This window comes from Misgurnus anguillicaudatus, chromosome 3 (assembly GCF_027580225.2).
Source record: "Misgurnus anguillicaudatus chromosome 3, ASM2758022v2, whole genome shotgun sequence".
Lineage (NCBI taxonomy): Eukaryota > Metazoa > Chordata > Actinopteri > Cypriniformes > Cobitidae > Misgurnus > Misgurnus anguillicaudatus.
Window position 1 is genome coordinate 32,679,534 of NC_073339.2, and position 128,813 is coordinate 32,808,346.

Consider the following 128,813-nt stretch of genomic DNA (forward strand, 5'->3'; position numbering starts at 1 on the left):
ATGCAACCTCCACACAGAAAGGTCTCCTGACCAAAGTCTTTGTATGACTCAGCCTAGCTTGAACCAAAGACCTTTTTGCTGTGAGGCAACAGTGATGTGAGTAGCCCACTGTGCCACCCTCTACACTGAACACATAGTTCTCAATCACGGTAACAATGAACAAACATCATTCTTTCAAAAATAATTCTAAATACAACATATAACAAACATTAATAACATAACAGCAAACATTAAAACAGTAATCTTTTTTTAATCAATATTAACCAAAGAGGTGAACATGCCACAATGCATGCTGGGAACTTTCAGACCATTGTTTTTTATTGTTTGTTCAGATTAATTAGCTTGGGAAGTTGGCAAACGATTTGGACACACACTTAAATATCTGTATATTATTTGTTAGCCGTATGATTCAGTGGGGAACCTTCAGGGCCTTCTACGCCTTCAGAGAAGGCCTAAAAAATTAATAAAAATATTTTTTATAATAATACTAATAAATAATAAAGTATCTTTGTTCAAGTTACTTCATTATCTTTGTTGGACGAACATTTTGAAGTTTGATTTTGATACATTAAATGATTGTCTAATACCGTAAGTATTTGACTGGTCATGTGGTCTAAACATCTGTTCCCTCATGAGATGACCTGCTCCTTGTAAAATAAATTAGCTTAAATTAGAGTAGAATATGACTACCACAAGTTTTTATCTCATGTTAGTGTTTTTTTTTTCAAACACAGACTTTAGTGAATGTTTTAAAATTACCCTTTACAAAATATTTTAATGTAAAATTACTGAATGCACCTTTAAGCACAATCACTATTTGGATTATTTAAGTCTTGTTTTCTTTCTTGTTTCCCATACTTACTCATTGTCTATGACTGTACCTCCTCCAAATTCTCAAAGGGGTATTACAAAATATTCCTGGAAATTATACGATATATTGTTCATTCAGCCTGTGAGAGGCTTCGGATGCTAACAAAATGCCAGGGAAAGGCTTAGATCTTAGCACATCCCTTACACTGACCGCTCTTCTGTCTCCTCTCTGCTGGAACACACATTAACACACACTGAGTGTTTAAACAGAGGAAATCCTCTTTTCCCGTTGGCTGAGTGCGTGTTGACTCACAGAAGGACTCCACTACACTCCAGAACTGGGGTCATACACAGGGTCAAAGGGCACGGTCCCTCACTCCCCCTATACACGTACAGTGCGTTCCCGATGTCCCTTCCTACTAACACATGCTCACATCACATACACCCACTTACAGAGACTCGAGCAAACTTGCAAATACACATTGTCCCACATGTTTCTGTTCATCAGGGTGGAATGACAAATTATTTCATTTTTTAATCAGATAACACTTTGCATGTTATTATCTGGCATCCCTGGTGATAACTGGTGGGCACTACTGATAAGATAAGCAACAGAGCAATTCTCTACCACATGAAATAGTCAAAGCGCATGTAATTTTATTTGTTGCATAAGTAATTAGTTTTTTCCACTTTTGTTGTAAAAGTTTAATATACAGTATTTGAAGAGTTTTGTTGCAAAACGAGATAAATCCATTTTTTAACATTTTTGTCAAAACATGTTTATTATTATGTTATCATGTTATTATTTTGTTTTATGGTGCTACTTAGCTGTAATTTTTAAGTTATGAAGGTTTAAATAAAATAAAAAAAACTGCAGTTGAATTGAAATGAATTGGAATGCACAACCAAAAAACAAGATTTCTGAACCAATTAAAAAAAAAGAATGAGTTACCTCATTCTGCAACGAAACTCTTCATTTATACTTGCATTTAGGCATTACATAAATCATTACATTTAATTATTTTGCCAGTGTTTATGGTGTCTGCGATTTGGTGGTGGTGGATGTTGCCTGAAGCCAAAATGCAAATCCACACCTACTGTCAAAGTAAAATTATTTCATTAAATAAACATTGTTTGCATAAGGTCATTTTTTGTGATTTATTGTATTATTACTCAGTTACTAATATTGACTGAGTAATGTAATGCCAAAGTGAGTAAAGGCAAACGTTGATGCTCCTAATCTCATACTTACATTATGAGACTTTAGCTTGGATTTTAGAGGCAGGGTCACATACAGTATACATTGTTTTATGTATCATACATGATACACTCTAAAAAAACAAACGGTGCTATATAGCACCAAAACTGTTGATTTGAATCGTAATCATAGAAGAACCGTTTTTAGTGCCATATAGCACCGGTGAGGCACCTGTGTGGAACCATATAGGTGCCGTGTGGAACCACTATAGCACCACATTTGGTTCTGCGTGGCACTGTGTGGTTCCGCACAGGTGCTTCACTGGTGCTTCACCGGTGCTGTATGGCGCTGGAAACGGTTCTTCTATGATTACGAGCAAAGAACCACTTTTGGTGCTATATCCATGCGTGAAATAGTCACGCAATTTCGTGATACTGGGTTGATATAGCACCGTTTGTTTTTAGAGTGTATAGGCTATGGCTCTGAAGACTTTTTGAACAAAAATGTCTTTTGGAAATGGTCCCCGCTTATGATTTTGCCCCTTGTGAATTTCCTCATTCTTCAAATCCTGACTGAATGACATATCATTTACTATGTTATCCCTATGTTATAAGCAAAACAAAACATGCCCTTTCAGACGCATCATCAAGTCACATGTAAAAGCCCTTTCTTATAACCTCCTTTTTTTATTTAATTCTTTACATTAAGATTTATGCATTTGCAAGACACTTTCATCCAAAGCGACTTACAGTGCATGCATGAGCATGCTTATATTTTATCAGTAGCCTATGTGTTCTCTGGAATCAAACCAATTACTTTTCCCCTGCTAACGCAATGCTGTACTAATTGAGCTACTTCTTGTCAGTTGGATACACACATGGCCCGTTATAGAAGCCATTCATGCATGTTGTGGTCAGTCATAACTTTTAACTAACAGCTTTGGGCATGCAGTGTATGCATGTATTGAGTTTTTGTGAAGTGGAGCGTGACGTCAACACGCAGTTACCTTGCCGCAAGGGAGGGGGGATTAATCTGCGCGTGCTGCGTGTGCCAGGAGAGATAGAATCGCGTTAATCTCCCGGGAAATGGACACGTTTGGAATAAGCGGTACCAGCCAGCAAGCGCGCTCTAATATTCCAGTGGAAGTGTTTCCAGAGAGAAAGAGAGAGAGAGAGAGAGAGAGAGAGAGAGAGAGTGAGAGTATGAGGCCAGTACTCAGGATGAGCCTGCGCTTTGAGGCTGTAAAACACTAGACCCTGAGGGTATTCTCTGAGGTAAGCTCCGGTCTCTCATATTTTAACAGGGTTTGACGCCACAGTGTTAAACTCAGCTTTATCTCAACAGTGCATCTATTTTTACGTGATTGAAGTAGCGCGCGATAAAGGTTCGACTTTCCGCGCGCACGAGAGAGCCAGAGAGGTCTCGCGCTCTGTTCTCTGCTCTGACCGTTGCGCTTAAATCGGCACACACACACACACACACACAAACACGAGAAGAAACCTGTCCTGAGGTAAATAATGGAGACCGGGCCCGGGATTATCACCGGTAAAGTGTATTAGTCAGGACCTGAAAGTGGATAAATTAGCTCAAAGTAGTTTTCATGACTCCGTGCGTCGTTTTGACAGTCACTTTTGAAGACATATACGTTAAGCCATTAAAGTTTATAAAATATATTAAAGATACATTTAAATATGCGTTGAATGCAAATATTAATATATTAGAAATAGGAGATATTTTCTGATGACTTCCCTCTTTTAGCAAGCTGCAGCTAATCCTAAATAAAGCGACCAAAAATTAAACCATCACTACTAAAGAAACTACTTTAGGACAGTTGTGGTGTGTGGCTGTGTTTGTATGTGTGTGTGTGTGTGTGTGTGTGTGTGTGTGTGTGTGTGTGTGTGTGTGAGAGAGAGAGAGAGAGAGAGAGAGAGAGAGAGAGAGAGAGCTACTTTATGAGGGGAGTTAAACAGGTTTGTTAAATGTCACACCACATCTGCTTTTACTGTCACCTTCTAATAAAGCAGCTATTGTATTTATAACAGTTTCTAAATACGATCTCACCTACATGGAACCAGCGTAACATCCTGAAGTTTTGTATAGGCAACGGGGAAAACTGTTTTTTACCAAATTATTGCTCAAATTTTAGTGAGCGTGTGACTTTTACAGCTACCGGCTCGTTTTGGGAGAAATCGGTTGTCATTGTTAAAGTGCTCCTCTTCTAAAACAGATAGCAGCTCTGTTTCCTGTGTTAAAATGAACGAGATGCATTGACCACATTGCCCAATACCTGCTGTTCCTTATTAAATGTTTAAATTAATTAACATGCATTTATCTGTCTGTCTCTCTGCCATGGCTGTCTAGATTAGTCCTTGTTGTTCTTTTTGTAAAAAAGAATCAGTATCTATCTATCTATCTATCTATCTATCTATCTATCTATCTATCTATCTATCTATCTATCTATCTATCTATCTATCTATCTATCTATCTATCTATCTATCTATCTACTGTATATGTCTAGGCTATGTGTCTGTCTGTCTGTCTGTCTGAGGGGTTTAAACTCCTGTATGGGGATTTTGTAGACCCCATTCAGGTTCATTTAAATATGTTAAATATCCTAATTTAAATGTGCGCCGTGCCTCACCCTCTGCCATAAGTGTCTGCTTCTTTCATTTAAAGGCTGACTTCTATCGCAGCACACCCTCCACTGAAAAACAGCTTGAGCATCTCGCGCGAGGGGAAAGTGAACCGGTATCTGTCGTACTTGTAGATGTTTGTACCAAAGAATCGGACGTCCTGCTGAGATGCCGCGACACTGACGTCCCTGCCCCGGCTGTCGAACCGGACCAATGATGACGGCGATGTCCACACGGCCAGTGTAGCGCAAAATTCACCATCACTGGACTTTAACGAGACGTTGCATTGTGATCTTCGCTCATTCAAACTTCAAATGGACTACCTTTACACTACCCTGACCAGTAAAATGAATTGGATCACGCTTCTGCTGGCCGGCTTCACTTTTTGGAGCAAACTGTCAGTGCACTGTTTAGATTATGATGACAGCTATGAATATTACGAAGAGGAGAAAACAGAGACGATAGATTACAAAGATCCGTGCAAAGCTGGTAAGAAGCGTTTTTGTCTCATTTATATACTTTTAATGCTTAAAGAACATCTGATGGTCGTTTAATCAGACAGTAAGTTAAAAGTATGGACAAGTGGGTCGTTGGTGTTAATACCAAACTTTAGTTATTGTCTTCTTCACATTTTAATGCTACGGGTCTCATGGCACACATCAAGCTCCATGCAGTGCGCGAGCGTAAACGTCGCTTCTTTCTGTCCGTTTTCCGCTTTGTCTTGACGGGGACATGTCGCACGACTCCTCCTTCAATATGACGGAGCGTTAATTCGGTTTCTCCCGGGATGATCCCGCTGCTCGCTGGGCCACGTGCGCTGCGCTGTCATAAGCCTACGCGCCTCCCGCCCCATCTGTCCGAGCGCACGTTTGTCCGTGCAGGTACAGCGCTGCTGCTGCAAGCTGTTTACTTTTTAATGCAACTATTATTTTAACCTCAAAATCCACCCGACCCTGCCCCGTGCTGACAGCTGACAATTAATGTATTTATTATAACGACCCCTTTAATTCTAAATGAGCATTTATGTTTATGATTATGGTTAAGTAAAATTTCTGCCCTATGGCTTTACCCTTATTCAGGGGTTTTAAATATTTTGATGGCAGGGACCCCCACATATGACAAACCTTTAACGTGGGACCCCTTTCCTAAAATATATGTCCAAATTTTTTATAAAGAAACATTTAGGTGTTAGATGAGTAATTTTGATATTATAATGACTGTGGATTGTTTACAAACTTAAACAATTTGCTACACAATTTTTGCTGCTTTATCTTTTTTCTTTTGAAATTTTCTGGGGACTCCGTGGAACCTTCTGGAGGACCCCTGAGGGTCCCTGGACCCCAGTTTGAAAACCCCTGCCCTATAGTTAACCATTGTTTAACAATGATATTTGTAAGTAAACCCATAACCACCACAAATCATAATCATTCTGTGAAAAAAAAAACTAAAGTAAACGAAGGTTAATTTGCATAAGGGTGGTAATGCTAATATGCGTGTGAAAGTGTATGTACAGGACAGGTTTGGTTGTTCTTGTAAGAATTTTTTTTACAAAAATGGTGATATGTGAATAAATGATTTTAGCTGGCCCTCCCACAAATAATGTTTCGCTATAAATTTATTATAAACATGTTTGTGTAGAAATTAGGTGTAGGAGTAGAGATGATAGAAAATATTATTTGTCTTGTATGAAAACAAAGTCTATAAATTCTATAAAGTCTATAAATGTCTAAAAGTGTAATGTCTGTATGTACAGCAGATAGTTGTGCATATGTTTGCATTTAACTTTAATGTAGTGTATTTATAGTGTAGAGATGGTATAGGGATTATATGCATTAAAATAAAAATAAAAAATCTGGAGTGGCATATACGTTAAATATCCTTTATGTTGACAGTGCTTAATAGAGATGATCACTAGGCCAGTAATATGATTTGTTTCTTCTGTCCTCCCTTTGATGTGTGTGTGTGTGTGTGTGTGTGTGTGTGTGTGTGTGTGTGTGTGTGTGTGTGTGTGTGTGTGTGTGATGTAAACTTCACCTAAAGCAGAGCAGATGTTTAAATGCACACCCATACAGTTACAGTTACAAAATGTTTCTCTTTCTCTCTCATTAAACGCACAGACTTAGATACATAAACTCCCTCATGTCTCTCTCTCTTCCTCATTTGCATTGTTTATATGGGAACTATAAATTTGATAATTTGTAATTGTGATGTCATTGTTTCCATGTGAGTGCATGTCTGGGTTTTTATGTGTAGGAGGATTATTACTTTTAGGCAGTTATAGGGAGGACCTCTGTTTCTCCAAACTGTAAAATATTTTGCCTAGACATTTGACAGCCTTGTTGATAGCAGTACTACAGGGACAGGGTGGACAGCATTTATTTCATAAACTTTAAGCAGATGCATAAAGCACATTCTTTTAATGCAGTTCTGATGTCTATTACACACTAATACAATCACACTACTTAGAGTGAAAAAACAGCCTATACCCTTAATTAACATGTAACCTGCTCCCTAATAAATGCCACAGTACACCCAAGAAGACTAAAGAAATTACTTATGGTAATATCTGAGATATAAGAAAGCTAACTGTGGTTAAATTTACAGGATACTCTTGCCAGTGCCATGCAAACATAAATGTCTACTTGCAGTCATTTTTACGCTTTAGGAGAAAAGTTTGTTAAAGTGCATGTGGATCTGTGCATCGTACCAGATGAAATGCTGACAATTCAAAAACCGTCCAAGTCATTGAGCGTTTTCGATCCCCCTCTCTCTAATGCCAACGTTAGCCACTCTCATAGCTGATAAAGCATTTTACCGACTTGTAACATATAGTTTAGCCTGGCATTAGCATATCATCACCGTGTTAATGTTTTAGTAGAAATAGCCATGCTAATTGAAAACAAGGTGTTAATGGGGGAGCTGCTGTGCTGTTCAGATTACAATGTAATTTAATTGTACAAAGGCATATTAAACCTTCATCAGTCATATTAGAGTAGCACACACATTTTCTAAAGCAAACTATAATTCACTGTTGTTCTTCTTGATATTGGCTAATTTTAAGTACTGTGAACTGTATAGCCTAAATCATTTTAAATTTTCATGAATTAGGACAATTTTTCAATTGATGGGACAAATCAGGTCCAATATTCAGGGCTCAACAAAAAGGACTGCACGGGGCAAGCGTGAGAGACGTTCGGGCCAGTAAAAAGTATTGTCACTTGCCCGAATGGGCCAGTGCTTCACCCTCAGTCACTAAAATATATTTTTATCAATGTATATTATTTAAAATCTTGGAAGCACATGCTATATTTTGCACAATTTGCTGCAGTTTACAGGTAAAGCAGAAAAGTTGGAAGCCTTTTTTGTTGGAACATGTCTGTTGTATATGTATGTATACAATTATATTTTGAATTATTATTTTTAAATATGTGACACTGTCATTTTTTTATTGGGACCAGTAAAAATTTTGTCAGGGCAAGTAAAAACCTGAACCACTGGCCCGACTGGGCCAGTATAAAAAATTATTTGCGTTGAGCCCTGAAAATAAATCAATTTTATCTAACAATGATTGTAAAACTGGAAACTCGCACGTACACGCATGCACACATTTACTTCTGCATGTTCAACGTGCACCACTTTCATGAGTTGCTATTAATGGTTTGTTTTGGTTGACATAACAGAAGGCTATTAGGTTCATTAATGAGATAAATGCATTGTTTAGGACCTCTGTTCTCTTTACAGAAACCGGGCGATCTATGGGTTTCAATAGGTCAGTAAAAGGGTAGTTACATTATACAGTCATTAGGTGATGTTATCTGTTTCCGTTATCTTAAGACATTGTAAACTTAACGACACTGTTGCCACAGAATAACCAATCTTTTCTGATTATGCAAATTCAGCCCACGCCTCCTTGTTTAAGCAAGAGAAACATAAACAAACCAGAGGGAGTGCTTAAGGGGCAAATGCACAAAGAAGGGAGAGCTGATGCCCTTTTTCTATCTGTCTCTATTAATGACACACGCACACACACGCACACACACACGCACACACACACACACACACACACACACACACACACACACACACACACACACACACACACACACACACACACACACACACACACACACACACGTATAGTATTTACAGTTCCAATCAGATGCTCTCTGTACTTCACTTTTTCTTTATTACTCACACATGTTTGCTTTCTTCATTAGTATTTTATTGCGGGCAGTGTTGGATTTTGTGGGGAGGTTGTTTATAGTTTTCTAGTTTATAGTTGTATGTGTCATAATCAAGGGCATTGCACACAACACAGCTAAAGACAAAGATCTGTTTCTTGAGCTAACATCCCTCGCACGCATCAGACAGAAACGCACTCATTAATGCCTGAACAGCTGGTCAAATTAATGTGCAGGATGGTCTCATGACAGTCTGACAGCAGACTGTACTCTGAAGCTGGTTATATTATTGGCATACTCTCCATTATGTGTACAAACTGTAACTGTTTATTGTTTAGTTTTAGTAAGTGCATGAGCAGTCTGTGTGTGGGTGTGTTGTCCTGATGCTACCGTCACAACTTTACAATGTTGTGGTCTAACATCTGTTCTTGAATATACAGATTTCTGGCTTAGGGCAGATGAGATTATTTACATGCATTTAGATGCACTTAAAAAATTTTAGCTTTAGTTGGATTAAAGCAATCAGACCTGTAACGTGTCAAGTAAACACTTAATCCATTTGAAATGCTTTTGCGAAATATACAGACTTGAATAATGCTAAAACTTCACTTCGGCCAGCATGTGTAAACATTCATTAACATACAATTAGACTCGCCGTGGTGCACATGCTCCGATGTGACGTGCCTTTGCGTGTTATGCACCTGCTCTGAAATGAGGTGAGGCGTGATGTGTAAATATTCAATTACCCATGGGTCATGTATTCTTGGACAGAAAGAAATAGCTCAAAGCTTGACAAACAAAAACGTGGTTAGATTGATTACAACTGCCTATGTAAACAAACTCAGATGTTTACAGATATAGTAATGTAATTGTGTCTGTATCCACTGGGAACATAATTTGTGTATGATATATGTCAGGTTCACTTGCATCTGTTTATATTTGACCTTGCATGTGTGTGTGTGTGGTGGAAATATGGTTGGTCATTTTGCTGGTGTTGTTCTTGAGAAAACAAAATGTGAATATTTGGCTGTGTGCTTATCTTATGCCATTAGAGTGCACTAAACACATTTCCATGTCTTTGTACACTGATTTCCCTCTATGTGTGTGTGTGTGTGTGTGTGTGTGTGTGACGAGTGTGGGAGCTCACTTCATTCAGGCACTTATCTCTTCCTGGTAGCCTGCATCCTGCCACTTAGCTTGAGTCTCTCTCTCTCTCTTTTTCTCTGTCTCTCTGTCTCTCTCTCTCTGTCACACACACACACACACACACACACACACACACACACATGCACACACGCACACACACACGCACACATTCCCATTCATAACCTTTACAAAAGAGGGCTTTATTATAAAACTGTGCACACAGCAAAACAGGGACAGTGAGTAAAAGGAAAATCTTTCACTTGTAGTTGTATTGTTTGCTTGTCTGTACTCTTTAATGTTAATGTTTGGGTAGAGTGTGTGGATGAACATATAGGCCCATTTCACAACTCAATATATGGATGATAAAGTTAAGATTATTAATGTATGAAATTTTCGTATTTAATATCATGTTCTTTTGGTAATGTTATTGTAATAATTTTTATTTAAGTATTACGTAACCTTGTTACGGTTTAAAAAGAGGCTAGCTAACGACAACTTTAGCAGCAGGAAAAATATGCATTGAAGAGTAAGGATCCCTAACTCTTTATGTTGATAATTTGCCTTTTATATTTATGTGTAATTACTTATTAATATTCTTATTTTTAATATTATAATACTTAATTTAAATGATGTTGTTTATAATAGTTTAATAGAGACAGCCTCTTAAAGGTATTGCGGAGGATTTTCTTTTTCCGGGTGGATCATCAAGACTATTGGTCCTCCTAGTTGTCAATCAGGAGTGTTGTGCAATTGCATTTTTTAAAAAGTGGAGATGGCGGTTCTTTTCTAAAATTCAAGAAAATCCTCCGCTACACCTTTAATGGAAGTGCCAAAGCAATTCAATATGCTGATGATATTTATCGTTTTGCCCCAACCTTTCTGTGTCCATCTCTAAACAGCAGCTCATCCTACACACGTGTCACAGTCATCAAGATGCTGTTGCCATATTCCTCAGATGTTCTGTTCATATGTAAATATTTATGTGTATATAGTGAAATTTTACAAAAATGTTAAGGTAGTTACATTTACATTCTTATTAGTGTAAATTAACATTTTACACAGGACAAAGTATGTACACCTTTTCATTAAAAGAACAAGAACAATTGTAGACTATTTACACATTTGGTAATACAATAGGATAATAAATAATAAAAGCTCCCATAATATAAAAAACAAGGTTAAAATCAGTTGGTTGCAAACACAGCAATGACAGACACAATAACTACATACACATGATATTATCCCAGTGTATCATTTAGTCACTGTAAGGAAAGAATGCATTTACAATGTATGTTGTCACATGTTGTGTGTTATAAAATTCTGCATCAAGTTAAGACATTTTTGTAAATGTTATTATAGAAATTATCCATGTTATAAGAGTTATTTTTTCCTAACTTTGTTTATAGTTTCTCCCAATAACTATTAATTAGAATTCATTTCAGGATACCGATTTACATTTTTCTGTAAATAACAATACACTGTAAAAATTACTTTGCTGCCTTAACATTTTTTGTTAAATCAACTTGGAATTACAAGTCATGTCAACAAAGATGAGTTGTAACAACTTATAAAATATAGTTGAGAAAAGTCAGCTTAATTTTATACTGTAAGTTATTACAACTCACCTGTAGTTATAACAACTCAGCTCTAGTCAAGATAAATAATAGTAAGTTGAAATGACTTGTAAATCTGAGTTGATTCAACAAAAAAAATTTTACAGTGTAGGAAACAAAACAGTTCTGAAATTTTTCTTGCCACTGGTTTGCACACTGCAATGTCATTTGTAGCTTTAAGTGCAATTCCCTGTAAAATAGAAATAAATAAATAAATTAGTTGACAAAGATAAATAACCGTTAATCCAAAAGTATCAAGTCTAACAAATAATAATATCTGACCTATGTTCTAACTTCTAAGCTGGCAGCATAACAGAAACAATCTTGAAGCCCATGTTTCTACTATATAGTTAGTACTGTAAGGGGCCGATCAAACACGTTTATGGCAGTTGCAGGTGCCTTTTTTGAATGATTTTCTATGTTAAATCTATTTTGTATGTTTATATACACTCACCTAAAGGATTATTAGGAACACCATACTAATACTGTGTTTGACCCATTTTTGGCCTCCAGACCTGCCTTAATTCTACGTAGTATTGATTCAACAAGGTGCGGAAAGCATTATTTAGAAATGTTGGCCCATATTGATAGGATAGCATCTTGCAGTTTATGGAGATTTGTGGGATGCACATCCAGGACACGAAGCTTCCGTTCCACCACATCCCAAAGATGCTCTATTGGGTTAAGATCTGGTGACTGTGGGAGCCATTTAGTACAGTGAACTCATTGTCATGTTCAAGAAACCAATTTGAAATGATTCGAGCTTATTGACATTTTGCATGATCCTGCTGAAAGTAGCCATCAGAGGATGGGTACATGGTGGTCATAAAGGGATGAACATGGTCAGAAACAATGCTCAGGTAGGCCGTGGCATTTAAACAATGCCAAATTGGCACTATTACACCACCAGCCTGCACAGTGGTAACAAGGCGTGATGGATCCATGTTCTCATTCTGCTTACGCCAAATTCTGACTCTACCATCTGCATGTCTCAACAGAAATCAGACCAGGCAACATTTTCCAGTCTTCAACTGTCCAATTTTGGTGAGCTTGTGCAAATTGTAGCTTCTTTTTCCTATTTGTAGTGGAGATGAGTGGTACCGGGTGGGGTCTTCTTATGTTGTAGCCCATCCGCCTCAAGGTTGTGCGTGTTGTGGGTTCACAAATGCTTTGCTTCATACCTCGGTTGTAATGAGTGGTTATTTCAGTCAAAGTTGCTCTTCTATCAGCTTGAATCAGTCGGCCCATTCTCCTCTGACCTCTAGCATCAACAAAGCATTTTATCCCACAGGACTGTCGCATACTGGATGTTTTTCCCTTTTCACACCATTCTTTGTAAACCCTAGAAATGGTTGTGCGTGACAATCCCAGTAACTGAGCAGATTGTCAAATACTCATACCAGCCCGTCTGGCACCAACAACCATGCCACGCTCAAAATTGCTTAAATCACCTTTCTTGCCCATTCTGACATTCAGTTCGAAGTTCAGGAGATTGTCTTGACCAGGACCACACCCCTAAATGCATCAAAGCAACTGCCATGTGACTGGTTGATTAGATCATTGCATTAATGAGAAATTGAACAGGTGTTCCCAATAATCCTTTAAGCGAGTGTATTTAAAGAAGAACATTTTCTGAAAGGCATAAAACTTTTGTGAAAATCATAAATGCTGTCGCTGGCTGGCAAAAATGCTGGTGGGGAAAGAGTTAAAGTGACCAAAAAAGGCAGTGCGGTGCGCCTTGCGTTTCCAGTTGTTTAAAATGCATTTGGTGTGATTGGTCTCTTAAACCACATTGCCACTAATGCTTTACAGGCAGAAACATGGCAAGACCACAGCAAAACAATCATCATTATAAGGGGGTGTTGCAGAGGGGGTTGAACTTGGGGCTCGAGCCCTGGCCTCAGGTTCACTCTCTCTGAAGGGTCAATGCTCAAGTTCGGAGCTCCTAAGTTTGTTTACCATTAATTGCTAAGATTGAAAGCGCAAACGAGCTAGTGAAGTATGTTAAATGTTTGCTACGTCAGAATTTATTCAGCAAATGTGTTTCTATCTCCCATTATTCTCATATACTATTCTTCGCATAAGTAAAAAAAAAACTCAAGCAAACATAAAAATTTAGCGAATTAAGGGATTTTTATTCAAAATTTGTTGTTTCTTATGCGATACTTCAAAATGTGCTTAAAATCAGGGTGATGGAAACCCAGCTACTGTTACCGATCGACAACAACTGCATAATGTTGATTATCTTTTATCTTACAAATCTATAGCTAACATTAATATAGAAACGTGGTTGCAACAAGACCACAAACTGTGGTTATTTAGTTAAGAATATGGCCTTTCAAAAAAAAAAATATATACTAACAGGTAGTGCTGTGTTCAAAATATCGATACGACGATACATCGTCACGAATGCCTAACGATGCGCGCATCGATACAGCACCTTCTGTATCGATTCGGATGCACTTTTGAAAGTAACGTGACAAATCGCTGTTGATCCGTGATCCATATGGAAAGGACGCATGTGACTTGCGGAGAACGTAGAGTGAAAGGTAGCGTGGTATACTTTCACTTTCCGTGTCCGTCTCGCGGGCGCGTTCTCTCTCTCGTTCGTTTGTTCGTATTTAAAATGAGTTCAGTATGAAAGCGCAGATATCTTAGCCTATACTACTGCAAAGGGCTTTGTTAGACACTCTCTTCTAAAACAGTATAACGCATTTGAGAAGAAACACGACAAAGAGCTGCATGTGAAAAGTGTACGTATACAACGCTACTTCAAACTATAGCTGTCACATTAATAATCTGATTTCTATTCAAAAAGTCTGACTGCATGTTTATACATATATTCATAGATATAAAATAATTAAATGAGAGACAAATATTATATAATGCCTAGGCTAAGGCACTATTAATGTTACTAAATTCTGAACAGAAATGTAATTCAAAATAGTCTTGTATTGCGATGCGCATCGTATCGTGGCCTTTGTATCGGGGTACGTATCGTATCGGGAAATTGTTGGCGATACACAGCCCTACTAACAGCTACAACTAATGTTATCGTAGCACCATTGCTAAAGCAAGAAATACCAAAACACTTACCTTAATTATTAAACCGATACTGCTCAGTGAAGAATCTGAGTCCTTCAAATGTCAAGTTGCGATCGTAAGCGAAAATATGAAAATACATTAGCATTCGACTTATCCCGGCAGAAGCAACAATAAACTGCTTCAACTAAAAACGGAAGATGCGTGACGCCATGTAAAAAGGGACCATTGAGCTTAAAAATAAATACATTTTACTTAAAAGTAAAGCAGTTACGTCAACATTAACATTAACATTGCCTATTTACATAAAATTTCAAGCCTCACAGCCAGCCTCTGAAAATTCCCAAAAATTCCGTTGTTGGCACTATGGACTATTTGTTTTGGAGCAGGAAAGCATGAGTCAGCGATCTGCACACTTCCTTCTGGAGTGCACTTCACTAATTAAACAGTTACGGCTTTACACATCCTGATGTGTGAAAAGGTGCTTTGATGAACCGACAATATATGAAGTCCTTCTCTCACACACATTTTGAAACGTTTCGTGAGAGAGTGATGACAGTGATATTGCTGTAGTGTAGTCATTTTAAAAATGTTTTTGTTCATAATATGCAATACTATCTGCACATCATCTGCACTCTTTCCCTACCAGCGTTTTAAAAAAAAACTTTGCCAGTCATTTTTTTATAATTTTCACAAAAGTTTAATGCCTTCCAATAAATCTTCTTCTTTAAATATATAAACATACAATATATCAAATGAAAGAATGACCCTCTGCTGTCCAAATTTTTTTTAATTTTATCTAGAGGTTAACCAATATGTTTTTCAGAGCCGATGTCATTACAGATTATTTCAGATTAAGTAAACCGATAACCGATATTTTGAACCGATATGTCTTGTGTAAAAATGAAATTAATGTCAAAATTAAGACACAGGCTCTGACGAAAACTTTCAATGCTTTGAAACATTTTTAATTCTGACTCTAAGAAATGTAAATTATAACAATCAAATAAATAATAACAAAAAAGCAGGAAGCACCTATAAACTATATATACATAAAAATTATAAAACATTTATTGAATTAAATAAATAAATTATTTTCTGATGATTTAATCGTTGCATACAATAGTTAGAACTATTTAGTTAGTCATCTTGCACATCAATGGATTAACTATCTTATGGATAACGATTAACTAAACAATTAGAATAAATTAGTGTAAATCATTTAATTGCCTCCATAGCTTCATTGTGTATGTTGTTGAAAAGACTTAGACTGCAAATGTTTTCATGAAACTATAACATTAATACCATATTATAGGCACACTTAGTTAGTTCAATAGCCTATTTCTTAAGTATATAGTGGCCAAGACAGGCATTTAAGCATATCCGTGTGTGTACTGTATAATTTATGTGTAATAAATAAGTTGCGAAAAAGTAACTCAATTTGACACTTGCAGAGTTTTGCTCCAACCATAATTAAACACACCTGAATTAAGGTCTTACTAGGCATACTAAAAACGTTTAGGCAGGACTGAGGTTGCCCATTCCTGCCTTAGTGGATGCTTCCATATTTTATAAGTTGGGTAAGAGCACCACCTGGTGGATAATAGTGGAAATATGGATTGCTGTAAAAACTCGTCATTGGCAGGGAATCGTTTTCTCTTGGTGCGGAAAGATTTAAAGCAAAGATCAGCACAGTTCACAAAACATCATTTTTGTTTTCGTCTGGGACACATTAGACAAGTTTTAAATCTTAACCGATTTGAAATCCATGGGAGGCAGGATAGTTTCTACAGATTTTTTACATTACAATCTACTAAAGGCCCATACTAGAAGGGTATTTGACCAGACCGTGAGACCACACATCTGCCGACTAACAATTTCAAAGTGACACAGGATCACACAGAAACTTGCATGATAAAATGTAATTTCAGAAAAAAACATAATCGCTGTGATAATTCTTGCCCAAAATACTATTAAGGCCATGTACTGTACTGTACTGTACAAGTGACTGTTCCATCAATTAGCTGCGTGGAACTTTATTGTCTATTCTGTTGATCAGGTATGAAAATATGTTATTGGTTTGGATGCTTACGTGATTTATGCCATCTGAAAAATAAACCAGAACGACAATACGTGACGTCAGATTGTCATCATCAGGATACAAATGTGACATCAAGCAGTTACTGGAATTTTGTTTGGATGCACCTGTTTTTCTGTGAGCATGTCTGTCGGTCCTGGATCTTCCTGTGATCAAGCTCGCAGGAATGCCTGTTGGGCTATCACCCAAAATGCTTTGCGTCATGTCTCTCTGACATGTGGCTCAGATGTCATTGACAAACAGAAACGCCCCACTTATCCATCAAGTCCCATGATATTCATTCATAAGACTCAGCTGTATGTTTCTGTGAGTTTTATGAGGAAGGGTTTCTTGGTATTAATCTGACATCATGGTCATGAAGCGTCACAATCCTGTAGCATGTTTGTTTTTTAAAGCATGTGTTCATCATGGCCTTCTTCCAAAAGTCTCTACCACATCTGTTGTCTCGAGTCCTGTGTACATGGAAACAATTCTGTGTAATGAATGAAACTGAAATAATTGACAGAATAATGTAAGTGATCAGTGGCCGGTCTCCATTAGCAAACAGCAGTTCCACACGCCGCACATATAACTTCTCATAAGCTATATGTGCATTTTGGAGATGCGCATAAAAAATGCTGTATGGAAATGCCAAGATGTGCAGAAATTCTAAAAAACGTAATCATAATTGAGTTGGATAAATTACTTATCCAATAAGAAAACAATGGAAACACTTCTCCGGCTGCACCCTCTAAGGTGATTATACATAAAAATGGTTAAATACAATGGCTTTATGCTTTTCTGACTGATATTTAGCTCCAGTTTATCAGAAAGTTACGTTTTTGCTTTCCATCACTGGATGGAAGCGCATGCTTTATTAGCAAATGTTTAGTGCGATATTCCAATTATACGCATTCGTTTAATACGCACTTTGGATGGAAACATAGCTATAGATAATTTCATTAATGTTACGATTTTATTCAGTTAAATAAGCATAAAAAATGCATACTGTAGCACATGCAAGTGTAAAGTAAAATAGTCACTAGTCAGTTGGTCCTCTCACATCTTGGGCTTGGTGCAATGCATTCTAGGATAGCCACCACTGAGAATATTATTATGCTGACTACAAACTACTTTACAAAGGAGAATTGCTTTATAAACGTGTTTTTATTAACAGACTTGTTTACTCAAATTCCATGGACATCAACGTGACACTTAAATCATTAAAGGAGACAGTGAGAATGACTTGGCCTTGTCCAGGTGAACCACAGCAGAAAGTTGCTTTTGGAACTGCAGCGTTACCTCATGGATAATCTCTTATTTTTATGCATATGGTTATCACCACACCCAGATTACACAATCCCCCTGAGCAACATTAACCTTGCAACGGAGATTAACATTTCATGTTTGCCAAAACCTGTTTAGAACCATGCAGATGTTACAGTCTGAAAGGAGACATTTTTTCCCATATGCGAGCAGTCATGTTTATTGAGCATGTCATTTGAGCTTATGAAGCGGATAAACTATGAATTTGATTTTACACATTATTACAGATTGCGTGAGCAAGTCTTACACCAATTATGGTTAATAAACTGATGTGTAAGGTCATGTTAACGTGTTTTTCTTTTATTGGGGAAAGCCCATTAACGGCTTAAGCAAAAACTGATCAACATGGTACAGTAGTTTTTCCTCATGACCCTGATTTTGTATTGAATGTAAATGCCTTATGCAGCTTTCACATAGGATGCGGTGTGCGCTTCCCTCGCCGCTTGGTTCAGCGCGGCCAAGCGATTTGCGCTCTGCTGGCCAGACCAAAGTAGGCAGGGTTTTCAATAAATTACTGCAGTGTTTATATTTGGGTTAAATAGTGGATGAGGAATACAGAGACTAATGTTGCCCATCTCTATTTCTCTCTGTAGGAGCGTTAACTTGTATTATAAAGCTCCAGGAATTCCAAATATAAGCTTTTCTTCCATTTTGACTTTGGTGCTTGTTTGGATGCCCCGTTTCTATTGGCCGTGCGGGTAATCGTCACAGAGCGCAGCGCAAAAGTTAAACTATTTTGAAATTTGAACGCAGCGTGAGCGCAAGCTGTGCTCTGCTGCGCTCGCGCTTTGCTCGACGCATAAAAAAACGCCCTTGCGTGGCGCAAGCCATTGAAATGAATGGGTTTCACACCCCGTCCTATGTGAAAGCCGCATTAACCGACTTTCTTGCAGATTTGTTCATGTGTGCACGTCTCCGCATGTAAAGCATGTAAAAGATAAACTTCACAAATAGAAGTAAGCATATAAAGTAATGCATAAAAGTCTGATCCTAACTCGGCAGTTGCCAAAGAAACTGTGAAAATGAAAGCTCATTTTACATTTACAGCTTCCGTAGTGATAAGAACAGATACAACAGTATAGCTTTAGACAGATTTCCAGACAGCTTTTTGAATGATTAGAGGTATTGGGGGCCGTTCACATTAGATACATTAGGCGCGTAGGTTCTTGTCACATGACCTGCAGTCCGCTTGCGACATTCTGAAAAGGTGAGATGTTTTTAACTCAATGTTTTTTAACTCGGTGTGCGTCACTTCCGTTATGAGCGTGCATACCGTAAAAAATAAGCATGAAGTTAAAACAACTTGGTTATGCAAGTCAATGCAATTTCTTAATCATTTTAAGTTTTGACTTGTGATAAGTTGACATAACTTATAAAAACAACTTTAACTTAATTTGTAAAGCTAAAGTAACATAAAAATATATGTTGATAACTTTTAGTGTATAGGCAGTAACGTCAACTGTGAGAAACCTTACAAATCTCCAAATCTCGTGTAAACACAGATTTCTGCATAACCCTAACAAGATTTTTTACAGTATATAGGTATTTGCTTATTCTGTGCATGTAAACACACAGTGCAAGAGCTGCTGTACAGTTTACAATCTCACGCTAAACTGGTGTCACTGTGATGGTCACATGCTCATTGTAACCAGCTCAATTCCCTCCTAACAGTTCATAATCAATTCTTAAGTACAGCCCCTGCTCTGTGTTTATTGACCCTTCCTGTTAAAGTTATTGACTGGTGCTAAGTTAAGATGTGCAGTCAGTGGCTCATTGATGTTAAGGGAATATGTGATTGCTGTGGCAATGCTTGACTTCAATGCCAGACTTCCTGAATCAATGTACCAATTCAACACAATGAATTTTCCTCTGCGGTCTGAGGCACTTTCCTTGTTCACCTAGAGACTTGATACAGTTTTTTCAAACTGTCTTGTCTCACTTTCAGGGCTGTTGACTGCGAAGAACCCTTATTTTAACTTAAAATTGTACAAAATGAATCATTAGTGACAAATGTGCATAACACTCTTTAGGTTGGATTTGTGTACTTTTTAGTTTATTGCAGTGGCGGCCGGTGACTTCTTTTTTCGAGTGCGCATGATGCGAAGTTCATAACAACATGTATGTAGTCCGTCGTGTGTGGTTCATAATTTCAAAATATGTGTTCGGTGCATTGATTGAACCTTTGTGCATCACGTGTCTTGTCAAAATAAGTGCCTGCTGCAGACGCGTCTAAAGGGTTTATGATAAAAAAGAAGAAAGACGAAAAAAACTTTCACTGAAATAACCACTAGTTACAACCGAGGTATGCAGCAAAGCATTTGTGAAGCCACAACACGCACAACCTTGAGGCAGATGGGCTACAACAGCAGAAGACCCCACCGGGTACCACTCATCTCCACTACAAATAGGAAAAAGAGGTACAATTTGCACAAGTTTACCAAAATTGGACAGTTGAAGACTGGTAAAAATGTTTCCTGGTCTGATGAGTCTCAATTTCTGTTGAGACATTCAGATGGTAAAGTCAAAATTTGGCGTAAACAGAATGAGAACATGGATCCATCATGCCTTATTACCACTGTGGAGGCTAGTGGTGGTGGTGTAATGGTGTGGGGGATGTTTTCTTGCCACACTTTAGGCCCCGTAGTGCCAATTGGGCATCGTTTAAATGTCACGGCCTACCTGAGCATTGTTTCTGACCATGTACCATCCTCTGATGGCTACTTCCAGCAGGATAATGCACCATGTCACAAAGTTTGAATCATTTCAATTTGGTTTCTTGAACATGACAATGAGTTCACTGTACTAAAATGGCCCCCACAGTCACCAGATCTCAACCCAATAGAGCATCTTTGGGACGTGCCCTGGATGTGCATCCCCAAATCTCCATCAAATGCAAGATGCTATCCTATCAATATGGGCCAACATTTCTAAGGAATGCTTTCAGCACCTTGTCGAATCAATGCCACGTAGAATTAAGGCAGTTTTGAAGGTGAAAGGGGGTCAAACACAGTATAAGTATGGTGTTCCTAATAATCCTTTAGATGAGTGTATAAATGATTTGGTCATGTATCCACTTACTTATTTTGCGCTTTCTTAAACCATGGGTTAGGCTTATTGTATTGAAGTCTCTATGATAGGTTCAGCGAAAAATTCAGAAAAGAAACTTGAAAATATTAATGTTGTTTTTTTAAATCAGTTCATATTAATTGGTGCCTATAAGCCTGAGCAGAATCATTGCATCTGAGCTTTTCTAGGACAGCTCACAATAATTAGAAGACTTTTTCCTGGACGTATTCGACATTTATTGTGTCATCCTGTAGTAGACTCCCACAGACGAATGGAGTGGGGTTAGTTCAGTGCTAATATTAGTTCTCTATGAAGGGTGTGACCCACAGGGGACTCTGGCTATATTTAATTGTGATACTGAGCACAATCACAGATTCAGATTGAACATTGTGTGAGGAATTAATGGGCGATGGATGGATGCTTGTAAACACACGTGCACAGCACATGCACAAGGGCAGCATGCATGTCAAAATGGAAAAATCAAGATAGCCTAAAGCATAATTCTTATTGTTTATTGTTCATTATCAAGGTTGAGGAGGATGTGAGCTGCCAAAACTCTCTCTCTCTCTCTCATGCGCACACACATAAACACACGGCAGAGTTCCCAAAATTATGTCCTAACAGCCATCTTTGTGACCTCTTTGTTAAGGATGTCATGATTGTAGCTGAATATTAGCAATCTTGGAGATACAGATACTGGGAAGATCAGATTTGGAAAGAATATACACATTACTTGGCATCAGGAACAGTCAGCTTGCTCAGCATCTAAGGGCCGTATACGTTGTCTCAAGGGAACTTGTGCGTGTGTGAGAGTGAAGGGCACATTGACAAGCCCAAGATGTTACCTCTCAAGTTCACTTGTCGATCAATTGCGTATGCAGCAAACCCTAAATTAGCATTAGTCAATGGTACAGGACTGATCTCAGATCTGAGTCTCAGAGTAAAGGTGTCTGCCAGACCATCAATCCATGTTACCAAAGAGTGTATGTTTGTGTCCTCTAATTATATTCTTCTTTCCTTTCCAGCTGTATTTTGGGGAGATATTGCCTTGGATGAGGAGGACTTGAAAATGTTTACAATCGATGGGACGATAGATCTCACACAGGAGTCACATGGCAGACAGGGGCACACGTCTGGTAAGATGCATTTTACAGCACACATCAGAAATGAAATTTTGCCAGTATTTGCTCACCCTGTATTTCTTTCTGACCTTACTACAACCGTTCTTTGCATTTTTGTTGTGGACTAGACTTAAGCCCTGTCTTGGAAACCACCCCAGTGTCAAAATGTTTGATAGGGGGATGTGAGTGCAATATGAGGGTCAGTAAATAATGGCAGAATTTTTGGGGAAACTATTCCTTAACTGAAAGATCTGTCACACAATCTGGACTTTAAAAGATGTTAATAGACAATACAAATTTTCTGTGTGACTTCCAATCCACATGTTTTTTCAGCTGAGTACAGTGGCAAACATACTGTAGACAAGGTTAAAGCTGCAGTCAGCAGCTGCTGAGGGTTGTGTAGAACAACAATGAGTGCATGTACATCCACAGTCTTACGCCGATTATGCTTAACAGACTGATAACATGTGGGGTCATGTAAACTAGTGCTGTGTTTAAAATATCAATACGGCGATACATCATTAATGTATTACAGCATTACTCACTCGCCATGTGCGCGCATCCATACAGCACCTTCCGTATCGATTCTAACGCACTTTTGAAAGTAGCGTGATGGATTGCATAGTTGGATCATATAGTAGGACGCATAGTTGATCCGAGATCATACGGAAGGGATGCGTGTGACCCGTGATTTTTAGTGGGTTTTCTTTCCCGTTTTTGTCTCCGTCTCGCGTGCACACACGTCTGCACACCTTTCCTTAGCGTGTGCTCTTTCTCTTTTTACGCACCTATCTTAACTTTAACTTCATGACTCGCCCTTTGCAGCAGTTTGAGTAGCATTGCACAAAAAAGACTGCACGTCGCATCTTAAGCAATTCATAATAAACCTATTATATAATGAAGAAGCCCTATCTTTGTAAAACTGCTTTGAAGCAACATGAGTTAAGTACTGTAGCTCTGATAGAGATGGATATTATGCCTTTCTACAAGTTCCCCAAAAGCTAATAAATGAATGGCAAAAACACAACTGTTACAACACTGCTTATTCAATGTACAACAAACAGATAATAACGTTACTAAATTCTAAACAAAAATATAAATCAAAATTGTCCTGTATCGTGATACGCATTGTATCATGGCATTGTATCGGAATACGTAACGTATTGGGAAATTGTTGGCGATACAAAGCCCTAATGTAAACGCATACAATCAGGTAAAGCCCATATTGTAAAGTAACTCATAAAAGTAACTCATAAAAGTAACTCATAAAAGTAACTCATAAAAGTAACTCATAAAAGTAACGCATAAAAGTAACGCATAAAAGTAACGCATAAAAGTAACGCATAAAAGTAACGCATAAAAGTAACGCATAAAAGTAACGCATAAAAGTAACCCATAAAAGTAACGCATAAAATTAACGCATAAAATTAACGCATAAAAGTCTCTGTTTGACTAAAGCAGTGGCAGAAAAACTGCGAAAATAAAAGCTTATGTTGCATTTACAGGTTCTGAAAAGCAGACATAAAACAGTATAGCTTAAGACAGATATTCCATCTGCTCCTTTAAATGACTTTATGTACTATATGTCACTACTAGGGGTGGCACGGTTCATGAAAAAAATCTGAACCGTTCGGTTCGCTTGTCTCGGTTCGGAGCGCGTGTGCGTCGCACGGTTCAACGGTTCATGACATGCGCAATGTAGCCTCATGCCCTGTATGTGACCTCAGATAGCATGTTTCCCTTTTGCGCGAAAGAAGAGGAGACTGGTTTGGAGCGTAAGTACTGCAGGTCATGTTACGTGTAGAAATGGCAAGTGGGAGAGAAAAGGAAGTCTGCCTGGAGTTGGAGGATGCGCCAGCGTCGTATAAGTTTGGTGTGTGGAAACATTTTTTATTTCATGTTACCTATGATGACAACGGAAATTAAACGATAGATAGAACTGCAGTCTATGGGTTGAATGTGTTCGAACAGCCACAGGAGACCGCCGTCTCTCCGCCCATTTATCTAATCTGAGGTACTGAACACATTTTACGTCTTTTCGTATTCAGCGCTATTTTTAGCCTTTCATTGATAAAACCAAAGCGGCTTATCTCCGCGCAGCCTCACCTTGCTAGCGTGCGAAAGCTGCGCGATCCCACTTCATAAATTTTCCCTCAAAGTAATCAGGACAGAAGTAGTCAAAAGTGGACAAAGGAGACGGATTTAAATATTACAGGTGTAAACGTTATGTTTCTCTCTCGTCCACATATAGGCTACTGTCTGCAGTATTTAAGCAGCCTCTCAGTAATAAATCTTAGAGCTACACTGAAGTTGGCATTTTGATAAAAATGCACATAAAGTTAATGTAGATGGCAATACACATTCTCTTTTTTGCCAAATAAATGAAAAGCATGCTGAAATCATCAATGTCTTCCCTCTTGCTGTATCAAAATCTCACCTGGCTTTCCTCAGAGATGGTCCCAATAATGCGCTTATAGTCAAATTCAGTCTGTGCATGATTGCATGATATAACATTTTAAATACTGTATCCTCAATTCTGGATAATTAATACATTAATAAGATAATACATTTCTGAAATGTTAAAAATTAAAAGAAAAAATAACAACAAGAACCATACTGAACTGAGAACCGTGACCATAAAACCGTGATACGAACCGAACCGAGGGTTTTGTGAACCGTGCCACCCCTAGTCACTGCATGTGAGAAACCTGACAAATCTCAAAATCTCATGTAAACGTAGTTTATTGCTGGTTTATTGATTTATTTGCATGTAAACACAAGATTTTTGATAGTTATCCGCTTATTCTGTGCGTGTAAACGCACTCAATGATTCTTTCCATAGTTCAAGGTCCAACACTGGAGCTTCTGTTTGTTTTGTTTGACTCAGTCCTTGAAGCCACCAATGTTTTTTTATGGTCCTGATGTCATGTCTAAAGTCAGACGTTCTTTTGGGCATTACAGTAATGGCTCTGTTTCTGTATTTCGCCCTCAACACACAGGCTCAGAACAGCCTCTGTGGAGTTTGTTTTTAGGATTAAATCTGACTTTATCAGTCCGAGATGCTGAGGTGTCAAAAAGAGACGATAGATGTCTATAATTGTGTTGTGGGCTGTGGGTAATATGAAAGTCATATTGAAGTTGAATAATGTGTAGGGGACATTGGGAGTTTATAGCTTTAGGTGATTAGACTTGATAAATGCTCCTGTCTCAACTCCACTGCACCCTCAGCAAACAACCCGTGTGTGTGTGTGTGTTGATGTGTGTGTGTTGCAGAGGTCTATATTTGGTGCAAATCACTGATATTTAAACAGCCTTAATTGACAAAATCAACACTATTTGTTTATGTATTTCCCTATTGCACTATTTTAAATTAAGCTAATTAGAAGTCAGAACAGTGTCAGTCCACTGGTTTGTGCAAAAACTGCTGCTAAAAGACACTTTCTAGGAAAGAGCCAACTATACGAGCCAAATTCCACTCGCTGGGCGACAGCAGCGTCAGCAATATCACCTCGATCCCTCGAAGTCTTTGGCAGCAAGAAGAAGGAAGTAAGACCAAAAGTGGCGATAAGGATTGAGCTTTGTGTTTCCGTCCTTGGGTCATCACAGGATGTGCCACCAGGGCAGAAGGGCAAACTGCATTAGGACCTAGAATAGCGGGAGAACCGATGCATGTTCAAATCATTTAGGACAGGTCCTCGTTGGAGATTTCCAGATTTATCAGGATTCTGTTTAGAATCTGTCCACAACTAACACAGTGTATTACAGTTAGTGTATGTGTGTGTGTGTGTGTGTGTGTGTGTGTGTGTGTGCATACTGTAAATCCCTGAGCTCAGCCTTTTCCTGCATCTTCAATTCAGAGTTTTGTTTGTTCCTCACTTTCCTGTCCACATCAGAGAAATTCCATAGAGAAAGAGAGAAAGTAAGAAAGAGAACGGTAAATGGAAAAGGAAGAGAGTAGAGGAACACAGATGTGTGAATAGAGATGTTCAGTGAGAACCCTGGGAGTGAAATAAAAGAGTAGGTGAGATGTTGAATGAGGGAAAGGTGAGGACAGAGGATAAAATAAGCGTCAATCTTGGCTCAGTCAAGGTCCAGCTACAGGAAAGGTTCATGTAACATTATGACAACATTAAAGGAAAACACCACCATTTTTCAATATTTTACTATGTTCCTCCCTACTGAAAAATCCAGCTAAAACCAGCATAAGCTGGTAGCTGGTTTTAGCTGGTTTCAGCCGGTTTAAGGTGGTTTATGCTGGTCCTCCCAGCCCGACAAAGCTGGTCATGCTGGTGGGCCAGCTGGTATTCCAGCATGACCAGCTAAGTCCAGCTAGACCAGCTTAAAATGTGACCAAAACACACCTAGACCAGCTTGCTACACCAGCAAAACCAGCTTCCCACACCAGCAAAACCAGCTAAAACCAAGATGGGGACCAGCCAAAACCAGCTCACCAGCCCACGCTGGTCTTAGCTGGATTTTTCAGTAGGGCTACCTCAACTTAGACTAATTAATAGATTCCTATCTTTTTTCAATGCATGCACTTCATCACGTCGTGAATGTGTTAGCATTTAGCCTAGCCCCATTCATTCCTTAGGATCCAAACAGGGATGAATGTAGAAGCTACCAAACACTTCCATGTTTTCCCTATTTAAAGACTGTTACATGAGTAGTTACACGAGTAAGAATGGTGGCACAAAATAAATTGTGGTGATTGAAAAAAAATGAGAACTATATTGTATGGCGGAAGAGCACTTAGTCTGCAGCACTTTGACCTCGGCGTGCATGTTACTACTCCAGAGCTTGTGGTGCTGCAATTAAGTGCTCTTCCGCCATACAATATAGTTCTCATTTTTTGGTCTGTTAAAAAAAATCGCCACATTTTATTTTGTGCCACCATATTTATTTGTGTAACTACTCATGCAACAGTCTTTAAATAGGGGAAACATGGAAGTGTTTGGTGGCTTCTAAATTCATTCCTGTTTGGATCCTAAGGAATGAATGTGGCTAGGCTAAATGCTAACACATTCACGACACGCTGTGCAAAAATAAAGTGCACGCATTGAAAAAAGATAGGGATGTATTAATTCGTCTAAGTTGAGGTAAGAACATAGTCAAATATGAAAAACTGTGTTGTTTTCCTTTAACACTGTTAGCCAAACCAGTAAACTAGCAATAAAACTAAAATTAAATATTCAAGATTAAGCACAAAAATATTATTTGTTATTTCAGTGCATTTAGTGTCTTATTAAACCAGATAACAGGTGGGTGCTCCTGTGGCTCAATGGATAAAGCGTTGTGTTAGCAATGTGTAAAGGTCATGAAAACACACACACATAGTGATGAAAAAAATGCATAGATTGAATTCATTGTAAGTTGCTTTGGCTAAAAAATGTGTAAATGGTTTGTGAAAACATGTAGATATTGTTACGGCGGTTTAGTGAATTCGTCCTTAAATAATTGCATAATACTTTTTTGTATGTTTCTTTTTTTCAGGTGGTCTAGAAGAACACAATCCTAGTAAGAAGAGAGGCTCATTATATCTTTTGCTGGACAGAATACGACGGCTAGGCTTTGGTGAGTTCACCTTTATACTTGAACAGACATAGCACTGTGATATCACCTAACAGCACCTGACACATCACATGGCAAAAACTACTGTACTATAAAACATTGTGACATGATTTAAAAAGACGTGTTCATAAATCTTTGACACAAGTCAACGCTTTGTTGTTTGTCACGTATTCAAGTTTCTATACGCAGATTTGTTTTATAAACCATTTCATATATTTAAGTGAATTATTTCTAGAGAGTGCCTGGTATATTGAGTCATATCTTATCATATTTTATTTGAAATGAAAAGATCATTCTGTCTTTAATGCTGTGCACTTAAATTTTATTATCCCCTGCCAAGGAGGAATCATTGACTAAAATAAGTGGCTACTCAATAGGAAATTCCTTTCATTTTCCCATAGTAAATGAATGACTCTTATGATGCATTACAAACTGTATTTACTGTGTTAAGTTGCCAAATATTTTACAGATTTTTTGCATGCCTGTTTGACCAATTGTGAGTGTCATTAAAAAATTAAACCTAATGTATCTTTGTAAGGTATGTTATTTCATGCAATGTATTTTTTTTTGTCTTTTAACTAATGTTTTTTAAACTGGAATGATGTGCAGAGTGCGGTCATGTGTCAGCAGGTTGGATTTTATCACAATAAGAGCTTAGGCATGTGCAGGTTTAACCTTTAAAGAGTTAACCCTCAAAAAAGGCTGCCTAATTTCGACAGTTAGACGTGTTTCGGCAGTTTTATATCTTCAATCCAATCTCTCATTAAATGAGGAACTTTGATATTTGATTTGATGGCTGATATTTAGAGCCTGAAGAAAAGGTTTAATATAAGACTTCTTGTGAAAATGCAAGTGAGAAAAAAGAAAAAAGTGAGTAAAATTAGTTTGATGTTTTAAATGGGACATTTCACAAGACTTTTTTAAGATGTCAAATCTTTGGTGTCCCCAGAGTACATATAGTTTTAGCTCAACATACCCCACATAAAATTATTATTATAGCATGTTAAAAATGCCACTTTGTAGGTGTGAGCAAAAATGTGCCGTTTTGGCCAATGTGCCGTGTCCTTTAAAATGCAAATGAGCTGATGAAATGCAAACACTGATCAAAATGATGGTGATTTGTTGAAATTGAAACTCAGTTGTGCTTTCATTAATTTTTTATCTCTCTTTCTCTGCACTAAATGGCAGTCCCGTGGTTGGATAGTGCAGGTTAAGGGCCGGTATTATTATAATAAGATCCACTTATTATGAGAACATTAGGGGAGCTAATTTTTCACATGCTTGCAGGGAATAGTTTACCAAAACTAAGTTACTGGGTTGTTCATTTTTACATTTTCTAAGTCAATAGAAGCACTTTTCATGGTATGTCCTCTTTAAATGGTTAATTTGTCTGTCTCTATGCTGTAGAATCATGGCCTGTAAATAGCAGTGAAGACGTAAAACCAAACTCTAAAGCTGGAGGAAGAAGTGGAAATGGCGTTAAAGGTGTGAAGTCTCGAGTGCCCCGTGCTGCTACATCCCGAGCAGAGAAGATTTGGCCTGGAGGAGTCATCCCTTACGTCATAGGTGGCAACTTTACTGGTAAGAGACCAAGGTGTGTGCATGTGTATACCCTGTCGGGCATGCTGGCATACGGATATTGTAATAACGTGAAGATTTTTGTGTTTCTTAGGTAGTCAGAGGGCGATGTTAAAACAGGCAATGAGACACTGGGAGAAACAAACATGCGTGACCTTCATTGAGAAAACCGACGAGGAGAGTTACATTGTTTTCACCTATAGACCATGCGGGTGCGTATCTGTGTTTTTCCCCAAGGAAATAATGGAAATAAGGGACATACATGTCCTTCATCATCAAAGCACACAGGAAAATTAATTTTTTGCAAAAGAATAAAAATTTAAATGGACACAAATAAGATTATTTTTTATATATAATCTATAAAATCAGTGTGGAAGGCATATCTTAGATGATCTGGTTTTGGGAGAATCTGATGAAAATGATGTGAGTTTATTGCAGACAGGTATTTTGGCCAATCTGAGAATAGTTTGTGAGAGATCTGATAGTTTAGAAAGCTGAACACTTCTAGATATCACAGTGAAGAGATCTCATCTGATTTTTCTTTCCTTTGGGATCTCTAGTTTCCACACAGAGATTTGTGTCTTGAACACGTATTCAATGTTAAAAGGTTGAGTAAAACTCAATGAAACACACACTTAGATACTCGACTTTCATTTGTTATGTGAGTGTATCCTGTAAGGTGTGTGTGTGTGTGTGTGTATGTGTTTGTTTGCGAGAGCTAGGGAGTGAGTGTCGGCTGAGACGACTGCAGTCGGCCTTGCTTTCCTTCCTGCCCCGTTACCACGGTGAGCGAACCGCCTATTGTTCTTAGGAATGGAATCCTAACAGCGTGTTAACAAGGAAGAGAGCGAGAAAAGGAAAGACGGAAATCACATAAGTCTAGATAAACATTTTGGCAGCTTGGTGTTGTTCATATGTGAAACCTTTGCTTTTGACTGATCATGTGATCACATGGAATCGACACATAAATCGATAAGAAAAAAAATGTAACCACTCACAGAAGTGTTATCAGTCAATTAACGTTTTTCAGTTGTGTATACGGATGGAAATCGGGGATATGAAAGGTCTTTTTAGTGAAAGGTTGGATTGAGAGGTACTGGTGGAAAGGGCACAGAGAGGTGAATTGAAATACTGAATCAGATTCAGAGATTACAAAGAAAAACACCATTGACAGAAGGGCAAGAGTAGATTATATCCGAGCAGACAGAGGTAGAAGAGAGCATTACATAATATTATCCATCTACCACTCATATCTATTATAATAATCAAAGTGCATCAGTCTGCAATGAACTACTAGACAGGCAAACATTTAACAAAGCCTTTTGTATGTAAAAGTGACTGATCTTGCATAAACCTGCATTAAATGTAAAGGTTTTGAATGTTGCATATGTGTAAATTTATTAACAGGCTACATTCATATTTTTATTTAGGTTTTAGTATAACATCTTACGGATCTCTCTGTGTTTATCTGTGTGTGTAATCCACACTATCGTTGGCTATGAAATGAGGGATTAATGTTCTAATCCACGTTATAAATAGACCGACTGGAATTGAGATTACTGCTTTGTGTTTGAGTATGTGAGACACCTAAATGAAGACTGTTAAGTTTTCATCTGAATTCCCAAACTTTGACATAACAACCTCTCTGTGGCTCAGCAGGTGTATGTGTTTTAGGATTAAAAGGACTACGCACTGTGTCACTTTTAAAGGTGCAGTGTGTAGCTTTCAGCACCATCTAGCAGGGAGATTGTGAATTGCAACCAAAGGCTCAGTCCACCTTTCACCGAAACGCATAGAGAAGCTACAGTAGCCACCACAGGACAAACATGTTGTTGTCTAAGACAAAATACCGTGGTGATAAAACACGCTCTGTAGAGCAGTTTGTCCATTTAGGGCTACTGTAGAAACATGGCGGCACAAAATGGCGACTTACATGTAAGTGGACCCCCATGGTGTATGTAGATAAAAACACAACAGTTCATTATGTAAAGTCTTTATACACCACTAATAATAAAGTTATGTATATAATAGTGCATTTCTGTCATTAGATCCTTTTAAAAGTTACACACTGCACCTTTAAGGATCTGTTGATAAAATAATATAAGTCTATGAGACCATGGCATGCTCAAGATGTGTATATCTGTGGTAGGGATATGGTAAACACCTTAATCCTGTTTTCCACATTATGTTAAACATAACAACATGGTACAGTATCTGACAGAAACATGCATGTCAGTCTGTTTTTTACAGTGTTTTGTTGTGAGTTACAGTGATTTTACTGTTAATGATATTTTTACTACAAGTTTGCTCTCTTCAAAGCTGATACCATCAATTATATGGTATAAACTGAAGTTCACGAAACACACTGAAATGAGACAGTCTAGCATACGGCGATCCATAATTGCCCCTGTCAACTGGTCACAGTAGAGACATTTCTGACTTATTAAAATAAATATGGAATAAAATATAGAAAATATGACACATTTATGCGGATTAAAGGGATAGTTCGGCCAAAAATTATATTAAACCCACGATTTACTCACATTTTCAGTTATTTTAGAAAATGTTTTAGATCTTTCAGTTCATTAAATGTGAAGTTATGGGGTCCACATCCTTCAATTCCAAAAAATATGCATCTATCCTTCACAAAATAAATCCAAACGGCTCCACGATGATAAAGAAAGGCCTTCTGAGGGTAATCCGCGCCGTTTTGTTGTAGTAATATACACATTTAAAACTTTATAAACGAAAATAAATTCCTTCCGGTAATGTGCCATCTTAGTCGCATCCGCATTCAGGATGAGGAGGTTTCTGTGCTGCTGCTCTGTGGCCCGGACCTCCGAATTTGTCATACGTCACTAAGACAAATTCCCACACTATATACTCTCTCCTGAATACAGAGGAGTCTAAGATGGCAGCGCTACAGGAAGCAAGTTATTTTCGTTTATAAAGTTTTAAATATGGATATTTCTACAACAACACCATGCGGATTACCCTGAGAAGACCTTTGTTTATCATCCTGGAGCCGTTTGGATTTCTTTAGGGAAGGATATATGCACATTTTTTGGACTAAAAGGACGTGGACTTTACTGTTTAGCAGTATATATATATATACTCATGCAAACATACTAAAACAATGTAAAGGACCTTTTTCTTTCAAATACACACTTTAAATATTTTTGTTTATTTTAAAATATCAAGCCATTATATTCAGCTGTTACAGGCACTCATTGAATCTCAGGATAACCGCATCTGTCAAGAAACCTTTCTTTCTATAGGTGGTTTCTTCGGATGCATGTGCGTTGCCGCGGTTAAGCGTCTGGACGGAACTTAACTTCCGCTCTCTGTTTAATGGTCTGGCTAGTGGCTACCTGAACTCTGGAACAAATACCTCCTCGAAAATAACAAATGTTTTGGTTTCCTAAAGAAGGGGGGAGACAGGGATCATGGATCACTGCTTTGTAAAGGGAGGTTTGGCAGCCAATCTGTAGTTAACATTGTATACATTATATAGTACACATTTTACACAGTAACATTAGCTCAGTTTATTTTTTTATACAATTTAGCTATGATTTAAACTAAGATAATCTAATTGGTATATTTTCCTTCTTGTCAAAAATAAACTACTCTTAAAGGACTCTATTGTTATTGTATTCTTTGTAGAAGTGTACTGGAAGTTACGTTTGTTCAGTGAAAGCCGTTTATGGTTATGTTGTTACTGCTAAAACCGTCTATAGACGATTCAACTAATCACAGCCTTCGAATTGGGACAAGCTTTTGTCTCTCTAATGCAAGTTTTTGCACTGGCACATAATCAGAAGTGAACAATGTGTGCTTATTTGTCGTTCAGGAAACAACACAGTAAGAATCTGAGTGTTGACCTCAGGTTACCCTAAACACAGTTAATCGGCTCTCATCATTTCAAGTCACCCTAGCTCACCCCACAACAACACTCCACAGCTCATCGCTCACCACCCCCTAAGAATAACATTCATCACATAATCATAATCTGCACTGTACACAAGTGGGATGAGCCAACATGTCAGAGTTTAATGTTTTCCTTTTTTGATTCTCAAGGTGTTGCTCCTACGTTGGTCGTCGCGGCAACGGTCCCCAGGCAATATCTATTGGAAAGAACTGTGACAAGTTTGGCATTGTTGTTCACGAACTTGGCCATGTAATTGGCTTTTGGCACGAGCACACGCGACCGGACCGTGATGATCACGTGACTATCATCAGAGACAACATCCAACCTGGTACTACGATAACCATGACTTATGTTTTTACTGTATATCCTGTCAGGTGCCTTCTATTAAGATACAACCATGAGAATGCAGTTGTCATTCTTGTTTTATTCAGGGTTCCCACGGGTCCTTGAAAGTTTGTGAATCTGGGGGAAATAATTCAAGGCCCTGGGAAGTTTTTGAAAACATACATGCATAGATACAGGTCATTGAAAGTGCTTGAATCTATTTTATGCAAGAAGTTTTCTGGAAGTGTATTGTAGGATAATATAATAAAAATTCTAGACTTTTTAAGCACACATGCTAAACCATTCACTTTAAATGCTTATATCTTCTGTATGCGAATGTTGATTCATACGAAAATGCTTTTTTGCATAGTTTTGTTTGACAAATGAAAAGTCTCAGGTTACTTATGTAACTGTTGTTCCCTGAGAAAGGAACGAGACGCTGCGTCTCCTTTGCCATACTTCCTGTGTCCATGTAACGCCGTCGTTGGCAATATTTCAGATAGTGATATACTTCCTGGCTCCCGCGTCACCCTGTCTTTGTCGTTAACCCTCACCATTGGTTGAATTTGATATACACATTCAGACGCACTTACCCCTGGAAGCGTCCCCAAAGTGTCACCGCAGTGATGCAGTGCAAGTTCCCTCGAAAGGGAACTGTAACAATGTATCTTAAAAGGTAACATTGCTCTCACTTGAAATATGTCCCCACATTTAGTCCTTGAATTTGAGGGTATTGGACCTGGAAAGTCATTGAAAGGTCCTTGAATTTGAAATTAACTAAGGTGTGGGAACCCTGTTCATAGTGCTACATACGGTACACACAGTGTATGTTCATATACAATACACCATTTAGTTATAAACAGGAAGAACACCTGCTTTTTACATTCCATGTGATTTATTTTCAGTTTAGTTTATTTACAGTAGGTATTCGAGTTGCTCCTGCTAAGCTGTTGTGTGAAAAGAGCAATTCAAGTGTCAGTATCTAGTAAATACTGATCCAAAGATCTGTTTAAATATGTCTGTATGTGTATATACTCAGGTCAGGAGTATAACTTCATCAAGATGGAACCAGGGGATGTAAACTCTCTGGGTGAGCCGTATGATTTTGACAGCATCATGCATTATGCCAGAAACACTTTTTCCAGGTGAGACTTTTACTTCTTTGTCTCTCTGTGTCAGATAACAAAAACAAACTCGCAGAATTTCACACTTTGTAATTGAATTCAGACGTCTCTAGACAAATGATCAAAATGGTTTTCCATTGTATTTCTCTTCCCTAGAGGAATGTTTCTGGACACAATTCTTCCCTCTCGTGATGAGAACGGTGTTAGGCCGGCTATCGGCCAGAGAACTAGACTCAGCAAAGGAGACATATCCCAGGCCAAGAAACTGTACAGATGCCCAGGTATGTTTGTGTGAGTGAAAATGAAAGATGACACAGGGTGTAAACTAAAAGAAGATGATCTCATTTTATGGGCAGAGGAAAGTGTCCCTAGATAATATTGTGTGTGTGTGGATGTGTAAGTGCGTTTCCTTACATGATATCATTTGTTTTTGTCAGTTTAATGATGCATGTGTGCTTGAATCTCACTTAGAAGAGGGAAGAGGGCCACCCTGAAATTTCAGGGAAAGAGAGCATGGTGGGATACTTTCGCTGTACTGTCTGTGTGCAAGTATGCGTGTGGCATTAGTGTATGTTTCTTCAGTGCTGTATTGTGTATTGTGCACTTGTGACGATTGTGTTTCAGTGTGTAAATTCATATCACATGACCTATTTTACATACAAAGACATTTACAACTCTACAAAGGAAGAGTTAATCATTTTCTCTCATGCGTCATGTCAACCTCATCCATTTCCATGAAAAAGAACAGCTTGGACAATATACTGTACTTTTGCATTTAATGGAAAAAAAGTGATATATTCAGATAAACTATTCCCAAAAGAACAAAGTTCATATCTTTGGTGTTACATACAGTACAGACTGTCAATCAAAGTTTAGTCTAGAATAAGGATGGTTGTTTTTTATCACAGAGAGTTTACCAAGCCAAAGATAACAGCTTATCTGACGTAAGACTCGAAACAGCATGGTTGTGTGACTCTGAATCTTTGAAATCCATACCCAAACGCATCTCCATATGCAGCCGCTGTCCAATTAGCTGTGATGAAAAGCAGAGGCCTTTTAAAAGTTTGGCCAACTGCTACATCAGTAATTGGGAGAAACGTTTGGCAAACGTTTGCTGCAGATTTAGCTTCTCTTCAACCGAGAATCTGCTCTTCAGTTTTGCCCCGTTTGGCTCCCGAGATCTCATTAGATCAGTCAATAGGTCTTTGTTACATTATTGTGGCTGTGTTTTCCCAAGTTTTGAGGTTGAATAACTTGAACAGCTGGTTATTTTAAAGAAAAACCTGAATAAACTTTAAGTTAATGGTATGAATCAAAAGATCACCCACTGAATCTGTCAAAACACTGATATTTTATATTCTAAACACTACTTGAACAACAAAATATAACTTTCATTAACTTTCTGACCCCATTTCTGTTACCTTGTTATGTGTATGTAACCCACTCATTCATCATATTGTCTCATTTACTCCAGCATGTGGTGAAACGCTGCAGGACTCAGTGGGGAATTTCTCATCTCCAGGATACCCAAACGGATACCCATCGTATACACACTGTGTTTGGAGGATCTCCGTCACACCTGGGGAGAAGGTAGGACACCGCTGCTGTTAGTGACTTCACAAAGGTTCATTGCACAGCTCTCTATGCGTTTGTATCTGAAATTTGCAATCACTTTCTTTCTGTAAAAGTAATTGATCAAATACGTAAAAAAGATAAAACAGTTGTCACTGGGGCAGTACTATCCAAAATGGTACACCTGTGTACCCTATTTACCGCTAGAGCAGTGGTCTTCACAATTTTTTTCATGAGAGCCACACTGATAGGGCAGAGTCAATAGGTGATCTGCCTTTACCTCAAAGTATCAAAAGTTACTTCCGGTCATAAATAGCACATCTGCTTATCAATCTGTCAATCTGTTGCAATGCAATAAATATGAGAATGAATCATTTTTTATTATTTACCAGTCAAATTTGCAACGGAGACAAGAGGATTTCCCTTAATGACAAAAACAAGATTTTCTCTTAATTTTATGTGGCGCTGCACAGAACGATTAACATTACTTTGCCGCGAGAGCAATTCGAAAGCATAACAAGCAGTCTGATCTCACGGTACTTTGATGTCATATTACAATCGCACTGCATGCGATTGAACACACTTATCGATGTGCATGTTAATATAACGGGTATGGTTTTCTAACAAAGTTAGCGTCCGGAGCAGAAAAGACAGAATAAGTGCATACCTGCATGATCATATCACTGTATTATTTACTTGATATAATGCGGCCACAAATTAAAGCTTGCCCAGCTGTATGCGGCTTGCGAGCCGTACAATGGAAAACACTGTGCTACAGGATGCATACTAGTACATTAAAGGTATTGAAGAGCTCAGATGCAAAAGCCGCCAAACGTCACCTCCATTAAAATGAGATGATGATATTGATTGATGTTCTTGGGACATATTGGTTCGTCCAATACTTCAAATTCGTTTCAAATCCGCTTAATCCCGGCCTTAGGCCACTCAGAAATGCCATTTTGTTGGCAGAATATGTTAAACGCCACAATGATTTTTCAGCAATTCTGCTAAGTGCACAGAAGAAGAATTGGATGCAAGGTGCAAGATTTTTCTCTTAACCTGATAAGGAACACTGGGCCGTACACGGTACACCCCCTCCCTTGCACATGAGACTGCATTACGTCATTGTAACTTTGAAGCATTACATTTTCAAAATATACGGTCATGCGGCACATCGTTTAGCAGTCATAAAACTGTAATCTAATTGTTAGTTACCTGAACCGGGCGACGCCGATTTAGGATATTTACTTACCTTCAAAATCTTCCCTTTATCCGCTTCGGTGAAATTGTCCAAAACAAATTGTTCATAAATCCCCAAAAGTCCAAGGAAATGGAATATCCAAGCCTTTTAAACCCAAAACGATTTGTTCATCTCACAATCTTGACGTTTCTGACCGAATTACGATATAAATACTGTATACAATTAGTTTACTAACGGACATTCGTTCGAATCTCACTTTTCATTCACGATTTATAATGAATGTACTCGGATGTCACGTTTATTGTGCAATGTCTGAGGAACAAATACGCCCCTTGTGGAATTTCAGCCGTTCCATAAGAGGTTAAAGGAGGTTTACAAATATATTAATATATTGACCGAATGTGTGCGCCTTTTACCTTTATTCAGAAAGGACAGTGAAGAGTGATGCAGGGCTCTGAACCGGTTCAAGGAACGAAAACGAAAACCGGAAACGAACGAAATTTTAACAGGAACAAAAACGAAAACGAAAACAAAATCAATTTTAATTGTTCTGAACAGAAACGTTTATTTAAAATTACCATTAACCGGTTAATAACGTTATTTTATCGTTTTCAGTGACCAATCATGAATTGAACAGTACAACATGTGACTTTGACGCATCAAGCGTGAGTGACTTTGACACATAGCAAGAGTGAAATGCCCGCGCCGCAGTCATCGAGTCTCCGGCCCGATAGCATTTGTCTTAAATAACCACAAAGCTACCCATCAAATGTTCAGAGGTATGTTTAAGTTAAAACTTGCTTGGAAATATGAAGATGCAAACTGTAACTCAAAAAAGCCAGGGGACTTATACCACTGTCAATTACTTTTTAGATGGGTCGCCACCAAGAAATTCCTTTTCATTATTATTTTTCTTACGACAAGCTGTCTTAACAAGTCTGTCTGCAATATTAAAGGATGTGGGGGAGAAGTACAGTAGCCGGGATTCACTGAAGTAACTTACAGAGGCACATTTAACGTAAACATCCAGCAGAGTATGCTGCGGTTTCAACCAGTAAAAGACCGGCATAAAACACATAAAACGGGTCGTTTTTTTCAGCTGTTTATACTTAAAATTAATGCAGGTATTTCTTTTGTGGTTTTAACAATTAATGAAATGTTGAAGTTTATTTATATCATGTGTTATGTTATTATTTTTGTGTGAAAATTAGTCTGTATGCATGCATTTGTTAAAGTATAGCCTGAATTAAAATAACGTTATTAACCGGTATTTTTTCTAAGTAAACCGTTTTCGGAACGTAAATGTTCAATGAGGAACGCAAAACCGGAAACGTTAAAATATCGATTCTGCTCGGAGTGAAACGATTGCTAATTTTTTCCGTTTTTAAGCCCTGGAGTGATGTGGCATTCACAGTTGAAAAATCTGAACTTTGGCGGATATTCGCGCGGCGGTAACCAATTAGGAGCTTGCTCTAGTAGTGACGTGATTATGGGGAGCAGGCGGAGTCACAGAAGCTCCTCCCATGACGTGAATTTCCGCGTGAATGTCTCGAATGACTAGAATTTCACACACCAATGAAGCGAGGAAACTCAAAATGTTCAAGCGGCCAACTACCCGCGAATAGGGCATTTTTGCAGCCTTTACCGCGGCTGGTGGGAACGCCAGTTGACTGGAGACTTTTTTAGAAGTAGATATTTTTGCAAGTACTTAAATGGCTTTTTAGCTTTTTGGAGGGTACTATCCCAGTGATAGCTGCTGTTACATTTTTTAAGAGTGTATGGTTTTAATAAAAAAAAAAACTGTGAGGTTTGTTGTGCATGACAGCTGTGTGCTGCTCATTTCAGATAGTGTTAAACTTCACCACTATGGACCTGTACAAGAGCAGCCTGTGCTGGTATGACTACATTGAGGTTCGTGATGGATACTGGAGGAAAGCGCCACTGCTGGGTACATACAAGAACCTTAAATGTTCTGTTATATACTTCTGATGTGCTTATGATTCGACATCTTGTGTGTGTGTGTATTTGTGTGCAGGTCGCTTCTGTGGTGATAAGATTCCAGAGGTTTTGGTCTCTACCGACAGTCGGATGTGGATTGAGTTCCGGAGTAGCAGCAACTGGGTTGGAAAGGGATTCGCAGCTGTTTATGAAGGTGTGCGTTTGTGTGCTACTATTTCTTGTAGTATTGCCTTGGTGTTTCATTTTAGTTCAAAAACACTGTGCATCTAGTTTTAATTGAGGTAATGGTGAACAAATTCTGTAGTCCCTGAAGGATTGGCCTGATCCAGAAAATTGGTTCAAGCTCCGAGCAAACATAGAAAATTTAGGCTGATTTGGGATGGAGGGGGACTGTTGAAAGTATTATCATTGTTGATGTAGACGGCTGTATGTATACACTTGCAAGATGATCAGGCTCCTTCCGACCCTGCTTTCATAAGCTGATGCCAACGTAAAAATCTAATTTACTCTACAATGTCTCTCTCTTTAGCGATATGCGGAGGAGAGATTAACAAGGACTCGGGACAAATTCAGTCTCCAAACTATCCAGATGACTACCGTCCATCTAAAGAGTGTGTGTGGAGGATAACTGTGTCTGAGGGCTACAGTGTGGGCCTTAGCTTTCAGGTCTTTGAGGTGAGATTGTTCTCCCATTATTTCCAGTTACTTATTTCATGTTTTTTGCGTTGCTTTGGGGCTTTTATAGTCTCTTTGCATTGTTCTCTCCCTCTTTTCTAATCTTTCATTCTGAGAGAAATTAAGTTAGGCTGAATTATGTTAACGTTTGTGTTACACATGCACAAATACGCATCACTGACGACTTGATTTTACTATAATGCTGCTGCAGATGTGTGAGCCAAAAAGCAGACATATTTGGTTATTTACACTAAAGCATCAGAATGTTGTTACAAGCCGCAAGCATGCATGTGCACCATTGTATGTATCAGTAGGTCAAAGGTGTGCATTGTTCAAGGGCAATAAAAACACACTCTCTCCCTTTGCATACACACATTCACACTTTCTTTTGCACGCATAAAGTCTATAAAGAGCAGGACGTGCACCAGACCCCGAGAGCCTGGCATATAGCACACACAGAGAGACGCCTGAGATCCTGTGATCCTGTTTTTATTGGATTGTTTCCTAGGCACTGACACCTAAAGTGCCGTTGACACGCTAAAGCCATTTACACATAATGTGCATATGTGCAGATTGAGAGGCATGACAACTGCGCGTACGACTACCTGGAGTTAAGAGACGGTTTATCTGAGACCAGCCCTCTGATTGGTCGATTCTGCGGCTATGATAAGCCCGAAGACATTCGAGCCACCTCAAACACCCTCTGGATGAAATTCGTGTCGGATGGGACAGTTAATAAAGCTGGCTTCGCTGCAAACTTCTTTAAAGGTAAAAACACACACACATTAGGAATTGGGGCTGTTTGTTTAAAGGAAAACCCCATCGTTTTTCAATATTTTACTATGCTCTTACCTCAATGCGAGCATTTTTAATCTTTGTACAGCACCTTGTCAATGTGTTAGCATTTAGCCTAGCCCCATTCATTCCTATGGCTCCAAACAGGGATGAATTTAGAAGCCACCAAACACTTCCATGTTTTCCCTATGTTACATGAGTAGTTACACGAGTAAGTGTGGTGGCACAAAATAAAACTTTTGTTTGGACCCATAGGAATGAATGGGGTTAGGCTAAATGCTAACACATTCAAGAAGCGCTGTACAAAGATTAAAAGTGCACGCATTAAAAAAGATAGGTATGTATTAATTTATCAAAGTTGAGGTAAGAACATAGTAAAATATTGTAAAACACTGGTGTTTTCCTTTAAGTGCGATTAACCATAAAAAATGTTTAATACAATCATGCACCTGACCGGTAAATACATGCATATATTTTTAAGTTTTATATCTTCATACAATGTATGTGTTAAAAATATGCACTCATAGCAGGTGATGATAAACAGGGACCCCTAAATCTGAGGTTTACACATGCATTCTTGCATTCAGTTTGGCTATTTTTACAGGTAGATTGATTGATATGACATAGATGTTGGACAAAGATTTCTATAGATATTGTAGATTAACAATGTTTAAACAGAAATGATTATTATGCAATTCATTCGATTAATTTGTCAGCACATCATATATTAATTGACTTAATGTTTCTCATCAATATACACTTTTAGTTAAAAATCTGTATTAAATTGCTGATTAAACCGTGTTGTGTTGGACACTGTCTATTAAATGACTTTACCCTGTGTATGTGTGTCATAAAACAGAGGAAGATGAGTGTCTGAAGCCAGATAATGGGGGCTGTGAGCAGAGATGTGTAAACACATTAGGAAGCTTCAAGTGTGCCTGTGATCCTGGATATGAACTGGCTCCTGACAAGAAGAGCTGTGAAGGTATGAGTTGAGTGTGTGTGTTTGTGTGTCTATGTGTAATCTTTCATATTTCAATTATAAATGGATACAAATGTCTAAATATGTGAGAACACAGCTATGCACAATTACGACAATTTTTTTTTATATGTGACCATATTATAACCATATTACAGTTTCAAAAATCTAATTCTGAGATAATGAGCATCAAAGTCTGATTTTAGCCATTCATTTCATTATGATTTCAATCTTTGATGTGACCTTATTCAATAAATATTAAAGATATGAACAAAAATAAATTTGACATAAGATTTTTAATAAGACAGGCAAATTTATTTTGTTGGCAGCCAGCAATCATTCGTCTGTAGCCTATTTAAAACAACAGCAAGAATTACGCTAACGTTAGCGGTTTTTATATCGTAAGTGCTGAGGGGTTAGTTGTAACACAGCGTTACAATTAACCCTATTGGGTCAAAATATTTTCAAGCCCACCAAAAAGTTGCTTAGAGCTGCAGACATATTTTAAAACGATGCTATGTTTTAGTCAACAGGACACTGATTAATATGACATAACATTGGATTTGTAATCTTACACACCCAACTTAGAAACCGAAAAAAAAAATATGATGAAAAAATTGACTTACATGCCACCAAAACACTCGTTAATCAATAACTCTCTGGAAAAACATTATACATTTCCAATAATTTGCGGGAGGTCGTCTTTTGGCAGCGTGAAAAAAATACCGGAAAACCAAAACGTTCAACCTTGTGCAACAGTCCGTGTTACAACTAACCACGCGTTCCCCGCGCACCCCTATACAGCCAGAAAAACTAAAGACCGAGCATGTTTTGAAAACTTTGTTCCCTTTCCTTCAGCTGCATGTGGAGGTTTGTTGACCAAGTTGAACGGCACAATCACAAGTCCCGGCTGGCCTAAAGAATACCCCCCAAATAAGAACTGCGTGTGGCAAGTGGTGGCCCCAACTCAGTACCGCATATCCATTCAGTTTGAAACCTTTGAACTAGAGGGAAATGAGGTGAGAACACAGCGTGAGAGAACGTATATTTGTTTACATAGCACGTATGAAGATGTATGAGCGTATTATTCATGTATTTCATTTGCGCAGGTGTGCAAGTACGACTACGTTGAGGTGCGGAGCGGTTTGTCATCTGACTCTAAACTTCATGGGAAATACTGCGGTACAGAGGTTCCTGAGGTCATTACCTCCCAGTACAACAACATGCGGATCGAGTTCAAATCGGACAACACGGTCTCCAAGAAAGGCTTCAAGGTTCACTTTTTCTCTGGTAAGACCGACCACCTTTTAGCTATGTTTTGCCGTCTTCATCAAAGCTGGCTTGTGCCGTGTAAATGATACTTACAGTGTAAATTGTCAAAGCTTTTTAAACACATGACTGTGATGAACAAGAAGTTCTAGGGGTTTGTGTAGAAACTCTTGGGAACAGATTGTAAAAATGTATTAATCCAAATGCTGGAATCTGGAATTCTGTTTGCTCTCAAATCATTCCTGTGCCTGTGGTTTTTGATGTGGTTTTTAATATTGTACTATTACTGTATTATTTTTATTTATATAATAAAGGGATAGTTCACCCAAAAATTCTCATGTTATTACAAGCGTATATAAATTTTGTTGTTTTGATGAACACAAAGGGAGATATTTTGAGAAATATTTGTAACTAAACCATTAATCGACCCCATTTACTTCCATAGTATTCTTTTTTCCTACTGTGGGAGTCAATGGGGTCCACAAATGGTTTGGTTACAAACATTTCTCAAAATATCTTCCTTTGTGTTCATCAGAACAAAAAAATGTTTACGGATTTGTAACAACATAAGATTGAGTAAATGATTACAGAATTTTCATTTTTTGGGTGTACTATCTCTTTAAGATGAATATTTTACAGTATAAGATGCTGTAAGAGATTCATACATTTTTCTTCTGCCACTGAATCTTATGGCGCTTTTCCAATGCATTCCACGGTTTGGTTTGGGTCAGGTCGAGTCAGCTCACCTCACTTTGGATTGGTTAGCTTTTCCATCGAGTTTATTATCACTTCGGAGTGGGAGGGATTATAGGCGTGTCGTTATATTTGCGCTGCTTACTGCTGTGACATCATACAAGTGAGAGCGTCGTTGTACATTCCCATACATTCATTTATTTCTTAGTCCACCACAAAATTTTAATTGCCCACCACAAATAGATGTTTACACATCGCGTTTATCACTACCTCTGTCTCACATGACGTATCTGTATAAAAACCCGTGGCGTTAGTCGACGCGCTCCGCTGAGCCTCATTTAACTCATTCACCGCCAGCCTTTTTGAGAAAAGTTGCCCACCTGCATTTTTGTGATTTTAACAAAATTTTCACAAAATTCCTTGCAGGAAAAATTATTTTCTATAAATATTAGGGCTGTCAAAATTAACGCGTTAATAACGCGTTAACGCAAATTCATTTTAACGCCACTAATTTTATTAACGGAGATTAACGCAACGCGCAATTTCTGTTTGACCCTTGGTCCAGCCCATAGTTGAATGAACAGAGACGCAGACAAATGTGACTATCTCTAAATGAGTAAAAGGTTTTCATAGAAATAAGAACATTAAGCAAATCGTCTACCAAATCCAATGCTCTAAATGCTCGTTGGACATCTGATATGATCTTTATTTATGCGTCTGAGAGGTGTAACGTTACCGTCCTCCTAATGCTTAATCTAATACAAAAATGCGGCTCAATTCATTGTGGTTTCGCTTTTATGCATGACTTATAAAATAGACTGCAGGACTTGCTTGATCTTAAAATAGTCATTAAGAGAGTCATTAAAGTTCGGTACCTGATTAATGTTAAAGAGTTATTAAGAGCGACAAGACTCAAAAGCGATCCCCTCACGCTGACTGACTGACATCTGAAGCGCGTGCACAACCTGGATATATAGACATCTACACAAAATTACAGTTTTACAAATATCTGTTTTTATAAGAATTCACGAAGTTAGGATCTATAATCTGTTATGTCTTAAGTAAATGTTTGGTTAACTGTTGGGTAAAAATATCTGATGTGTAACATTATATTAGATCACTTAGATTTTAAGCAGTCTGTCACAATGTCAATCAAACAAAAGGAAAAAAGTTGAACATACATTGATGATGTTTTTGCTTTGTGTGTGCTAAATCTATTAGTTTTATCAGTGATTTTAAGGTATTGATGTGGTAATATAATGTATGGATGTGGTAATTTTTGTGGTAATTTGACTCTTTCAACTTCAAACACGTGTAGTTCTGTCATATTTTGTTATATTTCAACAAATCATGCATTGTTCTATGTTTTAATAGAGAATGTCAAAATGTGAACAACTATTTTTTTTTTTAAATTTGCTAATTCTGACTCAACTTGCCAGCACAGGTCACAAATGATGCAGCAGCAAACAAAAATGGAGAAAGAAAAATCTTCTTAAAGGAAAATTCGTATACAAAACAATGGCTGATGATTCTGTTAAAATGTAAACAGGCTGTTGTTAACATACATTTGCATAAAGCATCTATATATATGATTAGAATATTAAAAACCTGAAAAGTGTTAAATTAGGGTAAATTTAGAATGGATAAAAATGTGCGATTAATTTGCGATTAATCGCAGTTAACTCATGAAATCCTGCGATTAATCTAGATTAATTTTTTTAATCTATTGACAGCCCTAATAAATATATAAACATACAAATTATATCAAATTAAAGAACACACCCTCTGCTTTCAAACAAACAATAAACAAACAAACAAAATGGGGAAAAAATGTTTCATTATATATTTACTTTTTCTACTTAATTTAACACTGAAATATGGATATTTCTCTTCAAAAATACAACATTTTGAGCAAAAAGCTTAAAAAATTTCGTTTTTGTAAAGAAATTTATGTTAGAGATCAGACTCAGAATGACTATCAAACATAAACGCAGTTAAAATAAACCATTAACTCTTTTTAACTTCCGTTTTTGATAAATTCGTTTTGGCGCCATCTGGTGGATAAAAGCGGTTACACTTTCACTTTGAAATTCATCCAGAAAGGCACATTTATTAGTTAAATATGAACTCATAAATGACGAGATAACTCGTCAATGGCGGTGAATGAGTTAAGTTGCATTTAAAGCCTATATGCAAATGAATGTGCTGCCACAAACTGCAAGTCTGAAACAAAAACTGTTATGATGTTCCTGATTCACAACCTGTGGATGTTTTTTACCACTAAAAGGGAGTTTAGGAACTTATAACAGAGCACAGATGACAACATGTTTGCTCGAGACAGCGCAAGCTAGCATGAAGGTAAAGCTTATTTTTTTTACATTATAGCGGTGACGCTGGTAGTGCCGATTCTCTCAGACCAATCAGTGATTTACAGTTTTTTCGCGTCACGTTTTGGTATCAGTTCAGGTTGCTTGGAACCCGACCGAGGTGGTACTATAAAAAGTATCGGGTACTACGTACTGCACCCAGTGGAAAGCCCCCAAAAGTAAGCTGACCCGACCCAATCTAAACCAAACCAAACCGTGGGGTACTATGCAATGGAAAAGTGCCATTAGACCACCACCATCTCTTCAACCAACCACATGCCCTCTCTCTAAAGACAACCAATGTAAAGTCAGCAAACCATACATTTTCAAGGCCAATAGGCAGCGACATTTATGACTGGCTACTTTTCAGAAAATAATTGCTTACAGCTTCAACACAACTGGCACTTGCTGTTAGCTAAACCACAAACAGAGGCTACCATCTGATTAGTCATCTGTTTGTATTTGGGCCTTCATGATATATTTCTGTATAACTGGAATGCACAAATGAACGCTTAATGCACACATGTGGAATGGGTACCCTGTGTCTGCAGTGTGCGTGAGCGTCGTAATGAGTTATAATAGTGTCTCTCTCATTGTCCGGAAAGACCTGAGGGTTGGATTTTACTGGCTCAGTGCCTGCAGACTTAGGAAGCTCCCTAGAACGCTCCCGCACACTCCTCGCCAGTGGGAGAGATTGAGCCCAGGAAGTCCAGAACTGGATAAAAGACGAGATTTATTTATAGTGTAAAAGCAAGATTAAAAAGTGCCTAGAGAGTGTGAAAAAACGCCTCATGTTCATCTCGGATCGCTTTATCGCTTCTGTGGCACTGGAACTGTGAAATGACAGACAGGTTTTGAAGGGAGTAGAATGTTTTGCAGATGTTGCAACAAAGTTGGACTTTTGTTATCTGTTAATCCTTAAGGACATAATAAAACATATACAAAATTAATTGAAAACAATATGAAAAAAGTGTGGTTACTACAAGAAAAAATACTTGTGGTCTTTGTACTGTGGCTAGACTCTCATCATTTGTCACAGATTGGTTTGTATGATGCTGTATGGCTGGTGGTTTTGATCAGTGGTAGACATTTAAAAATGAGCATAATTAACATTAGAGACATTTTTGGTTTACATTTGTGAATATGTGGCACACACACAAAATATGCATGTCACTTTTAACTCCATACAACTACCTAACTTTTTCATTTTCGTTTGCGTCCCTGATCCCGTACAGTACAAATGAATTTTACAATTGTACAAATAATATGTATAAGAGTATTTCAAAGTCAGTTTACTTTATGAACCGCACTTTGTGTTTGACATACAGTACTGTGCAAAAGTCTTATGCTGCGTTCACACCAGCCGCGGTAGAGGTGATTTCAATGTTAAGTCAATGTGAAGACGCGATGACGCGCTTCTGGAGGTCTCGTGGCGCGAATGAGCAGTTTAGCGCGGCGCAGTAGATGCGATTCCGTCTAATTCGCACGAATTGAGCGTTGCCACGGGAAACGCGCAAGTTGAAAATGTTTTACTTTGGCGGAAAAGCGCACCGCGTTAACCAATCAGGAGCTTGCTCTAGTAGTGACGTGATTACAGGTGAGTCGCAGGAGCTTCTCCCATGACGCGAATTTCCGCGTGAATATATCGATGACTAGAATTTCACGCGCGGCTTTCACGCGTAAATAAAGGGAGTAAACTCAAAATGTTCGAGCGGCAAACTAGATGCGGTAGATGCGAATTTTACACCTCAAACGCGCCTGGTTTGAAGCCACAGTTAGGCCACCACCATACTTTTAGAAGTTTTAATGTTCATCCATATAAATTTTTAAATCTATTTTATTAAAGGAATATTCCATTTTCTTAAAGGGAAAATCCAGATAATTTGCTCACCACCATGTCATCCGGGGTGTTGATGTCTTTCTTTGTTCGGTCGAGAAGAAATTATGTTTTTTGAGGAAAACATTGCAGGATTTTTCTCATTTTAATGGACTTTAATAGACACCAACAATTAACACTTAACTCAACACGTAACAGTTTTTTTCAACGGAGTTTCAAAGGACTATAAACAATCCCAAACGAGGCATTAGGGTCTTATCTAGCGAAACAATTGTCATTTTGACAAGAAAAATAACAAATATACACTTTTAAAGCACAACTTTTCGTCTAGATCCGGTCCAGCAGGACCTAACGTAAATGCGTAGTGACGTAGCGAGGTCACGTGTTACATATATAAAACGCACATTTGCGGACCATTGTAAACAATAAACTGACACAAAGACATTAATTAGTATCAGTTGACATACAACAACGTAGGAACGGTCCTGTTTCAACACACTTGTAAACACTGGGGCGGAGTTTCGCGTTCGTCTTCTGTGACCTCTTGACGTCATGACGTATTGCGTGGGGTCACGCTGGCGCATCACGACCGGATCTAGACGAGAGGTTGTGCTTTAAAAGTGTATATATTTGTTATTTTTCTTGTCAAAAATGACAATCGTTTTGCCCTTATGCCTCATTTGGGATTGTTTATAGTCCTTTGAAACTCAGTTGAAAAAAACTGTTACATGTTGAGTTAAGTGTTAATTGTTGGTGTCTCTCAAAGTCCATTAAAATGAGAAAAATCCTGCAATGGTTCCTCAAAAAACATAATTTCTTCTCGACTGAACAAAGAAAGACATCAACATTTTGGATGACATGGTGGTGAGTAAATTATCTGGATTTTTCTTTTAAGAAAATGGAATATTCCTTTAAGATACAAACAGAAAATACAGGAAATATGCACACAGGCATTGTCGGTGTTTAGTATGACGCTTGAGCGTTTTTGAGCAGAATGAAGTAAAAATACAAATTTCTTTAAAATTAGAAATTAGGATTTAATCTTATTTAGGTTTCAGAGATCCTGCAGTTTCCTGCTATTGCTCAAGTGGAAGGGCAGTTTACCCTAAAAACACATCAGTTTACATTTTTATACGGTTTTTAATACTATATACATTTCCTGTATTTTCTGGATGTATTCTATTAAAGAGACTGAGAAACAATTATATGATCAATTTAACATTGCAAATCAACAAATCTAATTCTGGCATGGTGGCCTAAGACTTTTGAACAGTAATTTATAACTTTAAATCTATAGAATAAAAATGGATAAAATCTGATCATATCTGTGTTTTCGTATTTGTAAATAAGGCCCTTAGCATTGCTATGCTGAAATTCACAGTTCATTTCTGTTGCCAGTCACATATCACAGGCCTGTATCATCTATTAGAAGATTTCACTAGAGAAAACTTAAGAATTCTTATCTGAAATCTCTTGATGTTATATGGTGTATCATGAAATTCACAACATCCTCCTTTTGCTCCCATTGAACTGACTGTTCATTCCTTGTCTTTTTTCACCACAGATAAAGATGAATGTTCGAAGGATAACGGCGGATGCCAGCACGAGTGCATCAACACTATCGGCAGCTACGTGTGTCAGTGCCGCAACGGCTTTATATTGCATGAGAACAAACACGACTGCAAAGAAGGTATGTACAGGTTCTCGCAAACAGTAAAGATAATAGTGGCCAGCTGAAGTGTGAGGGTAGTCATCCGGTCGTGAAGCGTCCAGCATGTGTAAGCATGCACTCTGTTGATGTGTGCTACAGTACATTCTGCTGAGGATGAGTGAAAAGCCACAGACCTTGAAAAAACTTGCAACTCTCGCCTCAGCATATAAGATGCAGAGTAATGTCATTTTCGGCCAATCTTCTTCCAACTTCTTTTCTTTCCAACTCTAGTTTGTCTCTTAACCATCAATAACTGTCAAAATACCATCATAGTGTGAGTCATATTTATTCATGCTTTTAAAGAGGTCATATCTCTGGGAACTGATTAGATCATTCCAGTCCGACCTTCGAGTATGTACGGCACATTTCGGCTTGTTTTGTGAACCTGTCACGCTATTAGAGGCCATTATTGAGGGATGGGGCAGCTGTTGTATAATTGAAACTGCATGTCTGCTTACAGCTGACACACAGTTTGCAGCAAAGCACTTTACAGCAAAGTTTTTATTTTACACGCAAAAAGAACATCACACAGAAGTCTGAAAGGTATAGGACAGCAAAAAACAACCCATTTAATTCAAACGACCAAACTAAAAACATATGTAAATGTATAATATAGCTACTTTAATATATAACAATAAGAAGAGGTAATGATGTCAGCTTCAGTAATGTAAAGATTCTAAATTCAAATACTATAAACTTTTAGCAATTCTAAACTGCAAAAAATGACTTTCTTACTTAGTCTTTTTTTCTTGTTTTCAGTAGAAATATCTATAAGTTTTTAATAAAGATGTATTTTCTTGATGAGCAAAATTACCTAAGAAAATAAGTCTAGTTTTTAGACAAAAAATATACAATTTAAGTAACTTTGTGCTTAAAACAAGCAAAAATATCTGCCAATGGGGTGAGAAAATTTTCCTAGAATTAAGTGTTTAAGAAAAAAGAAATCTTATTTCAAGATTTTATTTTTTTGTTTGTTTTAAGCACAATTTTGTCTAAAAACTAGACTTATTTTCTTAGGTCATTTTGCTGTATTCACTGCAAAAAATTATTTTTAAGAAAAAAAAATCTTAGTCTTTTTGTCTTGTTTTTTTAGACAAAAAATAGCTTGCCCCATTTGCAGATTTTTTTTGCTTGTTTTATGCACAAAATCACTTAAATTTGATATGTTTGGATTTAAAAAGGGTCGTTTTCATAAATTAAGATGCTTTTTATCGATGAGCAAAATGACCCAAGAAAATTAGTCTAGTTTTTAGACCAAAAATATCAAATTTAAGTGATTTTGTGCATAAAAAAAGCAAGAAATATGCCAATTAATTTTTCTTGAATTTAGTGTTTAAGAAATGTTCAGATTTTTTGCTTGTTTTATGCACAAAATTTGATATTTTGGTCTAAAAACTAGACTTATTTTCTTGGATCGTTTTGCGCATCAAGAAAAAGCATCTTAATTTAAGAATTTTTTGATATTTTTACTGAAAACAAGACAAAAATACTTTTTCTTGAAAATCATTTTTTTGCAGTGTAATACCAGTCCATCTTGCTTATAATTTTTAAGATGCAATTTAAGAAACTTTGGACAATTACAAGCACAATAATAAATTAAAAAACTTTGTCCCGATAGTCTTTGAATTTTATACAACTTTTTTAAATATTCTTCATGTGAATCATGACATGAATGCAATGCAAAAATTTCTTGTTGCACTTACATTTTTAAGTTTAATCTACTTGAAATTACAATTGAAGAGTTTCGTTGCAAAACGAGATAACTCCGTTTTTTTATTTTTCAGAAATCTTGTTTTTTGGTTGTGCATTTCAATTAATATCAATTCAACTGCAGTTGGTTTGTTTGATTTAAACCTTCATAACTTAAAAAATACAGCTAAATAGCACCATAAAACAAAATAATAACATGATAACATAATAATAAACATGTTTTGACAAAAATGTTAAAGGTGCAGTGTGTAATTTTTAGAAGGATCTCTTGACAGAAATGCAAAATAATATACAAAACTATATTATCAAAGGTGTATTAAGACCATTCATAATGAACCGTTATGTGTTTATTACCTTAGAATGAGATGTTTTTATCTACATACACAGAGGGTCCCCTGACGTGGAAGTCGCCATTTTGGGCCGCCATGTTTCTACAGAAGCCCTTAACGGACAAACTTTTTTTACTAAGTTGTCTCAGATGATGACCTGTTTGTCCGGTGGTGGCTACAGTAGCTTCTCTATGTGTTTCAAAAGCCAGGGGTGAGCAGTGGACTGAGCCGTCTAGTGGTGAGCAATTCACAACCTCACCACTAGATGCCGCTAAAATTTACATACTGCACCTTTAAAAAATGGATTTATCTCGTTTTGCAAAGAAACTCTTCAATTAATTTCAACTTTCTTGACTAGTGAGGATTGGCTATAAATTATAAAAATAAAGTTGAAATAATTGATTAATTAATTAATTAATTAAAAACGTTTTTAAATTTATAGAAACTCCTTACTAGTCAAGAAAGTTGAAATAAATTGGAAATTCAAGTTGATTAAGTGCACTAAGGATTTTGTTACAGTGTGAGTGTTTGTGCAAATAATTGTTTGAATTACATTATAACAAAAGAAATCAGGTGACAAAACTACAAAAAGTGTTAAAGACATCTTCTTTTCAGCACTGTAGTTGTAAAAGGGCATTGGTTCTCTAGATCTCCACATGTTGAAGCATTTAGATGGTCTGTTAGTCAGACAGTGTCTCCCACTAAACTACGCCTTTCATACAAGCACTGTCAACCTCTAGCGCTGCTCAGCCCTGCAGGCCTTTTAACATTTTTGTGGGCTTGGGAAAGTTTAAAGCAGTGTGTGTGTGTGCGCGTGTATTTCTCTTTGAAAAGAAAAACAGCTAAACCTGAGGAGAAGAGGATAGAGATATTACCCTTTGAGCTCTAGAGTCAGGGTCAAGAAGTTAAATCAGCGGCATTCAGGAATACACACACACACCCTTTACTGTCTCAAGGCTGGCTCACTGATTCTGATTTTAAACATCTGGAGTTTCACAAAGCTTTAAAGTCTTAATCCTGCTTCTGTTTTCATTTTTCTTTGTGCATGTGTGTGTATTTCTTAATGGACTCTTACCAGCTATACTGTACTGGGTTGGCTAGTAACTTCCTAGAATACATACAGTACGGTATATCAGATGAAAATAAATGTAAACATTAATTGTGTCTGAGCCAGGCATGACACATACTATTAAGTTACATTAAATTTCTTTCATAACTAAGATTTTATCCCAGCCAGCACGATCAAGACAATGGACAGGACATGTTTTTGGTCACTTGGTATTCATTTCTGTCGGGCCTGATAGCTAGAAATCACATAACTCTGCATTTAACATCAGTTACAGTATGTTCTAATGGCTGTGATTATGTCACATCACAGAGCAGTTTCAAATTCTTTGTGTACAGACAAATTGCCTGGTTCGGATAAAGCGTAACAGAATCAAAAGAGCCATATGGTATCTTTAACTAGAACATATGGACCAGTCAGGATTTCTGATTGGCTCCTCTCTCTTTCTGATGATGTCGCTATAAATATAGCTGATTTAAGGATTTTTAGTAGACAGGAGCACCACATACTGCATAAAGTAGCTCCTAGGCTGATTTAACATACTTACAGGACTTACAGGAGTATAGGGTATGACCTACCAAGACTGTCAGAAAATAAGGTACAAAAACGTACAAAACTGTACACATTGAAATTGTAGGGGTACAAACACTTAACTATACCTTTAAAGGTACACAATACATCTATAAGGTACAGTAATGTAACCAAAAAGATACAACTTGTATTATGTTTAATATACCTGTACCAAACGGAACCTTACGGCAGAGATTCTCAAACTTTTCCGGCGTGTGCCCCCCCCCTTGTGTGCGGTGCATTCCTTCGTGCCCCCCCAAGAAAATTTATGACAAAAAAAACTGTTCTAAAACTTAACATTTTAATAAAACAAAACATTAAATTATACAAAGTAGTGCTGTTGGTTAGTAGCCTTATTTTCTTTTATGTTTTATTACATAGAATTCATGATAAATTAATTTATTTTATAAAATGTTATAAAACTGGGGCCCCCCTGGCATCATCTTGCGGCCCCCCCTCGGAGCCCCAGCCCACACTTTGAGAACCACTGCTTTACGGAACCACCAGAAAAGTTACCGTTTTGTACCATTTTTCTGAATGTTTAGAAACACAGACGGAGAGTTTTCAAAATAAATGTATATATACACTTTTAAACACACCTACAGTACACTTAAACCAGCAGCATCTCAAGCAATGACATTGGTATGTGTATGATACCAGAAACAAAACACTGAAAATACCTTTGTTTAATAATGCACACTGACCTGATTTCAAGACAGAAGAATAGAGGCTTAACCAGACTTAGTGCTCCTGTTTGTGTAGCATGTGTAGTGTTTGTGTGTATGTATAGTGTAATAGATACATAATATGTTTTAGTGTTGTCCAAAAGTCTATAACCACTCATGAAAATGCTTTGATTTTGCATGCATTTTCATTACAAAAGTTCAGCTAAAAATGCAACTAACTTTCTTAGTATGTCCCTGTTTTGCTATCTGACACTTTAAACTACAGTAGAGCTAGCATGGCATGAAATGTTTGTGTGAAACTTGATGGCCCATGCTATCCCAGCATGATCTGAGAGAGAATCTTGTATGCTTGCGACCTTGTATACAAAATTGATGATGTGATTATATTCTTCATTTCACATTATAACTTTGCTTCGTCTTTAATTTGTATCAAATAAAAAGGTCATAATTTCAATGTGGTCTCAGAATTGTATTACCCGGGTGATTCTCACGAAAACTTGGTTTTAAAAATGTCAAGCATGAAAATGTAAAAATTGCTTAAATTTACTTTTTTCCCACCAGACATTGAAAAACAAAGTCTGGAGTAAATGGGAACATTAATTTAAAAACTTTTACTTATCATTGAACACTTTTTGTAACATAATTTTAAAAATTAGTCCTAAAAAATCTCATTACCGCAACAGTCAGAAAACATCAACACTGACATATTTTCAAAATGACATGACAAACCTGCAAGAACATAATTTGGAGATTCTGCACATGCATTTAAAATCAAAGTATTATGCTTCTATTAATTAAATTAACATTTAATAAGCATCTGTTGCGGTAATGATAATCAAAATGTCGTGTAAGCATTCTGACAAGACAATATTTCAAATTAACTGTAAAAAAAATGATCTTACCTGGTAGCCATCTTGAAGTAACTGGTCCATGTGCTTGGTCACTCAAAATCAAACTTTATTAAAATTCTGTATGTGTGCTTAAACTGTTCTCAAAAAGTGTTGCGGAGGATGAGAACATCAGGCATGGACACATCATTTTCCTCATTTTTCTTCATTATTATTATACATGAATATTCAGTAAATATTTTTTCTGTCATCTAAAGTAGTCTAGCAAAACATCCTTTTTTTATCTTAATATTTTTGTGTTAATTTGATTAAATTACAACATAACGCATGTTCAAACACAGCCGGACACATTGCGGTAATGAGAATTTCAGCAGAAAATTAGATAAAATTTCCAATTATAAATTCTTATGTTGAAATCACACATTGTGCAAGGCAGAACACAGTATTGTGTTAATTCTGATGCTTTTTAATGTTACTATATTACACATTTTAAAGCTAAAATCATTAGTGCCGTGGTGTTTCAATGGTTTCGTGAGAATCACCCACCCGCAGTATAGTACGTGGAGCCCTAGAGTATTGTTTTCACACTGTATTAGTGGAGCCCTTCATAATAGATAAGACAAAGAGAGGTCCTCACACAAAAACACATGTACACGCCGCAGGGTTTGGTGAAAAAGTTTGTTTGGCCTGATTCCTCAAGGTCATAGCAGGTTAGGTCACAGCGTGCCTCTAGCTAGATCTCCTGTACTTGGGTTTGCACACACTCCAATGTTTTGCCAAAAAATTCCTGGGAAATTTTTGAATACTATTTAAATAAGTCTTTTGTTGGGGAGATCCACTTTAGCTTTTTTAAAAGGTGAGTCCCAGGTAAAGGAATGAGCCCAGGTAAACATACTTGAGGTTAAGCAGTCTTTCTGGCAAAGCGTGCACAAAGTCATGTAAGGTTGCTACTGAGCCAAATGCATATTTGAAATATTGTAATGTTGTTTTGACTTGCAGTCAGTTCTTGCCAAAGGATTAGGCTTTCCGGATTTTGCCAAGTTAGAGGTACTCTTGGGTCAACATCATTGTTGACCCTGGGACAACATTTCCATCAACCAGACAGATTTGAGGGATAAGTTTACAGTTCATGTAAAGTTTAGGCTTACATCCAGGGTTAGGTGCAGCGTACCTATCATTTCCCTCTGATTTTTGAGATGGGCTTGGTGTAGGGATGTTGTTTTTTACCCAAGTGTTGCTCCAGCGTCACCCAAAAACATCTCTCACTTGGCAATATCAAAATAAAAACAAAGAATTATAAGTTTGGACCCTAAAATGACTTATTGGTTGAGGCTGACCTTTGCAATGTAGCTTTGCAACACTGATTATTTAGGCCATTATTAACATATCATTTACCATTTTTTTTCTGTTTAACAGCTGAATGTGAGCACAAGATTCACAGCGCCAGTGGAACCATCAGCAGCCCCAACTGGCCTGACAAATACCCCAGCAGGAAGGAGTGCACCTGGGACATCACCGCCACCCCTGGTCACCGGGTCAAAATCGTGAGTGTTTACATATGTTCATGCATCACCCATCACTGTGCAAGATCACCATTGTCATTGTGTCTGTTTTAGTGTGGTGGGTTAAAGGATAAGTCCAAATAATCCAGATAGTTTACTCACCACCATGTCATCCAAAATGTTGATGTCTTTCTTTGTTCAGTCAATAAGAAATTATGTTTTTTGAGGAAAACAGGATTTTTCTCATTTTAATGGACTTTAATGGACCCCAACACGTAACAGTTTTAATGCAGTTTAAAATTGCAGTTTCAACAGAGTTTCAAAGGACTCTAAACGATCCCAAATGAGGCATAAGGGTCTTATCTAGCAAAACGATTGTCATTTTTGACAGGAAAAAAAATTCACTTTTAAACCACAACTTCTCGTCTATCTCCGGTCCTGTGACGCGCCAGTGCAACATCACGCAAAAATGACAATCGTTTCACTAGATAAGACCCTTATGCCTCATTTGGGATAATTTAGAGTCCTTTGAAACTGCAATTTTAAACTGCATTAAAACTGTTACGTGTTGGTGTATGGAGCGAGATATGTTTCTTTATTACATGCGATAAATTAAATGATCTGAGAGAAATAAAACTATTTGAAAGAAAAAGTTATCACACTGATAGCAAAGAAGCATTTCATGAGAAAAAAAAGAATATTTGAGAGAAAAAGTTTTCATACCAATAGCAAAAAATTATAATATTTGAGACTAAAAAAAAGTTTTGAGAGAAAGTATTTTCTCATTGTAGAAGATAAAAAATATACATTTGAAATTTTTTTAAATTATTTCTGAGAAAAAAATCTCTCAAGTACATGTTTTTTGCTATTAGTGTGAAAACATTTTCTCTACAAAAAAAAGTGTTTCTATCAAAACGCTTTTCTTTGCTCTCGATGCAATTTCTTGCTCTCATGTCAGGATTTTGCTTTCTCTGTGAAAATTGTGTCATGGGCGGGGCCACGTTCCTATTGGCCAGTCGGGTAAGCATCGTTTTGTCTTGGGAATCGAACTGAATCATTACACCGTTGTTCGGTTCACCTAGATAGATGCCGCCCGTCTCTGCTTTTAGTTGAGCACGGACACTCTAATGTTTGAGTAAGATGATGACACACAACTCGATGGATAGCTGGCTGAGCAAGGTCACAGCACTGAAGATTAAACATTAAAAAATGAAATGGTACTCTTATTCATGAATGAATGTGTATTATATTACTAGCGTGCTAATCGCTAATTAGCCATCATGCTAGGTAAACTTGCAAATGCCAAATGAATGTTTTGATTCACTCCTTAACTTAGTGAGTAGTTTCTACCTTTGCACTTGCTAGCCTCAAAGCACCTGAAGAGTAACTGCTTGTTCATCATATACAACCTCCTGTACAACTTTCAACCAACGTTAGTGTGCATGGAGGAAGTACAGAAAAATAAGGGACCTAGCTGCCGCAGCGCGGGGGGCCACACACGCCTACGGTGACCACAGTCCCGAAGTCGTACGTGCCAGTGGTGGTATATCATAACTTAAATGTGTTTTTTGTTTTCATAAAAATATTAACATTGATACCATTATAATAAGATAGCTGCTATAGGGCTTGGGCGCCGCGTTGCATTCTGGGACGTCGCGGCCATGTTGGTGGCCTCACGAATGTAAACATACAGCAAGTTGAACGAGGAGAAGCGGCGGCGTTGGGAGAATTAAAAGAAAGACAAAAGATGTTAAAATCCGGAAAAGGATGTGGAATTTAATGGGATACGTTAAACAGGGAAGCAGGGACCGGTATGTGGACAAAATCGGAACTATTAACGGTTAGAATCCATATGAAAAAAGAGTGAATAAAGAGCCTTTAAGATAACAGCGTGGTTGTTGTGAGAGCACGATTTCACGCCAATCTGTAAGCAAAGTCACGTATGACCTAGCTTCACAACTAGCTTAGTTAATGCAGCAGTTTTTGCTGTCAGCAGAGGGATAGCAACAGAAAGATGAATGTTGAAATTTTCCAGTATTTTGGGCGAGTAAACCGGGACAGTTCCCTTATGTTCAATGTTGACTTAAGCTATATAAATTAATATTCAGATGTTATACTTCACTGTCGTATATATAAATGTCATTTATATGTCATGTATACACATTACTGAGGGGTTGAGGTTAATGTTTGGTTTCCGATATTGAATAAAACATAATTAAGTTTTCTGTAATCTGTCATTTTTAATGTAAATTACTTTTAATGTGTTACTTTATTATTAATACAGCAACGGTTTACCATGGTTGAAAAAATAACGACAAATTAATTAAATTAAGACACACAATTGAGAGAAAGTATGTCTATAAGCAGAGCGCAGCATGGAGCGCAGCAGTACAGGAGGCAACCAACATGGCCGCCACGACAAGTAATGACGTCACGACGCCCAAGCCCTATTGAAATCAGTGTGAACAGATGCACTCAGTCTCTCAATATCACAACAAGTGGTCATATTGAATACACAGCTATGACAATAATAAATAGGGCAACAAAGTAATAATAATAATAATAATTTGTTACACTTATTTAGCGCTTTTCTGCAACACTCAAAGCGCTTTACATAAAGGGGGGATCTCCTCAACCACCACCACAAAAAATAAGCTTTGGAGGAACTTGTGAGATGTGAACCATATTTTTATTAACTTATTAAATTAACAGATCCATAACTTAGTAATTAGGAAGGTTCTCTGTCAAGTTCAGCTGTCTCGAATTTTTCTTGCGCTCCTCTGATGTCATTCACTTGGACTTGATTTATTCAAAAACTCCCCAACTGCTTTGCAATCAGAAGCTTAAGCTTACCTGAAACTATAAGGAAAATAGACTATAGAGGCTTTCTGAAATGAATGAAAGGACTAGAGATGACTATTGGAGCATGTCAGACCTACTTTTTTTATAAGTGTAATTCTTGTCACATTGTCACAATTTAACACATCATTGTGTTATGCTTGGAACAACACTGGGTGTGTTAATTTTAACACATTGTTTTGTGTTAAACTATTCAACACATTATGTGTTATTTCGTATTGATTTTGAGTTTATGTAAATAAAACACTAGATGTGTTGTCCTTATAAGAAAGATATCTCAATTTAACACATTCGTTTTAAGAGTGTATGTAAAATACGGGACAAATCGCGTCCCATATTGATTTGATACGCGTCATTTTGCCCGTAAATACGGGACGATTCCGTGTTTCACGGGACGGGTGGCATTGCCACCTTCCATGCACACGTTGGTTGAAAGTTGTACAGGAGGTTGTATATGATGAACAAGCAGTTACTCTTCAGGTGCTTTGAGGCTAGCAAGTGCAAAGGTAGAAACTACTCACTAAGTTAAGGAGTGAATCAAAACATTCATTTGGCATTTGCAAGTTTACCTAGCATGATGGCTAATTAGCGATTAGCACGCTAGTAATATAATACACATTCATTCATGAATAAGAGTACCATTTCATTTTTTAATGTTTAATCTTCAGTGCTGTGACCTTGCTCAGCCAGCTATCCATCGAGTTGTGTGTCATCATCTTACTCATACATTAGGGTGTCCGTGCTCAACTAAAAGCAGAGACGGGCGGCATCTAGGTGAACCGAACAACGGTGTAATGATTCAGTTCGATTCTCAAGACAAAACGATGCTTACCCGACTGGCCAATAGGAACGTGGCCCCGCCCATGACACAATTTTCACAGAGAAAGCAAAATCCTGACACGAGAGCAAGAAATTGCATCGAGAGCAAAGAAAAGCGTTTTGATAGAAACACTTTTTTTTTAGAGAATATGTTTTCACACTAATAGCAAAAAACATGTACTTGAGAGATTTTTTTTTTTCAGAAATAATTAAAAAAAAATTCAAATGTATATTTTTTATCTTCTATAATGAGAAAATACTTTCTCTCAAAACTTTTTTTTAGTCTCAAATATTATAATTTTTTGCTATTGGTATGAAAACTTTTTCTCTCAAATATTCTTTTTTTCTCATGAAATGCTTCTTTGCTATCAGTGTGATAACTTTTTCTTTCAAATAGTTTTATTTCTCTCAGATCATTTAATTTATCGCATGTAATAAAGAAACATATCTCGCTCCATACTGGTGTCCATTAAAGTCCATTAAAATGAGAAAAATCCTGGAATGTTTTCCTCAAAAAACATAATCTCTTCTTGACTGAACAAAGAAAGACATTAACATTTTGGATGACATGGTGGTAAGTAAATTATCTTGATTTTTTTTAAAGTAATAGTTTATCTGGAAAGTTCAACGTTTGGTTCCCATACATTTTGTAAGAGGCAGTGAAACAATAAGGAAGGCTTTGGAGGCTCTTTTTAAAATAACCAATTAAAAATGCACCAAATGGCGCGTTTCCATTGCATAGCACCCCACTGGTTGGGTCGGGTCAGCTCCCTTTTGGGAGCTTTTCCAGTGGGTACAGTACGTAGTACCTGATACCTTTTAAGTACCACCTCGTTTAAAGGTTCCTAGTGATCTGAGCTGATACTAAAACGTGATGTGAAAACTAGGGCTGCAACTATTAATCGCGTGTCCCATTAAAAGGCCTCTGAAATCGATTCGGAATCAATTTTGAATCGATTCTGTGTTTCATGCACAGCTTGTGTGTCAGGGTTCCCACGGGTCCTTGAAATCCTTGAAAGTTTGTGAATCTGGGGGAAAAAATTCAAGACCCTGGGAAGTTTTTGAAAATATACATACATAGATACATAGATTGAAAGTGCTTGAATCTAGTTTATGCAAGAAGTTTTCTGGAAAAAAATCCATATTATTCCCTGTGTAATGTAGGATAATATCATAAATTTCTAGCCTTTTAAGCACACATGCTAAACTGTTCGCTTTAAATGCTTATATCTTCTGTATGCGAATGTTGATTCATACCAAAATGCTTTTTTGCATATTTGTGTTTGACACATGAAAACGTCTCTGGTTACGTATGTAACTGTTGTTCCCTGAGAAGGGAACGAGACGCTACGTCTCCCTTGCCATACTTCCTGCGTCCCTGAAACGTTGGGTGGCCATTCGTCCGGATTTTGGCCGGACAGTCCGGATTTTAAGCATGCTGTCCGGCGTCCGGCGCAGCTTCAAGCCGGACGCTTATTTGTCCTCCTTTTTGGGGTTGCGCTGCTTAATCAGCATAAAACCCGCTCTAAAAACTTTATTAGGACGTCGCACGCAGCAGCAGAGCGTAATGCCGTAAGATCTCTAGTCAAACAAACGATTGGCCGAAAACGGTGTCAAATAAATATCTGAAATATCATTGGTTAAAAACGTAAACAAGCCTCCATGTGCTGGCTACGTCATATCATCACGTTAACATGCCGAAACGCCAGACCTCGTTTAATCCGGAATGGACAAAAGAGCATGAATTTATTGCAAAATAAAAAAAAAGTACAAGAAGTTTTATTGGAAACAAAAAACTCTTGGATGCTGCCAGGAAAGGGCAGAAGTATTGCAGATAGACAATCAACTATTTGGTGAGTACATTAGTCTTATGTGTTCTATGTAGTCTTATGTGTGTTCACAAATCTGATGCAGCTAGTTTACTGTGTATTGTATTTAATGAAGCAAATATATATAGGCTACACTCGTTTCCTCTTAAGCCAAATTGATCTCTAATGCAGCATTTTCATATAACCCATTCATCTAATGTGCCAGTCTGCCAGATAATTTTTTTCCAGAAGTCCAAAAATTTTGTGTTTTCAGGCACTGTGCACTTTGCAAGACTTTTTTTGAAACAATACAAATTCTTTGAACAAACACTTTTTTGCCTCTTCTTTTACACATAGGTCTACATCAAATTGTCCGGCAATTATAGAGTAGGCTTTTTCAGAATCACTGTATCATGATACCATAGATATAATGGACAAAATTGTATTACAAGTACATTATTGTAGTTGCGAGTACACCAGAGTCCTATGCAATTATTCTTGCCTCACTAAATGCCGCAAAGTGTCCTCCTTTTTGGTGTTATGGAAATGGCCACCCTACTGAAACGCCATCTTTGGCAATATTTCAGATAGCGATATTCTTCCTGGCTCCCGTGTCACCCTGTCTTTATCGTTAAGCCTTACCATTGATTGAATTTGATATTAGGGGTGTGACGGTCATTATATAACTGTGAGACCGACGGTTACAGTTGAACACCGTCATTAGAACTCTATAACCGGCAAAACCGTGTTATTAAAATATTTAAAAAAAATAAATTATCATAAAGAATGTTTAAATACGAATTAAAAACACTTGTTAACAGTCTTTGTTACATGCCCCACCATGTTCTCACGTCACGCAATGAAAAATACAGAGCGGAGCAAACACTGACAACGCGCTGACATACAGGAGAGACCAGGGCACTTTTTGGTTACTTTTGAGATTAAACATATTAAACAAAGTCTCACCTTTCAGATCATCTCTTCCTTCTATTTAATTTATAGAATCAAATAAACATGAATGACCATAAGATGTTTTAACCGCGGAAAGGCTCCGCCCCGCTTTTCAAGTTCAAATCCTCTCATGCTAATCTACTAACTCTCCTGAAAGCACATTCACTGCCAGTTGTCTTGCTGTTAATTTTAAATTAACGTAGAGCAAGTAGCTAATCAGTGTCTAGTTTATTCAAACGCTGGTTTCACATCGCAAGCATGAGCACTGAGCAGCGCGTATGCGGAGAGCGTTTGCCATTGTGCTTTTACAGCGGCTGCGTTTGCAGCGCATTTGGCGCCGTTTAATAATAACGGTAACAATCTCAAGTTCACATTACTTTATTTTACATGCATTTATGAGCAAAACCTCTTCAAGACGCTTTTTAATCCACATTGTTTTCGTGCTGTTCTGGTCCGTGTAATGACAGATATAGACACAATTATAGACATTAAAAGCCCGTGGCACAAATCTGTTTCTCTGAAGATTATTAAGATAATGATAGATAGAGGATTATGCTGGACAGAGAGTGACAGCGCAGTTTTCTGGCAAGTGTGTTTTTTAAATATTTAATTGCTTTCTGTTAAATTTCTCAAAGTCATTAGGCTACTGTTTAAAACACACTTGGCATCACATTCATGATTTTATGGTAAAATGACACTTTCGCGTCAATCCACGAGCTTTAAAACAAGCAACCCCTCCCCAGACGGTTATGTGACGAACCGTCACATTTGACTCACGTCACAACCGTCATCACCAATTCTGAAACCGGCACAGCCCTATTTGATATACACATTCAGACGCACTTACCCCTGGAGGCGTCCCCAAAGTGTCACCGCAGTGACGCAGCGCGAGTTCCCTTGAAAGGGAACTGTAACAACGTATCTTAAAAGGTAACACAATGTAACCTTGCTCTCACTTGAAATGTGTTCACATTTAGTCCTTGAATTTGAGGGTATTGGACCTGGAAAGTCCTTGAAAGGTCCTTGAATTTGAAGTTAACTAAGGTGTGGGAACCCTGGTGGGTGTACTACGGCATTTGGTCAGTAGGAAGTCCTCATCAATCTAAATTCATTATGAGTTGGAGTCGTTTATAACGTGCATTTAAAAAAGCCAGTCATATTTAAAGAATAAATTAATGTTTGGAAACACTGCTTCCCAACGATGGTCCCTCTGTTGCTTGCTCCCTCTTGTATGATGTCACCGCAATGGGCAGTGCAAATATAACAAAACGCCTATAATCCCTCTCACTCTGAAGTGTTACTAAACGCAATGGAAATGCTAATCGAGCCAATGAAAAGTGAGCTGGCACGACCTGACCCGCAAGTTACTAATGCAATAGAAAAGCGCCATAAGTGTGCCAAAATGGTGCTAATCGCTTGTTTACTGTACACACTACAGTATGTGCAACTCCTGTTTAACTGTCTTTATATCAAACCCAGCAAGCCTTTACACACTCAATACAAACATCTCTCCTAACAAGCACACAATCTCTGGCTACGATCAATGACCCCAGCAGTGACAGAAACCCGGGATGAAGACACAACAGCACACAATTGTGTCCATCTCACGTTCACATGAATAATCCAACATCACACACATTCCCTCACACTCATTCTTATTTGCATAAACACGCACACATAATCTCTTCTAAATCCAGCACGTGCCCACATAAACACTTAGATATGCATGAGTGCTGTCTGCTCCGTATCAAGCAGACATACTGTACACGCTCACATGCACCATAAAAGTAAACCACTGTACCTTATAAATCACTTTAAACATGGCTACGCAGATGTTTCCTCTAGTTCATATTTAAATCCACCGTTATGATTTTTATATAGTAGTAGTGTGTCAAAGCAAGCATGTTAACATGCAACTATGGCTGGGGTTCAGAGTGTATCTCTTATTGGTCCCCAAATCTGAGTTTTGAGCCAAAGTGATGCTAAATGGCTGTCATCAATCTGCCTTAAGATCTCAGGGAGGGAGAGCTAATAAAGTCACTAAAAGGATATTTATTGTTTGTTTTGATTAGGGAATAGTATTGTTAGCATTTACAGAACATTGTCAGAATTTGGAGAGTAAGCGTATCACCTAACTTTTATTGCTTTCTGTGTGTTTATCTGTGAAACAGCTGGCTTTTAAAATAATGCAATTGGTTTAAGTACTAAAGAGACAATGACTTAAAAAAAAGAGTCATTTAAACTCATGGAGAGGTTCAGAGATTGGTATGGTTCAATACAACCCAGCTTGAAAGTTTGATAAATGAAGTTCAGCGAGCCAGATCACTTGGCCTCTATCTTGGCAATGCCCCTGGGCACCCTTCTTAACGGCTTGAATTGGGAAAGAGGGATATTTTCAGATACCTCTGTGTCAAGACTATGTTTCAATAACATATTTCAAACCAGTAATAAAACAAATGCATACATTTTTCTCAGAAAATAGGGTGGCGTAGCTATACATGCGATGTAAAGATAAAACATCCATCAGGGATGCTTGGCTCTTTTAACTAGCTATACATGCGATGTAAAGATAAAACATCCATCAGGGATGCTTGGCTCTTTTAACTAACAGATGGGACTGCCATATTGCGTGCCAGATGTGTTCAACTTATAGCTTTGGGTTATGCGGTGCTGTGTGGCTGTCAATAATTCATGATGGGATATTCTTTCCTCTGGTTTATATTTCCCTGCTGTCTCGCTCTGTGTTTGCAGGCTTTCAATGAGTTTGAGATCGAGCAGCACCAGGAATGCGCCTACGATCACCTGGAGGCCTTTGACGGTGAGTCGGACAAGGCGCCCATCCTGAGCCGCCTGTGTGGCAGTAAGATTCCCGAACCACTCGTCTCCACGGGCAACAAGATGTACCTGCGTTTCATCTCTGATGCTTCGGTGCAACGGAAAGGATTCCAGGCCACACATTCCACTGGTAAGCATTGTATGATATTTTGATGTATATACTGATTGAACCATACTTGATGTGATTGAACTGTCATGTTGGTCATAGAAGCAATTCTCAAGGTATCCTCGGTTGAACAGAGCCCTCTAGTGGATCATTACTGAATTACATGTTAATTAGAATTACATGTAAGTATAGCTTATCCTCAGTTGACCTTTATGCTCATTTACAAAGGTAAAAAGATAACATGTGACATTAAAGCGATACTCCAGCCAAATATCAAAATTACTGCATGATTTACTTACCCTCAAGCAATACAAGATACATGTCTATCATCTTTCAGACAAACACATTTGAAGTTATATTCACTGCAAAAAATGACTTAGTATTTTTGTTTTGTTTTCAGTAGAAATATCTAAAAATTCTAAAAGTATTTTCTTGATGAGCAAAATGACCTAAGAAAATAAGTCTAGTTTTTAGAAAAAAAATATACAAAGTGAATTTGTGCTTAAAACAAGCATAATTATTTGCCAATGGGTTGAGAAAATTTAGCTTGAAATAAATGTTTTTAAGAAAAAAATTATTTTATTTCTATTTTTTTTTCTCACCCCACTCGCAAATATCTTTGCTTGTTTTAAACACAAATTCACTTAAATTGTATATTTTTTGTCTAAAAACTAGATTTATTTTCTAAAGACATTAAGAAAAAGCATCTTAATCTAAGAATTTTTTGATATTTTTACTGAAAACAAGACAAAAATACTAAGGTCATTTTTTTTTGCAGTGTAGGGAACAACTTTTGACTTTGAAGCTCAAAGAAATGCATCCATCTTTCACAGAAGTAATCCACATAGCTCCAAGGGGTTAATAAAGGTCTTTTACGAGTTATCAATACGATTTTGTAAAAAACTTTATAAACAGCTTCCGGTAATGACACCATCTGGGACTCACGTGTTTCACGAGTCTCTGCACAACGTAACTATGGCAACAACCGCTCACTAGGCTAATACTCTCGCTTGAAGTCCAAAATGGCATCAATTGGACCTAATCGCATCGATTACCCACAGAAGACCTTTATTACCCCTTTGGGGTCGTGTGGATTACTTCTGTGAAGGACGAATACACTTTTCGGGGGTTTAAAGTCAGATGTTGTTCCCTGATCCCTGTTTTCTACCATTATAAAGCTTGGAAGAGCAAGGACATTTACTGAAATAACTCCAAATGTGCTCGTCTGAAAGATGATTTATCTGTCCGATGTATCTCGGATTGTTTAAGGGTGAGTAAATCCTTTACACTGCAAAAAATAAGTTTCTTACTTACAATTTTGGCTTGTTTTCAAAAGAAATATCAAAAAATTCTTAAAGGATAATTCCGGTATTTAACACTTTGAGTCTCATTTCTGGTTTGTTTTGGATGAACTACAGTGATGGACACAGAAATTTTGACAATGGGTCGTGTCTTGAGTTTTCGACTCATTTAGAAGCGTCTCTTGACTGCTTCAGAGTGGAAGTCAATGGCCATGCACAAACATGTCATTAAAACAACACTTAACGTTCATTTTCAAAACTGTGCTACTCACCGAGTGGTTCGTGGTGTTCGTTGAGGATTAAAAACAAGTTGTGTAGCGAAATACAGTTTCTGTCGTGTTTTATTTGGCATTTTGTAAAATTCCATTGACCTATCTGGAAGACTCATTGCTCGCTGATATATCACTCCGCCGCCGGGAAACCGAAAAGGGACTGTTTACATGTGGTTGTTGTTTATTTGCTCGGTTTCTCTCAGAAGAAATTGTTCCCATATTTGTAGGGCTGGACCAGAATATTCGAATATTCGTTCCGTGGGTTGACATTCGATTTTCAGTTTTGAGATTCGAATATATATATAAATATTTTACAGCATTAATGCAAAGCTTTTGCCAAGCAGGAAGTGCGCTTCACACTACCGCTCTATAGGTGGCGCAGACGGACCAACATCCATAGCCAACAGCCACCAAACGGCACCAGTGGAAGATCGCCTCAAACGGAAAACGCGCTTCCTGCTTTGGCATTCACGCTAACAATGTTGTAAATAACGTTCAGTTTCTTGCAAAAACTGATTGATTTGCTTCACAAGACGTCAATATGTTACACGGAGTTATGGGGGATTACTGTTGTATTGGATATATATGCTTTAGCTCTTAAAGTGTGCGGATCGGTTGACTTGCATGACGGAGCACTGGGGTTTCTGCAAAATATCTTCTTTATTGTTCTGCCAATGAAAAAAAAAATTGGATGGTGTAAGTGTTATAAATAAACTTGATTTTGAAAGTATGCTACCGTTTTATTACAGTTTGTTGGACTACGTTCATTCATGCTTCAGACTCAAATATAGAGCGGAAGTATATACGCGGTTGTGAGGTATCTGAAAAAATAGTTCCACTATAGCAAATAACACGGATTGAAATCATACATTGCGCCAATATATTTGTTTTTAATCATCAAGGAACACCACAAACCACTCGGTGAGTAGTACAGTTTTGAAAATGAACGTTAAGTGTTGTTTTAATGACATTTTCTGCATGGTCATTGACTTCCATTCTGAAGCAGTCAAGAGACGCTTCTAAATGAGTCGAAAAGTCAAGACACGACCCATTGTCAAAATTTCTGTGTCCATCACTGTAGTTCATCCAAAACAAACCAGAAATGAGACTCAAAGTGTTAAATACCGGAATTATCCTTTAAATCAAGATGTATTTTCTTGATGAGCAAAATGACCTAAGAAAATAAGTTTTTTTAAGTGAATGTGTGCTTAAACAAGCAAAAATATCTGCCAATGGGGTGAGAAAATATTTCGTGAATTGTTTAAGAAAGAAGTAAACTTATTTCAAGATTTTTTTCCTCACCCCATTGGCAGATATTTTTGCTTGTTTTAAGCTCAAATTTACTTAAATTTTATATTTTTTGTCTAAAAACTAGACTCATTTTCTTAGGTCATTATGCTCATCAAGAAAATACATCTTAATTTAAAGGAACACTCAACTTTAAAAAAAAATACTAATTTTCCAGTCCCCAAGAGTTGAATATTAGATTTTTACTGTTTTGGAATCCATTCATTCAGCCGATCTCCGGGTCTGGCACTAACACTTTTAGAATAGCTTGGCACAATCCACCGAATCCGACTAGACCATCAGCATCGCGCAAAAAAATAACCAAAGACTTTCGATATTTTTCCTATTTAAAACTTGACTCTTCTGTAGTTACACCGTGTACTAAAATAGTCCCCTTGGTAACTTTCAATATCAGGGGACTATTTTCGGGCACTGCGTAAGATCATTGCGCGTCCTGCATCCATGTTTCAGCAGCAAAGTCCTTGATTATTACGCCAGAATGAGAGTATAGTTCCTAACCATATCTGCCTATAAAATCACAACTTTTAATTTTTCGCCGATCTTAGTACGCGATGTAACTACAGGAGAGTCAAGTTTTATAGGAGGAATGTGGAAATTCTTTGGTTGTTTTTGAGCGCGATGCTAGTGGTCTGGTCAGGTTCGGTGGATTGTGCTAAGCTATGCTAAAAGTGGTAGCGCCAGACCCGGAGATCGGATGAATGGACTCCAAAACGGTAAAAATCAAATGTTTAACTCTAGGGGACCTGGAAAACTTGTATATTTTTTTTAAAAAGTGCAATGTCCCTTTAAGAATTTTTAGATATTTGTACTGAAAACAAAACAAAAATACTAAGTCATTTTTTTTCAAGTGTAAGGTTTATAATATAAACTGATATATACATTTGATCATGTTTATTCCCTGGGAATTTAACCCATGGCCTTTGCTAACATAATGCCCAATCAACTGAGCTACTGTACAGGAACACCTAAAAAAGTCAGTATTATTTTTGAAGGGTTTATTGAAAGATCAGTTGTGTTGACATTGCATTGTTAAACTGAGAATATTATATAAATCAATGTTCGGTAATCAAACCATTTGTGTGTGTAGAGTGTGGCGGCAGGCTAAAAGCAGAAGCACGGCAGAAAAACCTGTATTCTCACGCTCAGTTTGGGGATAATAACTACCCTGGACACACGGACTGCGAGTGGCTCATCACAGCAGAGTCGGGATACAGCATCGAGCTCACCTTCACCACATTTGAGGTGGAGGAAGAGGCCGAATGCGGGTACGACTACATCGAACTTTACGATGGCTACGACGCCGAAGCGCACAAACTCGGACGCTTTTGTGGTTCTGGGGTACGTGAACCGTTATGAGTGTGTGTATTTATGTTAATACGTATGAGCCTATAACACCAATGCCTGATCTATCTCTCTCTCTCTTTGTTTAGCCCCGTGAGGAGCTTTACTCGGCGGGAGATGCAGTGCTGATTCATTTCCACACCGATGACACAATCAGTAAGAAAGGCTTCCACATCCGCTACACAAGCACAAAGTTCCAGGAGGCGTTGAATACGCGCAAGTAACACGAGAGACTGCAGAGATACTGAGGAAAGGGATGAAATGTTACAAGAAAAAGGAGAAAACGAACTCCAGAAAACTCTAAAACTATTGATTGATTTACGTCAATCAAATACCATGCCGTGATGTGTTTACTGCATCGGATTCGCCTCTTTCTAACCTGTGTCCAGTCATTATGGAAGTGCTGTCATTTTGTCCCTAAACAACACCAATCGCCGCTCTTACTGTACTGTAGGTTTGGGCTAGCTCCGCCCACTGGAGCACAGAGTGGTGTCCTAAAAGGATCACTAATGTAAGGAGCAATCCCGGGAAACACACACACACTCACACATACAAACAAACAGTTTTTATTGGCTCTCTGTTCTTTATATAATAAGTGACATATTAGGACACACCAACATTAGGAGCCAATAATGAAATATTAATAGGACTAATGTGTGTATGTGTGTGTTTGCATGTCTTGTGATGTTCTGGACCGCATGGGAAGTCTGGCTGCTGACGCTACACGGCACTGTACCTCAACTAATATATGTATGTGTGTGTGTGTATATATGTGTGTGAGACAGCGTGAGAGGCCTTTAAATACCAGCCTGTGGATCAGAACTCATTGTTTTTTTTAAAGGTTATAATATTAATACAATTATTCTAATTTTCCAATCCACTAAAATGGCAAGAGTTAACATGTAGCCCAATAAGCTTCCTTGCATCTTTGTAGCCCATTGATTATGTCTGCATTGGGCATAAGTGAAAGCGTGTAATAATGTACCAGTATCATATGCCGCTCTTTGACAGAACCTGTGGAACTCACAGAAATGTACAAACAGGCACCGAGGATCTGGAAAAAAAGGCCTACTCACGAGCCAAAGTGCTTGTTTTATGTGCAAGGATAAGTTGGTGAAAGACTATACTTTTTACCATCTGTTAAAGAAATCTGTGTTTGCGGTGACACCACCTGAAGAAGAGAGAAACGGGAAATGTAAACAGGAAGTGATGTCATAAAGCCTTGCATAATATGTCTGTTACAGCTTGTGAGCTTTATATGCACTTAACACAGACGAAAAAACAAGACTGTGTGCTCTCCAGTTATGAAGCTGTGTTTGAGTATCAAGACTTGACAGAAAGCTCACTCAAACCTTACAAGGGAACATTCTCTGATGCTATATTCCCAAATGAACCTTTCCCTCTTGGAAAACGACGGAGATAGCAAGGCAATCGCTGTTGAAGGGAATTTCTATGGTGCTATGCAGCGTCGCAAAATAGTGACGTCCCGGGAGGCAGCGCTCCAACCATTCAGTGAATGCGTTGGTGTAATGGAGAGGCAGCGGTGAAATAATGTTGCTCATCAACACAGAAAGAATGGGCTTTGTGCCCAGCTGCAGTGCTTCCTGGGCTTCGGCCGGCTCCTTGTTTCCTGTCTGCCATTGTTGGACAAACTGATTGATCCAGGTGGGTCTGATTATTGTTGTTGTGACTACTGAGGTCGGGCACACCTGGATTGGTCAGTTTGTCCAGTGGTGGCGGACGGGGGACGGGGAGCTGGCTGAAGTTCGGGAGGTGGTGCAGCTGGGCATAAAGCCTATTGAATACATAGACTCACAGCATTGACAGCACTAGTGTTGTGGACGAACAATTATATTGCCTTAGAACCAAAATGTACATTCTTGCACATGATGATGTTTTTTGTTTTATTTTGAAATGATTATATTTTATTTGATATTAAGTTTAAAGAACTTGAAACTTTATGTAAAAACTAAAAATCTTGACAAGGCTGACCTGAAGTCGTCCTGTACCTTTTTACAATAACCGAACAAGTTACAAAAGTTTCTCAATGCTTTAAAGTCTGCAGTAAGACTGCCTGAACTGTGATGGTATGTGTGCATCTATGTGTGTTAGACAGCACAGGTCACGTGACTCTGCTGTTGTTCTGTATGTGCCAAGCTCCTGTTGTTTCCTCTGTAGGTGAACTATGACTTATGACCATGTTACACAACATTTTATTTTCCTGTTTCATTATCAGCCTAATGATGAAAAAGGAATCTCTGATTAAATTCATGTCAGGTCAATAATACTCGTCTTGTTCTTTCTTGCCTACGTTCTTCTCATCAAGCCAGGGCAGAATAAATTGTCGAAACAGGAAAAAATTTAATTGCGTAATATATATACAAAAAATGACTGATTTAAAGAGGGCATATCATGAAAATCTGACTTTTTCCATGTTATAGTGCTATAATTAGGTCCACTGTGCTTGTATTAACCTAGAAAATGTGAAAAAGATCAACCCAGTAACTTGAAAAAATAGGTCATTAAAATTTGGCTCCGCTTGTGATGTCAGAAGGGGATAATAAAGCCCCTTAATCTGCACTACCCAACCACGGCACTGCCATTTAGTGCAGGGATCAACTCATTTGTATTTAAAAGAACACACCCAATATGGCACATTTTTGCTCACTACCTGGCAATTTTAATATGCTATAAAAAATTATCTATAGTATTTTGAGCTAAAACTTCACATACATACTCTGGGGACACCAAATATTTATTGTACATATTAAAAAAGTCTTGTGATATGTCCTCTTTAATACTTAATGGCTATGTGAGGATGCATACTACAATGTTTTCATTGTCATGTCTATGACCTCTTACAACATCTAAAAACAATTTATTAATTAATTAACAATTTAACTAGGATACACCTAACCATTGCTCACACTTGAAAAGAATAACCTGGTTCACAGTTATTTATATTTTCAAAGGGACAGTAAGTAGGGTTTTAAGTGTTTTATTAATCAAATCAATGTCTTTATTCATAAATATGTCCTTGTTGGTGTCAAATGACCTCTGCCAGTAATCTGACTTTTCTTTGTAAGCTTAGAATTTCTTCTCTTTACTTACATTGAACAAGAAGGCTTCCATGTCGTCCGCCATACTGATAAACTATTACAGCAGAGAGGGACAAAAAGCACTAGCCTACCAATGCGTTTCCACAATGCCTTTTCATTCAGAACACCTGAACTAGCTGAAACGCACAAGGAGATCAGTTATTACATAGCAGCTACTGTAGTTGCAACACGCATTTGGAAAAGCGAGGCGTTAGAGAGCACTATTCGTTTGAATGCAAAATACAATTTCACCACTAGATGGAGGTAAATCCTACTTATTGTCCCCTTAAAGCGTAACTAAACCCCTGGTCAGAGCCTGACTCCACCCACTGGCAATATTTGAAAAATGCAAGAAAAGTGGGCAGATCCCAACGGAGATAGAGGGGACGAACTAAGGCCCTGTCCCAAATGGCGCACTTCATGTGGACTTTCGGTCTCGTGGCCTTAAATTGCGTGTGCTCGCTTAGTCTACAAGTCCGTAGGGTGTTCCATGTGTCATTTTTACACTTCAAAGTGTGCTCATCAGTGCCTCCTTTGCCCCCTTGATGCGGTCTTCAGCGAAGCCCGCACTGCAGCAGGCTTCGCGCACTTTACCAACCCAGAAGTCCTTGCGAAAAAGAAATCAGACCAATCAGTCGACGGAAGGGAGGAGTTCACACTGACGGGCAACTTCTCTACCTATTTCCAGCATGACGCTCTTGTCTGTCCCAAAATACGGCTCCGGTGCACCCACGTGGACTCGCATCAAGGGTCCCTAAAGTCTGGACTACGTGATGTCATCAAAGTGTGGACTCTGAGGAGGACCACAAGTCCTGAGTGTGCCATTTGGGACAGGGCCTAAGTGTGTGGTGAGATCGTAACAAGGGACCTGCTTACGTCACTAGTCATTTTTTGGAGCCAACATCCAATAGGAAAATTCAACTGCAGTAGCCACCGTTCAACCTGAAGAGGGCAGCACTCAGACGTTTTTACACCATATATTATAGTATTGAAACACTTAATATCCAAATGTCAAAAAAGTTACTAAAATCAATGAACAGCACTAATAAAGCATCATTCTTACAGATCATTAACTAAAAAAAGTTGGTTTAGGGTTTAGTTACTCTTTAAGTTATAAACTTTTTGAATTTTGCAGCACCTAGCTCTAGTGGCCTTGGTTACAATGTCCATCCAATGGGTATTGAGAAATAAGTAGACCGTTCTGGTATTTTTCGCCTACTGTCCTTTGCATGCTGGGGCTTCTACGGTTGTGGCTAGAAGGGATACAGATTCGGCCAAAATCTTGTTGGATGAGCGCTGTTTTCATCCTTATCCTACCCCTAAACCCAACATTTTACAGGATTTAGGCCGTATTCTATCTAGTCAGAACTGCTGTTTTTCATCATAATGTTACTGTCAAACATAATCCTAAACTCAACATCTCTCGAGATTTGGCCGTAGCTGTATCCCCCCTAGCTACTTAATTTTCATACTGATTTTTGCCTACTACACAGTATACAAGTAGCCAATTTCGAATGCAGGGACTTAATCCGAAGGCTGCAGCCTCTGTGGGTCACATATGTATGCTGCATACGTCATCAAGTCTGGTTAATTTAAAGAGCAGCTAGGGTCAGATTCACCTTTTTACATTTCCTTCCATACCCTAAAGTAAACGATGCCGTGAGTTATCATCTTCAACTTAAATATCTTTTTTTGGACTACAACAAACACACAGAGTGTAGGCAACACACTTTTTTTACAGTCTATGATTGTGAGTGAATCTTTCAAACATGGCAAAGAGTTTGGCTGACGTCAAAGGTAGGCCAATCACAGCGTACAGATTAACTGGACAATCAGGGACACAGCGCTTTTCAAATCGATGAGCTTTGTACAAAATCTGTGTGTTTCAGGAAAAAAATAGAATCTGGAGCTACAAAAATTTACGGTATGTGAAAATAATGTGCTTTTGAACCATAAACCACGCAAACACATTGTATTATACCAAATACACAAAAAAAATTTTTAGCAATGAAATAGGTGCTCTTTCACTGAGCATTACATATTATTTGTTACCTTTGAGAATAAAAAAAATATCAAGCAATTATTTCACAATTTTTATAAAAAAACCTGAGCATTACATTCGTAAGTCATAAGCATATTACAACAATTTACGATTACTTAAGAAAAAAAATAGTCAACTTTGTAATTGTTATGATTCTAAAATAAGACGTCTTGATGACGTATGCAGCCTGCAAATGCGACCTTTGATTGAAAACGGCCACGGTCAATTCACGGCCATGAATTTCTGTATCTGGGCGGAAGAGGGCGCCCCCGGCTCTTCCAGATTAGTTTGCTTATCCACGTGTATAAAATAAAAGTTTACATTTTTGAGTGAAATACATAAAAGTTAAATACATTTTATCCCCAGAAATAAGAGGGCTGAAATATATTAAATATTATTATCATCATTAACCTAAACATGTTTACGGGACAGAGTTTTAACCAGAAGTGAGCTAAACCTGGCAATTCTTTCTTTTTGTATATCCTCGTTTGTTACATATAAATTATATATAAATAGTAAATAGGCCTAACGTGAGCTGTGTGTTGGGCTGAAGTGGATTACAGTGTGGATCACACATGAACAGATGGCTGGTGAGTTCTACCTTGTATACACACTCATACAATCACATGCACAAAGACAGAGTTTCCTTTCAGAAAACAGTGTTACACTACACTCAAAAAACTGTAATTGATTGTCAAATTTTTTTTTAAATGCATGTCCGATAAAATAGAGAATTCTCATAAATATCTATGGATAGCAATAACACAATTACCACCAGGTGGCGCCACACTCTTTAAAATGAATGAATAAGACACGGACAACGAAACATAAACGTAGAGGAAGATTAACTCCGTATGCAAAGCTTTATAAAAGAGGATGCAGAACAATGTAAAATGTAAAATATATAGTGTAATAATAAAATATTTGCAAAACATATACTGGAGAATTTCCGCTTTTACCTGGCTGTTGGTGCTTCACACTCCAGTGTAGTTGGAGGCGGTAGTGCACCGGAAGTTGTTTTGCCAACAGCAATCAAACCTTTTTAGAAGATGAATGGACACAGTGCAACTGTAGGGTAACACAAACGTTTTGATTTGTGTAGAGAGAGGTATATGTCGCTGTTTGTTGTAAAAGATAACCACACACGTGACCGCAAATCATTAGGTTTCAGCATTGGATTTCTCTGTCATATGGACTCTTTTTCTCTTTAACCCTCAAGCCAATTCCTTAGAGATGGCGGCTTTATTCGGATTTCCCCTCTACATTAATAGGCATTTACATTTATTCAATTAGGAGAAGCTTTTATCCAAAACGATTACAAATGAAAACACGTTTAACATCTTTTCTAAAAGGCCTCATTTGATAGACAGGAACCTGGAAAAACTGCTGTTTTAAGGAGATTTGTTGCTTTTTGAGTGTTTCATCATTATAATTGTAATACCTTTCTTGCCTTTCTCTTTCCGTTTTCTCTCTCATTCAATAGATGAAGGATTTGAATTCGGCAGCACCGAATGGAAAAACAAAAATAAGGTATGTTTTCAAAAAAATAAGATTTATTTCTTTTAAGACATGCAATCCTTGTAGTTTCATTCTTACCTTGAAATGTAACTGCTTTTCTGAAATTGAACCCGGAATATTAAACCTTGATGACGTATGTGGTCGACCAACGCGACTTTCAGAGAACGCACCCGAAAACATGTTCGGGATGTGGCCGGCGGAACTGGCACGAATGGCCACCCTAATTACACATGAGATTAAGTGAGTATCTGGAAAACGTAAGCGTATTTTTATTACATGATAGGCTAAATACATGTTTTGCATCGTGGGCGTGGCCCTCGAAAAAAAAGTCACCGGCCGCCACTGCATAGCGGTGATCCATGAACGCGGTCTCCCGTCATCTTTAGGAATTTTTTTTTTTTCGACGAGGTAATTTTCCCAGAGTTCAGTTAAGCAACTAGCCAGACCATTAAAGGGGACAGAGAATGAAAAAACATTTTTACCTTGTCTTTGTTGAATAATGGTAGTCTACCCACATTCACAAAAAGTGCTAAACATCTCAGTCTTATAGAAATTCCTCTTTTAGAAATGTCAGCCAGAAAACAGCCCAATCTGAAAAACTGATGCTTATGACATCACAGCTACAGGAAAAACTGAAAGGATATTTTTTCAGTATATCACATGTCACTGTATGATATTTCTTGAAAAATGCATAAAAAGAGAGGTGGTCAAAAGTACTTCTACTAGTCTGTGAAAACCTGCAGCTAAAGTAATTTTTTGTGATTGACTGTTTTCTACATAAAATCATCCAAAATAATGTAAAAAAACAGTCTGTAAAAATATAACCTTAATATCTATCTATATATATAAACACACACTTACATGTATACATAAAAAAAAACACTCACCTAAAGGATTATTAGGAACACCATACTAATACTGTGTTTGACCCCCTTTCGCATTAAGAACTGCCTTAATTCTACATGGCATTGATGCTCTATTGGGTTGAGATCTGGTAACTGTGGGGGCCATTTTAGTATAGTGAACTCATTGTCATGTTCAAGAAACCAATTTGAAATGATTAGAGCTTTGTGACATGGTGCATTATCCTGCTGGAAGTAGCCATCCGACGATGGGTACATGATGGTCATAAAGGGATAGACATGGTCAGAAACAATGCTCAGGTAGGCCGTGGCATTTAAACAATGCCCAATTGGCACTAAGGGGCCTAAAGTGTGCAAAGAAAACATCCCACACACCATTACACCACCAGCAGCCTGCACAGTTGTAACGAGGCATGATGGATTCATGTTCTCATTCTGTTTACGCCAAATTCTGACTCTACCATCTGAATGTCTCAACAGAAATCGAGACTCATCAGATCAGGCAACATTTTTCCAGTTTTCAACTCTCCAATTTTGGTGAGCTTGTGCAAATTGTAGCCTTTTTATCCTATTTGTAGTGGAGATGAGTGGTACCCGGCAGGGTCTTCTGCTGTTGTAGCCCATCCGCCCTAAGGTTGTGCGTGTTGTGGCTTTACAAATGCTTTGCTGCATACCTCGGTTGTAACGAGTGGTTATTTCAGTCAAAGTTGCTCTTCTATCAGCTTGAATCAGTCGGCCCATTCTCCTCTGACCTCTAGCATCAACAAGGCATTTTCGCCCACAGGACTGCCGCATACTGGATGTTTTTCCCTTTTCACACCATTCTTTGTATACCCTAGAAATGGTTGTGCGTGAAATCCCAGTAACTGAGTAGATGTGAAATACTCAGACCAGCCCGTCTGGCACCAACAACCATGCCACACTCAAAATTGCTTAAATCTCCTTTCTTTCCCATTCTGACATTCAGTTTGGAGTTCAAGATTGTCTTAACCAGGACCACACCCCTAAATGCATTGAACCAACTGCCATGTGATTGGTTGATTTAGATAATTAATGAGAAATTGAACAAGTGTTCCTAATAATCAATTACACACACACACACACACGTATATTATGCAAAAACACACTTTTATTTTATATGTGATTAATCACGATTGATCTTTTGCCCAGCAGTAAGGTCATGTCAGAGATCAAAATCATATTTTGATGCTCCTCATCTCTTTATTAGATTATGGGACTTCAACCTAGATTTCCCAGGCAGGGTTACATATATGAACTGGAATTGTAAAAGTGTAGATAACCGTTGCAAAATAGTATTGATTGAATAGAGGTTTGATATTTAAATTCGGTTTGTGTTGTGATTTAACATACTTTCACACTTCTGCTGTCTTTTTCCATCCATCATCCTTTGTGTGTGCGTGTGTGTGTGCGTGTGTGCGTGTGTGCGTGTGTGCGTGTGTGTGTGTGTGCGCGCGTGTGTGTGTGTGTGTGTGTGTGTGTCTGGTTGTTTCATTAGTTTGTATTGATGAATGTATCAGGAGATTTAAGTGGATGAGTTGCATTGATCTGTGCAAAACACACACGTCACCTCCATAAACAACACAGTTTCAGAGGAAAACAACTTCTTTTTTCAGCCTCTCTTTCTTCTTCCTCCTCATTCTCTCTTTCCCACCCCCTCCTCTGCGCCTACATCTTTTCAATCATGATCATTGTTATACTGTTTTTTTTTTAAGTCTTTTATCTTTCCTGTAATTGGAAAGCACCATTATACCCACACAATCACTCGCACTGATTTCAGGAAACAATCACTAATTCTCCGTTCTCACGTTTTGTGGTAGTCTTAGTTTTTTGTACTTGCTAAATGTGTAGGTTCCCACAAAGAAAACTTAATGCAATTTCATCTCATTTGCAACTATATTATGAAATAGCTTAGATTGTGCAAGATCATAGGATAACCAAGTTAGTTTTTTTTTTAATATATAATATTTATGTAAGATTCAAATTATATGAATTCATACAAATTAGCCATCTTCTAAAAGTCTATTTTTTACATTATTGTCAAGTATGGCAGTGGGCAGCTATTACTGCAGTGCCTGGGGAGCAATTGGGGGAAACGTGCCTTGCTCAAGGGACTCGAACAGACAACCTTCAGGTTACAAGGCTGACACTTTAAGCATTAGGTCATGACTTACATCTAGTTATGAATTCGAAGTCGCTTCTGTAAAGACATTAAACAATTGTTTAAACAATTAGGGACAATATAGACCGTCAAATATGTTTACTGTAACCCAATTCAAACCAATTGTATGTGCCTTTTAATTTAATATGGGAGTTTTTACCTCCAATAGCTCACGTAGTGTTTGTGATGTTTGGTGATGTTACATTGTAAGGTTTTGCAATAAACCAAACCCTATTGTATTGTATTGTATTGTATGTCTGTCTCTTTAAGCACTCAGAACTATAGAAAATGGCACGTGTCTTTAAGTGTGCCATCAAGTAGTTACAAATGATAACTCTCGCTGGTCTTATATAGTCTTTGGTTGCTAAGCGATGCTCAAAATACTTTATTACCCAATGCAATTTCACCTCCATCACTTTTCTACTGGAACAGTAGACACACAAATAGATCAATATGACCCCTAGGGAAGATTAAGGGCAGTATTTTGCATTTACCGTAAAAACTCTGCTTGGCTTAAAACATATTTAAAACCTGTTTTGATAAAAAAGGCACAGAGCGAGGGAAAAAACTATGAATCGATGCGCAGCAAGGAAGAGTTGCGTGGCCATGTGACTACTTCATTTTTAATGGGCTTCTTAAACGCTGATATGGGCAGGAAAAATCCGCCAGCTTCCTCCACACGAGATAAGAGGACAGTCATTGATCGGAGCTAATGATTTTCACATTAAATCAGAGGAAAGGACAGAGACAAAGAGACAGAGAGAACGAAGATGAGGGGGAGGCGGGGATTTTTTCTCTCCTAATACAACTGTGGAAATGATGCATAAAAGATAAACCAGCCAGCAGCAATGTGCAACTAGTTGGATAACAAGCCTAGCTTAGCAAGTATAACCAAAAATGCTACCTTAATATGTAAATATACTGTTTAAAGTGAGGATGTGTTACGTCATTGAGTGACCAAACAAGAGCGCTGTACCTGAACCTTTAATGAGGAGAGCCCAAGTCTTCCAAATTGAAACCATATGATAGCTTTGTGTAAAGAAACAGCTAGTCAAACGTTATTTAAAACCATTGCAGGGGTTACTGGCCGTCCTTCAACGTAATGCCCAGTTAATGCCTGACCAACGACCACCGGCAGAACCCGCTTAATCTCCGCTTAATCTCCTTATCCGTTTACATGTGTGTGTGTGTGTGTATATATATATATATATATATATATATATATATATATATATATATATATATATATATATATATATATATATATATCCCAAGGGTTTTTCCCTTCTAGGACTTTTTTTATTTCCTCAGGGTTTTTTTCTCCTAGGGGGTTTTCAACCTGGGGAGGCAGCCTTCTTGGGCCTAACTTAGCACCCTCTTCTATACGTTACATTAGTAATACGGTCGCTTATAATGTTGATTCATAGCCGAAGCAAATTTAGCTGCTTGTGCTATTTGTCGATTTTCTGTGCTTTTCACTGCTTCTATAAATGTAAAGCTGCTTTGAAACAATAACCAATTGTGAAAAGCGCTATATATTAATAAAAATAAAATTGAATTGAATTGGAGGGGTGGTGATGATGGTGGGTAGGATTTAATTGAAACATTGGTGGTTGATTGTTCAACATGTCTAAGGTAGGAGGTTTCTCCCAACATTAGGTGAACTTTACTTATTTTATTGTTACAAATTAATATTGATTTCTGTTGTCATCTGAGTGTACCCTTATATATATTGTGTTGAAGCATTTCAAACGATACCAAACAAGACCAGTTTCAGATACTTTGTGCATGTAAAATGTATACAGAGAATGAGGAGACTGTCTGGAGGTGTGATCTTTGAAAACCAAATGTGGTCTCGGTGGGAAGTCCACTGTGAATCGTAGAGAGTTGTTTTCTCGGGCACTCACTGTGCACCCCTGCTGCGTTCTTTGGGGAGGAGCTATCTTAATATACAGATTGGCTGTACATACAAAACCGCAAGGGTGTTGTGTTCAGATTTATCCATTCTAGGACCCAGTTGCAAAAAAAGCGGTTTCAGTTCCCACAACACCAGATCTGTCTGGACGAAACACAGATATGTTACAAATTTAATGTATACAGCTAAACATGGCTGCGTTCAGCTCTGACAAAATGCTGCACAACTAAAACGGTGCGTGTTGAACACCTTGATGACGCAAAACTTGCAACTACAGCAGCTAAGAAGGTTATTTTTTGAAGAGTTTTTGGAGTATAAATATGTGTTTAAAGTCCACCTATTTTATTGCTAAAAACAACTTTATTTTGTGTATTTGGTATACCATGTGTTTGCGTGGTTTATGGTTCAAAAAACACATTATTTTCCATTTACCGTACATTTTTGCAGCTCCAGATATACTGCTTTCCTCAGATCCTCGGTCAATATACAAAGTGTTTAATTACACTAAAAATAAATGATTTCCCACAAAATGTATATAGATTAAATAAAGTTGTTTATTTTCCAAAATTTACACAATTATATGTATTAACTATACAGCAAAAATAGAACAACTGAGACTGGGATCTGTTTGGCCCTGATCTGCCCCTGACTTTTGGTAATATCGCTTTTTCTCTTCATTCTGCTTTCCCTAACGGAAAACTTGGTTACACACCTAATGAAGAAACCAAAATTTGGAACAATTTGCTGTGTTACTAATAATACAAATACTAAAGTAATACATTACGATAAAATCTGAGTATATTGAGGTCTAGCCTATTTGACAACACAAGGAAAATTGCTTAAAAATGTCTAGACATGTTATGTTAAGGGAGGAGGGAACGAGTTTCCGTGTAATGATGTAAATAGACTTCTGTCCCTCACATTAAGCTATGGAATGGCTTCAGATTACTTTGTGAAATTATAATTCAACCCTCTCAGACCTAAGTCACCCAAACTGACGTGAAAAAAGCGTTTACATCCCATCTCCACGGTGGTTTTATTAAGTTCAATATGCTGCATTACACGTGCCAATATGAATAAGCTTTCCTAATGTCTGTGATTGTTGCTGAACATTTGCTAACGACATGTTTTTTATTGTTTTAAGCATCTTCACGCAGGTGTGACAGTATTAGTCAGTTTCACAAGACTAGTAATGCTCATTGAAGTATTAATGCTAAGCACTACAGTGCAACATCTCCCTTACTTCTCGTTAAAACAGTACTTCATTTAATTTAATACCAATAAAAGCCGTACATACCAGCAAAACACTCTTTATCGATCCTGTGTGTCCTGCCGCGTTATGTTTTGGAGCATGAAGAAGCTGCGTGTCAGCTTAACCAATAGGCTTGTTCGACTTCATGCGGCGGCGGAAGAATCGACAGCCGGATTACGTCAAAGTACCGCGAGAGCGATTCGCGAAATCATACGGAGGAGTTTGCTTTTAAATCGCTCTCGCGGTACTTTGACGTCATCCGGCTGTCGGTTCTTGCGGCGCCGCATGAAGTCGAACAAGCCTAATGAAAAGTGTAGCAGCAACAGCACGTGCTGCATTCACGTCCGCTGGGAGATTTGAGAAATGTTCGTAAAAATCAAACAGTGTAATGTTTTCCGCGGGGTGGCAACAGGGGTGGCACGGCTTTGTCTGGGGTGGCAATTGCCACTGTCCTTACCATGTTTGAAAGATTCGCTCACAATGAATGCTAACAGGAGTTACCTTACAGGCTGTGAGTCCAAGCAGGAGGAATTATGATAATGTCGGTCTTGTCTACATCACCAATACCAGGAAGTAAACTGTTGCCTAAAATCTGTGTGTTTGTTGTAGTCCAAGAAAAGAGATTTTCATTGGAGAAGATAACTCGCTTCATCGTTTACTTTGGGATATGTACCTTACCTTTAGGATATCGTTAACATGTACTAGTCTTTTACACATACACCAAAGGAAATGTAAAAACGTGAATCGGACCATAGATGCCCTTTAATATTGCAAAAAAAAAACCCCACTCCGTTACAGTCAACGTCCTTGCCTTCCAGAATAACAGGGAACATCCCAACTTGGACCCATTGTGTGAGCTGTCTCTTTATTACCGCATGTTTTTTTTTTACATGTTGCTGCTGACTGGGCTGACATTTGTGACATCTCAAACCGGTTGCACACCATTTCCAGGAAACATGTTTTTCAACCTGTAAACCGTAGAAAAACGTTATGCACCGGTTTTAGATAAACGTGCACCACATCTCTTTGTGGATGGGCCCTAATGTCCCTACTGGTTGGCATTGGCTTCCTAAAAACACTTCCTCCCTCAAGGATACTTATTCTTTTGAATCGCATTCATAACCAAGGTACAAATCCCCGGAATGTGGAAAGACGGAAGTAGACCCGGGCTCTAAACACTTAAACTCTATAGATAGTTTCAACAGCAACAACATAAACAAACAGCTTTTCTAGCCCAAACTTCCGGTTGACTTCCGCAGCAACAAAATCCCTTTAGAGTAGATATTTCTGATAACAAGCAAAATAAATCACATTTAAATGACCTTATTCAAATCATAGCTAAAGCGTATCTTAACTACTTTTTTATGTAACTACTACACTGAGTTAACATTAATTAATGTATACAATTTATCTACACATTCTTAAATACTGAACCGCTCTTCACACAGTGATCCATGCTCGTCGTCTCCTCTTGTTTTTATGCGCCCGATGAAACCGGAGATGATTCTTGTCCTTTTGAGCTTGAGAGTATTTGATTGGTTTGAACTGCAATGGTAAAAGTGATGATTCTTGAAAAAAACTACTCTTGTGTATCATAAAAAATGTGAGGTTGTAGAGGATGATGAGGGTTATTGACAAAATGGTTTGCTTTTAATAATAAGTTATTTAAAGGAAAACACCACAGTTTTTCAATATTTTACTATGTTCTTACCTCAACTTAGACGAATTAATACATACCTTTCTTTTTTCAATGCGTACACTTAAACTTTGTACAGCGCGTCGTGAATGTGTTAGCATTTAGCCTAGCCCCATTCATTCCTTAAAAAAAGTGCAAAATGTGAAAAAAACAATATAGTTCTTATTTTTATCTGCTTTAAAAAAATCGCCATGTTTTATTTTGTGTCACCATACTAACTTGTGTAACTACTCATGTAACTAGGAAAACATGGAAGTGATTGGTGACTTCAAAATTCATCCCTGTTTGGATCCTAAGGAATGAATGGGGCTAATCTAAATGCTAACACATTCACGACGCACTGTACAAAGATTAAGTGCACGCATTGAAAAAATATAGGTATCTATTAATTCATCTAAGTTGAGGTAAGAACATAGTAAAATATTGAATAACGGTGGTGTTTTCCTTTAATTAAAAAATTGTAAAGATGTGCAGTGTTGCGGACCCATAATACGTGGTTGCCCAAATTTAGGTTACTTTTCATCGAACTAAACAGTCTGAGCCAGTCTGAAAACTTAATTTAGATCAAGGCCTTGGGTAAATCCAGGGAAATAAAACTGGTATTAATTCATCTCAAGCATGAAGAGTCTTTGATATAAATTTTTTAAGATGCTAAAAATGAGTCCCTTGGTATTTCTGTGAGTATATGGCTTGTATTTTTCAAAGCTTCAGGGTGAAATTGCTCCAGTTTCAATTCAACTTTAGAAATCTTGTCTGAGAAGACCACTGAATGTTTAGTCTAAGCATTGTAGATGCACCATGTGCATGTGATTTCAATCCAAAACTGGCAATATTTTGGACATCTAGGACAGGAAGGGGAAACGCTGCTAAACGAAAACATTTTCTGTTTATCCAGTTGGTTCCTTGTACAAAGCTGCAGACAAATCGCATACCCATTAGCACGAAAACATATTCATACTATACATAACACAGAGTAACATGTTTGTCTAGGTCAGTGGTTCCCAAACTTTTCAGTGTGCGGCCCCCCTTGTGTATGGTGCATTCCATCGCGGCCCCCCAAAGAAAATTTGTGACAAAAAACTGTTCTAAAACTCAACATTTTACTAAAACACATATTAAATTATACAAAAAAGTAGTGCTTTTGGTTAGTAGCCTTATTTTTTTATGTTTAATTACACAGAATTCATGATAAATGAATGTATTTTATAAAATGTCATAAAACTGGGGCCCCCCTGGCACCATCTCGCGGCCCCCCAGTTTGAAAACCCCTGGTCTAGATCACATGTGCTAAACACTTTTGTTTACCTTGAGTCAAAGATTTAAGTTTTCTCAGGTCATTATTATTTTCTACTACACATTATATTATTATATGGCCTGGTTTTGCAGACAAGGTTTAGTTAAAGCTAGGACTAGACCTTAGTTAAATTAAGATCTTAACATGCCTTCGAAAAACACATTACTGGTCTGTACACTGCAAAAAAATATTTTTTCAAGAAAATAAATTCTTAGTATTTTTGTCTTATTTTTCAGTAAAAATATCAAAAAATTCTTAAATTAAGATGCTTTTTCTTGATGAGCAAAACAACCCAAAAAAAATAAGTCTAGTTTTTAGACAAAAAAATGTCAAATTTAAGTGATTTTGTGCATAAAACAAGCATAAAATCTGCCAATTGGGTAAGCAAAAAATCTTGAACATTTTTCTTTAACACTAAATTCAAGAAAAATTTGCTTACCCCATTGGCAGATTATGCACAAAATCACTTAAATTTGATTAGACTTTCTTGGGTCGTTTTGCTCATCAAGAAAAAGCATCTTAATTTAAGAATATTTAGATATTTAGATTCTATTTTCAAGAATTTTTTTCTTGAAAATAATTGTTTGCAGTGCTCCTGAGACGACAAAATGGCACTGGCATATTTTAAGATTATTTACAATTGAGACACCTCAAACATGTGTTTTAGTCTAGGACTAGCCTTAAGCCTATTCTGTGAAACAGGGGTACATTTTAAGTTCTGTAAGAGGTGTACTGATGGAGAAATCCTCACACATACACATATACACAAGCTCATACATTTATTGACAGGCCCATCATTATGTTTTAATGATTAAACTAGTGTCCAAAACCTCAGATGTCCCAGTTTATAAGTGTGCATGTAATTAAGTGTGTGTATTTGTGTGTGTTGTGTATGTGTGTGTGTACTGATGAGGAATTGTGGCACATAAAATATTTAAATTGCATTTATACATAATGCAGCACTAACCAGACAAGACACATCCGCTTTCTCTCACTCTTTTTAATGCACGCACGCACGCACGCACGCATGCACGCACACACAAACAATAAAAACTCATTTCTGGTCTGTGTAACTTTATTTCAGTAAATATGTATATTAAAAAAAAAAACATCTGTACGATAACAGCTGGACAGAGGACAACACTGATAAAGTTTTCTCTGACCTCATCAATAACTCATTAAACCGAATAACAGGCTTCTTCAGAAAACACCACAATGTCCATATAAGGAAATCTGTATTTTCATAAGCACATTATGAAATAAAAATCTGACAAAAAATGCAAAAGCACTGAGAAGAACAAGGAGAAGAACACCATACGATCTTTTGTCTACAGTAACATATGCAAACAAACTAATCATATTGACTTTCTCCTATAGACCAAAGCAACAGTGATGAGCGCATGAGGCTATAATCTCTCTCTTCTTTTTTTAGCTTCGTATGGCAGTCAATAGTTCTACATTCTAACTCTAAATATCTCCTCTTTTTCTCCTCTCAGCCTTCGTTCCTCCATGTATATGTTAAAGGCACCTCATGCCCAAAGAGACAGCCGAAATGTTTCTAAGGTAAGGTGTGGTGTGTTTGGGTGTGTAAGAGGGTATTTACACAAAGTATTTTTGTGGATGTACACTAGACATTACACTGTTTTTTCAATGCCATGCCATGAGCATTACTGTAAGTCTGTTAACATAACATTCATTTGGTATGACACTTGTAATTCAACACTGTCACATAAACATAATGCCAAGTGGGTTCTCTATTACACATCAAATCAATTTTGGCCGATTACATCATTCTGCATTTTTAAGTAATTTTAAGCTGCGTCCAAACTGTAAGGTTAAAATAAAAGTAGGTACATGATTATGCAGAAATATATATATTTTTTTAATTCTTTGGACCCTATTAAATCAACATACAGGAGACAAAATGCAATAAACCATTGTGAATCCCTCATGCTATAATTATTTGATAAATCTTGCAAGGTACGAACTTTAAAACACAACTTCAGCATATAAGCATGTGTTCTGTATGTGTCGTGTTCATGTGCATGTTTAGAAGTGCAAACCCTCATCAGTTGAAGTCCTCACCAAACCCATTCTGAATTCCAAGATCTGTTAATACACTTTGGATCAATATAAGAATTTTTAAGAAAAATGGAATATGGTTATCCAATATCAGTATTAATTTTGTACAAATGTTACACAGCACTGGGGTAGATGAACCCTTTAGTATTGTTAGTATTCTGTCAAGGTCACCTAGAAACGTGCTTTTAGACCAAATGAAAGTCTGTATTTTATTTGGCTCCTCGTTTGTAAATCAAAATAAATTGAAAATAAAGTCAAAAACGTTTTACGACAGGTCCCCATACTCATCATCCATATGTTCGTATTCGTCTTCATCGTCTTCCATTTCCTCTTCATCATTTAAAACGTCACCATCCTCATCATCTGACAGCAGCGAATCACCGCTGCCAAAATCTCCAGAAGCCTCCACTCCTGAAAGGAATGAAAAAATTAATCGTGACGATTCAAATATGTATGCTGTTTTTTCTGTGAAACACAAAAATAACATTATGACAAATCAATGCCATGACAGTTCATAGTGACAGTTCCAAAAAACATTAAAGGTCAAGTGCCAAATGTTTCTGGAGCTTAATTGCTAGAGCACAATGTTAAAGGCGACATATCATGAAAATGTAAAAAAGATCAACCCAGTAACTTAGTTTTGGTGAACCATTCTCTGCAAGCATGTGAAAAAATAGGTCATTGAAATTGGCTCCCCTTGTGATGTCAAAAAGGGATAATATCCCCCCTTAATCTGCAAGCACAGCGCTGCCATTTAGTGCAGAGATCAGCTCATTTGCATTTAAAAGGACACACCGAAAATGGCACATTTTTGCTCACACCTACAAAGTGGCAATTTTAACATGTTATAATAAATTATCTATATGGTATTTTGAGCTAAAACCTCACATACGTACTCTAGGGACACCAAAGATTTATTTTACATCTTAAAAAAGTCTTGTGAAATGTCACCTTTAATTGGTAGAGCAGCACAAAGGTCATGGGTTTATTCCCAGGTAACACACATATTGACATATAGCACTTATAATGTACTGTAAGTCGCTTTGAATAAAAGCGAAATGTAAATACCTGTACATTGCTAAATAAGCCTTAGGCCATGCAATAACTTTGTAAAGTTAAAGTCCATGTAAAGTGATTTCATAACATTATAAATGTTAGAATGTATCGCTGAAAAGCGTTAAGACGTTACAAAGTTACACACATTTCTGTGGTCAGGATTATTTGGGGGCGGGGCTACAACGGTGGCTCGATGACACACTGGAGCCACGTGCATGGCACCGCCCCTAACACAATCGCAAGCATCAATTCAGGTCATAGCTGTATTTGAAAGTTGAGAGAGACCGCAGCTTTCCCGCGAGTGGGCGTGGTTTCAGCGCCAACAGCGGACACGTCCCCAGCGTTTAATTTGCTGCTCAGATTTTGATAAATTTGGCCGGGTGGATAACACAGTTTTCTGTGGTGTGACAAACTCAGAACACATACATTACTTAATAACTTGCATATATGTAGATTATTTATTTACATTACATTTATGCATTTAGCAGCTTGTATCTAAAGCGACGTACAGTGCATTACAAGGTATACATTACTTTTAAGTCAGTATGTGTAGTCGACCCCATGACATTTTGTTCTGCTAATGCAATGCTCTACCACTGACCTACACAGGAGCACAATTTATAAATGTTTTCTCAAATCTTGTATGAAGACAACTCTCACCACAATCAGCAGACCCTTGGGTGCGAGACCCTGCAGCCTCATTTCCATAGCGGTCGACACACCAGCACTGCCCACTGCTGCTATGACACTGATGAGGTCTATAGAATCCATCCTCATCACAGGAAGGCATATACGTCCCTACATACACAACACATATCAGAATCAGGAGACTCATTACAGATTCAAGATTCAGATCAGATTCAATGCAGCTAAAGAAAGAGAGACAGATAGAGAGCTGATATATTCAATGTCAGAGAACATAACAGTCACCTCTGAGATCTCTCTGTCTCTCACTCACATTCACTGCATTTCAACTTCACAGCTTCTTGCCACACAGTCACCACAGTCAAACATTTTTTTATCTTTCTCTCTTTATGGTCTTTTTATAATTCAGTGCTGGAAGCTATAGAGCCGTCACTGCTCGTTGTACTCAGGGGAGAAGCAGCAGTTAAAAATATCCTGCTTTTCATGTCCAATTTCCCCTCATCACTTTCTCCTGCTCAAATCAAATACACGACCTCTGGAGAAAGATAAAGAAACTGGCAGCCGTTTCTAGTTTTAACAGAATTAATGTTGCCTTTCCTCTTATTGTTTTAACATCCTGGTGTTTAATGACTTGTTTTAGATATAAAATGTTGAGTTTTTGTTATTTTTTTTTTAAGAAAAATGGTTTATATATTAATAGTGTTCCTCAACTTAAAAGTCTATGTTTTAGAAAACGGCATTAATGTATCGATGGTTTCAGCAGTAACAACATAAACAAGCAGCTTTTGTGGAAAACAGCTAAACTCCGCTAAAAATAAATAGCAACAAAATCCTTTTAAAGTAGTTTATTTATATAAAAAGTAGGGCCGGGACTCGATTAAAAAAATTAATCTAATTAATTAGAGGCTTTGTAATTAATTAATCGAAATGAATCACATTTTAATCACATATAAATATTTAACCTGAGAACATTGAGAAGTTATTTTTTCACATTGATTTTTAGTATACCATGAATAATGACTGAATACATAACCTTAAGCAACAAACTATTGTTTATTTTTGTTTAACCAAGTCGTTGTACTAGGAGTCGGGCTAACGTCCACGCTAGCTGCTATATGTTTTGCATTGAGATGATGCTTGAGGCTCCATGTGCTGCGGTGATATGCGACTTCCTTGTTGCATAGCTTACACATAACCATGCTCTTATCGACGCTTCCATCAGTTCGTTTTTTATAAAAAAATTCCCATCCATGGGGCAAACCAAAGCGATCTCATCAGCTTCTTCGTTCATGTTCACTATGGTTTGTTGTTGTCTGAAGTCATGATGAACGCTAGTTGGTGCTCCAGTATAATCGGTCCGCCGAAACTCATCCAATGAGAAATGTTCCGCGGTGCAAAAATAAGTGTTATTAAAATGCGTTAAAAATGTTTAACGCGTTACTTTTTGTGTAATTAATTAATCTTAATTAACGCGTTAAAGTCCCGGCCCTAATAAAAAGCAAAATAAACAACACGCAGATTACCTAGGAAAACAAAACATTTGTTATTTCAACGAGGTATTTGTTCAAGTGTTCAGTTTAACTAGTCAAACCATTAAACAAACAGAAACCGCAAGTAAAGTTCCAACCAGACGTGTAATTGAAGATAAACTTTATGCGATCACAGTATCCAAGGCTCTTATATTCTATTGTCAGCATTATTAATATATTAAACAACAATTAGGCTTAATTTACATTGGAGATCAATATGATCCGTCTGCCTGACTGTCTGCCCGTCTACTGTATATTTAGAAGCCGTGTAAATGTTTGCTCTCTGACAATGAATTTGATTTTACTACAATTTTGTTTACTTAATGTGATGCATTTGGAAATCTATATATGGATTGATAAATGTATCTACATTTTTTTGTACGTTTCATTGCTATTACCAAAAATATAAAAACACAAATGTAATTAGATTTTAAAGTCAATTTTGTGTGATTTACTCTTTTCTCAAATCATCTTACATAATGTAAAGAATATTCTGTGAAAATATAACCTTGATAACTTTTTATTGACTGAGTAAGGTCATGTCAAAGATTGAAATCAAGAAAAAAATCCAACTTTGATGGTCCTAATCTCAAAATTAGATTGAGACTTTAGCCAAGATTTTAGAAGCAGGGTTAAATTCGTATTGCCCAATGCCCATAAAAGGGACACCACTTTTTTTTTAAAGGCTAATTTTCCAGCTCCTGTAGAGTTAAACATTTGATTTTTACAGTTTTAAAATCCGTTCAGACAATCTCCGGTTCTGGTGGTACCACTTTAAGCATATTTTAGCATAATCCATTGAATCTGATAAGATCATTAGTATCGGGCTTAAAAATGACAAAAGAGTTTCGATTTTTTCCGTTTTAAAACTTGACTCTTCTGTAGTTACATTGTGTACTAAGAACGACGAGAAATAAAAAGTTGCGATTTTCTAGGCACATATTGCTATGAACTATACTCTCATTGTAGCATAATAATCAAGGACTTTGCTGCCGTAACATGGCTGCAGCAGGCGTAGTGATATTACGCCGTGCCTGAAAAAAGTCCCCTTGGTAACTTTCAATAGTAGGGGACTGTTTTCGGGCACTGCGTAATATCATTGCGCCTCCTGCAGTCACGATGTAACTACAGAAGAGTCAAGTTTTAAATAGGTAAAATATCGAAACTCTTTGGTCATTTTTAAGTGTGATGCTAATGGTCTAATGCTAAGCTATGCTAAAAGTAGTACCTCCAGACCCGGAGATCGGCTCAATGAATTCCAAAACGGTAAAAATCAAATGTTTAACTATAGGGGGGCTGGAAAATGACCTTATATTCAAAAAAAGTGGAGTGTCCCTTTAACTCCCCAAAGGTGTTGAGGCTGTCCAATATATCAGTTATCATATATAACAATACATGATGTCCATGTGAACGTCACCTACTCTCTGTGAGAAAAATCCCAAAAGTAAACGCACTCACCCAGTAATTTCTTCACAACTTGCTGTTTGAGGATGCTGGTGATCTCTGTTTGGCAGGGAGCATCTGAAACGCATTGATTTCAGATGAGTGGTCTGCTCATTAATCTAAGGGTCACTTATCAGATTCACGCTGTTAATTCTCCTTCATTTATCTCTGATTGCTTATAAATGCAAAAAAGTGTTTAGGTTACTGAAAAGTAACAATGTTTATGCATGTATGTGAATATGCTTGGCGTACGTTTACATTTACCCTGATATTTCTGAAAGCAAGCGCACCACTCCTGGCTGGATATTAGCTTGTTTTTGTCCAGGTCACATGAGCTGAGAAATGCTTTCGTGCAGATATCGCTCTTCTCTGAGCTCAGGCTGGACAGCTCTGACTGGTCAAGCTCAAGGTCAAAGTTTGTGTCCAGTCTGGAGAACATCCAGCCCTGAGAGTCCTTACAGAGGGGCAGCTTACTCGTTTCTATCTCTAGACATACACAGAAAGGGAGAAAGGAGGTTGTAGGAGGATATTCTTTGTGGTTGTTTAATTTTATTAGTCACAGCTGTAATGTGTTTACTGTCCAATGTTTCAGCTTGTGCTTACTCTTCTCTGGCTTCTGGAACTTCAATTTCTTGCTGCGATTGCCATTCTCATGGAGAACTGTGATCCAATCTCTTAATCTGCTGACCACTTCAGTCATCTCAGCATTACCGCATTCTAAACATACAATAGAAAACACAGGGAGTACACATACTGTAAATCAAACAACCCAATAGATTGTGCTAGAATGTTTGTGAGAAGTCATCCAACAATTTTAATGGATCAAATTTTAATAGAATCTTCAAATAAAGAGATGCCATTTACATTTTTTCTTTAAAAAAGAATAAAGAAAGCAGTTGAGCAACATCTGTTGCATGAAGTTCTGCAATGTACATCAGTACGTTTCATGATTCAGGGGCTGTTTACACAACACCACTTTCAACTAAAAACTTATTGCGCCAGGTGTTTGATAGGGCCCAAAAACGTTTTGTGCATTTTGGCTATTCTTTTAAACGGCAATAGTGTGTTAGGGTCCTGGAATTGCAAACTTTTAAAAAGCTTTTAGATGGTTTTCAGATATGATTCTGTCTACATCTGTATGTAACGTAAAAACATACATTTTTTGAATCGTCATGTGCATATTTTTTTATTTCTTTACAAAATAACATCGCCAACTACTGGCCTGGCCTGAATAACACAACATTTTCAGTGGGACTTGTCATTTTGTTGTATCCATATGAATGGGGATTGTTTTGACAATGTTGTTATCTATATGTAAACTTTTCAAAAATGCAAAGGAAAAATAACTCTTTTTGTGCATTGTCATGTAAACATACTCTTATTTATTTTTGGTTTTTCATTTTTTTACCCTGACATTTTAAACTTTAGCATATGCAAAAGTTTATATGCTCAACAAATCGACCAACTTAGACAGCAGCCCAGATAACTCCGCAAACCGAGAACTGCTAGCACCAAAAGCCTGCAGGCTCCTTGCTTGTGATCTAGAAAACTGCAAGGCGACTAATAACTGTAAACCCCACCAGCTCTTTCAAATTTAGCCCTTAAGTCCAGTTAACCTTTAGGGTGAGAAGAGCAATCCCTTTTATTGTACGGTGGCCAGTACATCTCCGCCTGCTGACACTGTGTGGGTGCTGATCCTGAAGCTCATCTGGTAGATCATGGGTTTGATTCCCAGTGAGTGTACGTGAACTGCGACATGAATAACCAATTGTAGTGTAAGTCGCTTTGGATAAATGCATCTACCAAATTCATAAATGTGCTATTAAACCCTAAGCTATTCTGTTATAATGGATCACATCAGCATAACTGTGCCTGCTGGTGAAATTTATATTTATCCAATGTATAAATAATTTCCAATTTACTTTGTCGAATGCATTTTATGCACCACATGACACAATAATTTATTTCAATTTGTTTTGTTTTGATATGTTCATTAGATTTAATAGTCTGCGTATAGCGTTTGGGGATGGTTTGGGGATTTGATAAATCTAGTTTTGCTGTAATGAACTAATGGGCGTAACTGATTAAATTTTCAAAGCTAGTGCTTCAGACATCCGTGTGGGTTGTAGGGTGCAACTGTGCAGTACAGGAAGATTGAGTTTTTATCCGAATTTAGAAGCGGCTGCGAAGGTGTTACAGTTCGTCCATATGCAGTGCCCTCCATAAGTATTGGGACAGTAAAGACAAAGACAAGAAATTTGTAAGATGAATATGAGGTAAAAGTACAGACTACATTTTATAAACATTTAATTATGTTTCAACAAATACATGCTTTACTAGCAAAGAGCAACAACCTTTCATTCTGACTTATTTGTGTTGTCACCAAATGCAAGATTCAGACTGCAGAAGCAATGGATCAAACTGATACTACATATTCTCATCACTTAACACTTGTGAGCCAATGATCTTAATATGCTGTTCACATAAAAGAGAGGAATTACAATACACACTTGATGCTCCTTTGAGTTGGTAAATTGTTTAAACAGGTGAAAAATAAAATGTATCATTCATACTTTTGTCTCATATTCATCTTACAAATTTCTTGTCTCCACAGCAAACAGAGCAATTTATGATCATTTGTTACATTTAATGTAACTCATTATTCATTTTCACATTTGCTTGTCTCTGTTTACTCTGGAAACAACTCACAGATCCCCAATAAATTGTCCAAATGTACAGTTAATGTTGAATTTATGAATTCAATTCTTTAAAGGCACATGCAGTTTAAATCACTTAACAGAATTAGTGTGGCACACATCTTACAAGAAAATTAGCAGATTATGGCAACCTAAAAATCTATTAATAGGCAAAGCAATAAAATAATTATTGCCACTGTCAGTGCTAAACATGGATGTGACTTATTCTGATCAATAAAACATCATTGATCCTTGAGACATCTGTAATGACCCTATTATAACGTGCAATAAATATGCCACTGGAGAAACAGTCAACCAGTTAATATTTCAAAAGTCTGATTTATGAACGTGTTTATGAGCTACCAACTTACGGCTTAAAATAAATGCACTGTGACTTTAGCTGAACGATCTGAAGTCGCTTTGAGAGATAAGCTGTCATTTAAACCTTTTGATGACAAAGGCAGATGAACAGCCTGAGGCATAGCAGCTAAAGACAGGACTTATTTTCATTGGGATAGTAATGAAAACACACATTACTTAGCTGTCACGCACACACACAAACAATCTAGAACAGCAAACAGTTAATAAATTCAAAGGGATTCAGTAGGACTGAGATGATGCCTAGCAAATATGTACTGTATTGAAATCTTTTTGCAAACTGAGAACAAGAGAGATAAGGGAAGAACTACTGCTTTAATAATTGGACAAAATAATTTGCTAATTTATAACTACGAGATTTTTATTCATATGTACAAATTAATAAAATAATAAGATATTTGGAATAGCATACTGTCAGAAAACCTTTGCACCTAAAGAGCTCATATTTGTAACTCAGAGGTACATATTAAAGGTGACATAGAATGATTTATCCTTGTTCTTTGATGTGACATGTAAACAACATTTTTGTTGGGTCTGTGATGCCTTAAGGGAGTCGCACACTGGACGCGCAGCTCAGTGCCTCGCAGCACCACGCCGTTCAACAAAAATCAAACACATTGTTTTCTATGAGTATACGCACACCGGCACTGACAGTTGGCGCTTGTCCGCGGCGCCCAGCTACGACTCAGGAAGTTGCTCAAATCCCTAACATCATATTTGTCCCAAATCGTTAGCGATTAACATTGACTGCTAACGTATATTTTGCATTTTGAAGTAGACGCTATTTAACTAAGCTTGTGCTATTTATTGTTCACTTCGGGTGTACGATACCTCCGTGTTGTCCCAGACGCTACTCGACGCGGCGCTGAGCTGCGCGTCTGGTGTGCAACCCCCTTCAGAAGCTTCCCAAAACCTCTCTCAGAAAGCTGTATTAGGGTTGGGGATTTTTAACGCCTGGTTTTGCACCTATTTGGCGTCCCTTCGGGCTTACCTGGCAACCTCATTATGAAATGCAAGCACTTGACGCTGATTGGCTGCATTTGCTGTTACTCAAAAGAATGTAAACTTTCCCTTCAGAATACTTGATATTTCACCTTGAACTTCGCGAACACTGCTGCAATTTACTTCCCATTAGAGGCGAGAGGCCGGATTTATGCAAAGTATTTTATAGGGGAGGAAATTGAATGAGAGTTGGGGGGAAGTGAGATGCATTTTACGTATTATGTATCCGTTGTTCAGATTGGGCCATTTTCTGGCGGACATGTCTAAAGGAGGAATTTCTATGTAACAGAGATGTTCGGAATGTCTAGAACTTTTCGAATGTTTGTGAATGCGGGTAGACTACTGTAATTCAACTAAGACAAGGTAAAAACATTTTTTTCATTCTCTGTCACCTTTAAGGTAAATATTTGTACCAAGTATATACATATTTGTACCTAAATGTTACATATTAGCTCTTTCCCCGCCATTGACGAGTTATCTCGTCAATTAAGAGAAAACGCTTCCCTGCTAATGATGAGAATTTCTGGCTTTCCACAATACCGCTATTATCCACCAGGTGGGCACTTCCACGAGTTTTACAACCAGGAAGTAACCCCAAATATTTGTTTTTTTGAGGAAACCTACCCATATTTGAGAGGTGATAAAAAGAGAACTATTGAAGGTAGGATGAAACGTCTGTTCTTTTATTCTGTATATTGTATGCTTATATATTTAAAGAAGAACATTTTCTGGAAGGCATTAAACTTTTGTGAAAATCATGAAAAATGCTGGCGCTGGCTGGCAACTTTTTTTTTACAAAACACTGGTAGGGAAAGAGTTAAGACCCTTTTAATAGGTACTGCCCCATTAAGCTTGGGACCATTTTTGACAATTTTGTTTTGACTACTTATTGTTTCTACACTATATTGTGTGTGTGGTAAGCAAACTGGCTGTATGTAAAGAATACCCAGATTACCTACACTCTCAGAAAAAAGGTACGAGAAGGTACAAATGTTGTCACTGGGGCGGTACCTTTTTAAAAAGTACACTTTCTTACCTAAAAGGGGCATATTGGTACCTCAAAGGTACATTTGTACCAAAATAGTACATATAAAGACCTTTTTAAAAGGTACCATCCATGTGACCACTTTTGAATTTTTTCCTGAGAGTGTACTACAGAGCCTGTATCCCATAATGCATTGCCCTCAACTTTTTCCTGAACTGACAAAGCATTCATGCATCTGGTTGATACTTTTATCCAAAGTGAGTTACAGTGCATTTAATCTGTACCTATGGTATGCCTCCATGACTTTTTTGTTGCTAATGCAATGCTTGTTAAGCTATACCTTTATAGCTTTATAGACGACATTTCAAAATACATTTTTAAGAAGTCAAATAAATCTTTGGTGTCCCCAGAGAACATAAGTTTAGCTCAAAATACCATATAGACAATTTATTATAGCATGTTAAAGCAACAGTATGTAGTTTTTTACCTTTAAATAATGTCTCTAAAATTATTTCAGTGATAGAACAACTTTTAACTGGACAAATTGTACTGTTGCTGCAACCTGAGCAGCCTCCCAGCTGCTACAAGCACACTTTGAACGTGGCGGTGGAGAGTAGGAAACACAGCCCAGCCCCTCCCCCTGCCTGCAGAAGAGTGTCTGATACCAGGCACTATTGCGCTTTTCAACCACATGGGGGAGCTGTAAGTCCTTTTTACATGGAAACTACATAGTGTTGCTTTAAAATTGCCACTTTGTAGGTGTGAGCAAAATGTGCCGTATTGGGTGTGTCCTTTAAAATGCAAATTAGTTGATCTCTGTACTAAAGGCAAGTGCCATGGTTGAATAATGCAGATTAAGGGGCAGTATTACCCCCTTCTGACATCACAAGGGCAGCCAAATTACCTATTCAATGACCCATTTTTCACATGCTTGCCAAAAATGGTTTACCAAAACTAAGTTACTGGGTTCATCTTTTTCACATTTTCTAGGTTGATAAAAGCACTGGGGACCCAATTATAACTCTTAAACATGGAAAAAGTCCCCTTTAAGTGCAACAAATGAGCTGGAAGTAATAATATGAGCTGTGATTTTTAACATTCAATGTTTCTTGCCTCATTTAATATGTGTAAACACACACACAACTGAATTAGAAATGCAAAAAAAATTTTTACCCAAGAGAGAAATTAAATGCCACAAACATGCAATACAATGAGGTGGTCACAATAATGTAGTATGCTACCATTTATTTATAATGTTTATTATTGCACAATGCGTACTGTTTCAATATACTGTATGCCGTATACAGTGTGTACAGCACAGTATGCAGTAGTCAAAGCCAATCTGTCCACTCCAGTCTGTGTGCAAGACCTTGCACGAATAAATAGAAATGAATTGCATGAATGGTGTGTGTACAGTACCTTTCTTCTCCACTAAACTCTGTGAAGGACAGGGACACTGTCCTGGACACTTCACAGAAATCTGCTTTCCAGAGATGCAGGCTTGATACTCTAGTTTACACTGCAAAACACACACACAAACAAAGCTGAGATCAGATAAGTACATTGTTGATGAGGATTAAACTCTTGGTTGAATAGATCTGTGACACACAACTGTATGAAAAGCAATTTTAACGGTAAACACAAATAGACCTTGCAAACAAGCATTGTGCGTGTGGGGGTTTGGATATATTTGTGAAGACTTCAGGTTTCAGTTTCGTGTTTGTGTTCAGTGGATTATATTAAATATAATATTTTGGTGTGACAAACCATTTTTATATTGTATATTAACATCTTATGCAAAGCAACAAACAATGTATTTAAGCTATACATTTTTTATGAGAACTTGCAATCCTGTGGAACTAAACCTATAACATCTGAGCAAAAGTAAAACCTAATAGAGGTCCACACTAATTAATAATCTAATGTTTGTTTGTGTGTCATACACTTGGTGGAGTACGTGTGTCCGTCTGTTCCACAAACAGGTGAAGGATGGACAACTGGACACGGCTTGCATTTCAGTAATGGCGAGTTCAAGTTCATGTCCTTAATACTGCGCACACACAAAAATGGGCTTATGAAAACATACAATAAAGAGCAACAATGCTGACCGACAATAACAGACTGTTTTTGTTCCTTTCTTTTATCACCTATTTTTTTCTGTCTCTGTTGAGCCCCCTGCCAGCCCTCCTTAATATCCTCTGTTCATGTCTTTCATATACAGAGCATTTGTGTTACAGTATGTTAACACCTCTAGTTCCCTTCCTGATTACTTTCATAACAATCAGTGTTGACAACTGTAGCATTGCAAAATCGAGGTCAGTGTGTGCCTTATTTGCACCTCGTTTGCAAATACACACTCGAAACAAACAGACACATTCTCATAAAAACAAACTTGGAGTTTGGCAGGCAAGGTTTCCCAGTTTGTTCTGGCATATCCTGACTGGGTACGAACATAAAACCACCCTTGTTATGCTGCGTACACGTTACCAGTGAATGAGGTCGTTGGAAGAATCTAATTTTGGTTATCAAACAAATGAGTGTGAACTTCACTGCTTTGTTTTCATTGGTAGTTGCTCACAAAAGTCGCTATCATTTGCATAAAGTTAAACGTTTCAGAACTTTGTCACATCGCTGGACACGCCCCATCCGATCACCTCTGTCTTTGCTACTGCTAGTCGGAAGTCTGAACGGGGCATTACAGCTCAAAAGCTTTTGTCAGATTTAAAGTCCACATGAAATCAAAACGGACCCTATTAACTTTCTAAGTGAACATAACTCGAATTGTCGTGAACAATTCTGCCATGCAAATTAATCCATGAAAATTTTGTCTTTTGTAGTATTTAACAAAATCTGAAATTGTACTTGGTTTAGATTAGTGGGCAGAATCTTCCAGCAATAAAACTGCAGTCGGAAGCATAATGGCTATTCAAACTAAGTGGTTCCTAAGGTTTTAAAGTCCCACTAGGGGGAAATCAGGTTTTTATCGTTGTTTATTATGTCGATGTGGTGTTTTTAATATGTTTTAAGACAAGCCATGGGCAAATTCATTATTTTAAATCATTGAGTATTTCTCCATTTCTCCAGTCTCATTCCTGTGGTTTAAAATCACCTTGGTTTCCAACATCCCAACATGTAACCAATCATATGTACACAGCTAAGCGCGTGGATCAGTAGTTAAGAGTTATAGATATTGGTATGTATTGTGTAAAACCGAACTTAAGAGTTACGTGTCTGAAACTGCCGAATGTAGCATCTATTTACATATATATCTATGGCCCGAGGTGGTGCGAAAAAGTGGAGGCGGGGACTAAGTCGCATATTCATATCTACTGTATGGTCCGAGCTGTGCGATTGAGTAGAGGCAGGGACTGACTAATTTGCATATTTATAGATCTGCTAATACTACATGAGATTGTTTGACTACAGGGAGACTTTATATAAGTAAATAAAATAATTTGGATATATATTCATTGCATTAAAAAAGAAAGTTTGTTGAAAACACTGACAGAAATGAGCATTTCTTAAATTTGTGCAATTTGCTCATTTAAAGAGCACCTATTTCATTGCTAAAAACAACGTTATTTTGTGTTTTTGGTATAATACAATATGTTTGTGTGGTTTATGGTTGAAAAAACACATTATTTTCCACATACGGTGCATTTTCGTAGCTCCAGATTTTACTATCTTCCTGAAACGCACAGATTTATGTACAAAACTCATCGATTTGAAAAGCTCTTTGTCCCTGATTGGCCAGCTAATCTGTACGTTGTGATTGGTCTGAGTACCTCTGACGTCAGCTGGAAATGTGATGCTCATTACCTTGTTTGAAAGATTCGTTCACAATGCAATGCTAACAGGAGTTAACTTACAGGTTGTGAGTCCTAAGCGGGAGGAATTATGATAATGTTGGTCTTGTCTACATCACCAATCACAGGAAGTAAACTGTTACATACAATCCATGAGTTTGTTGTAGTCCAAGAAAAGAGATTTACGTTGGAGACGATAACTCGCGTCATCGCATACTTTGGGGTATGTACCTTTTGCATATCGTTTACATTTACTAATACACACTTACACACCAAAGGAAATGTAAAATCGTGAATCGGATAATAAGTGCTCTTTAAAGGTCCACTTTGTCAATTTTACGCGGCACCTAGCAGTGAGATTGTGAATTGCAGCCAACGGCTTAGTCCACAGCTCACCCCTCCCTTTCAAAACGAATAGAGAAGCTACGGTTGCCGCCACAGGACAAACACGTCATCGTCTGAGACAACTTGGTGACAAAACGTGCTCTATAGAACAGTTTGTTCATTTAGGGCTACTGCAGAAACATGGCAGTTGAAATGGCGACTTCCTTGTAAGGAGACCCGCGGTGTTTATAGATAAAAGCAGCTCATTCTTTATACATCACTGATAATATAGTTATGTATATTATATTGAATTGCGGTCAAGAGATCCTTCTAAAAGTTACACAATGCACCTTTATCAAATAACACAACATTTTGCCATGAGCCCTTCATTTAATTACTTTAATTTCGTATATGAGTTAAGATGAGATGCATTATTAAGAACTAGCAAAATGACACACACTAAATACATTACAAATATTCATGTATCAAAGTGTTTTAATTCAAAATAAAAAAAAATTAAAATATAATTTCACTTTTGTTCGCCTGTCACCAACAGGTGGAGTCTAACCGTGGGTTCACACCAGCCGCGCTTGAGGCGTCAAATTCGCGTCTACCACGTCTAGTTTGCCGCTTGAACATTTTGAGTTTACTCGCTTCATTTGTGCGTGAAATTCTAGTCATCAAGACATTCATGCGGAAATTTGCGTCATGGGAGGGGCTTCTGCGACTCTGCTCGCTTTCTGTAATCACGTCACTACTAGAGCAAGCTCCTGATTGGTTAACGCGACGCGTTTTTCCGCCAAAGTTCAAATGTTTCAACTCGAACTAGACTGAGAATGAGGCGGAAATGCGTCTACCGTGTCGCACTAAACGCCTCATTCGCACCACGAGACCTCCAGACGCGTGTCAACGCGTCTTCACACTGAGCTAACATTGAAATCACTCGAGCTGCCTCTACCGCGGCTGGTCTGAACGCAGCATAAGTCAGAGATTTGTCGGCTCATGATGTATATTTTTATAAATGTGATCAGTGTTCGAGAACATGCTCTGGCCTGGAGCAGGTTAGCAGTCAGGGCTCAACGCAAAAAAAATTTAACTGGCCCAATCGGGCCAGTGGTTCAGGTTTTCACTTGCCCTGACAAATTTTTCACTGGCCCCAATAAAAAAAAGTCAGTGTCACATATTTAAAAAAAATTATTCAAAAGTCAAATAACAGATATGTTCCAACGATTAAAGGTTCCCAATTTTTCGGCTTTACCTGTAAACTGACAGCAAACTGTGCAAAATATTGCATTGTTTCTTTTGTCGCCAAGATGTAAAATAATATACATTGATGAAAAAATATTTTGTGACTGAGGGGTGAAGCACTGGCCCAATCGGGCAAGTGACAATACTTTTGACTGGCCCGAACGTCTCTCATGCTTGCCCCAGGCCACCGGGCAGTCCTTTAAGTTGAGCCCTGGCAGTGTGATGTATGTTACTTTGGTGCTAGACCCCCATAAAAGCCTGTCAACCCTGGCCACTGGTCTCACTAACTCACACTCAGTACAGTATTTTGTTAATGAAAATTCCTTTGTGAAATATTTAGAAAAAAATGTCCTACTGAAGGACTCGTTATCTTTGACAGCTTTCTAGCTCCCCAAAATGTCATCTCAATTTCAAGATGGTGTTGTATTTTATTTTTTATTTTTGGTTTCAGTAATGAGTAAGAGTCCAGTAAATGTGAGTCAGACTGGGTGGGGGTGTTTTACCTCATCCTGCGTTGACTGACACAAGTAGGTGTTTGGTAATCTTCTGCCACGCACACTTTATGGCGGCCACATTTAATCTTGAGGCATGGATCTTTGGCAGGGTCCAGAGCTGAAAGGCACAATTTTTTTATAAATGTATACAAACAATGAAAACAGATGACATAGACTGAGAAGTGAATTTAATAAACATTTAAAAAAATATTTAAACATTAACAAACTTAGCTCTAAAATAGCTTTGCAATCTGCCAGCTAATCAGCTTGCACATCAGTGTGACTGAAACTGATTGGCTTTCAGGTCATTTGTAGCCAATGTATGCTGCCTCTTCTGCTACATACTAGTCTAAATAGTCTCGTAGGTGTGCTGTAAGCAGAATGGTCCAGCTTGCTATCAGAGCTCTTACAATCACCCACCTCCACCTCCAGCTCCACCTGCCTAAACTTTGCAGTAGTAGGCAAGTCTTTATACTTCCTTCGCAACAGCCGGTCTAATTCCACCGAGACCAAATACATTGACATGTTATGACTATTAAAATGTATCTCAGTTAAGTACACCAAATATACATTAAAGAAAAATATATACATCAACAAATGCATAATCAAGATTTTCCTTTATGTGGGTGTGCTTGTACAAATAATCCTTCTAGTCCTGTTGAATGATCTGAAATATAATGATGCAGAAGCTAATGCCCTGTGACTAAAAGAAAGAAGAAAATACAACACTTCTAATTCCATTAACTCCCATTTATAGTCTTAAGAGGCTGACACACATCTCGCATACATACTTATCTTCCACCTTACCCTTGACAAAACACATACACACACAAACACACTCTGAATGCTCTCTGACCTCATGGTAAGAGCCTTAGTCAAATCCTGCGCAGGCTTTAAAGCTTATCCAATCCAAATCTCCTCAGTACCCTCTGATTCCATTGTTCTCGTGTGTGTGCCATTGATTCGCGCATCATCATGTTTGAGTGTGATCTGAATTTTTTTCTTTTAATTGCGCTCTTTTCGACTTTCTCAATGCGCTATCAATAGTCATTTGCATAAACATCAAACCCGTGATGAATATTCAAGGGATTTCTAATGACTTTCGAATATGCATGATCTCGTAGAATCTACTCCACACTGGGAGCTCGATGTGAAAGAGACTCCTAAAAAGCAGTTTTCTCATTTTCTCAGATTGATGTGCTGTGATGATACGGGTATTAAACCACAGCGTGTGACAGTAAATTATTATCACAGCTGAGCTCTTACATATGCCTGATTAACATCCACTCAACGTTGATAACCTGCAAGACGCTGAAGCTCAGATGACCAGAGATTCATATTTTATTTAAAATGATTTTGTACTGTATTTTCATGTCATATTTTCTTATTATCATTCAAATAAATTGATTTTCCCATTTAATCCCATGTCAGCTTTAAATGTCAAGATTTCCTTGCTCATTAGGTTTTTACTTCACATCAGTATGAATACGTTGTATGTACGTTTACTACTACTAATGTGGCTTTGTTAAGCTGTAATACTGAATTATCATTGACGTTAAATGTTTTGGATATTAAAGCTTACATAACACACGCTCTTTCTGCCTATCTCATGTTAATCTTCAGTACCTATCCACCTGTTTCTTGACGTAAATGTGGGCGCCGCCATCTTTGAGCTTTCCGGTTTATGACTTCCGGTGAGCCACTAAAGCTAATGGTAGTCTATTGCGAAGGACACAAGTGTGCCGTTTTGACTGGCTGTTTAATGTTTATTATGAAATCTAGGAAGACTGACATAATTTGTGCAATTAGGGGTTGCCATAATAGCTAATACAAACGCAGTAAATCCTCTACAAAACATTTGTTTTAACCACAATCCATGCACAAGAACTGAATGTTTATGTGGCGCACATGCAATCATGATCTGTATTAAATATAAGTAAATATTAACTGTTTAAATTATGTTTTATGCGTGCTCCCACTACATTGTTTTCTACCGGCTGGCTATTGAACCGGAAATCTCGGGCCGGAAAGGAAATACGTCACATCACTTACTTCCGCGTTCGAGAAAAAGGTGGATAGAGTAGTATTAAATCCTTCTTATATCCAAAGAGTCTCTAGTTTTCTCAGATTTATAAAAGACAGATCAGCTTGTACCGATTCTTTCCGAATAAACCTGAACTCCTGGCAAGCAACACACACAAAACATTACTATCTCTGCATAACTTATTCTGCCCTAAAAAGGCAAAAGGTAGTAACTTCGTTTTTGGTCAAAAATTACTTATTGATATTTTTGAGACATTCAAGACCTCCTTTATTATTTGCATTAGTATCTTGAGTCAATTTTATTTATTTTTTTTCGAGAAAATAAAAATGAAGAATTAACTGACAACTGAAACTCACTATAAGTCTAAACTTTAAAGTCATTTTTCTCAGTTTCACACTCTAGCAAGTTAAGGTCTTTTGCCTTTGTAGGGCAGTATTATTCACTACGTGTTTGTGTCATTTACATTATATGCACTTGCGTGCCGATTGCCAACAAAACAGACATTTGAAGCAGTTTTACTTGCCACCTGTGACTCATGACCCGGTTGGGACCGCCCCTTTTCAACGAAATCCAGCGTTAAACAAACACACGCGCACAACTCTACTTCCACATTTAAACAAACTATATCCATTGTTTCCATAAGGCTGAGTGCTTTGGGAAGCAGAACAAGCTTAAATTTCACTCACAAATAACAACAAACTTCTTTGGAGATGTTGATTTCATGTCAACTGTTGGTTGGTGTGTGTGCGCTATTCCGGTGAAAGTGCCCATATAAGGACTTCCGCTGTATGGAAATTGCCCATTAAAGAAATAAAGCAAGATTGTTCTGTATGAATCTCTCATGTTAAAAAAAAGCTTTCTGAAACTTGTACGAACCCTGGCCAAGTGCATTTGGCACAGAAATATGTCCAACTGCATTTTTGACACTTTGCCTATGTTTAGCATGAGAAATCTTACTCTTAAACAGTGTTAAAAAGTCAGAATGAATTGGAAAAATTTATATTCAACATAGAAAAGACATACTTAGGGCTTAAAATGAATAATAACTTTACTATCTACAGCTGAAAATCTTACCTTGATCGAATGGCTTTCCGGGGCTCCATGTCCCTGGTTCCTAACACAGAAGACAGATGATTAAATTCAACTAAAATTAAAATTTGTCAGCCTCCATTTACCGTTTTTGAACTTTTGTTTGCTTAAAGTTTTACATAATGTAACAAGTACAGTAAAGATGCATTGAAATTTTGGCCGCCGAAAATGGCATTATTGGTTTTCGGGTCTAAACCAAAAATAAATGACGTGTCTCCACCTCTCCCATCAGTGCTTAGCACTCAGATTTCACTATCACAGTGTGCAAATATTAAAAATGACACCCAGTGATGCTCCACTGCCCATGATCTCGCTTTAATGTTTCTCTAGCGTGGAAGATCACGTGCATTGACACGAAGAATATAGGCTCATTGCCATGCTGTGTTTCTCCTGTTGTTTTCAATAAAATAATTGTGTATCATAATTAAATGTAGTATTAATACAAGGCTGCTGAGTTGTTGCATTACCTTACTACTGTTTTAAATATAATAGCTTTCTGGAATTTTACATTATTTCGATTAAAAAGCGTTACACGTATATTTAGTATTGGTTTTTTTTTGTGTGTATACTTTCAAAAAACTTTAATTGTGCTATAGATTTGTAGTTCTTCCAACTCAGATTTAAGAAATGAATGAAATTGAAAAGTCTAATATTAATACAATTATACAAAAAACATTTTCGGTTTTCGGCCAAGTGCATCTAGATATTTCTTTTCGGTGCATCACTAGTAACAACACTACACTCAATGCACACATTATTATATCATGCAATGAAAGTGTTTAAAAGCATGATGTAAACAAACAAATATACAATAACCAAGATTCTCCAAAGAAATAAATAAAACAAAGGGGGAATCATACAAACCTCAACTTCCTTATTGTAGAGAAAGCATTTAGGAGAAAACAAATAAACAATAAATATTAGACAGTTAACACACGCACGCACGCGGGCACACACACACACAAAAAATGAAATAAACTTACAGAGATATACACACTACACTGTAAAACAATTCTGTAAAAATGTAAAAAAGCTGCCAGTAACTTACTGTAGGATTTACATTTATGTTATTACTGGCAACAGTTTGTTCAAAGTTAAATAAACCTGAAACATTTTTAGTCTTTATCTTCTACAGTAAGTTACTGGCAACCAGCTGCATAATTACAGCAAATTTTTTACAGCAAAAAACTGTTATTTATTACGTTGATTTACACTGGAATGTTTGTTTGCCTTTAGGTTTATTGGTCTACACTTGTCTTCGTGTTTAATTCATTAGGATGGTTAATATGTCAGTTTCTATCAAATTTCCAGCAGCGACTGTTAGCACCATATGGTGACACTGACACACTCACGCACATATACGGTACAGAACGCACATAGGTACGAATATGACTTGGCAACTGTCAGGCCCTCTGCAAATAAAAATTCCATGCAGTCCTCTGCGTATGTGGCATGAATGCAAATGCGTCTCGAGACAAACAGCACCACATGAAATCTATTATAGACTTTGCAATATTTTTCCTTCTCACAAAAAGATCTTTATCAATCTCAGCCTTGCTGCGAGTAAACATTGTCATTGTTCTGCGTCCTCCTGTTTAGTGCCTCAATTTCAGCATGTAAACACACACGAGCTACATTCAGATCTCTCGTGACTTTGTGTAGTTTACATGGAGCAAAAATGTTGAATGTTGAGTTATTACAGCAAATATCAACAGAGCTAACTGATTTAAGCGCTTTGTGTGAAATTTAACAATTTTGTGTTTTTATGACAGATTTTGTTCAAAAGTGTTCAGTACTTTCATCCTATTATTCTTAAAATATTACTCACTTGGGAAATTAATGGCTTTTGTGATTTATGTAAACAGTGCATTAAATAAATAATAAAAGTTACCTTCTTTTTAAATACATAAAAATAATCTTCTAATATACTGTGTGTGTCACATTGCTGTTTCCTAGTGTAATGGTGTCTGTTGTTATCAGTCATAAGGGTCTGCATTATAAAAATCTATATGATTAAGTTTGTTTTACATTGTGAAAGAATGTACTGTATCTCTTTATTTCAAGAGACCCATTTACTCAAGGTAATATAATACAAATGATAAACAGCAAATACACTAAACCTCAGTAAGAGAAACCGTATGCATGTACAATACAATAAACATTATACTGTATCTATCTTTCAGAAAATCTTTTTACAAATAATCATTGTTTTATGTAAGAGTCTTTTAGTGCAAGTATATGAATGTATGTGTGTAGGCTGGTAGTGCTCCATTAAGGCATCAGATATTTCTATAGCTCTTAGGTTGAGAGTTTTCTGTCTTTCACTATTGTCTGCTGGCTCACGTCTTTCTAGCCCAGAACAGAAACCGCCTCCAAACCATTGTAAAGAGATGGCCTAAAATCGCTAGAGTGGGTCTATTATGTCTATACTCCTGCTATGAACAGCAGACCAGCAAAGGACATTATGAGAGCAATCAAAGAAGATAGCACTGCGCCATCACGTGTTTGTGCAGTGCCCTTCATGTGAACTACTTCGACTATTCACTTAGACAAAATGTCATATTTTATTATTTCAACTATATTTACCACACTGTAAAAAATGCAGCATGAAGTTAAAACAACTTGGTTTTGCAAGTCATTCGACGTACGTTAAATTGACTTAAACCATGTTGTAAACCAGGTTGTTTGATCAAGTTTTCACTCAAGACAACAAACAATACATTTAAATTAGTCTGCGACTAGGCTTAAGCCCTGTCTGAGAAACCGCCCCAAAGAGTGTGTTACACATATTATACTTTATAAATATTGCAAATATTTATAAATATATTTCTTTCTGCTCATTCTGTGTTAAAGGAATATTCCATTTTCTTAAAAGAAAAATCCAGATAATTTATTCACCACCATGTCATCCAAAATGTTGATGTCTTTCTTTGTTCAGTCGAGAAGAAATTATGTTTTTTGAGGAAAACATTGCAGGATTTTTACTCATTTTAATGGACTTTAATAGACACCAACAATTAACACTTAACTCAACACGGAGTTTCAAAGGACTATAAACAATCCCAGTGTTTACAAGTGTGTTGAAAGAGGACCGTTCCTACGTTGTTGTATGTCAACTGATACTAATTAATGTCTTTGTGTCAGTTTATTGTTTACATTGGTCCGCAAATGTGCGTTTTATATATGTAACATGTGACCTCCCTACGTCACTACGCATTTACGTTAGGTCGCGCTGGACCAGACCTAGACGAAAAGTTGTGGTTTAAAAGAGCATATTTTTAATTTTTCTTGTCAAAAATGACAATCGTTTTGCTAGATAAGACCCTAATGCCTCGTTTGGGATCGTTTATCCTTTGAAACTCCGTTGAAAAAAACTGTTACGTGTTGAGTTAAGTGTTAAGTGTTGGTGTCTATTAAAGTCCATTAAAATGAGAAAAATCCTGCAATGTTTTCCTCAAAAAACATAATTTCTTCTCGACAGAACAAAGAAAGAAATCAACATTTTGGATGACATGGTGGTGAGTAAATTATCTGGATTTTTCTTTTAAGAAAATGGAATATTCCTTTAAGTCTGTATACCTAAAAAGTTACTATCATTCACCATGCGGATATTTTACTATTCATTTGTCTTATTAATATAAAACTTCTGACACAACCGGACAAAGCAACACTGGCTCAAATGTGTTTTGGGATAAAACTATCTGACCAGTGGAAGATGGGGAACTTTATGGGAATCCTGTTTGTTAAAGTCATATAATTGGCCTTGAAACAATCAAAGTAATGTAGTCACATTACATTACTGTCATGTTTTTTTTTTAGGTTAATTAATTGGCAATTTGTACTAAAATTCTACAAAAAGTGTTGTATTTACGTAATTAAATTATAGACAATGGTTCTACATGATTGAAATTAGAGTTCTAGAATTAGAGAATTTTCGGGTGTTATTTAGGGCATATTTATATAGCCTATTGATATATTTAAAGTTTAATGTTTTAGTTGTTTGTATTGTTAAAGGTGGCATCGGGCCGCGGGTCGGGTTCGGACAGATAATGCATGTTGATGTGTCGGGTTACATCGGTTCTGGGCTTTAAAAGCCATGGGCCGGGTCGGGTTGTAATTTTCAGGCCCATTGAGAACTCTAGTTTAAATCAGTTGTCTTAAATTTTACCATTGGCCTGTTGAATGCTTTATTCGGACTGGTTGAGAAAAGTGGTGTTAATTATTTTTCTGTAAAACGCACACATAACCTGTCTTAAGTCTTTCCCCACCATTGACGAGTTAACTTTTAAATTAAGAGTAAACGCTTTCCTGCTAATGACGGGTATTTTTGGCTTTACGCAATACCACTATTATCCACCAGATAATTCCGCAACTTATAAAACCCGGAAGTATCGCCCTAGGGCAAACAGCTGTATGTCCGTGTTAGTTTTAAAGCAACACCAAAGAGTTTTTTTTTACCTTAAAATAGTGTTTCCAAAAAAGTTTCAGTCATTCATCTATTCGAAACCGGGTGAACGGCACTTTCAAATTCGCTTTGCAGCCCTCTATCGGCCAAAACCGCACTAAAGAAGTTTCCAACCGTCGAGTGAAAACTATAAAAACTTGCTTTACAGCAGACCTCCAATCCAATCAGAGCCAGCTTTGCTGCAGTAAGCTAAATTATTTACGACAGTGGTAATGGAAATTCCGCTTCCAACCTGTAGGAGGAGCAAAGAGCAAAAACTCTTTAGTGTTGCTTTAAGGATCGCTCTGAATCTGATCTCTATCAAAAGTCCTTCACAATGGAATTATTTCAGCTTTTTGCTCAAAATTTGGTGTTTTTGAAGAAACCTACCCATATTTGAGACTGAGAGGTGATAAAAAGAGAACTTTTTTTGTTTAAAAAGCAGAGTGTCTGTTCTTACATTTGATATGTTGTATGTTTATTTATTTTAAGAAGAACATTTTCTGGAAGGCATTAAACTTTTGTGAAAATCTTGAAAAATGCTGGCGCTGGCTGTCAACGTAAAAAAATAATCGCTGGTGGGGAAAGAGTTAAAAATAACCACCAGAGCAATGTTTGTGGTAACCGCGGTATAACCGAAAAATCGACTCGTTTTATTGAATTATTTGAAAATAATGCACACCCGCGATATGACGGCACTCCGATTTGTGACGCATTACCAACTTGGGTGTGCATTAATTTAAATAATTCAACAGCCCGTCATCAATTATTTCTTACATAAAATTAACATTTTACTGCAGAGGTAACATGTAAAGTTTATGTTAAGAAATTTCAATCATGTAGAACCAGTCTATGATTGAATTACATAAATCCAACAATTCTTTTTTCAGTTCACCATAGAGTATGTTCATATGTGGTTTAACCTCTACCACATTATTGTAGTCTTAAGGGCGATTTATAGTCGTGCGTAGGTTCTACGGCGTAGCTACGGCGTAGGCTATCCATAGCCTGTGCGTAGCTCTGCGTAGCCTGACGCGCACCTCGCCAAATTTTTAACAGCGCTTCAGTTCTACGCGGACCGCAAGCGCTGTGATTGGTCCACCAGAACTGCTATCTGTGGCCTGTGCGTAGCTCTGCGTAGCCTGACGCGCACCTCGCAAAATTTTTAACAGCGCTTCAGTTCTATGCGGACCGCAAGCACTGTGATTGGTCCACCAAAACCCTCCCGTCAGGTAAAAAAAACTGCGTCATAGGTATTTCCGTTTGCGACGGTGAAAACAAAGAATGGCCAAGTTAAGGAGTGATTTATCTCAAACTGCAACAAAAGTCGCTGTTTATTTACATCCATCATTGCTGGTCTTCTAAAATTATACACAACAAGTTGCTCTTTCTTCTTCGTTTGTGGCTTAACTTGCATAGCTTCTTCTTCTTTGGCGTTCGCGCTGCTACTGTGGTTAAACGCGTGGTTACTGCCTTACCCACGGCCTGCGCGCGTGTTTGCACGTCGACGCGGACGACGACGCAAAAGTATAAATGAAAGCCGACGCGGAACCTACGCCGCAGGACCTACGCACGACTATAACGAGCCCTTTAGTCTGATCCTCTGTGGGTGCCCAATTGCCCCTCTATGACTAATACAATCATACTGCATTGTAAATGCTTTTGATTCTAACCTGGATGATACGAGTGTGAATGTGCAATACTGATCATCAATTTCATTATACTGTAGATATTCATTACATCAAATTACAAGCGTCAAACACACAAACAGATTAGCGCAGTCTGGGAACTCTAAATCGTGATTATGTCCTTTATAATGACATTAAGGGCATTTCTCAGCATGCAGATGGATTTCTTTGGGTATTATCGGAAGGCTTTCAAACATATTCAACCAATAATGAAACTAATACTGATACTAAAAGAAATACAGTGATAGTTTTTACAGAATAATCCAGTTGTTATCATCAACATACATATTTAGCATATTTAGGAGCATGCCTGTGTGTGTGCGTGCATGTGTGTAAGTATAAGGCCAGCCAGAATTGCAGCAAGGTGGCTGTTCTCTCATGCGGAAAGTGCCGGAAGCATCTTACCCCTCTGACATCATTCATTCTTTATGACTCTCTCTCTCATTCTCTCTATCTATCTGTCTGTTCTTCACACACGAATTTACAAGTGCCACAAACAGACACATGCAATTATTCAAAGAAAGCTAAATATACATACCATCATAACATCATCAGCCTGTGGCACTAATAATGTGTCCTCACCAGTCGTGAGGCAATAAAGTAACAAGTGATTAAAGCTATCTCTTCCGTGTCAGGAAAATCGCGATCGGAACAAAGTGACCTCAAGTCATTCATTTTTAATGAGAGCTGGACATAAGTGACGACGACCATTTGCAGGGCAGACAAAGTAGAGCAGAGGTCAATAAGCAGTGATGCGATGTGGCTGCGACCAATGGGAGTGCAGATAGGGGTTTGTGATCAAAATGAGTGACAGGATATTTAGTCTGGGGAAAAAACTTCTGAGACAAAGTTGATACTTGAATGAAATGTAATTAAGACATGAAAATGTCTCTTGAGCTGTGAAAGAGCAACCCCTGAGCAATGATATTTTCCGCTGGGTTTTGCCAGCTGCTGTGTCAAATTATGTTAGATTATGTGTATTAACAACATTAAGTCTGCATGTGTTTGTGTGTCCGGGTAGATCGTCCCAAAGGCTATTTTCATAAACAAAGTTTCGCTCGCTCTCTCTACATTAGCTCAAGGCCTGAAGCAGCCTGCCAACCTCTATTCCATTAAGAGGACAAAGAAAAGAGGGAAAATGAGAGAACAAAGCAACAGACATAGAGACAAAGACATCGGGGAAAGAGAATCTTTAGTTTATTCTTTAGTATATTCTTTTGTCATATACTGTGTGTGTGTATAGGTTCAAAGAGACATTTTTCAATAAATTACAGCGATCATAAGGAATAATGCACAAATTGTTCGAGGCATGTGAAATTCCTAAATGTTTTTTATTCTTAGTGGTAATTTACTATAATTGAACCATGTTGGTATATTTTTGTGGGTAAGAGCTAATAGTGATTACCTAGGAGGACATTTTTATTGCACTATTCAAAATGTACAGTCCCGCACAAAAACACAAATATGTTTATATGCACAATTTAAATGCAAAAATCATTCTGGGAGCAAGGTGCCATTCTAGGATTTCAGCTTACTATCTCCTGTAAATCTAAGTTTTGTCTCAACCAGTCTTGTTGACCATAATAAGTGATATGTGACAGAACATTTTGTCAGTGTCACTTGGTTTCTGTTTCTATAGCATTGGTTGTCTAGTCCTGCTCACTGAGCAATGTCATTGGTTTAAAAACACACTCCACATTGCTCTATAATAAATACCAAATGTCTTCTGATTGGCCCTAAGTTTCCCATGCAGTAGTTTTGTCCAAGCCTTTACCGAAATTAACCATAGTTTTTTGTAGTAACCATTTTGTGTCATGCCAAGTTAGGACATGGCATTGAAGGGGCTTAGCTTCTTACCTAAATGTGACCCTGGTCCACAAAACCAGTCGTAAAGGTCAGTTATTTTTATTGAGATTTATACATCATAAGATTTCCGTTAATGTATGGTTTGTTAGGAAAGGGCAGTATTTGGCAGTGACACAACGATTTGAAAATCTGAAACTCAGTGGCGGACGGTGACTTCTTTTTCAAGGGTGCACGATAGGAATCTTGTCACGACATGTATTTAGCCGTCATGTGTGTGGTTCTTCATTTCAAAATATGTGTTCGGTGCGTCGGGTGAGCTTATGTGCATCACGTGTCTTGTCAAAATAAGTGCCTGCTACAGACGTGTCTAAAAGGTTTATGATAAAAAAGACGCGTTCGTTTGCCAGATACTCGCATAATCTCATGCGTAATCAGAGTTTACTGTTAAGGGAGTGTCTTGCGTGTATTTTGTGAATGTGAGCGTCTCTTTTATCGAAAACGGTTTTGACGCGTATGCAGCAGGCACCTATTTTGACAAAAATATGTATATTGCGTGATGCACAAGCAACATACATGACACTCGGAACACATATTTTGAATTTAAGCCCCTCGGAAGAGCAGTCACCAACATCCACTGCTGAAACTTGAGATTGCAAAAATACAAAATATTGAGAAAATCTCATTTAAAGTTCAAAGTCCGATAAAGTTTGTATACAGCAACGCATATTAATAAAAACGCTTCCCCGCCAATGACGAGTATTTCAGTCTTTGCGCAATACCGCTATTATCCACTAGGTTTAAAACCGGAAGTATTGCCCTCTGGCAAGCTGCTGCATGTCCGTGTCTGTTTTAAAGATCGCTCTGAATGGGATCTCTATGAAAAGTCCGTCACAAAAATGGAATTATCTCTGCTTTTTGCTCAAAATGTGGTGTTTTTGCAGAAACCTACCCATATTCAAAAGCTGATTACAAAAGAACTACTGAAGGTAGGATGAAATGTTTTTTTTTTGTTTGAAAGCAGAGGGTCTGTTCTTTCATTTGGTATATTGTATGTTTATATATTTGAAGAAGAACATTTTCTGGAAGGCATTAAACTTTTGTGAAAATCATGAAAAACGCTGGCGCTGGCTGGCAACTTTTTAAAAAAACGCTGGTGGTGAAAGAGTTAAAAGGGAAATCCCAAAGGAACTTTTTTGATATATTTACGGTAGGAAGTTTACAATTATCTTCATTGAACATGACCTTTACATATGCTAATGATTTTTGGATGATAATTTTGACCCATGCAGTGTATTTTTGGCTTTTTCTACGAATATACCTGTGCGACTTACGGCTGGTTTTGTGGTCCAGGGTCACAAATAAAAAATGACGAATACAAACTGAATGTTGTAGTGACATGGTTCACAGCCCCCCAATGTGTGGTTTAGTTTCTTAATTTTTTCCTTCTTTGCAATATTTCGTTTGCCAAAAAGCTTGCATGCACTTCGAGGGTTTTGGAGCTGTTGCATACCAATGAAATTAATAAATTGACATTTGTGAAAATAAGGCATTTTAATTACTCCTCTACTAATAACCTTTTCATTGCCATTTAAAGAGAAATTACTGAACCCAAACATGATTTTAAAAAATGCTAATTTACAAGAAACATGTCAGACGCAGGGTTTGCATCTGAACTCCTCTTTTTTTCTGACAATTTATAAATAAACCAATTAAAATAGCATTTATTTGACAGCAGATGTTTTCCTAATGGTGGATAATTTAGTGGACATAGTCTGTAACTTTTTGAGAGATCCAGTCAGGCCCTTCTGTCACTGTGGTGACTCCCAGATCTGACAGGCAGCCTCTCATCTCATACCAAAGTAAACACATGATGGGTGAGTGGCCCTGTCGCCACTCACCCAGCTGACTGAGTCTTCCCAAGTTATGGATTGATGCAGAAAATCTCCACACTTTCTTCTAGTCTTCTCTTTTGACATAAGCCTGAAGTTGATAGAGATGACAGAGAAGTCAGAAGTGCGTGTTTGTGTATGTGAGAGAGAGCCGGGAGATGTTTGACGAAAGGGATGATTACCAATGGCCATTTTCAGCCTGTCAATCTCACAAAGCCTCACACATACACACACATTACCGATCAAAGGCTTGACAGCATCAACCTACATGCACCACACACACACACACACACACACACAGACGCGCTGTCTCAGTGCTTAGATGTGATTGGGGGTCTGTGATTTTAGTGCTCGAAGGCTTTTGGTAATTGCTTTGCTGTAAGGGCCAGTTGATTAAAAAAAATCCCATCAAGCCACGTTGGCTGAACAACTAATCTGAATAAATCACTTTCTCTTTACTGATGGCCTAAAGCGTCACATGGAAAGTGTAATCTTTGATGTGCCTTTCAGAGTGAAAGAGTAATTGTGTGGCCTGGATGGCTTTTATATTGAGGTACATGTGTACTGAATTTCATTTCCATTAAAGGCACAATATGTAAGATGTTTGCATTAAAATGTCTAAAAACTAATAACACAGTTATATATTTTTCCCCACATGTGTACTTAGGTTATCCCAAGGTTGAATCCAGAGAATTTGCCTTTTTTAGGGCTGTCAAGGTTATAAAATTTTGCTGACGGTTAATTATCTAATGAATTGTGATGATTATGACAATTAATTGCCTTAAGGGCTTTGACGATTAATTGTCTGTTTTATTGCTTTGACATTTTGTTCTCATGCATTTTTTTGTTTGTTCATGAAATAATTTTCACACATTGTTGTAATTATTAAATTAAATCTTTTGCAAGGTTTACCTGCCAATAAATATTAATACACATAACACATATTTAAAAGGAATTAAATAATGAATATATCTTTCAAAAACTGAAAATTCCTTATTAGAAATAAACGCAATGAAGTGTCTGAAAAATAAAAATGCAATCAAAATAAGCTGACTATATCAGAACAGACCTTAAATAGTAGCCAATCCTACTAAGGTCATATTAGTAGACCACATGTCTGTAGTACCTGCAAAAAAATAATTTCCTTACAGATCCTTAATAATAACATCCTTTACTTCCCTAAATTTGGAATTGCTGTTTTGAAAATGTATGTTTTACCTGGCAGTTAAAAGAGCTTTTAAATGCTGTTTTTTCCACTGTAGTGAATAGCTTTGCAATGTATTGCATTACAATGTGAGTTAAGGAGCGCCATCTGATACTGTCTCGTTAATACAGGCGCTGCAGCTCCCCCTTGTGTTTTTTAGAGAGATGTGCAATCATTGCGGTGATTTGAAATCATCGCGATGAGGTCAACCTATCGCGATGACACGATTATTTAATCATTGTGACAGCCCTACCTTTTAAAAAAACATGAGGTCGACCTCTTCATGAGGTTGCTTGTTAATGCCGTCATGTTTAGAAACCAAATTCTTGGCTGCGTCCGAAAACTAAGGCAGCTGGCTTCTTGCCTCGCTGTCTCATGAGGCAATGACTTGGGCGGCATAAAGGGAGCTCCGGGAAATGCATTCGGGGACAGCCTATAGCGACAGAGTAACAAAATTCTGTTTGAAATATAAACGGAGAGCGCCTTTGTAAGAACTAATCCCATACTTGAAAACTATACTAATTTCAATGCTTATACTAATTTCTCGCTAGAAATGCAATCAAAAGGTGTTAAATGTGAAAATATAACTTTATTTACACAATTTGTGCTCCAGATGCTTTCATCGCCCCTATTTTATTTTTTCGAACTTGACCAATCACATTTCCTGCACACGCTCACGCATAGAATTGTGGGACAAGACGATAAAGGTATCTCAGGATGAGACAGGAAGTAAACCAGACATTGCATTCGAACGTCCCTTCGATTGTTGCCTCCGAAGGACGCATTTTAGAGATTTCGGATGCAGCATTGGCTTCTGCTTTTGCTGCCATAGAAACCATAGAAGTGTTTAACGTCATGTGGCACTGTGCATATTGATCAGTGTATGACATCAAACTATTGCGAGAGTAAAGCTGCATTCACATTAGCAGCGGCTAGCAGTGGCAGAGCGACGCAATCTCATTTATTTCAATGGAAGCTCGGCGCCATCTGTTAACACGAGCGACAGTGACCATTGGTGACCGGACCGGGCCAAAGTTGAGAAACTTTGTTTAACTTAAAGTTTAATTTTATGCAAATGATGAGCGACTTTCTGGAGGGAATACGAATGAGAACGAAGCTGTGGAGTTCACGTCATCCATCTCTCCTCAGTTACTGGAATGGACGTTACTCATTTGTTTATGACAACCAGATTTAGACACACCTCCTAACAACCTCTTTGAAAGAGACAAGAGACAAACAGCGACAAAGTTGCGTATAATGTAAATGTACCTTAATGCCTTTGAATCGCTCTCGCGATAGTTTGATGTCATAGGCTGGTCTGTCTGCGCCTTAATAGTAGTTTGCATGTGGAAGTAGTAACATCTAGCGCATGCCGTTCTGTTGTGCCTTCTATCAAGCCACACTGTGGGGCTTACATTATAATGTAGCGGTTATAAAACCTGATTTCAATTCATCATCCATGAACATGATTTGCGAGTCCTGTTGAATCACTTCCTATCGAAAGCTACAACTCCCATGGTTCCACGCTCTTTATTAACATCATCAAACTGCGGCCATTGTTGTTTAGCAACCCCTAGCACTGAAAATTACAAAATGACATGCCTTTAATGATTCTGTAAGCTTAATAGATTTTTAGCTTTCACAGGCGTGCCAATAAGACAGATTGAAACTGATTAGGCTATTCGACTGAATTTATAAATGCTGAGCATGAGAAGTAGAAATCCCTTTTGATCTTAGTAATCAGGTAGTAACTATTTCTAATTGGTCATCATCTGTGTGGTAGACCTACACCACCCATGTCTTAACTACATCCCTTTTTATAAACAGCTTTATCACAAATGGACACACAGAAGGAAACGGAAGTCATCTGGTCCAGATTATATCATTACTGCCAATTTACTTTATTATCTTTCTTTATAAGAGACCTTTGTTGCGTAACACAAGCACTTCTTGATCTGGTTGTGCAGAGACTATTACAACTTACATTTAACAGAACATACAGTAGATAATTTGCACGTGTATGCAGACATCAGATCTCCACTGGGGTCTTCACCAAGAAGAAGAACCATTTTTGTTTCCTCAAAGAAACTTTTAAGGCAAAGCTTTTTAAAATAATTTTTTATCCTTTTTATATTTTTTTCCACTACAGAGACCCTGTTCTGCAATAGAAAGGGTCTTTATGAAACCACATACACTTCATCATCTCATGAAAAGTGTACGCAGGTGAAAACTGTATGTTTTGTTTCTAACATTAACAAATTTCTATGCATCTCCCATAACAAGTGCTCTGACTGATGGATGCAAAGCCTAATATACAGTACTGTAGCTCAAAACTTTATCCTAATGTTTTAGTACATGAATGTTTAAAATATTTAAACCTTCCCTCACTTACACTCTTAATAATAAAGGCTCTTAATAGACTTCTTTGCTTCAAAGCTAGAAGCATTTTTGGTTCCCCAAAAATCATCTCAAAGGTTATTAAAAAAAATGTCTTCCTTTTGTATAGTTAGTACCTTTTCCAATGACATGAACCTTGAACATTTAGTAAAAACAACACCTTTATGGTTCTTTATGGAACCACAGAGCCTGACAAAGAACGTTTTAGGAACCTTTATTAGTTTTAAGAGTGTGATTGACTGTCTTCTCGTTTAATACACAACGAAGCACTAAATAGGGATTTAAACAGTGCGTAACTCAGGCTTTACACAGGCCAGACTGAATCATATGCTTCCTCTCAGTTAAACGTATTGTAGTTACACGAGTCACACATTTGAAACACTCAAACAACCCATACAGACCGAAATCAGTAGAATTATTATATTGGCTGTGACTCAAAACCTCGTGAGCTGCCTGCCTAGACAGCATCGACTCGAACGCGTCTACGATAAACAAAAAACTGTCTAGGTAGACGTCTAACTAGACTTAAAAAAAAAACATGCCACTCACATCTCTAAATTTGTCCCATCTCCCGGTCAACCATTTGTCGTCCAAAAAATTGTCGTTGCGGGCAGAAGCTCCGGCGATGAGCAGCGCGAGCGCGCACACGGCGATCAGCACACGCATCTGCATCGAAACAGAGAAATAAACACTCACGCGCACTACATACTATTCAATAGGGTTAGAAAACATACAGAATAACGCTTACAGTAATCCGTTATGCGTCACCTTCAACAGGAGAATATACGCGCTGTCATTGACTGAAGATCTCCGTGCTGAGACTCAATTGATCTTCACCAACCTCTCTCTCTCTCTCTCTCTCTCTCTCTCTCTCTCTCTCTCTCTCTCTCGCACTCTCTCCCTCACTGAAGCGTATGCTCGTGAAGGCGGACGTGGGCACGCGTTCTTCCTGCGCGCTTGTTTCATATTCAGTGTCCAATCCTGCCTTTACACAGGGAGTATATACGCACATCTATTTGACAAAATTTTCAATAAAATACTGTATTTAACGTATTTAACTTAAATTGGTTTCTCTCTTCTTTGTGGGGATGTAATTTCGTTGATAAATAAGGTGCATGCATTGAAATAGTTTCTATCATCTTTACTTTTTCTAATTTGATAATATTCGATTTTACGATACATGAGAGTACTTCGCATTAGCATGATACTTTTATAACCTTTATTTAACCAGAAAGACCTCACTAAGATTAAAAATCTCTTTTACAGGAATGTCCAAAAGCACTTAAAAACAATTACACATCATATCTCCCAGCTCCTGAATCATCGTTTTTGGTTTTTGTATTTAAAATAATCCAAGGACAAGAAAGTTCTAGTTAGCACATACAAAAATGCTTTTTCCCCAGCGAATGGGCAAATAATATTCCCCAACATGTTTCCAGAACTAAAGTATGAGGGCAACAACCCTAATTGGATTTATAAATTATTACATACCAATGCATTTTTCTTCTTATGGATAAAGAAGGCCAACCAACCATATTATACAATGTGCAGTGATGAGTTAATAGCTTACAGACGAATATAAATCTTGCACCATGATAAACATCCAGGAAAGAAGGGGAAAATAATGCAAATTGGTACAATACATCACCATAATCAAACACAGGCAAGAAAGTATTTCTCATATTAAGTGAAAAACAAAAGTTGTTTGGAAAGGGAAACTAATTTTTTAGTATTTTTATAACGTTTTGACCATTGTTGCCAAAGTTTATATACATTTTACTGTTATGTGTGTAAAGATGTAGCATTTGAACTGAACTTGTCTCTTTTATTACTATTGAAGATAAATGTGACTCTGAAAACCAGGCTAAAGTCTCATCAACTAAAAAGAAGTTAGAAGCAGTGCTGGGCAAGCTACTTGGAAAATGTAGTGAGCTAAGCTACCAGTTACTTCACATTAAATGAAGCTTCACTACACTGAAGCTACCCCCCTGGGAAATGTAGCAAGCTAAGCTACATCAATAGTAGCTTGCTACATCCAAGCTACTTTTAACCAGTTTTATTATGTAATTATTTATTCAGTTTCCATTTAGCATTTTGGTAATTATAGGCTATACAAGCATACCATAGGCCTAGGTACTTCACATTATGGGGCGGTTTGCTGGACAGGTCTTATCCTACTCCCAGAATAAAATGCATGTTTGAGCTGCCTTAATTTAAGAAACCCCTGGCCCTGACATATCTTAACACAGGGGTCTCCAACGTGGTGCCCGCGGGCAGTAGGTAGCCTGCACAGAGTCTGTGAGGTGCCCGCCAAAGCACATTCTATTAAGTGTTTCAATTGTAATATTTATTACATGTTTTTATATTAGCTTGGCTTGATGACATAACCCAATCAGAGGTAGCACGAGTCTTCACAGAATGCAAGTGGCATGTTTTGTATGTATGAATGAAGGAAGGCTGTACAACTCGAACATACGGGACAAACGACGTCCTGTGTCGATTCAAAATGACACGCTTATTTTCAAATTCAGGACGACTTCAGAAATGTTTGGAAAATTGTAGCTTGTGTGGAAGCTACCTCACTACTTGGTCAAAAAAAGAGCTAAGCTACTGAAAAGCTATTTTATTTAGAAAGCAGCTAAGCTACCGCCAAGCTACTGAAAAATGTAGTTAAACTACTAGCTTCGCTACTTGTAGTGAAGCTACTGCCCGGCACTGGTTAGAAGCATCAAAGTTTAAAATCACTCATTGGTTTCACATTGATTTATATTTGACATGGCCTTACTCAGTCAATATTTAAGATGTCAACGTTATATTTTCACACAATGTATGATAATTTTATGTAGAAAACACAAATAAGAAAATATTTGAGATATACCAACGGTCAAAATCGAACTGTCAATCTACAGCAATAATCCAGCTTGATTCTTGATGTAGGCAAGATGCCTCTGTCTAAAGTTATAGGGGCGGTTTCCCGGACAGGGATTAGACTAGTCCTAGACTTAAACACTTTTAAGAGCTCTCCAAACTGAAAACAACTTGCACTGACATATCTTAAAATACATCAGTGCCCTTAGTTTTACCTCAAAATGCACACAGGTAATGTTTTTAGTAAGGCATGTTTGTTAAAACTACTTATATTTCCTAATTAAACTAAGGCCTAGTCTTGGATTAAGCTAATCCTGGTCCGGGAAACCGCCCCATAATGTAATAACTAATTCACAAAGCATTCCTGACGTTAACCCCCCTGAATTACCTTGTCTCTGAAACTTTTAGTCTCATCATTGCATGTACAGTGGCAAGAAAAAGTATATTAACTTTTTAGAATAAATTTGTAGTAAAATGTGTTCTTCATCTAAGTCAAGGGTCTAATAATAATAATAATAATAATATAAAAATCTGAATATCTTTATTGAACACACTCATTCAACATTCAAAATGGCAGTGGAAAAAGTAAGTAAACCCTTAGAATTAATAACTGGTTGACACCCCTTGGCAGCAATAACCTCAACCAGGTGCTTCCTGTAGCTGTGGATCAGACCTACACATCGTTGAAGAGGAATTTTAGCCCATTCTTGTCGGCAGAATTGCTTTAGCTCAGCTACTGGGTTGAGATCTGGGCTCTGACTTGGCCATTCCAAAAGGCGAATTTGTTTTTCTGAGGCCATTCTGTTGTGGACTTGGTCTAGTGTTTTGGTTTGTTGTCCTGTTGCATCACCCACCTTCTACACAGTTTCAGCTGGCGTACAGACTTTATAACATTATCTTGAAGAATTGTCTTAAAACTTGGGAATTCATCTTCCCCTCAATGATTACAAGCTGGCCAATCCCTGATTCCTCAAAGCAGGCCCAATTCATGTTGTTTCCTCCACCATACTTTACAGTTGGGATGATGTTTTCATAATGATATGCCATGCTATATCTTAGTTTTATCAATCCACAAAACATTTTGCCAGTACCACTGTGGAGTGTCATTGTGCTCTTTTACAAACTTCAGGCGTGCAGCAATGTTCTTTTTAGTAAGTAGTGGCTTCATTCGTGGTGTCCTGCCATGGATATACTGCTTGTTCAGTGTTTTACGTATTGTAGGCTCATGAACAGAGATATTAGCAAGTTCCAATGATGCCTTCAAATCTTTGGCTGTCATTTGGGGTTGTCTCTTTACCTCATTGATGAGTCTTTGTTGTGTTCTTGGTGTCATTTTGACTGGGCGCCCACTTCTTGGTAGAGTAGTAACAGTCCCAAAGCTCTTCCATTTGTAGATTATTTGCCTAACTGTAGACTGGTGAAAGTCTTTAAAATAACTTTGTAACCCTTTCCAGCTTTATGTAAAGTAACAAATCTTGATTGTAGCTCCTCTGAAAGCTCTTTTTAGCGGGGCTTATTGTGCAGAGCAAACTCCAAAAGTCTGAGGGGTTTTATCCGTCAAAGTAGTTGTAGTCCACACCTCTAAATGTATTATCTTAACGAGACTCCAGGGGCCTCATGTATAAAGCATGCGCACGCACAAAACAGGGCTGGAAACGTGCGTACGCCAGTTCCCACGCAAAAGTTGTGATTTATAAAAAAACAAACTTGATGGGAGAATGGGCTTGCAGGGTGGGATATTAGGATGATTCATGTCCGCACACTTGCAGGTGATCTGTGATTTATAAAGGGAACATTGCTTTGTTTTAGAAGTCTTCATAACTTTTGGTGTATGCCATTTTTGGCTTTTGTGCATACGTAGACTTTTAGTAAGAATCCTATGCACAGTTTTATACATAGGCCCCTGGTTTGCTAAAATATGACTCCAATTAGCTTTTTTGAGGTCATTACAGGGGTCGCATACTTTTTCCATAAGCACAATGAGGTTTTTTGGTTGTTCTCAATAAAGACATGAAACATTTTTTTTTTGTAATTATTTTAGACCCATTATGTGTGTGAGTGCACTTGACTTAGATGAAGATCAGATCACATTTTATGCAAAAAACTATGAAATTCCAAAAGGTTCACATACTTTTTCTTGCCACTGTATAAGGTGTATTCAAACTTTGCATGCACTGTAACCAGAGTTGTATAGTACTTAAGTATTTTTACTTTCTACATAAAAGTAAATTTTCAATAATTCATATTTTATTAGTGTTTTTCTTTGGCAAACAAACATTCCAAAACATATTATCATCATTTTTACTCCACTACATTTCATAATTTCAAGTTTTTGGTTTATATTTAATATTTAAGTACATTAAACATCTAGTAATTTTTTCGTACTTTTACTCAAGAAAGTAAAAGTACACAATTTTTATGTAATTAGGCATTAAATCAATTTTAATATGCAATATATAATGAATACACCGTATGATTTTATGCTTTAGAATGTAGTGAACATTTTTTAGTAAAGAAAGTACATTTTTCCCAAGACAAACACTCTGATAAAGCATAGATGCTTGGAAAATATAACTAAAATACTTAAGTATTATACACCTCTGATTGTAACTGATCAGATAGATTTGATATTCAAATACTGTATATGCAAATGAAACGGTTATCTTTTGTGATTATGGTTTGCAGTGAAATGTTACTGTTCACAGTGGCATATAAAAACAGGAGGTATAGGTAAAATTACTTTGAGCTATAAAGTAAAAAGCATTTTCTTTGTTGCCACACTCTAAAAAAGGTGGGTTATTTCAACCCAGCGTTGGGTCAAAAAAGGATGGTCCCAGTAAATTAACCTAGAAAATGTTTATATTTGATCCAACACTGGACTAAAAATAACCCAGCATTTTTTTGAGTGCAGCTGTAAATCTTTACAACCAATATTGTAAGGTTCTAGATTAGTGGTTTCAAATAAACCTTTTTACACTAAACCAATATCAAACCAGGATTTTTTTACCAATATTTCTCTCTGGCTTGTATGTAAAAACATTTTTCTAAAGAACATTATGAAAAGTTAAATATAGTAAAAAAAACGTTTTGTGTAATGCATATTAAATTTTAACCCCATTGTCAGAACACGAGATGAGTTGATTGGATTAGAAAAAAAAAAATAGTAATGGTAGAAAAAAAGACCTGCAGACTGTAACAATAAGATGGGTTTGGGGCCCGTCTAACTAAGACTAATGAAATATTTAAAGAAGAATAAGTGGTCTAAGGGCTGATGATGAGTCACCTGAACAGAAAAGGGAGGATGATGTGGGAATACGTTTTTAATTTAAAGTCGAAGAGACCCTCCTGATAATAACTTATCAATTCTTTGTGTAGTTTTTATGCATATTTTGTAACTTACAGGAATGAAGGGAGATACAATAAGACAATGGTGACACACATACAGAGAGAGAGAGAGAGAAAGAGATAGAGAACCCCAATTGTTTAGAAAATTAGATGTTGGAAATGTTTTCAGTTTCTTAAGAAAAGCTTTTATGGGAAATGATTGTTCTCATGTCTAGTTTTGTTTTTTGCAGAATTTTATTCTTTGTTTCCAAACACTTGTGCAAATGTGTAAATATCTGTGTTGCCATTAAAAGGGATGTGAGAATGTGAACAGATGGCCCAGCAGATGATCTGAAAGAAGAAGTGAAGTTATCTTTGTAGTGCCTGCAATAGTTTGCAGTTTATGGAACACACTGTTATAGGGTGAGCAGATTACTAAAGTGTCAGACTGGGACACAGAAGGGGGTGGAGGCGGGATATGTCTGTGCCAACCCACTTTTAAATAAAATCATGATGCATGGGAATAATGGTAGAACATTTTACAGTCCTGATAAGGATTTGGGCCCGGGTGTATAAAGCACCTTAAGTGTAATTTTCCCTTAAGTTCCCCACACTGAGAAAAATGATTCATTGAATTTAATCAATTTTTTTAAGGTAAGTGGTTGCAATCAATTTATTTAAGCTACATTTAAACAAAAGTTTTATATTTTATTTTATGTTACTAATCTTTTTTGTTTAAATGTAGCTTAAAAAAATTGATTGCAACCACTTACCTTAAAAAATTGATTAAATTCAATGAATCATTTTTTTCAGTGCATTATGTTTCCCTTAAACTTAAGGATGTTTCCTTTAAACTTAAGGGTGTTGCTACTCCATGGCAACAATAGTATTGTATAACAACAAACCTGGGTCGCTGTCATGAAACACTTAAAGATTAGAGAACCGTTTAAGGGATTATATGCAAAACCCCTAAATTACTCTCTTACAGTAGGGGAATTTCCCCCTTAAAGGAATATTCCATTTTCTTAAAAGAAAAATCCAAATAATTTACTCACCACCATGTCATCCAAACTGACACACACAAAGATATTAATTAGTATCAGTTGACATACAATAACGTAGGAACGGTCCTCTTTCAACCCATTTGTAAACACTGGGGCGGAGTTTCGCGTTCGTCCTCTGTGACCTCTTGACGTCATGACGTATTGCCTGGGGTCATGCTGGAGCATCACGACCGGATCTAGACGAGAAGTTGTGGTTTAAAAGTGGATATTTTTTATTTTTCTTGTCAAAAATGACAATCGTTTCGCTAGATAAGACCCTTATGCCTCGTTTGGGATCGTTTATAGTCCTTTGAAACTCCATTGAAAAAAACTGTTAAGTGTTGAGTTAAGTATTAAATGTTGGGCTCTATTAAAGTCCATTAAAATGAGAAAAATCCTGCAATGTTTTCCACAAAAAACATTGCAGGATTTAAGGAAATACAAAACATCAGATAACCATCGAGTGTAAAGGGGGATTCTAGATTGCCAATTTAGCAATACTCGTCTAGCAAGGTTACAAAAGCAATTGCATCTTTTTGATAAATTGAAATCAAAAAAAGTGCAGCATTTGGTTCATAATAAACATGTTTTGACCAAAAAATTTAAAAACTGAGTTATCTCGTTGTGGAACCAAACTCTTCATTTGTAGCAAAAGCCAAAATGTTTTGCTTTTATGCCAAAAACCATTATGTAAAGATCATGTCCCATTAACATATTTTTATAAATGTCCTAGCATATATCAAAACTTTTTATTTTGTGAGTGGATGCAGTTGCTAATAACTTCATTTATCAGCGAGTTTAGAGTTCAGATAAACGTTATTGTCTATCAGCAATGATAGAAATTCTTTGATTAAAAAGCTCTCGTACAATACAACAACAATACATTCGTTATACATCCACAATCCTATAATCTAATATTTTTTGCACCCAAAAAAATTTGCACTCAATTTCAAAAAAATGTATCATTATAACTGGTTTTGTGGTCCATGGTGACATAATTAATCTAAATCGAATATATTTGAAATGATTAATTGAGCCATAATCAAATTATAGGGCTATGTGAAACACAACGGATTTTTTTATAGAAATGTCGCCCTCTGCTGGAGTTTCATAGACATTACAATGCAGTTCTCAAATTTCTCCTCTGGATGACAGTAACGCACTGCAACGTTGAATCAAGTTGAGGGACTGGTTACATGACTTCATTAATCCTTAAAATGTCCTTATCTAAATGCCTCAACCAGCCATAACTGATCCTTACCTAAATATATATATATTTTTTATTATTTTGTAGGAGTAATTTGTGTTTCTGACAAGATTTGAAACCAGTTTATTTTAATAGCTAGAATGTGATGTAGGCCAAAAGA

General features: G+C 37.5%; 2 protein-coding genes across 3 annotated transcripts; one reads left to right on the top strand and one right to left on the bottom strand.

Moving 5' to 3' along the window:
• The first annotated feature begins 3,071 nt into the window (after positions 1 to 3,071).
• tll1 (tolloid-like 1) lies at positions 3,072 to 72,136 on the top strand. The gene is made up of 22 exons (XM_055205522.2): positions 3,072 to 3,282; positions 4,685 to 5,130; positions 22,118 to 22,228; positions 27,707 to 27,787; positions 29,192 to 29,365; positions 29,457 to 29,574; positions 33,440 to 33,618; positions 34,654 to 34,759; positions 34,895 to 35,019; positions 36,213 to 36,328; positions 39,357 to 39,459; positions 39,547 to 39,663; positions 40,000 to 40,145; positions 40,718 to 40,913; positions 41,800 to 41,925; positions 42,778 to 42,938; positions 43,029 to 43,209; positions 49,649 to 49,774; positions 56,421 to 56,548; positions 65,695 to 65,908; positions 69,853 to 70,103; positions 70,196 to 72,136. The coding sequence occupies exons 2-22, from the start codon at positions 4,956 to 4,958 to the stop codon at positions 70,328 to 70,330; spliced, it is 3,069 nt and encodes a 1,022-aa protein (XP_055061497.2). The 5' UTR covers positions 3,072 to 3,282; positions 4,685 to 4,955; the 3' UTR covers positions 70,331 to 72,136.
• Positions 72,137 to 87,639: 15,503 nt separating this feature from the next.
• Positions 87,640 to 121,119, bottom strand: spock3 (SPARC (osteonectin), cwcv and kazal like domains proteoglycan 3). 2 transcript variants are annotated; one of them, XM_073864848.1, is made up of 11 exons: positions 120,980 to 121,119; positions 120,761 to 120,877; positions 106,769 to 106,808; positions 103,660 to 103,768; positions 99,719 to 99,828; positions 99,198 to 99,293; positions 93,321 to 93,434; positions 92,982 to 93,203; positions 92,733 to 92,795; positions 89,761 to 89,898; positions 87,640 to 88,455 (listed from the first exon to the last, which is right to left on the bottom strand). In XM_073864848.1, the coding sequence occupies exons 2-11, from the start codon at positions 120,875 to 120,877 to the stop codon at positions 88,310 to 88,312; spliced, it is 1,155 nt and encodes a 384-aa protein (XP_073720949.1). In that variant the 5' UTR covers positions 120,980 to 121,119; the 3' UTR covers positions 87,640 to 88,309. The 2 variants fall into 2 exon arrangements, with proteins under 2 accessions (XP_073720949.1, XP_073720946.1); XM_073864845.1 differs by having other exon boundaries at positions 120,960 to 121,119.
• Positions 121,120 to 128,813: the final 7,694 nt, after the last annotated feature.

Excerpts from the sequence above, each read along its gene's own strand:
- tll1 (XM_055205522.2), top strand. The coding sequence starts at position 4,956 with ATGGACTACCTTTACACTACCCTGACCAGTAAAATGAATTGGATCACG. Across the intron at positions 36,329-39,356 it reads CCGTCACACCTGGGGAGAAG|ATAGTGTTAAACTTCACCAC; the intron begins GTAGGACACCGC and ends TGCTCATTTCAG. Across the intron at positions 40,914-41,799 it reads CGCTGCAAACTTCTTTAAAG|AGGAAGATGAGTGTCTGAAG; the intron begins GTAAAAACACAC and ends GTCATAAAACAG.
- spock3 (XM_073864848.1), bottom strand. The coding sequence starts at position 120,877 with ATGCGTGTGCTGATCGCCGTGTGCGCGCTCGCGCTGCTCATCGCCGGA. Across the intron at positions 106,809-120,760 it reads GATGGGACAAATTTAGAGAT|GAACCAGGGACATGGAGCCC; the intron begins GTGAGTGGCATG and ends CTTCTGTGTTAG. Across the intron at positions 99,829-103,659 it reads GTCAGTCAACGCAGGATGAG|TATTAAGGACATGAACTTGA; the intron begins GTAAAACACCCC and ends GTGTGTGCGCAG.